The following is a 104,716-nucleotide window of genomic DNA, read 5'->3' on the forward strand; positions in this document are numbered from 1 at the left end:
ACATTCAGTAATAACTGAATTGTATATAGATTTTGATTGCTCTTAAAGCACAGGAGCCAGAAACAAATGATCTTGTCTGTTGCTGCTTTTCCAGTTTCCCCTGTACAGAAACTCAATCCACTTGCCCTCGGGCATTAGCATTTGTCTCACAAGCTGATTTCCATCTTCATGCCTATTTCTTTTGCTCTCCTAGGTCATTGTTCCGGTCCCTCAACTGTGACACATTCCTTATCTTTCTGTCTGCAGCCCTCATCCTTAGGTTGTCCCACTGGAGGTTATGTCTAGAGCTCACATCTTCCAAGCATCTCTCCAAGCCTCTTTTGCAACCAGGTCCGCTTCTGTAAGTCTCTCATCCCTTTCCCTAGCCGCCTCTTGTCTCCAGATTCCCTTCTTCTCCACTAGATGTCTTCCTATTATGAATGCCTTTCTTCGGTAAAAGGCTCTGTCCAGGTGACCCAGACATTTTGCCAATGGAAAATACAGAAGAGGGAAACTAGCTAAAGGCACACCCTTGACTGAAGTTAAAAGTGTTTGACTTATGCTAGGAAAAAAGATTTAATTTATCTTCAACTTAAAGGGGCTTTAATTTTCCCAGATATTGGTCCTATCAAAACCAAAACAAAGTAAGGAAGTCAAGAGAATGATCATGCCATGCCTGAGATAAAGGAAGCACAAATAAAGAAACAGACATAACTCAAGCTGCAGCAAACCCTGCAGGACCTCACTGGGATGAGCTCCTTCAGTTGTTACACCGACTTGTATTCTTTACTAAAAAAGGGAATACACTAAAATACTAAGGAATTTTACACTAAAATACTAGGGAATCAGGACTTACATGTTTAAAACAGATATTATGGCCTCAGTCGACTTAAACTGACTCAAGTTACAAGCTTTGCTTGTCTTGTAACTCTCACATGGACTCAGAATTCTATTTACATTTTTAGAAAATCAGCCCTGGACTCTTCAATTCAAGGTGATTTAGGTTGAAGCATGCTTTAAAAATGCTGCTGGGAAGTCTGTGAGTGACTGTTTGGCTGTGCTGCTGATGGCAGCATGAAACCTTGCTCTGTGGCCTTTGTGGCCCCTGACTGTGCCCAAAAAGCCTCTAGGCAACCTGCAGCTGCCAGTCTGCCCAGGGAACTCTAACATCTCTCTGGCTGCTAATGCTGAAATTCAGTTCCTTTTCTAGTCTGTTTCTTCTCCCCAATTTCATTTCTCACATGCATACCCAGGTCCCTCTATCACTGTACCCTGCACGTGAGGGAGGATGTCACTCTCAGAGATTTCCCTTCTGTTTGAAGTAAAATGTTTACTACAAGCTTAAATCACCAGTGCTGCTCAGCTGATACACATTGGCTGGAGAGTAGGGAGTGAAGCAGATTAGAAATGACGTGCAGGTGAAAACCCAGGCTAGAATAAAAAGGGAGCATACTCAGTTACATTTTCACACTAAACGTTATTGGTCAAAGCAGAGATAAAACCAAAGCCAGGCACACTAGGAAATTTGACTGACAGATTAAAGCAGCCTTACATGCTGTAAATATTAGACAAATACAACAATAAATCTGTATCTGTAACAAAAAGGGCAGTATAACTACCTTTGATCAGTGAGAAGGTATACAACATTCTTTCATGTTCTTCAAAGGCAAAAAAGATGTTTTATTTACCTAATGTCACTTATACCAGTGTTTGCTCTACCAGAGCAAGATCTAGAAGTATTTCTGCTTGTGTGGAGCACAGTGAAAGATAAGAGCCCATAAAGCAGTCAGATGATCTGACTCCGAGCCATATGTTAGCCCGTTGGTAGGAACAGAACAACACAGGGGATTTAGACCAAAGTCTGCAAGCAGAGCAGACATAAACCAGAACCAGGTGTGCCCCTATGGGCTGATCTCCTGTAGTATTGATCCTTCTTCAATATTGTGTTGACATCAGTGGGCTTTCGGTGTGAGCATGCCCAGTTGGCTCTTTTGGCAGTTATTAACTGCACGCTGTTGAGAGGTGTATGAAAGGCAAGACTTTTTGCCGGATTGTCAGACCCCCCAGCTCAGTGTGGAGCTGAAATGTGCTTTGGTCTGCGTATGACTGAGGTCAGAACAAAGCTCACAAGCTCTGATGTCCTTACCTGGGTTTCACTGTGTTTCTGGCTCAAGAAAAACACCCCTGAAATCAGCATATGATTTGTTTTTCGATTTTTTCCTTAAAAAAAAATAATTAGACAGTACATACTCTTGGGGGCAAACGCTGAATGAATGTATGAAGCTTACAATGACATTAGAAGAAACGATATAGGGGAATAAAATACTGAGCAACTCTGACAGGGTTTTATTTTGTGGTCATAGCGCCCCCCTGAGGTACTTTTTATCCAGACAGCCGCGTGGCTCCCCATGATTTTTAAGCTTATTTATTTATACAGCAGCAGGCATAAACCCTAAAGATCCAACTTTTTGCCCTAACCCTGACGTGTTCTGCTCTTTGTGCAGCTCGGTGTGCTCCCGGAGAGCTTCAGTTTCCGTGGGTTGTGGCGAGGCGCGGGTGGCGTGTCCGCGCACGGCGCCGCCCGGCCGCCTGGGCTCCCGTTACACGCTCCCGCAGCACCCCTTAGCGGCCAGGCCACCTCCGGAGTCACTGCTTCCCGGGAGGCCGTTTCGGTCACCAAGCAATGTTTCTGTTTTTCGGTGACACAAGAAGAAGGAGCGTGCCTGGAGCTGGTGGCACAAAGGTGCCCCCGCAGCGCTCACCGACCTCACCCTGCCCGGCTTGCCGGCCTGGGTCTGTCCCGGGAGTGAGGCCAGCCCGCACCTCATGCCCAGGCACCGGGTAAGTGGCCCTGGCCTGCATTAGCATTTAAGATGCGATGTTTTGTTCTTTTCCTTTCAGTAACAGCAGTTCAATGTTCAGTAAGAGGTACCAATTGATCTGATTAACATCACTCACCTACAAGAAATCTGTGCTAGCTCAGACACCCTATTAGGACTGAGAATCTGGGTGAACTAGATTACAGTGCTATACTTTCGCTTGAAATACAATGTCCATTCTCAGCAGCAGACATCTGTTTTTATGCAAAGAGTCATTCTGTCTCACTCAGGATTGAGCCAAAGCCCACTGAGGTCACTGGAAGCCTTTCTCCTGCCTTGCTTTCCATGCTGATAGATCAGTACTTTATAAGCACACTTGTAGATATTGGCCTAGCCTGTTCAGAGGAATTCAAGCAACCATAATACTGTATCCTTTTTCTTCAAGAAATTGTTTTAAGCTGTACATTCTTCAGGGCAGGAACTAAATTTTTCAGTACTTGCAGTGCTAACATAAGTCATTAAACAGCAGTAATACTAACCAGACATCCCTACGCTTGTGTTAATAAGTCTTCCAAGAAGGTGGCTTCACATCTCAGTATCTCTGATGTGGCATAAATGTTCTTGTCTCCATGGAGGGACACTTGCCCCAGAGGCCTTAATGATGACATCTGACCACATCCTGAGCCTGGCCAGCATCAGTGCTCAGCCTAGATCACTCCCCTTCTGCTGCTCCAGCTCAGGCACCTGACTCACCCTCTGCCTCTCTCATTCTCGACCCTTCCCCTCCTCCCTCAGCCCCCAAGTATGCTGTAGTCAACGTCAAAGCAAAAATCCCTTTGTCTTCTTCCTTTCCTTTGCCAAGTATTTTTGTATTTATATGCTTTTAACGTTATTTCTTTCCACTAGTTACTTGCATTGCAAATCCTAGGTCACATATCTGTTTGAAGACAGTGAGCAGAACTTTGACATCCATTTATTTAATTTTCGTTGAGCTATTCACTGAAGCTACTTTTCCTGCACAACTTCACACTGTGCTTACTATGCAGCAAGGTCTTGCATTAGAAGCATGTCTTCTTCTAGGTCACAGCATCTCAGCAAAATCTCTCTTTGTACTGAAATAGGCCTTTATCATCTCAAGCAGCAGCCAGCATAATTATTTGGCCACACAGAATTCTGCCATCCTTGACATTTCTAAAAGGTTCTCTGGGAAAATCCAGTAGATTTTTATTCTGTTCACAGGGAGTAACAATCCTAGTTGCCTCCATACTTCAGGGAAGTACGAACTGAAGTAGGTCTACCTCCAGTAGATTTTACACTCTCCCCTTGTGCCAGCAAAGCTATCAGGTTGAGATTTCAGCATGTAAAGCTGTGTTTGACCTTGCTCCACACTCCTTTGCTCTATACCATTCAGCTCTAAAGTGTGCAGAGTAGCAGAGAGAAGAGAAGGGGAGAGAGGAATGTAATAGCCCTTTTGGGCCAGCTGCCCTTCCTGTGTTTTTCTTCACTGAGCAAATAGCTAGTAATGCTAGCCAGACCTTTTTCATTCAGCTTTCTTTCTTGGCAACAACAACAAGAAAAACCAAAACAAACCAAAACCAAACAACAACAACAAAAACCCAACCACAAAAAAACAAACCAACTCTCCTGCCCGCCCCCTCCCCCCACCCCCCAAAAAAAGAATCAAACTCCCCAAAAAAGCCAACTTTGACAGCCAGAACTGTTTTACATGTTGTTGGATTTTCTGTTCATTTGCTACAGATTTTCATGAAAAATGCCCAGATTCACTTAGATTTGAAACACCGTAGAAGTTTAGATAGCTTTAGTTAGAAACATGCTTTACATAAACATTTCAGTTAATCTTGTTTTTAATAATTTTTGAAAGGTTAAAATACAGCAAAATCGGCGTAAGAGGCTTTGGTCAGAAGTGTGTGTTGCTATTAATCTCTCAGCTTCCTGAGCAAGCTGGCCAGGAATTTGAATGTAAATGACAAATACTGTTATAAAATGGGGACCTAAGTGTTTAAGTGTGGATGTAGGTACCTAGCTTTAATATCCAAGACTGAAAATGTGGTTTAGAAAGCTCTCATTGTCTCACAGCTGTCCCAGGAGGTGCAGGGGGATGTCAAGGGGCAGTTTACACCAGATGTCTGCCATGCTTCTGCTGCAGCCACAGACAGTGACTGATAGTCTGTCTCACTTCGGAAAAATCTTAGCTGTAACATTGAACTCTGCCTTCACCCCCAGAAACCCAAATGTACCAAGATATACACTACCATGGCTTAAAGAACGTGCATAGGGGTCTGCAAGTATGCCTTTAACCAAGAAAACTCTTAAAAAAAAAAAAAGAAAAAAAAAAGGACAATTGGCCCTTTACATACAATTTATGATTAATTTGTGGTTCTGGACATGCTATTATGATGGAAAGATGAGAGAACACAGCCGAATAGCCAAAGAGACCATTTGCAACCTCTGTTTCTCTCCTGTGTTTTAGGAGGACTGACATTTTCTGAAGTGCATACTGCAGTCACGGTCAAGGACAATCCCATCAGCTGCTCTGTCAGCAGAGCACTCCTCACTCCTACAGCACTTTCATGCAGTTACCACAGACCAGTACATTGCAAATAAATTTTTCAGGCAAGCTGCTACATCACATTCTTTCTTTTGTGGGTGGTCCTTGAGAAAAGTAGGGCCCTGTCTGTATTACCAGTCTTGATAACAGGCTGTTTACAACATTAGGATTCAATGGTTTAGATTTCACACACACACACACACACGCACACACGCGTGCGCGCACACACACACACCCCCCCTTGCTTTAGATTGCTTGTCTAGACAGATTTTGATCTCCAATTTTTGTGAAAGTAAAGCTTTGATTCAGTTACTGATATAATCTAGCGATTGAATACATCATATTGCTAAAAGCAGTCTTACACTACGTAGTTCTGGTACTCAAAGATTCACTGTTTGCACCCCACAACTGTAAATCGTTTTAGCTTGGAACCTCTTTACTAAACAAGCAGTAATTTGGGCCAAAAAAAAGAAAAACAGTCAAAATTAAAAAAAAAAAAACAACTCCCTAACTCTATACTGGCCTACACATTCAAAACCCTTACTGAATGCTTGCACTATAATAACCAAAACGACCCTGAAGTTCAAAAAAATCTGATTTTCTACAAACTAGGGCCTTTATTGAACCCAGTTTCAAGGTATCCAAGCTGCTGACACTTTGGCATCACACCTGGGCGACCATACACATACATACACACAGGGGCAAAGCAGGGGATGTAATCAGTGTGAGCATATGAAAGAAAAAAAATGAGACTCCTAAAATGTTTTGCTTTGTGTGCTACATCATAGTTTCAAATCCCATTTGCTTGTTTCCATAGGTCCAGCGCTTTTCTTTCTACCTCCCTTCTGCTAACTGATCACTCAGTAAAACAGGAGGTTTAGTTCCATGCAGTAAAATCCTCAAATAAACCTTTTTTGGGAACAACTGTTGGTACAACACACTCCTGAAGGCCTGCCATCCAGTGCTCTTCACTTAACACTTTTGCACTGCCACCAGTTGTCTCAGGTTCACAAACAAAACAGTGGCTCCTCAACATCCCTGGCACCTGGACTGTGAGGAAGGTGGCCACAGCCAAGGGTCTTGTGCCATGATGGTGCCAGAGCAGAGGGGAACTGGAATCGATGGTGGCCCTTTCTGCTGCCTGCCCCCATGGGCAGGCAGGTTTTGGTTTTTTTCCACCAAATGGCCCTGGTTAGGGCCAAAATTGGCATATAGTGGGTAGGTAGTTACTGAAGTGGCCCCAAGAAGCTCAGGCCCCACTAGATAGAGCTCTTCTTCCAGCTGAAGGGAACATGACATGCCGAGATGTCCTGTTGCTTGGGACTGGTACTGTTTAATATCTTCATCCATGACATAGGCAGTGGGATTGAGTGCACCCTCAGTAAGTTTGTGGATGACACCAAGCTGAGTGGTGCAGCTGATACACTTGTGGGAAGGGGATGCCATCCAAAGGGACCTTGACAAGCTCAAGTGGTGGGCCAATGTGTACCTCGTGAAGTTCAACAAGGCTAAGTGCAAGGTCCTGCACCTGGGTTGGGGCCATTTTCAGTATCAGTACAGACTGGGGCATGAATGGTTTGAGAGCAATCCTTCAGAGAAGGACTCAGGGATACTAGTAGATGAAAAAATTACATATGAGCTGGCAATGTATTATTGCAGCCCAAAAAGCCAACCATATCCTGGCCTGCATAAAAAAAGGACCATGGCCAGCATGTCGAGGGAGGTGATTGTCCCCCTCTATTGCACTCTCGTGAGACCTCACATGGAGTACTGCATCCAGTTCTGGGTCAGTAGAAGAAAGACATGGACTAGAGTGTGTCAAGAGGAGGCCCACAAAAATGGTCAGGGGGCTGGAACAACTTCCCTGTAAAGAAAAGGTGAGAGGGTTGGGGTTGTTCAGCCTGGAGAAGAGAAGACTCCAAGGAGACCTCATTGTTGTCTTTCAATATGTAAAGTGGTCTTATAAGAAAGACAGAGATAAACTTTCTACAAGGCCCTGTAGTGACAGCACAAGGGGTGATAGTTTTAAACTGAAAGAGGCTAGATTTAGATTAGATATAAGGAAGAAATTCTTTACTGTGAGGATGGTGAGACACTGGCACAGGTTGCCCAGAGAAGCTGTGGATGTCCCATCCCTGGAACTGCTCAAGGCCAGGCTGGATGGGGCTTTGAGAAACCTGGTCTAGTAAAAGATGTCCCTGCCCATGTCCCTCCCCCAACAGGGGAGTTGACTAGATGATCTTTGAAAATCTCTTCCAACCCAAACCATGCTGTAATTCTGTGATTCTGTTACCCTGGTGAGAGGAGGCATAAACCTCCATTTAAGGCCCAGCCAGCAGCTTTTCCTCAGACTCCCAGTTGGAGTCAGGCTATAAACATATGAGCACAGCAGGGTTTGGGTCTAGGTGATTAGCCATTATTTTTGTTAATTAATTTGATGATATTTGACATTCCCAGCCCTGGGGCTCCCTGGTGGGCCAGATGTGCAGCTGGGGCTGAGGAGAGGCAGATGGTGTTTGCCTTGACATGACCCTCCATCCCCTCAGTGGCTTAGGGCAGGTGCTTCACCTCTCTGCACCTCTCCTTCTCACTCTGTAAAACAGGGGTAACACCGAGTCCTTCCATGAAGTCCATGGAGAGCCACCGCTTCAGTGTGCAGGTGTTTTTTACTGCTATTAGCAATGTCTTATCACGAAACAGGAAATCCCATGCAAAGGGTACTGAGTGGAAGCAGAAGGCCTGACCTGCTGGTCTGCCCCTCCATCTTCTCCCCAGGCAGACAGTGCTGGGAAAAGCTCTGACTTTTTCCCTGGTTTCTGTTTCCCATCAGCCAGGTCCAAGCTTAGCAGCAAGAGAAGATGATACAACTTTTGAGCTGTTTGTTGGGCACTCAGAGTGGACATGTGGCTTACAAAGGGGAAGGCACGATTGCTTCTCCTCTAGGCTTACATGCTGATGGCTGATCCACTCACCAACATCTCCCAAGGGCCAAAGAAGAAGAAACCTCACTTTGCAGCCTTACATTAGTGCATTGTCAGAGACAGCCCCCTGAAGACTGCAAGTCAGCAAGATCCTAGCCTAATTTTGTGCAAATAATGAGCTAAAAGTTCAAAACATGGCTACTTTTAACAGAGTACCCACACAAGAGCAGTGACTCACAAGATCCTCCTGTTCCTCAAGAGAAAGAAATCTGTGCTGAAATACTGATCACTCAGCTTCAGTAACAGCATGCACAACCATAAACAAACGTGAGACAAGAAGTATGGAAATGTCACTATAGATTACAGGACTTGTAAACCTTGGAAGCCAAGTCTCCATTGCTCACTAATCTCTACGTGTGCCAATGATACTTCTGTGTTACTGGGGTCCCTGTATGTCATATAAGCTGGTATTTGTCTCCAGTGGCAAATGTACAGATCTTTTGTTACTGTAGGGAGGGTGAAAGAGGTGTTCTTTAACCCGAGCTAGGTATCTTATATGAAAATCAAAGCGAAAACAAGGAAATCTGTAGCTGTATTATGTAGTATCGTGACAAGCTGCAGGCAAGGGAGTCCTCAGGTTTGCTGCTTCTGCCACTGAACCCCCTAAGTGACCCTGCCCTGCCCTGAGCCAAGTACGAGCAGTCACTTCCCTGTACGAGTTGCTTCAACCTGCTGGGACTACTCATATGTGTAAATCAAACACACGTAAGGGCAGCCTGTGGGCAATGCCTCAGAATGTGTTTGGAATGGAGAAACACGGGAAAGAGATGTGAGTTGCATTTCGTGCTGTATCTGAGAATGTATTGCTTGAAAATATGCGTCCATGGAGAAATGAGCACTTCTACCAACAGCAAACACAAACTCTGCATTCCACACTCAGGCCTCCTATTGAATGTGTACTTCCCCAAGGGACTTCAGCTTTTGGCCTACATGTAATGTATATCTTATATCATATTCCATACTTACTTGCTGCACAGCTGCACAAATATCACACTTAGGTGAACATAGTTTAATCACTTGAAAGAATCATCTTTATGGAGTGATGAACAAACCATTCCTATTCTTTGCTTTTCAAACCAGCAATGCTGAAACATCCAGCACAGATGTCTCATTTTCACTTCCAGATGTTTTCTATATTGGGTGGTAATATTCAGTAGTAGTTTTATTTGAAGTATTACTTTATATTAAGGCATGAAATACCTTAGAGTATAGAATATAGGCCATAGAGAAATATAGAGACCATTTAATTAAAAAGGGTATGAGATGTAATGGGCGTATAGTGCAAAAAGGGTTTTAAAAAAATTTCTACAGCCATAGAAAGAAATGGTTTCCTGTTCCAAAGAACAGCATGTCATCATTTGATGATGAGACACAACCTAAGAGAAATTAACTGAAAAATATTTTGAAAAGACTGAACTGATTTCATCCTCTAAGAATCAGTGATATGTTTACTCCTGAACCACAGAATTGGTTTTAAAAAAAAAAACCTTCATCCACTACTTTAACTTCTAATGACAACTAAGAGAATCAAGAAAGAAATGTCTCCCTCACTCCTTCCTTAAAAACCAGCAAACCTATCTTGAAATATACACTTCCACATGCACAAAGTGGAAGTTAAAACTTTGACTTACAGACCATTAAAACTAGTAGGCGAAATTTCTTTTTGGGGGCAGAGGTGATATTTATTAAGCTTTATCCCCTGCAGATGTAGTTGCAGCTATTTTGACTCAGGGAATTCAGGAAAAATGTTCCACACAGGGATGACGTCCGAGGTAAACACTGCTGCTGCAACATTGCTATGCTCCCACATTTCAACATTTTTTCTACAGTCCTTCAGGAGGAAGGTTCAGATATTATTTTTATTCAAAGACAGGATTTCATTTTCTGCAGTCTAAAGACTCATTTAAAAACCCATCTCAAGGGAGGAATAATAATGTTGACACTGACATAATTTTATCAAGATCCATGTTTCTAGTGTTGTAATTAAAGCACCAAACTATAGAATCATGCCATTATGTATGAACTGGAGCTTAGCCTCTTACATATATATAAAATAAATGGTTTTGGGGTTGGGTTTGTTGAGGGGTGGGGGGTGAGGTGTGGTGGGGCATAGAAAAAGCACTGAGCAAGTGAATTTCAAAGGTTCAAAAAAATCTAAACCATAAATATAGAATACTTGGAGCATACTAAAATTTCACCATTTTAGGTGTGAACTAAGTCTTTTTTTTTAATAGTGGGTTTTAGCAATACAGATCTCTAAGTGAGTACTTCTCTATTTCCAGTTCTGACCTGAAAGAAGAAAGAATGTAATTTCACTGAATTCAGTGGCAGGACCTGTGAAACCATTTGAATAAGGCAACTTTTGTATGACGGTTTGTAGACCTGGATCTAATCTGATTTTACTGCAGGAAAGATGCATATCATTTTACATATCACAATTTTCATTATTTCAGTTTGGATATCTCAGCACAATCCTTAGTTGTTCTTTTTGAGAATTACAGCAACAAGTATAGGAGGCATGTGCAGAATGTTGGCTGTATTATAAGTCTTTGTGGTGTGGCCTATATATATCACTACTTGAATGCAGCAGACAGAAATTTCTGGAGCCATTAAGTTACATTTTGAGATTCCTCTCCATCCTATGTGGCAAAGATTACATAGACTTTTCCTCACATTTGGCCAAAACCCACCAACATATACTTACTTTTACTAATACTGGCTTTGCTATCTTAATGCAGCTTTACAAAAAAAGCTTTTTGAAATGCAGAAGTAAAATAAATCTGAAAAGTGAGAAGGTGCATTAAAATGCCTGATTTTTAACAAACAGAATTACATCTGATTTTAGAACAGAGCGGAATGGAATGGAATGGAATGGAATGGAATGGAATGGAATGGAATGGAATAGCTCCAGTTGGAAGGGACCTACAACGATCGCCTAGTCCAACTGCCTGGCCACTTCAGGGCTGACCAAAAGTTGAAGCATGTTATTAAGGGCATTGTCCAAATGCCTCTTTTTAAGGCACTGACAGGCATGGGGCATCGACCGCCTCCCTAGGAAGCCAGTTCCAGTGTTTGACCACCCTCTTGGTAAAGCAATGCTTTCAAAAGTCAAGTCAGAACCTCCCCTGGCACGGCTTTGAACCATTCCCACATGTCTTGTCACTGGATCCCGGGGAGAAGAGCTCAGCACCTCCCTCTCCACGTCCCCTCCTCAGGAAGCTGTGGGGAGCAATGAGGTCACCCCTCAGCCTCCTTCTCTCCAAGCCAGACAAACCCAGAGTCCCCCACCGCTCCTCACAGGACATGTCTTCCAGCCCTTCCACCGGCTCCGTTGCCCTCCTCTGGACACATTCCAGGACCTTAACACCCTTCTGAAACTGTGGGGCCCAGAACTGCACACTGTGCTCGAGGTGAGGCCGCACCAAGGCCAAGTACAGCGGGACAATCCCCGCTTCTGACCGGCTGGTCATGCTGTGTTTGATGCCCCCCCAGGACGCGGTTTGCCCTCCTGCCGGCCAGGGCACGCTGCTGACCCACACTGAGCCTGTGTCAGCCAGCACCCCCAGATCCCTCCCTGCAGGGCTGCGCTCCAGCACTCCTCTCCCAGTTCATACTCGTGTGCAGTGCTACTCCATCCCGGGTGCAGAATCTCACATTTGCTCTCATTAAATTTCATCCTGCTGATGATTGCCAAATGCTCTAATCTATCTAGATCCCTCTGCAAGGCCTCTTGTCTCTCAAGGGAGTCAACAGCAAACACGCTAATGGTGCATTCAACTTCTGCATTCATATTGTTGATAAATAGGTTGAACAGAATCATAGAGTTGAACCCTGAAGAACGCTGCTGGCAATCAGTCACCAGCCAGATGTAGCCCCATATATGAGAAATCTTTTAGCCCTGCTTTTCAGCCAGTTTTTCACCAATGCACTGTGTACCTGCTCATCTCACAGTTGGACAACATGTGCAGAAAGATACTGTGAGGGACTGCACCAAAAGCCTTACTAAAATTGAGAAAAACTACATCCACTACCTTCCCTTCATTCACGGGGCAGGTGACTGTATCACAGAAGGATATCAAATTATTTAAACAGGCACCCTTTGTGAAGCCATGTTGACTGTGCCTGATCATTGCATTGTCCTTGAAACACTTCTAATAGCATACAATATGATGTTCATAGGTATCTACAATCGAAAGGTTTGCCTTCTGGATTCACCCAGAAATGTAGAATTACTGTGTATCTTTTGCCTGTGCTCCTGCCTCCTCCAGCCCGTATCAGGTACTGCAGAAGATGAAGTCATTCACAGGCTCTGATCAGAATTGTTTATGGTTGCAGGCTTCCAAAGGTCGACTGTGTACTTCACAGCCTGAAAGCTTTCTTTTTTTCTTCTTGCAAATTTCCTTGACTTTTCAGAAGAAATCAAAGACATAAAACAGTCACTGAAAGCATCAAAATACACTAAGAACAAGTTTGGAAATAAAGAAAATTGTTGGTTTATTCATAAACATCAAATAAGCGTAAATATTTTTGGCCTCCAAGCTTATATTAAAACAGTAAATAATTTCTTAGAACCTATCGAGGGCCCACCAGAGCCACTGGAACAGCTCTAGCAAATGTTATGGTCTTTGAAAAGAGACAACAATTAATTTACTTAATAGATTCATTGGATCAAATCACTTATTACTTCACAAGCTCAAACTGATTTGATTCCTTCTAAATTCACACACACACAGAGACACAGTAAAATGCATCTTGCTGGGGTTTCCCATTGCACATCTTCCAGAAAAATGACTCTGTTAGGAGTTCCTCCACCTCTTCTTTAGATAACTGCTAAATGCATGCAGGACTGCTTCTTGAAGTCTGTCGCTGTGGAATACCCACAAAGGGATGAACTGCAGGACACATGCCTTCAGAATAATCAAGCAAAAATAATACAAAGGCAAAGGGTTATAGAAACCTCCTGAAGGAATTTAACTGAGTGTTCAGAAAGGTCACAGAAAACAGTAACTATGAAAGCTTTTACTTTATACTTTCAGTTTGTGTGTTTCTCTTAGAGGGAAATGCTCATTCCTCTCAGTTTTCAGCAAATCTGTTCTTCCCTATACTTTCATTTAATGCTTATCATTAACAGCTGTCATGTATGAATATTTATTCTGTTAGCTTGGTATCCTAAAGAAATTATGTTTATGTGATAGCACAGTTTGTTCTTACGTCCTTCCCTTTCCCCACTAACAACTTTTGACTTTGCTGGCCAATGTCTGTAAAGGAGTAGGGGTCTCAGAAATATTCCTAATAGGGTCATGAAAACAGGCAGCTAGAGAAAGGCTAAAGATTAACCAGATATCAAACTTAGCTCAGCTCAGGACCAAAAGTAGAGAAAGCCACACTGTGCTGCTACCTCTATGCTGTGCTTATATACTCCTTTCTTCATAGTTTACTGGTGCCATATTAGCCTTAACTACCTATTCACTGTTTCTCATGTGATGTCCAACCTTAAGGTCTCTGAAATCAGTCGAAACAACCTGCTGAGCTCAGACAGCCTTGGTTCAGCCTTGGGTACCCATTTACATATATCAAATTCAATTACCAGCATTTCGTGGGCTAAACATCCAAAAATCTCATTTCCAAAGGTGACATAATCCAGTGACTCACTAACAAATTCTTCTGCCGTCTTTGTAATAAGATTGGGTTTTTGGTACATTGTCATTGGAGTGGAAACACCATAAGGAGTCACTACCTAAAATAAGAAATCAGCATAACAATGTAATGTCATCTAACATTTACATAAGACCATTCACTCTTCAGAATCCCACAGCATCTGATAAATTATAACGTATTTGCAGTGGACTAAGGCACTATGCAGAACAGGTAATGGTATTACAGTGGAATAAGGAAAAAAGCTGCATATAAGGAGGAGACAGAGTTTTGACAGGGTCACCCAACAATTCACAAAGGATGGCTACACTATACAGATCTAGGCATCTCAGATATTCTTGAAGAATTTGTTAAAATGAAGGCAAATATGGCAAGATATAACATCACCTGTATGATAATTCCCTTTGCCTTATACTCTGCTTGTAGTGCTTTGGAGAACGTGCTTATGAAAGCCTACAATAAAACAAAACAAAACAACATTAGCATAGGGAACTAAGTACTTTTATATATGCTTACAAGTATGTGCGAACAGTTCCTTAACAAAAATGGCCAAGCATCATACAACCTAAGGCACAGTGTGGTGGTGAAAAATACAGAACTGAAATCTTCAAGACAGTTTCTGCTGGTGCACATGAGTAATGGCAAGACTGACTCTATGTGCACCAGAAAAGATGAAGCCTGGCATTGGCCCAAGCCAGACATGAAACAAGTGCTATTGCAGATTGGACTGAAAGCTTTGTCACCTTTACAAAAGTGCAGAAATATAAATACCTGAGTCCCATTTATTCTAGCTATTGTTTCTTGTGGCTGTCATCTCTTGCTGACACCTACCCTCCCAGTTCAACACTTACACTTCTGTTTCTCTTGCAATAAAAAGGGGAGCAAAATATAACTCATAATTTTAGTGTATACCTATTAGCATAGCCTACAAATACAATTTTCAAAGTCAGGTATTTGGAATTTGGGGGGGGGGGGGCTTTGTAGCTTCAACTGTTAAAGTGTATCTAAGTTTTTCTCTACACCAATGAAGAGTAAGCATACACTAACTTTGTGTAGAAGTTTCTTTTAAGACTAAGTTTAGGATTTAGATCTTTGAGAAATATTCAGAAGCTTGACCACATTGGATGACTCCTCTGTAATTAGAAATATAGAAGTCCTTCTAAGAAGAAAAAATGACAGTGTTTCAAAGCAATCATTTGACAGGTCTTACAATTTAAACACCAATAGTGTTGTGATATTGCATGAAACATCAATGTGCTGCCAAGTAAAATAGTCTCCTTTCAGGGCATTGCAAAAGAAAGTCCATTTAAAAAGAAAGGTACAAGATACCCAAGAATTAAAAAGTCAAAACAATACAATCAATGTACCATATCATTTTGAAATAATATTAACTGAACTTTTTCAAGGAACTAAAATTGTCTGCGTTTTTTTGTAGTTCAAGTTTTGAGTAATGAGAAACATTAAAAAGAGAAAAAGGAAATGGAAAACTGGACTTTCTTACCAGGAATAACTAGCTTTTTCTTACCAAGCTGAACTTTAGCTATGTTCAAGCAAATGTTGTTGGAATTCTTCATTTGAAGCAAACCTGAGCTGAGCAAGTTGCTTCTGGAGTTTCAGTAAAAATCATTCACTCCTCATTTTTATGAACTCTGGGATTTAAATTCAGAGCAAAATTTTCAAGTGAAATCTATGAAGTCAGGCAACTCACCACACACCTACCAGGAATTTTATTATTGGTTCCATAAGCAAAATCTAGAACTTCTGTGCATCTACAGTTTTGAGTAAACCAGCTAAGCCAGACTAGTTACAGTCATCACTTCCTGGAATGAGGAGAGATTGTGAGCACTGGTATCATACTATTTAATCAAAGGCAAAAATGTTCCAATGATCAGACACACCTTCAGCTGGGTTTTGTTTATATAGCTTCATTGATTCTTAGTTCTCAGATAGTGCTAATTTGTGTTCATTATTTCAGTGGAGCAACACTGAATTATGTCCTGAAAACCTGGCCCTGTATTGCTGATACAAACTCTGGTAAACACCTGATGGGGATTTCTTTATAACTCAATGTGAAAGACTTACCTTAGAAGCTGAGTACATTGTATATAACGGACAAGGGAAAGTACCCAGACCAGAAGATAGATTCAGAATAAGACCCTTCTGTCTGAAATTTAATTTAAACAGTTACATTCAGTTTGCATTTAACAGTATTAAAGTAAAAACCTGCACAAGTGGAAAACAACTTTTTCCCCCCCGAAGGCATAACTCTTCTATTATACCGTAAACTACACTTTCAAAAGACCCAACTTTTATGGTTTAGTTAGGTGTAATTAAGTCTAAACCAGCTAGGAATAATATCATAAGCGAAATCCAAATGCCCAGTGCAATCAGAACGATGGGAACATTGTACGTGCTATTATAAATTTAATGGAGCAAAAAATGCCATCAGAGGAAAGATTTTATGCTTCTAAGTAATTGGTAGGTTCCCTTTGCTCATTAGCCAGCACATTCTTTTTCCTGCTCCATGCTTCCCTCTTCACAGCTCCCTGTACAGATCACTAAAACCAATTCATTCAGCAACAACCAGGAAAAAAAACAAACCAAACAATTAAACGGTAAGAGTTTATTTTGTTGGCAAAAGAAAAAGCATGCCCTGGCCTCTAAAATGCAGTAGTTAACAATGGTTTCTAGAAACTCTCATCTTAAGATGTTAGCTGCTGGTTTAAGAACCCCGTGTCTAAAATACACACTGTATTAAAAGGAGAAAAGGGATCCTTAATTGCATAGCTGAATTAATCTCTCTGATGTATCGTAGGTGTTTCCAGAGCTTGAAAAGTATTATTCCAAGCACACCTACCACTCTTAGAACTAAGAATACAACAATATATTCAAATGCCTTTTCTTGCCTAATGGCATCACATGCCATTTTGTTTTTGTAACATCTGCATTTTTTACTGGGCACAGACCTATGTTTTATATTTTCTGTCCTGTTCTACAGTTGACTGACAATTTGTGGCAGTTCCTATCACTCATTCACACAGCACTAACAGCTGTGCTGTTATCAACAACACAACACAAACCAACAACTGATGGACATACTGTGAAGTGCAGAAGTTAATAATGAAAAAGCATAGCTAACATTGAATAAACTCAAGGCAGCAGCTAAAAGGTATTGGAAGTTCTAGAAAAAATTATTTTTACCTTAGCTCCATTTGTTTCAAAATCATTTTTGTCATCTGTAAGACAAGTATGTTAAGAATTATATCAATTCTCCCTCTTTCTGATGGCATTTTTCAATTGATTTTGTTTTATTCACAAGATTTTCCACTTGCTCAAGCCCCAGCCATATGTATACTGTTCAAACAGCTAAAATGTGGCACATTCAAAGTTTTGGAAAACACTTTAGAAATGCTAATGGCCTGCAAATCATCTGAATAGTCAAAAAAATCTGAAGGTTAGTCTTCTAAGCAGTGAAAGTCTTACACTTATCCAAAGCTTTCCAACAGTTTCTGAATTTTGTAATTCTTCAATACTGAACCATAACTGGAAGGAGAAAGTCAGCCTCATAGTGGTTGTGCATTTTCACTTTTTGCTCTACCTGGATCGGAAATAGCAGAAAATCATGAAAAGACAACTTTTTTTCTGCTACCGAAAAGAGTTTTTGTATGTTTTTTAATGCTAATTGTAATGACTCATTCTAATCTTAACAATAGACTTCATCACACTTGTGATTTTTAAAGTGCAATTAAATCCATTTTCAGGCAAGAAATCTGCTTCTGTTTGTTTTATTTGAAGAGTATTATTGATAGCAAGCCTAAGTTCCTAGGGAATTCATAGTCACACTACTGACACTTCATAAAAACACACCTACTGTATGAATCTTCTCAGGATAAGAGTGTGACCTAACCTGTAAAGGGCAGTAATGAAAAGTAATGCAAATGATCATCAGCTAAATTCAATCCTTGTTAATTCCTTGTTTTTTTCAGTAGTGTCATTGTGCATAACAGGATAGTGGGACCAGGATGGAGTTCACAAGCTTTGTTTTCAGAAAGGATAACACATAACATTTCAGAAAGGTCGTATCAGCTTGGGGGAAGGCGAATTTCCAAGTGAAGTGGAAAACATGGGGAAAGGTCCTACTTTTGCAGTGCTGAAAATCCCACTGGATCTGTGACAGCCAGGAATACCCAGAGCTCAGGCATCCCACTGCAAGAAGTGGTGAGCAGGAATCAAGGCAGGGAGGAGGGAAAAAAAACCAAACAGATTTAAAGATGATGTGGAGCTAACCATGAGGAATGATGGTCAGAAGCATGAGTTCTTTGTGTTTTGGAGGAAGGTGAAGGTCCATGAAAGGCTGAAAAGGACACAGTTGCAGCAGTGGGGGAAAGGAATCACCAAGTCCTGGTGAAGCAGAAGAGGTTGATTCTGAGGTAGGTGTAAAGTGGGAAATGAATGATAAAGTGAGAACCCTTTTGTATCCAGACTGAAAGGGTACAAAATGTTTGCCGGTTTTTGTGAGGCATACATACATACAGTATTCAGATATTGCAGATATTTCTGGGTTTTTTGGATGTACAAATACAAAAAAACCTAGGAGCAGAAAGGTCACCTAACTACTTTATGGAAGAATTTGTTTCTATTGACTGATATTACATGATTTGTTATCTGAAGCCATGAAAGCAGCAGTACAAATTTGGGATGTAAAGTTTGCTAGGGAAAGAAAGATGAACATCTGTTGATAGTTTTCATGTCATGTTCAGAAAGACATTAGCCAAAGTTGAGATGAACTACAAAGCTCTTGTTGTGCTCTTGTTCATGTTAACACGCTGCTTGCAAACAGCAAAGCCATACAAAACCCCATCAGAGGCAGAAAGCATCCAATACTAACTACTCTTGTAAGAGAAGCGGCTAACCAAAATTAGCGCCAAGAGGTAACAGTACAGAACTGGGAGTCAGCTCCTCAAGTTTCTGTCCTGCACCGATACAAAAAGATTTTTGCAGAACAGAATTGTGAACAAAAAAATGCAAGTACAGTACAAAAAGTCAAACAGCAGATCTTCCTATTTTGAAGATCTTTATGCTGAAATAAATCTGTTTACTAAAACAAACATGTTTTTGCAAAATGTTTCAACTGCAGTGTAACAATGTGTCTCAAACAAGCAACTGTGTTAAAACATTTCCAGTCAGCTCTCATCAAAATATTTCACAGGCAGTAGAAACAGGTGGGGTCCTTAAAATCATGCTGACATTCCTGATTAAATTTACTATCTGATGATAAATTAAACGAAAATACACAGGAAAGCTAGTTGGTCACTCCTTTGTGGGACTGATTTTTTTCCAATAAAATACATTACCGATGTAATATAGATGTGAGTGTGTCACATACCTTTGTAACAGAAATAATGTTACAGTTCACAAGGTTCTGCAGAAAGCAAGAAAACAGTTAAGTTCATACTTCAGAGAGTTTGTAGCTTCTCTAGGTAACAAAGCTAGCAATTTCAACCTGAAAGCTTTCTACCAAGGCTGTGCTCTTAGAGCTGCTTAGCTTGTCTCAAATTGTCACTGACTGTGCCTAGGATGTGGGACACTCAAAGGCAGGTAAGCCCTGATTAATTTCATTTTCAACATGGCATTCCAATCTGCTATGCATCCCTTTAATTCTGTGCCCTCTGTTTTTGCCCAGCTACATCGTTGCACACGGCAAAACCTGGAAGCCTGTGTCCAGGTAGTGATGGCACCAGCAAACCAAGCTGGATGCACACAGACAACAAATTTCAGAGGTGCCAGGCAGAGACTGAGCAGCTTTCAGTGACAGAGGTAGACTATCTGTGCTGCAAAAGCACTGCCATGTAGATATCCTCCAAGACCAGTAAGCAAACGCAAGTTGCAGCAGCAACAGGCGTACCAGCTATGAAGGAAAGAGCCTTGTTGGGGATCTCTGATTTGTAATAGATGAGGATAAATAGACTGAATGGATCCTGAGACAGGTGCCAGCAAGAAATACACTTAGAAATTCTGGGTTTTCATTGGCTAATACTGTAGAGGTAAATAATAACAGGGTCATGAAAAACTTGATCACATCCTTAATCCTGTCAAACTATTCCAAGTGTGCAAATGAATTCCCCTGCAAAAGTAAAACTCTGTTTAAATGAGGTTTCTCTTTTCTTTTTCTTCCCCCCCCCCCCCCCCCCCCCCCCCCCCCCCCCCCCCCCCATAAGCAATGCTATTCCAAAGAAAGTAAGTTTTTATAATAACAAGAACTCAACACTGCAGCTGCGGCTGGACCCCATTGCATTACAGGTGAGCAGTGAGCCAGAGGAATTAGTGATCCCTGCTACAACCAGGTCAGCTCCACACTCCCCTCTGTCACTGGGTGCTTGCTGCAGTTTAGCTGAAATCTATCATTCTTTTCCTCTTGCAAGCTCTTCTGAGCATTACAAAAAATCAAAATATGCTCCTTCAAGCCTGGTTCTTTTCCCACTTAACTGAACAGTTCAGTATGTGCTGACTGTAGCAGGGGCAGAATTTTTCCCTTGTTGAATGGAGTTACAGTTCCTCGTTGTTATATTGAAAGTAGAAACCCACAGAGCAATCCTACCTCATCTACGTCTGGTCCATTAAGGAAACGGCACGGAAGAGGATTATGAAGCATTCCAACATTGTTAACTAATCAAAGGAAATATAATGTTAAGAACCAAATCTGGACAAAGGGCATAGTTAGCTAGTTAAACAAACGGCTCCTCATCAAGTTCCAGAAGCTTTTGAGCTGTATATGAAGAGAAATGTTCTTTAGCATGGAGTCTTGTTCTCACTGAAGTCATTGATACTGATCAGTGACAACTTCAGAAAACACAAAAATAGTCTGTAGCTACAGTTTGGAGGTTTGTTTGTGTTTTGTTTTTGTTGTTTCATTTGTTTCACAATTAAAGCATGATTTTTTAAAAAAAGAAGAAAAAAAACCCCAAAAAACAACAAATAAACAAAAAAACCCCCCCCCACCAAAAAAACTTCCCAGAAAAACACGTTTTCATTGTTGCTGTGTAGAACGTGAAAATCAGTGTTAGCCACGGGCTCGTTTTAGTTTGAATGTAAGCATCGCACACAGCTGTGAAAAACCAATAGTGAAAATTAATACCTTGATGCTAAATAGGGAAGAAGTTATCCCACAAGCTGGATGCTGCTTGTAAAGCAGCAGAAGAGGTTTCACGGTAAAGAAATCGATGTACAAAGAAACAGGAAGCCTTTGGAGAATCCTAATTCATTTTAAGACTTGTTCATGATAAGTAATGCTCAAATGCATTAGGCAGCTGTATGCTCGGTTTTAAGTGTTGGCTAACAAGTTGTTATGACACATCATTCAAACAGTTCTCTGTTTACTACACTGCACTCATAAAATACTATTCAATTAACAGATCTAAATGACTCACCCAGAACACCAATATCCAAGCCTTGCAGACTTTTTTCAATGTTCTCATATATGGAATTTTTAGTGAAATCAGCTTGTACAACCTTCACTTTTTTACCTGTGGCCTGCTCTGTAATTTAAAAGAAAAAAACAGAAAAAATCTTTGCACCTATTCAGAGAAAGAGAACTGTAATTAAGTAATAACAGAAATGATCAGATATCTCATTTAGTAATGTCTGCTGTACAGTAAGCTATTGTTTCAACTTTCTTGGTTTAAGAAACATTACACCACAAGTAAAACAATCCCACTGTACCCAGCTGGTTTCAGGGAAACAGCCTGGCAAATATAGGATAAACTTATGCCCTGTCATCAGTGAGTTTCCTCCCAAAACCTAAACACCATTTGGTCCTTCAGTAAGAAAAAAACCCCAGAAATAAATAACACAGGACTCCTTCCCCTGGTTATCATAATATTTACAACTGAATGTTAGAGAAGCAAATGTCAGTGCCATATCCTCTACATTAGCACAGTTTTGCAGAATGGGTGTTTTCATGTATAAGATGAACATTTTAATAAGCAGAGCTTATCATTTTACATCAAAGGAAGGCAAAACAGGGCTGGATGTCATGCAGTATTTTCTGCATTATTTTCAGAAAATTTCTCTCCTGTTTTGAAATTGGCACTCCTGTAGACTGAACCTTCCCCAGGATTTTGCAGGACTAAAAGACATTTTACACAGGGTATAGCTTAAATTTTACAAGGTCACACAGAAGGCACAGAAGAGAAAGGGAAATGTGTGTGATTTTTCCACTGTCACTGCTATGCAGGAGCAGAGCCCAGCTATACATTGCCATTTTTCTCAGCAGTTGATTTACTGCTGTTCATATTTTCAGTGAAGTTTCATGAGGAAAAGAGGTAGAGTCTCTTACTTACTCATTTTTAAAGGCAAGGTTCTCCTTTAAAGGCACCCAGCAAGGTCTTTTCTAACTAGATGTTCACATTGTAAATTCTTGCTACTAAACCTGCTTTCAAGTTTTATGGCCAACCTGAAATCCAGATGAAGTTCACTGAAAATGCAACAGGCAAAACTTGGAAATGTCAACAGACAATTGGATTGCAGATTTGCTGCAAGTGGCAGGAATTCAGGTGCACTCAGATAGCAGAAAGTCTGCTTTGGGTCGTGTTTGGGGAACTGTCTTTGCTCGTTTGGAGCCTCATTTTACCATACAGGCAACAGAGAGCATTGCCATGGATAGGAATCAGACTCACTGATTTCTACCCAAAGATCTTGCTTCATCCCTTGGTACACGTTCATAATTTAGGAAGAGGCCTTGCACCAGCTCCCACAGGAGAGCAAGGCTGGCAGAAAGCTGGGTTTGGGTCCAGTGGGCTAGTTTGCAACAAAACAGAGCCTCTCTTTGCTGGAGGATGAAAGCTGTTCACTCCTGATTTTTCCTCCTTGTCCCCGATATGCTGCAAGTCTCAAACACCTTACACTACTCAAATAATGCAAGCAGTCTGAGGAAACAGCAGACACTCGGACTCCAGATCTGAAATGCGGGCTGCATCTTGTGTGCAATTTTAGAGGACATCTGTCTCCATGACAGAAGAAAGGAGGAAGGAGTGCCCTTTTTCTTGCCCTTTCCAAGCTGTGGTTGTATGTATGAACGAGACAAAACACCCTTTGAACCTTCAACCTATAAAAGCAACTCTAGTGGCAAATGACCCCCTTGAGGTCCCAGGCTGGGGGAATGGTACAACTATAAAGAAAAGGACATTGTAAGTGTAAATGCAGCAAGTGGGAAAGAACAGAGCAACAGCTGGAGCAGACACCTACAGTGACCTTCTGATTGAAGAGCTCTATAAACAAAATGAGATGGTCTTAAAAAGTGTAGTGATGTTGTGGCCATCTTTCTTGCGGGCAATCAGAAGGGCAGCCAAAACTAAAGCAACATAAAAATGAAGATCAAACGAACCATTTGGACTTTCTCTGCATCCCCTTGTCTGTACAGAACTGTACTGCCGCAACCAGCACTGTCAGCCAACAAACAAGTACTCCAGATGGCTTTCCTCTGTCTCATTGAAGAATAAAACAATTTATTAAGAAATGATAAAACTATCGTGCTGATAAATGAATTATCCAGGGATAGCTCTTCAGAAAATGATAACAATTCTGCAAACGACAGAGCCAGAAAAGAATTTCTAATGCTTCTTATGTCTGTCCCTCTCTGTGATAAAGATTTATGATAGTCTTTGAAGACACAAGCCATTCCAACTCTTCTTAAAAGTCCTAAGCGTGTCAGAAGCAAAAAGTCTAGGTTTTCAAACACCAGAACAGGTTATTGTCTTTTTTACAAATGAAGAGGAAACGAATTTAAGGAAAATTAAAAAATTTAACGGCATTGTTTAATCCAATGTGTTATCAAATGTATCATTAAGGAGGATACATCTTACTCCTTCTAACTTCAGGCCATTTGGGAATCCCACTTGTCAAATAGGATAATGTGCTACCTTTTGACATTCACCAAGAAAAGAATAAATCAGGATGAAGCATGAAGTTGGTTAGAGCATGCAGTCTGCCAGAAAATCTCCCTTTCTATTTAGAGTTATGAAGACCTTCTGAAAACCTGAGGTAGCAAAATGAATGCCCCAGTGACACAAGAACTGGTCTTTGTAGAAAGAGGAGACCCTTTTGAAGTACTACAGCAAAATTTGAATATGAAGAGAGAAGCATTCAGGCTAAGACGGCATTCATTACTCAGTGTAAATCTGCAGAGGAGAGCAAAATGAGAAGCTATTTTAACAACAGAAAGAGGTTAAAAAAGATTTAAGACTGGGGAGAAATACAAAAGTTCTGTTGGGTTATAGAGCACAACTTCTGGCTACATTTCGAATATCTTTTTGACAAATGTATTTCCCAGAAATAAAAGATAACTCAGATTTAGAGAGAACAGGAAAATACAGAAGAAATAAAAAGCATGAGGGTTAAAAAAAGAAATTAAACAGATGACAGAAGAGACCATAGAACACAAACTCAGTTGGGGGGGGGGGGGCGGAACTAAACGTGGGAATAACTGCTAGTTACTAGAGCACTCACAAAATCTGTCCAGGCCCTCAGTTGCTCTGTTACATAGTGGGACATATTGGGAAAACATTCTTGAGCAGCAACATTTTACCTCAAAAGATCAGCAAGACACAATAGGCATTTTTAACAGCCTTTGAGGATGAAGGAAGGATGTGCCAATTAAGTTGTTTTACGCTGCTCAGTGATCTCAGCTTGTTACCTGCTTAGCTCTTGGAGCAGGACGGATGAGAGGAAGAGGATCACAGCAGATTAGAAACAACCTGTAGTGAGGAGGACAGCTAAAAGAATTAGTATCTTTACAGGTCTTAGCGGGAGCAAGGAACATTTGGTTCCCGACCATGTGGGGTGATTTGCTTATTCACTGCTTTGTTCTATATTAGCAGGCATAACTTCAGGAGGGAGAGGTGGATAAACTACTTCCTGCATCACAAAGCCCAAATTCATTAACCTCATGAACAGCTAGTCTAAACTCATACAGCTGTCTTTTCTACAGCTTTCTGAGGATCACACAATTTATGTTTCCTTAAATACAGATGTTTCTCCTAAAAGAAAAAAAAAACAAAGAACCCCCCCAAACCTACAACAAAAAAACCCACCAGCACCAAACCAAAAAAAAAAAAAACAAACCCAAAACAAAAACCACAAAGAAACCCAACCAAACCCCCAAAACCCCAACCACCTTTGATGTAAATGATTTTTATGTTTTACAGAGATGGCTTTTTTAGTTTGTTTGACATTAACAGCCAAACAGTACAGCACATGGTCATATAAATGGATCCTAAGGTATAACTTTTCAATCAGGACCTAGCTTTCTGCCTGTACAGCTTGCTTAGGAAATGTAGGCAGAAGAAATATGAAAAGGAGTGCAGTCAGTAATAATTTCTAATCTCCTGGTATTATGGTTTGATCAATGTTTCACAACCACAGTACTAAATGTATTAAATGAGCAGTAATACCTGGTGTAACAGTCCTCTCTGTCTGCCCTCTGTGAGACTTATTTTGCTATCTTTTATCTCATTCAAAAAGAGCTTTCCAGTTGAGTGGATGGAAAACTGTTTTCCAATTCCAGCACTTCTTTACAGAAATGTTTTTCTTACTGTAGATTTCTGCTTGGTCCAGCTCTGAGAGCTGTTTTCAGGCACACCTGTAGCACATAGGACTTGGAAAGCCAAACACTGAGATCTCTGAAATTACCCATAGGTTAAGACTCTTTTAATTGATATTATTCATTATCCAAACTGAATGTGACAGTATGACTTGGCAAGTAATATCAGTTTGAAAAGGGAGGCAAGTCTTTTAATTACGGTGCGCGACTGGTTGCAAAGAGATTCACAGTGTAGCTGTTAAGAAAAAGGAATCAAGAGTGCCTGTTCTGCAACAAATTTAAATAACTTACAACAAACTCTTTCTCTCTCTCTGTGCCTTAATCTCCTTGCATGTTAGTTCAGGATAATGATAGCTGCTCAGAGTGAGACACTGCTTGTTTAAACAGTTTAGAAAGAAAAAGTGAGTTAGAAAATTTAGAAAAACAGTACAATCATTATCATTAAATTTCCACTTCATTTTTGGTTTCCGTTGTTTATTTACTCACATAACATCGCTATAACATTTTTTCCTTCCCAATGACTGCTTAGCTTAATTACAGTAAAGCCCGAGTCTGCAAATTGGAATCAGCGGAACATTTCCAAAGTTTTAACATAAGCTCACACCCAGAGCTCCCTGCTGATTTTAGTGGCCTCCAGGTCAGATACTCTATGCTTTTCATCACTATATGTTCCTCCCTTTCCTTTTGTTTGTGCCATCTACTTGTTGTTATGTACTCATTTCCAACCTGACACAATAAATAACAGATGAGTCACTCTGGGCTTCAGTCAAAACCCACAGAAAACAATGGAAAGATCTCACTGGGATTTCCCAACAATTTCAGCAAGCTTTGGGGAAGACTCTTTAAGCCCACAACCCAGCTGAACATAGTGCAGAAACCTGATCAGTGCAGCCACCTGATCAGTGCAGCCTGAGCTCCTGGGGTCACACCACCCACATCCCTACATCTTGGATTGCACGGATAACACTGCTGCAGTCAGTGAGGCTTCCTCTTGTGAGAAAAGTCATGGGTCACTTTTGCACCAGGTATAGCAGTGTTTGCAGGGTAAGCAGTACCTTGCAGTTCATGTCAAGTCCTTCACTACATGCTGCTACACAATTCAGCACAGCATGGCCTCAATTAGGAAGGTGGCCAGTGGATGGCCTTATAGTAAATCACAGTGCAGAGGAATTTACAGTATATCATCTTTCCAGCCCTCTACCACTTTTTTCTTTACTAAGCTATGTTAGTCTCAGGAATCTTATTGGTTTTGTTCTTTGCTTCTGATTATAACTTACAATGCAAAGAAACTATAAAAAAACTTTAGCCTTTTTTCTTCAGTTTTCTATTGTAATACTTTAGCATTTAGCTGCAAAGAAATGCAACAATGACACCAGAGCTGACCTAATTCCCACAGAAATTATTTTTCTGTGGCTGTTTACTTTAAGGGGGCTGGTGTAGGCCGTAGACACATTGGTCTCATGGATACAAGTGCTTATAGAGACTATTCAGGGAGTTGGTGCATTCCTCCTCTGATATCTCTTGCTTCTCAAGGCAAAACAAGTCTATTCCTGGCAAAAAAAGGGAGGGAAACAGGACAGAAAAATTCAGGGTCCAATCCTTGATTTTGGTAGCTGCAGGTTCAGAAGTTACAGGGGTTTTCACCCACTTCAAGTCTGCCATGTCCTTGAGAGATGTACTGCTCGCTTTGCAGGTTAAGTATCCTGGACCTGACACCCTGTTGGAGGCAGCTGCTAAGCCTGCTTAAAAGCAAGTCTTTCTGAGAGGTGTAGTCTTGGAGAGACACATGCTTAAAACAAGAACCTGTGAATCAAGGAATATGGTGGATAGAAGCCATATATAGAAAAAGAGTGCGAAGATTAACCTTGATTAGAGCAATCTTTAAAGTTAACAGAGGATATAAACTCATTAAACTCCTAAAGAAAATCTAACCCTCAATCTTAAGGTATTTAGACAAGCCATTCCCTCAGGGTGAATGCCTAATTTCCTTTGAAGAAAAGAAAGGGAACATTAATTCTAAAGACAAGACTGCCAAACTGCTTTATCAGAAGCCAAATGTAACTTGAAAACCTTAAAAAAACCACCCACCCACCCACACCAAACCAGGTACCTTGACTACATTTTTACTCCCTCCTTTGTTATGTTTCAAGAATCTTCTTTTCCCAAGCATAAACTGTCTCATAGATCCTTCTAATAGCTCCAGTACTACATCTCCTTTGCCTGTATTCACAGATTTTAAGGGCAGGTGAAGCCAGTAAAGAACCACATTCACTTTTTTTATCAAACCCATTGCTGTTTGAATTATAGTATTTATTTTTAAAGCGATCCATGACTAGGAGGGTTCAAGCAACACAGTAATACCAAAAAATATTTGTAATATTGGAGCAATACCTGGGGCTATATCTGTAGCAATATCTGGGCCCTACCGCACCAGACACTGTACCAAGGGAAGAAACCTCCAGATCCCTTCAAAGCCAGCCTGCTAGACAGGAATATAAGTTTGAGAGAAACACTTACCAACTTCAGAGGCTACTCTCTGCAGTTTTTCAAGAGTTCTGCTTATCATAACTATATTTAATCCACGTTTTGCCAGCTGCAAGAGAGGAATATAAAAGTTGTTAAAAAACAGTATGGTGACAAGAATCCTTCAATTTTTTTCCAGTTTTGCAATAAAAGTAATCATGGATTTTTTAAATTGCTTTCATTCACCTGTCACCTGCCTAATGGGTAAACAACAGATATTAAAACCAGGCCAAACAATAATCAGTCTTCTAACAGTCTTCCAAAATATCTTCTTCACTGTATAATCTTGGATCTTTACAAGAAAAATACACTGGACAACAATCAAACCCCAATAATATGAACAAAAATAATAATCTGAGCCGATTTCAAATGAATGAAAGTCTGCAGGGAGTGAAAGCAACATGACATTTCCCAGAAACACTTATTTTTTTCTACTTGGATTTTGGAGGCCAAGTATGTTGATGACTTCCTAGTCATTTCACAACATCATCTTCCACTCTCACATTGGTTTTTATCCTGAGGAAGTAGATCAAGCATATTGAATTGAAGACTCAGGAGTTTGAAAGGATTTGGACTTTATTCATACTTTTTTAACAGAAATAAAATATGATGCAGATCAGATGGATAAATTTCTGGGGTTTTTTTCATCAGATGTAAACTAAGGGGAAAAAAAAAAAAAGAAGCCAAGGAAAAAAGGTGAATGCATAGGTCCATGCATAAAAATTCAAAATACAGTCACACAAATATGTATCCACAATCATGCTGGCAATAGTTGAAGTTTATAGCTGCAAACCCTATTTAACACAGTGGTCTTTTTATAGTCATTTTGCTATTACCATCTGCAGAACAAATGCAGAACTAATAGAGAATGGTTTTCTCCTGCTTTCCTGAGGCCTCCCATTCCTACCAGTTGAAGAGTTTTAGGCAAAGCCTGAGAGAAACACAGCCCCAGCTTTTGAAACCAAGTTATTAACAAGTGGAGGCTAAAAGATTTGTGTGCGTAAAGAAAGGAAAGATAAAACTGAAACTAGAAAAACGCCTGTAAGAACAAGGAGAAAGAGAGCTAAATTAGCACAAAAGATAAAGCCAATGTCATCTGAAAATACCGGCTTTGCTTAGAAGAAGAAGAAACTAACCAGTGAAGGTCACACACTGAAGACCCATTCATTTCCACAGCTGACTCCCTGCAACGCTTTCTCCTTAAACCTGTTTGCAGGAAAGTTTGTCCTGTTGGGCTCTTCTGAAACAATGCAGAGAATGTTAAGGAATAAGGACTTTTGTTCAAAAATTCAGTACAGGGGGAAGGCTGCCTATTAAATGCATCAGCCACAACCATTTGCATTTTCAGCACAAAGACCACACTCACAATTCTGTGCTGTTGGAGACCCTCTAACATAATTGACTAGTGCTCCAAAGAGACCTGCACAGACTTAGAAGCTCAGGAGTTTCGAAAGCTTGTTTTAAGGGCTCCATTTGAAGTTCTCAGGAAGAGAACTCTAATTGCCTACATGCTGTCAGATTTCCCTTTGCCCACAGTGAACTTGACTCAAGCTGTTCCCAATTGCAGTCATGGTCTCTGTTTCTATAGTCACTTGCTCCTTTCTGCCACTCGGGGGTGTTCGGATGGGGATTATTTTAATTTTTGTGCCTTCAGACCCAAGGCCAAATACCAGCCATGTCATATATAAAATAAAAACAAAGTTCTAAAAGTTATATTCCACTGGGCTCCTCACTATTGCCTCAGCTATGTCTGTATTTCATTTGGTAGAAAAACCACTCCTACAGCCTAAGTAAGAAATCACTCCTGTTGCTAAGATTGCGCTGTATTTCAGCTAAAAGCACATTTGTGGACATCAAAAACTGTCAAAATTTTAACAAATTTTAAATTGTTAACTATCAAGTGAGAGGATTCTCCCTTGCTGCTGTATACCAGACTAACCAGAGGTATTAAGGCTGTAGCAGCCATTTCTCAAGGCAAAAGAGGCTACGCACCTGACTACTCTTTTTTGCTTCCTCACCCACACAGAAAATGTGCATCCTTTTCAGAAACACGTTTCACAGGACGTTGTAACTAGCATGAGATCCAAATGCAACCTCAAGCAAACAAAACCAACTGTGCTTGGAAAAGAATCTTCTGGTCATCCACAGGAAAGGTTATCAGGTTTAACACTACCACATTTCAAATAAGAGTAACTTTTAGTGTAGATGTCTTCAGCACAAAGCATCTTCTGAACATACAAAAGTTTTGACGTTAGAAGATGGCATCTCCCCTCACCGTTAAGAACCTGGCTCCCGGCACTGTGTAACGTGAACCTTCCTGCGTTAGGAAATCGTGACTCCCAGTGGCAAAGGACTAGAATGCTCCTGAACCTCAGTTTGCCAAAATGTAAGATCATTATTACTGACTCCAGCCGTAACGAATTATGATAATATAGCATTTACAAATGGGGCTAATAATGAAGAAGGATCAAGCAGGATCTGCATTCTGGAATCTCACAAACTCATTGTTCAAAAGTTTAAACCTACATTAAAGTAATATAAAGTCACTCTGCATTTTCTAGTGTGTTTTTGCAGCTCAGTTCAAGGTGAATTTTTAAACAATAAAGTTTCACGGAAGGCAAGACATGGGTTTTAGATTCAAAACATGCATGTAACTACTACAGCCCCAATTTGGTTATACTCTACATAGATCACCAGGTGTAAAAATGATATGTAATAATTTAAAATCCCTAATAATGCTTTATGGAATCTGAACTGAGAGATTCTTCTCTCTTCTCCAAGATTGTACTGATATGGCCTCAGTGCTTCACCCCTTTTCTTTCCTTGCCTGGGGTTCAGACCTGTAGGGTCTCTATGATTCAAATTTTTCAATTCTTTTTAAGGGTCCAGCAGAGCAAGGCTGAGACAACAGGGCAGAAGGATTCTGCAGTCTTCCTGCTAGCTCTGCACCTGTGCAATGCACAGAGAATAACAGTATTTCCAGGAATATACCCAAGGTCAAGTGGAGAAATTAAGAATACGTTTGCAACTGGACCAGGAGAACTCAGATCATATTTAGCTTGTATTAAACTGCTGGTAATACTACACACAATTTCAGGAAATGAAATAAAGGTTTAAGATCTGAGAACTGTTGTATTAAAAAATGAATGCACTGCCTGTCTCAAAATGGTCTGCTGAAACATTGATTAAACGCAAATCCTGGCCTGACTTATAAGAGACTTTTGAACTATTAACAATAACAAAAATGCTGACCATGTAAGCCACCAACATCCTGCTTGTGCCCTGACATCACATGAGAAGTGTGCAGAGGCTAAACCATAAACCTCAGAGTATGGCACGGCCTTGTCCATAAATCCAGCATGTTTGAGGTGCTAAGTCAGTAACAGATACTAAAGCATATCTGTAGTTATTACATCAGAAAAACAGAACAAACGAGACTGCACTTGTACCTGAAATGCTAACACCTGAGTAGAGATGTGACACCCTGGCAGCATGCTCACAGTTGACTTGGTTTTGTTCCTTGTTATAAGTCCAGTGAGTCTAAACCCCATCAGCCCAAGAATTAATGGACAAAATCTGACAGAAACCTGGCTTTTGGAGTAAGTATAGCAAACGAGATCCAAAATCCCAGTTCTCTTGATATGACAGCAGTCAGTTAAAAGGTCAGGGTCTTTACGCTCAAGAAGGCCAGTCCTTCAAAATCGCCCTGATGTGCTAGAAATACAGGCTGAGCCATTATGGAAGCCTGGAAGAGTCAGGTTCTATGTGTGGGCTTGCCTCTCAATACAAGCTCAGGAAACTAAAGGGACAATAATTTGCTTTGAAAAGTTTGGCATCAATGAAGTAGTGTTCTGGGACCTCACAGCTGCTCGGCTCTTCCCACAGCCCCAGCCAGCTCTCTAGCTATAAACCTTGGAAACAGGGTACTGAACCGCTAAATATTGTGACCTTTGCCTGGATCTGTCTGGTGGGTTTTACCCGATGAACCACCTACTGGGATTACTGTAGAGGAATGAAGGCAGTGGGTTGATTGGCATTGATGGTGTGCAGCTGTGGCCTTGCCTCAGCAGCAGTGGGTTGATTGATATGGATGATGTGCAGCTGTAGCTCGTTCCACAAAGTAGTTAAACAGCCCTGAGGATTGTGGGATAGGGGGTCTGATGAGGAGGAGCAGTGTGATCTGACCTCTGGAGGAAGGAGATACAGCACAGACAGTAGAATCTGACCAACAGTAAAGCCTTGTTGCTGCTTACTAGTTTGTTTGTGCTGCAACTGGATTACCACGTAAAATGCCAAACAGAGAAAGCCACATCATACTAATCTTCCAAAACATAAGAACTGGTCTCCTGTACCATATACTACCAACAAATGTGAAGCTCTTATACTAGTTGTGAATTGTTACCAGCCTGTGCCTGAGCTCAGGATGTCAGAAAGAAATTCATTACTTGGTGTCAGAGCTCAGACTCCAGAAGAACAGATACTGTGGCCATCAAACAAGGCTTGCCTTCACATTGGCCCATAACACCAGAGGAACCTACACCAGAAGAACATCAGAGAATTTTACATCCCCACATCAGACCAGCAAGACAGCAGTGCCGAGCCAGAAACTCCAAAGGCACACAGATACTAAAACAGCAGGGTCAGATTTATTTATTCACAAGCTACACACAAGTGTGTGCTTCAAAATCAGCCAGCAAGATGATGTGCCAGAGCTATGAGCTCATGGGGTGTGAGCTTGGGATCTGCCCCACAGAGCAGTAGCCGAGTACAGCTTCAATCAAAGGGATGACCTGGGAAGGAAGGTACCTCTCAGCATGGATAAAGATGTCTCCCAGTCATCCCGCAAAAGCCAAAAATAATGAACAAATGTTCCACAAAATCTAGCCAGTCCCAGCCAAGCTTTTTTTAAAAGCCCATGGTAGTTGTTTTATTTTTCTCTCATGGTATAGACCAGCCATTCACGTGCTGTAGCTGATCTTTTAAATGGGATTTATTCTTGTATAACCCATACAGCACAAAGGAGGCAGAACAAGGATGGAGGTGCTGATCTAGACATTCACCGGTTGCTGCAGCCTTCACATGGGTAAGTATCACCAGCCACACACACGGTCAGTTCAGCAAGCTGCATGTACAGGTAACTACACCCCAAGGCGTGGGTTAAACAAATGTTTAAGCATTTCTGACAGTTCCTCTCCCTGTCTTCATTCCATCCCATTCCCTCCAGACCTATGTATTCACCAGACCCTTCCCATTCGATCATCACTACAGCAACTCAGTCAGTAGACAGAAGGCAACTTTTCCCCTTCTACCCCACAGGAGAGCTTGTGATCTTTATCACAACCATGCCAAATGCTAAACTGTAATACCTGCTATTTCTCTTCATGCTTCCCATTCAATACACTTGGAAAAGTAGCTATTGTATTGCCATTCCCATTAATGAAAATAATGAGGTAGATGCTTAAACAATGGATACACTTAGAAAGACTAGCTTAAAAATCCTGTAAACTAATTCAAAAGGCATCACATTTTCCTGTCTTGTGAGATATATTTTATAAGGTATGAGCAGAAGGCATCACATCTAATCTCTTGCATATTACAGGCTGCTAATTTTCACCTGGTCACTTCAGCTCTGAAGACAACTCATATTTCATTGCTGTTCAGCTTCTAGAAAGGGAGACAGTTTTGAATGAAGGTACCAAAGAGAAAATCTACTGCTCAGTCACTACCACTAATGGCGACGCTGGTACAAGATAGGACAAGGCCACCCTGCCTTCAGTGTTGATTAGCACAGGTAAATAGAAAGGGGCTGCTGCAGTGACTCTGCACACACCAGCAGCTACAAGGACAGCGTGAGGTCCTCCCTCCTGCAAGCCTTCTAGAGCCACTGATTCTTAATAATCCATTAGGTTTCCTTCTAATTTCCATAGTAGTTTATATTAATTTACACAGATTTCTCCTTTATTTGTTGTTTCAGATATATCTCCCAAAATGTGTTTGCAAGTGTAAAGGCTATAAAATTACGTTTTGTACCTTAATGCTGCATCACCTCACTGAAAGTCAGAGCAGATTAGCTGCAAAACTGGGGAAAAAAGGACACCTTAGGACAATTCCTACCCTGGACATTTAATGTGAAATCTCCTGGGTTACTGATTTTATTTCCTTGATCTGATGAGACCATTGAGGCATGAATAACTTTTCTCCGAAATGCAGCACCAGTTTCCTTTCAGAACCTGATTAATGCTATTATGTGCATACAGGTGAGAAGGATTAACACCATGTTTGCCACAGTGGCTTTGAATCCTAGAATAACTTTACTAACTTGCAGAGACTGATGAAGAGGTAGCAACAGCCATTTGTTTAAAACAAACTTAAGGGTAAGTAATCTATCTTACCTCAAAGGAATATGCTTTTCCAAGCCCATCTCCTGCTCCTGTGACCACTGGAGAAGGTAGAAAGAAGAATAAGATTACATTTGGAACTTTGTTTTAGTTTATTCTTTCTTGAATTCTTTAATCTTTGTCATCTGTGTTTCTTGAACTTTACAACCTGAATGCTTCTACTGAAGTACAGAATCAATCTCCTTAAAAATTTCCCTGTGATTTTTACATCTTTTTTGTTACTCCATTTAGCACTTTTTGTCTTCAAAGCAAATCCCTCCCTGCAATAACCTATCTGACACAGTAGGTTGTTACTCATTTTCAATGGAGTCAACAAGCAACAAGTCAATTGCCTAAGCGGGCAACAAATCTCCCAACCTTCAGTGAAAATAAGGATTTTACACAGAAAGCTCCACATGCTGCTCCTTACCTCTTGCACAGAATGAGGTCCTTGCCTCACTTAAATCAAAATGAGACCTACGTATTGCTTCTGCAGCAGCTGGTATTCAGGCAGGTCTTTTGCACAGGGGTGGATTTAATTTTTTATTAATCCACTGTGAGATGTGCTTATTAAACACATATTCAATCCAGTCACATGAAGTCTCTAATGTGGGGGAAAGGAATGAAGCACAAGCGTTCAGTTCAGGTCCCTTCTTAACAAAATGCGACTACCAGTGACATCTGTAGCCCAGGAACTCAGAAACTGTAGTACCTGTTCATTCTTCACACTGATAGTAACAAGCTTAAGAAAAACATCAGTGGTAAGTAGGAAGAAGGTGTTTGTTAAACATTTTCTGTTATTTTACGAGAATGTGTAATATCTTTTAAAAAGTACTGCCAAATTGCAGCCTTTGAAGTTTTTAGGCTAGAGTAGATATACCATTAAGGACAGGTCACCAATTCAGAAAAAGCACACTGCAGCAATGTCACCAGGAACAAAGAAAAGTTGCTTTGAAAAGTAGAGATCATATGCTAGACATAAACTAGTTATTTCACATATCAGGAAACTGAGGATATAGGCAATGCTATTAAAACTAAAGCATTTGTAGTAGAGAAAAAACACAAGTAGGAATGGGGAGAGAATTCACATCTACACACCAGGTGTGTGAGCTATTACCAGTTTGACTATTTTTCTGTTCTCCTCAAGTAGGCAAAAACTTCAGGCTCATAAACCTGAAGTTACCAAGAGAAAATAAAAAGAGATTAAGCAAACCACACCTAGTAGAAGCTGTGTTTTGTTCTGAAGGGACAGGGTAAGGAAATGCAAGGAAAACTGCTCCTGATTAGTAATGTAACAATCCACCACTCAGTTACAGGAAGAAGAAGGTGAAAAGTTTCCTTTACCTGCCCATTCTCCCAGCGACTGAAAGAAAGTCTGAGACAAAGCACTCCAGATACGTGGGAAAACATATTTCATAAATCTGATGCATTTTACCAGAGTACAGAAACAGATCAGACCCCCAATAAGAGTGAATAGCCAATCCTGGAACACTTCCATGGCAGGCAAAGACAGTGAGCTAGTGTGAATCAGTTGCTCTCTCCGCGGGAAATGCCTCTTTCCAGCACACTGCTAGTCTCCAAGTACTGGCAAAGAAGTGAGAAGTCTAATCAAACCACGTGGTTTTCTTTTACCAAGGAATGTCCAGAGTTTATATTAGAGTAACATCTCTACACCAAGATTTGTAAAATACTGGAAAAACCCAAACTAGACAGTGATTTCTGGTGCTTGCTTTAGAGGAAAGGTTTCACCTCCTTTCTGGAAACTACCCAAGAACAATAACAACCACAAAAAAAAAAAATTGTCATTGTTTAGGATTCATAGAGATTAAAGATGGGTCTAAATCAAAACACTGGAAAAGAATACGCCAAACCTTGGTGATAACATGCATCAGCACTACTGCTTACAGTGAAGTGTTAAACTCTAGCCCAGATATTTCCAGTTCGTACGAAAAACAGAAGAATAGATTTCTGTACCAATTCAAAGACAAAATAATAAAAGGTTACTAAAGTCACCTGATTTTTTTCTATACAGAGAAAGCAGTATTATATAACTTTTCACCAAGCTTTCTGAAAAAGAGGTTAACATTATTATGCCCATTTTATAAATGCCACAATTTATGGCATGAACAAGTAGAGCAATCTATTAAAAAGGGAATAGGACTTTCATCTTTTCTAAACAAAGTATATTTGAATTAGTATTAAAGTCAAGGGCATGTTTCAAAATCTGAAGGGGAAAAAATGCTTACAAGAATAGTTTCTCACTGCAAGACAGATTAAATCAATGAAATTCAGACTTCAAGTGATTAAAAAAATTGTTAAAGTTAACCTATGGAATTTCTCAGGGAAGGCACAGAAACCACCTTTACTCTTCTTTGTAGTGGCAATTTGAAACACCACCCATCTTTCAGAAATCAGTTTAAACTTGAGAAAAGCAACACTGACTCTTACACACACACTTAGGATAAGGTAAAATAAAATTTAACTATGTACTTTAATGATATTCTTCCACATTTAACACAAGTCATTTCTAAACTTCTGACACCCCAAAATCTCCAACTGAAAAGCAGCAATATAAGTCGTGTCATGCTACTGACACCTTCAGCCAGAAAACCATGACAGCAAGATGCATTAAAGATCACATCTGAATCACAGGAAACGTACACTAACTTATCTGTAACAATAAGACATAAAAATCATTACCATCTTAGCTTAACAACACCTCAGTTTCCTCACATATAAGCCCCCTTAAAATTTCACCTTGTTTTACCCATAAGTAAGGCTAGTCAGACCAAAGAAGGTCTGAATATTACATTTCCAAAAATATTTACAATCAACCATAAATTCCCCAAAGAAACACTGTTGAAAGAATACTTAGAATTTTAAGAAGTTCCACTGTGTTTTTCATATGCAATAATAATGCTAAATACCTCCTATAAATGGAAGAGGAAAAAAAAAAATCACTTCTATTTGATGATGGTGTCAATATGCAAACTTTCAGTCTTCTCTTTTGCACTTTCAGCTCTGCCTGTGCTCCCTTGCCATTTTCTTTTACAGAGGCTGGCAACAAGTCTGACATATGCCTACAGTACTTCATGGGCCTAGTATTTGTAAATCAGGCTAAGATATTGAGAGGAAAAATAGTAAATTCTTTTGAATGTGAAGAATTGTTCATTCAGGCCAGTCTAAGTTCTTTTCCTGAGGTATTGCTTCTCTGACTTTCATGGTAATGACTGCAAGAACTTTATACATTGCATGGGTTGTAAGTTTCTTTGGGTGGCCACTGTACTTTTTCCTCTCTTCATCTCACTCCATTACAGCTAGTCCACCGCTAAGTAATCCCTTTAAAATCAGAGCATGGATAGATCAACGTACAGTACAATATTGATTTCCAGTCCAGTTACTGTTTTTAAGTTTCTTTGCATGTTCCCTTGTAAATACACCTTGACACCTGTAGAACTTAAAAGTTTTAAATTTAAAATTAAAAATTTAAAAAATATTTTAAAAATTTTTTTTAAAAAAAATTGGACTGAATTCTGAAAATTGAGTTTTGTAGCTAGCAGCAAGGCACTTCTGTGAGGGTATGCAACTTCCATAAGTCAATCCAGTATTTCCTAAAATGAGCCCACTTACTAACTCTTTTAAATATGTTTCTCAGGACTGTTTTCTCTAACCACTTTTACTGTTTTTTCAAAAGAAAGAAAATGAACTTCACAGAGCAAATAAGCCATCTAGTTTTACAACTGTTTTAATATTTCTAATATGAAATCTGTAGAAAAGTAAGGTTAGGACTCCTGACATTTATCTTAAGAGAAGTCAGTTTTAAATTACTACCTTAATTACTGAAAGACCCAGTTATTGTGGTTGTGAATGACATAGTGTGGCCAGCAGGGCTGGGGAAGCAATTGCCCCTCTGTACTGGTACCCTTGCAAGGCACCGGTGAGGCCACACCTCAAATGCTGTGTTCAGTTTTGGGCCCCTCACTGCAAGTAAGACATTGAGGTGCTGGAGCGTGTCCAGATAGGCAAAAATGCTGGTGAAGGATTTAGAGAACAACTCCTGTGAGGAGCGGCTGAGGGAACTGGAGTTGTTTAGTCTGGACAAAAGGAGGCTCAGGGGAGACCTTATTGCTCCCTAACATCTACCTGAAAGGAGGTTGCACGCAGCTGGGTGTTGGTCTCTTTTCCCAAATAACAAGATACAGGACAAGAGGAAATCACCTGAAGTTGCACCAGGGGAGGTTTAAATTGGGCATTAGGAAAAAATTTCTTCACTGAAAGGGTGGTCAAGCACTGGAACAGGCTTCCCAGGGAGGTGGTTGAGCCACCTTCTGGAGAAATCTAACAGAACGTGTAGATGTGGCACTTAAGAACATGGTTTAGTGGTGGATTTGGCAGTGCTAGGTTAACAGTTAACGGCTGGACTTGATCTTAAAAGTCTTTTTGAACCTAAATGATTCTATGATTCTACTTCAAGTATACTATAGTAGCTGACTGTAGAGAAAGAAAACATTTGTGCTATACAAAGCATGTGTGCTTGAAAGCATTTTATGGGTGGGGATCAAACAAGTCATTAGACCAGCCTGGTTCCATGTCAAGGTCTTCCAAAATCTTCTTTTGATTCAGTTATTTTTAAAAATCTTGGCTCACGCTTGCAGGGAATTGAGGACTTCAACAAGATGAATTACTCTGCTGTCTTCCAGTGCTGCAATGCTTCTACCATGTTTTCAAAGATCCTCAGAGACACAGGTAAGCATTATCAACTATATTTTCAGACAAAGAAATAAAGATACAGAGCAGTGCCATTATTGTCCCAGATGATAACCCAGACCACCAAATTCTAGGCTTTTTTTTTTAACCACTGGACCAGCCTTGCCCAGTGTAGCAACCCACTGAATTTGTTGATTCCTTGATCTGAATTTTAAGCATAAACTAGTACCAGATAAGCTTTCACTACATATGTAAGACAACATGACACTGAGCCTTTCTCCTCATTTAAACAGACGTTACTCTTTCATACATCAGTTTCCCCTTTTGTAGTTCGTACATAGTAGCATCACTTCTCTGCAGCATCAAGACAGTTACAGACAAAACATCAGAGGACTGTGATGTAAAAAGATGAATGTACCTAAACAAAAATAGATTTACCTTTGTTATCTCTCCTAATCACCTGTTCGGTACTGGCTCATACACAAGCAGAACACCATGATGTTATTTAGGATGAGGAAAAAAGGGAGAGAGAATGTCTATGCAATGTACTCTGAACAGACTAGGTGATATCCTGAATTCTTTAGTCAACACTTACACAGGGAACAATCTGAGGGTACATCTCCTCTTTGCCCTATACATTCTACATCACTTATACAAGAGCAAATGCATATGTGAAATCATTCTGAATCACTAGCATCTTCCACCTTTTCACTGGTATCAAAGATTGCACATGGCATAAGGCAATGGTGAATCAAGCCTCATGATCTTTACAGGGAGTTTTGCCTCAGAGAGTACCAGCAGACACTGAAACAGAACTCACAGATCTTGTTAAGTACAAATAGCACCAAAGTACAGGTAAATGAAGAATTTTACAATTTGAGATTTGTTCATGGCATTCCTTCCTATAAATCAGCTTGTGGTGTAAAAAAAAGCTAAAATTAAACTTGTCCACATGTAAAAAACATGGTGTGCAAGAATATTTCTGAACCAATGAACTGTGTGCATATCTGTGGCAATTGAGGTAGATTTTTCTTCTTGTTCCAAATATTTTCCAGCATATACTTATTTAAGTCCTCAGTGATGCTAAACTTGTATCTTCAGTCTCCTTCAAGGCAGGCATTTTGGTTAACTCTTTGCCTCAGGAAGTGCATTCTCTTCATCCCCAGGTTGCATAGGCTTGCTGTTTCCTCTTAAGGTTAAAAACGAGTATCTCAGTCCTCCTGCCATACTGAAGAAAAGAGAATAAGCAGAGGTGTCAGAGATACCTGATGCTGTATACACCTTTTTATAGGTATGTACCTTCCCTTCCAAAGGTTTACAGAATACCAGATAGCATAAACTAGGAGTGCCTCAGAGCCATGCACGCTTTCTGAGAAACTAGCCCTGAGCAGACAAAGATAAATTACCAGTTGCTCCAACAGATTCATACAAACAGATGTAACAGTTCACCCAAGCACAAAAAGTAACAACTCACAAGCTATAACTCATATTCAATAGGCACAACTCATTCAGTGTTCTCACTTCCCACACCACTTGGCTTTTACTTGGAAGCCTCACAGCTCCAAACTGCTGCTTATAAAAAAAGAATGAACTCAATCCCACATAGTAAAACTGCAGGCATGTTTCCATAGTTAAGATCCTACCACAGTAAGATTAAATACTTGAAAACAGACATGAAAAGATATAACTAATTGTAATGAACTTTACAACCTGAGGCAATGCCTCCTCAGGCCAGTAAGTTTCAAAACTGCATCACTCAAATGGGCCAAAACAAACAAAACAAAACTGTATCTCATGGAGAACTTTTTAACAAGTTTAACAAATAGAGGCTATTGAAGTTCCACTCACCAAATATTTAGTCCTATAAAGTTTAACACGGAGAATATGTAATCTCCACCAATCAACATTCCAATGTAAGCAACGGATATATTCTGAAAAGGAAACAAAAGCCATGCATTTATTGAACTCAGTTTTCATCTCCAAGAATATAAATTATATAAATTAATTTACTTTTCTAGGGAAATAGCTACTCTCTTGTTGGCTACTCTAAATTGGCATTTAAATTAGTTTAATGGGATGTCAACCTTATGTGTAATGTAACAGTCACATAAAATAACAACATCAGTATGTTATCTAAATGCATGCAAAGCACTGAGAGTGACTTTCTGAGGACTAAAAAGAAAATAAAGAAAATCAGCTATTTGATATTAGGCAAAATGAAGCTACGGCCACCTTCTGAAAATGTACTTCCTTTTAATTTTTGGAAGGCTCCTTTCAAATCCCATTTCTTTAAAGCAGGTTTTGGGTTCTCAAGCATAAGAAAGTATGCTTTAAAGTTACAATAAAAGCTCTTTTTTATTGCTTTAAAAGGGTTACCTCTTTACTTTGCCAGCTAAACATGCACTGAAAGCACTTGGCTCAAGTTCAAGGCAGGCACAGTTTAAAGATTCTACCTCTCACCCTGCCCCCATCAAGTTTTGGGAAAATTGTCCCCTATAGACAGAAGGAAAGCTATAGAACTCTGTGATCATTTTACCAGCAGTTGATGGTTTCAAATGTTTTAGCAGCTAGCCTGAACAATGACATCATTTCTACCAGTTTCTACTGGTAACTACTGCATCATAAAGTGCTTCTCAACTTTAAAGCTGTTTGAAATGTCTCAAAGACTATTACTGCTTAGAAAATAGAAATAGTTTTGCTCTATCTTAATGGTTTGATACAGACATATAAAATTTATAAGAATGCTTTCAGGGCCACAGAATGAAAACTACTACGCTAATCTTGCCAGCTTTCAAAAAAAACCCCAACTGTAGGAAGAGAAGTACCACCTTCCTTTTGCAGATTTTGCTGTGCTGGAGGTATTGTTTTCCTTAGTCACCCATGCAAGAGAGCACCTTGAGGATTGTTATTCCTGGCCTAAGCTAGTTTGGATTCTGATAGTTGTTTGGCCCACAACTGCACAAGTTTTATCTTTTACTACAACTCTTCTTACAGCTTACAGCTCCATGCTTCTCTCCAAACTGGCTTACAAAAAGTTACTTGGGCAGTCAGTGATATTCCCAACTCAGACATGCTGGCCTCATCAAGACAAAGGAAGTTGTACTGATTTTAAATTAAACTGGGTTAGAGAAAACAGACTGTAAGGACATCAAGTCCAGTTTTTAAGACATGCATATTTTGGTGTTGATCAAACAGACCAGAATTTACAAAAACCAAAATGAAATAGTCCATTCAGCTAGAATAAAAGTTGTCACAGAGGCTGAAGCAGTTGACCATAGAGCAATACACTCTTTAAGACAGCTTAGGCATTACTCTGTATCTATGAATGCCCTATGTATTTGCAAAGACATGAGTTCAGCCCAGAGTGAAAGTAGGTTAGTCTGTTTCAGTTTGCAATGGATTTACACCAGCCCACCTTGACTAACTTACAGTAAACTAGTAAAGAACAGAAGCAGGTGACAGTACCTGATGCAATGTGGTTAAACATACATCTTTTAATCAAAGTGGTTCAAGTTTCTCTTGTAGGAAAAAACCCCAACCCTCAATACTCACATGGCTTTCTAACTTACACCTGAGCTTCAATGGAAGAGAACAAACCACACATCACTTTGTGGTGTGACCTTGTTTGGCACAAGCAGTGTCCCAGTATTAGCCCTCATTTTGAGTTTCCAGCTCAAAGCATAATCAGGGTCACTGCAGAGTCAGTGCTTTTCCCTGTCTACTTGAGCATTCTCATCTCCCTCTTCTGCCTCCATAACTCACCTTGATGGCACCAACCACTGTCGTTGTGAGTGCAGAATTGTAATGACTGCATAGGACAGTAGAATACATCAAGAGAAACCTAAATAAAGGAGAAAATTATATAACTTCCTCTCAGGGAGCTCAGAAGTTTAGCAATGCTTTGAAATGTTCAACATTTTCTGGATCAGTATTTTGCTGGCATCTTTGATCCCACCTGTTCTAAACCCTAAAAAAAAAAGATTCTGTGATCTGTATTTTAGGTTAATGACGTGCAGATACAGAGTACTCAAAATACATGTTAAAATGTGCTGCTTGAGCTCTAGCAGAGTCATCCCTATTCTCTGTGCTTCTTACACGTCAGTATTTGAAGTTACTTTCACCCCTTGTTTTGTGATGTGTAAAAGAGCAGAACAAGATCCAGCTAATTTTTCCATTCTTCCTTTGACTCTGCAATTTCAACAGGAACAAAGCATTACTTCATTACTTCTGAGTCTTCCATACTTTTCCAGGTACTCTAAAGAACAAACTCACTGAAACAGTTCCTGTACTGAAGGGCTTACATTCTATTAACTGCAAAGAAGTTAGGTAGTCAGAACAGCCAGCCAGCAGAGATACTCAGTACAGAAAGCAAAAAGATAAATGTCATGTTGACCACCGTACGTGAGATCAACAACACAGACAGTACTGAAACAGTTATTTACACTATTAGAAATAATTAACAGACAAGACAGAAGCTTGGGGGAACAATAAATTGTCTTTTAATTTTAACATAACTTATTAGTGTGTCTTATATCTGTGATTTGCAATTTGAAACACTGTCATTAAAATGTCTTACATGATTGTCATGTGTCCTTACCCCAACAAGCAGGAAAGAATAAATTGAAAGACAAATAAAAAATTTGTCCAGTGTTGGAAATGTGTCACCTATTAAAAAAAAAAAAAGGCCAGAATTACGTGCTATATAACCAACTGTACACACACATAAAATGTAATTAATATGAAAATGTGCAAAATCACACTATACATTTGATTCATGCTATAATTATGAAACATTATATTACGACTGGAAACAGTTCGATGCATTTAACTTCAGAGACAACAGGATGACAGCACAGATGATAACTAAACACATTCTTGTAATATGTATAGCATAGCAGTGCAGATATAAAACTACACACTGCAAGCAATGACTATAAATAAAATACAGATACCAATACTGTGATTAATATTATATAATAAATAGTATTGATATGAGACAGAGAGAAAAAGCAAATAATCTCCTTGAAATCTATTTCATACTATAGATTCATTCACTAACTGCTTTCCAGGTCCAAGCCTGCATTTTTGAGCTCAAAAGTAGATTAAATAAGCATTACTAAGGTCTCTCATCAATGACAGTCAATGAAAAAGCTAAAACATCACTTTGAAGTCTGCTCCTTAGTGACGAGCAGCAAACACACAGTGCCACACAACAGTCACTAAGAAACCTGTCACAGATTCTTCTCCATCTCTAGTAACTCCAGGATATGCCTCATATTAATCTGGTTAGTTTAAAGTCACCTGTATCAGCACAAAACACAGCAAAAGCTGAACACATCTGTGAGAAACAGGATAAAGGCTGTTAGTTCATGCTGAGCTGTGGCTAACTAAGCCTCCACCCCCTGAGGTAATATATTAGAGGGATCTCGGGCAGCTCTTCCCTGCTAGAATAGTGTTGGTGTTCAACAACAAACCACAAAGTATTACAGAGAGACATTCTGGGGCTTCCTTTCTCTTCCACTGCATTGCACTTTCCTGTCCTCCCAGCCAGCCAGCTGGTGAAGGAGAAGTGAACTGGGACACTCACAAACTGCAGTCACTACAAGACATGGTAGCTACATACCAGAGACATGGTAGCTACATACCAGAACCAGCAAGAGGAGCAGAAGCCATTATCACATAGACATGGTACTGATATTTTGACTGGCAAAAGATACATGCTGTGCATTGTCTAGATCAAGGCAAAAAGCACTGCTAGGGTAAAAGCAAGCCAACTTCTATGGCCTGAAAATCTACTAAATACAGGTGTTACCTATAATGATTTGTTGCTTTTCATCAGTATTTTTCCATTTACTCGCTTTTTTCTGTGATTTAATCTCTGGGCATCACATTGATGCTAGTTATCCATGTCATTTAATGGGACTTTCAATATCAAGTGACCAAGCCAATTCATATGCACAACAGGCACTGTGCTTTTCTCTGGTATTTATTTATACTCACCAGGTAATTAAGCATTAAATTGTTTGTGCCAAATCAACATGTGTACACAACACGCTATTTTTCCCAGGGAATAAACCTAGCAACAAGGTAAACTTCCCTGTTCAGACCTCCCAAAATGCCTCCAGCCCTGCCTGCTGGGAAAGTAGTTGAAACCTTACAGCCATACAAACTTGGCCCCCACTATGTCTGTCAAGAAGGGCATCAGCTGCATTTTTCTGAACTGGCACCAGGTCATGCTGAACTGATGTTACAAAAAGCGAATTCATATTCAAAGCAGATGTAAATCCATCATTTTCAGGAAATGACAATTTTTCCACTTAAAGCAGACTTCTAAGAACACAATGACAAAATCACGTGAGTTCAGGGCACAGTAACATACAACAGAGGACACTGGAATGATTTATGACACCCCCAAGCTCTGTAACAATTTTCAGTGGCAAAACTCAAAACGTTTCTAAAAAGGAATATGAGTGTCTAGACTCACTTTACTGGTAAGAAAAGGGCAACTCAGCAAGTCTATGATAGAGCCTGAAAAACACATATCTCCTGGTCTGATACTTTACGCACCAGGACACACTGCCTATGGTATTATACCGAGTTATGATTAGCTACGGAGTCATGCTGTCGTTCTGTAAGAATGTAAAATGTAAGTTACTAAGCTAGACTGAGACTAAACAGGAATCTGTTCTGTGCATCAGAATGAGAGAAAGACTGGAAATTGTCTGGTTTTGGTATTTGCAATCTCGTTTTAGAGCATGTGGCAAATCACACAGTGCAGCTGGATTCCCAACCAATTGCTCTGGCTGAGAGCTCCCAGTCATACATCAGTTCTTAAACAAAGGTTCATATAAAGGCTATCACACAAATTCAGCTTCTCCTTAGAGTGAATCATTAGAAGTTCTTACCTGTGAAGGGCAAGTCCAGGTCACGAGTTTCAAATACTAGCCACTAACATGGGTGTAGAATTACCTCTTCAAAAAACAAACCAACACACACACACACACACAGAAAAAATGAATAAAATTACATTATCAGTCTGAGATACGCAATATTGCTGCTTACCTGCTGAAAGTCTCCAGTAGAAAAGCTAATAATAACTGTTGGAACCACCATGAAGCAAGCATTATAGAAAAGGACACCGTATTTTCCCAACTCCTGTAAAAAATAAAACACAGTGCTTGGAACTACAAGCCATTTGGGAGCAAGATACTAAATATTACACCGGCAATCCTTCTGACATTGTTGTCAATGAGCAGACAAAACATAATACGTTTCAATTTAAAATACAAGCTTGCTGTCGCTGGATTCAGTGTTTAGTACTGAGCTGAGTTTCCACTTCAGTCACTTTGTCTGTAAGCTCAGCAGACTTATTACTACTCTGCTATACCTTGGACAGCTTCTACACAACAGCAGCTAGTCAGAAACTTCCCAAGGCACTGGTCCAGACTGCTTTGTGTTAGACTGCACATATGACTCTGCTAGACCAAGGGATTACCCATTCCATCTACGGCAAATCATCCACAAAAGCACAGGGCAGGGCGGCTCCCTGGGGTCAGCGTAACAGGAAAGTTAATGGAGTCTAACTCCTAAATGGAGCATCTATAATTACTGGTAACTGATGTAACTTCAAGCAACTTGAGGGATGCCGTATATCTTGTTGGTTAACTTGCTTGACACAAAGGCAGAAGATTAGGGGAATGAAAAAACAGCCTTCCCTTCCTCTAGATTCAGCCACACTACTTAGCAAATCTCTCCAGCTTATCTCTTGCTTTAAAATGAAACACGGTATTTTGCAGAAAACTGTGGAGCTGTTAAGTGCTGCTTATAATGCATTTCATGTGACTCCAAAGATATATATTTCCTCCGTACAGACTGTACCACAAAAGTTAGTGACAAAACCTCTATCTAGCATCTCCAGGACTGCTCTTTGCTATGACTTGGTACGTTTTCATGACACCGTATTTGAAGAACAGTCTGCTCAATGTTTACGTAAAGTGTAATGTATCAAGGTACTTCCTAATTCTTTGGCATACTGGGGTTTGGTGTACACTTGCATATCACTAGTTGTGGTTACTGACTCAAACTGGACTGGTCTCTGCTCACACCCACAAGTTTATTTTACATAAACCTCACTTTAACTGTGTTTCTAGTCAAAAACTCATCTTTCTTAGATATATGTATCAAGTGTACAGGTAAACAATTTGCTTTTGGTCTGGATTTATTTTATTTTATTAGGCAAAAGCAATGTTTTAAAGCCACTACAAACTCTGTTTAAAAGACCTGGGAGAAAATAAAATACACTGCTTATCCATGCTTGGCCTGAGATACTAGTAAGTTTTTCCCAGGCTGTTTTGTATTAAGGATGCACATATCCACAAAAATAGAAAGCAAATGAAAGAATTTATTAGTTCATAACTGTATGTTCATAAAGTCACATAATAAGAACCCGCTGTTAACCATATCATCATAAAGCTAAATTCAACCTCATCATCCCACAATTACCTTTGGATCAATTTTCTGCTTTGTGTAAACTCCATTTGCCGCTGTGAAGATATCATTTAGCAATACAAAGGTGTAGCCCTCCAGATTAAAAGACAGATCAGACCTGGGGAAGAATTATTATATTGTAAATAAGCAAAAAGCATAAAATGCACTGCATTACCTTGTTTACGTAGAGAAATATCATAGACAGATGAGGAAATGCAAATCGTGAGAACTCCAGCAAGTCACAGGTTTTGCTTTAAGCCTTCTTTGTAAGTCAAAGTACTTCACATTTCTCCAGTCACAGGACCATCACAAATGAGTCATTGGAGCGTTCCCAGTACTCAGTAAGGAAGTGGCAGGAAATGTTCAGTTTTCGTTCTGAGAAAGATTCCATCTGTCTCAATCCTGACAACCTGTCCAATTATTACTGAGTATACTAATCTATTTCTTTTAACAGAAAAAGTAACTAGGGAATAAAATCTGACTACTTGTTCTTTACAGTCAGACCAGACATACTGTCATCCTTTCTGTTTTGACTAGAGGTATGTTTTGACATACCTCATGGATATAGGGTAATTCATTTAATAGGACATGGCTCTATCCAAGTCACATCACATGGAAATTATTTACCTTTTTACCTAACAAAGCCAAGAAACAAAAAATAACATTACATTTCCACTTAAATAAAGGAATATTCAAACAGAAAGAAAAGAGAGGAGACTAGCATACAAGTGCTTTGTGAGCTTAATCTCCCTTCTCCCTTTTGAACTTGTACAAAGTGATGAAAAAATAGACACTGCCTAACTCAAAACAATATTTGACAACCAAAACATCACTCTTTCTATCCAGACCAAGAATGTGTTTTTATAAGATTATTAAAATACACTGACACTATGAAATAAAAGCAGCATTCCTCACACAGTTTTAACTTGCTTCATTTATGATCCTGCAAACATGGAAAACCTAGAGGGAAAAAAAGAAGCACCCATACTTCCAGCTGGAGTTAAATTTTTGCCTTTGTATTCCTGCACCTCCCCATGATGTCACTAGACAGATTTTCCAAATCAACTTAATCCAGAGTAACTGATCTCAACTTAGGTTTACTTGGCACTTAACAAGGAAAAAATCCTCCTGTTTTCCCTCCTCTCCTAACATGACTTCAACATGTAACAAACAAAAACCTTACCCAGCTGCTATGAAAGCCCCGAGAATGATGGCAAATACGCTGACTATAATACTCAGTGGGTATCGTTTCCTGTAGGCAAAAATTAGACAGTTCACATACTCATTATTTGAAGAGGAGATTAAATGGCTGTTTGCCTGAAAAGTTCCAAAGTAATTAGTAATCACAGAACATTTAACAGGAGGGCACAGTCTTGATAATCTTACAGAAGCAATGTGATCGATCGCATGCCACGCTGTCAGACTTTGGCCTGGAGAACAGAGATTGAAAAAGCATTGTGAGCATTCTACTACTAGATAATTCTGAAAGTGAAGGTTAAAGGCTTAAAGTAATAGCACTGGAACAAACTGTAATTTACTGTGTATTGCTATTCATAATTTACATATTTCAGTGTCTTCCAGTAATCCAATAAAGGAAAATCACTACACATCTCTCATGCAATTTTTCATCTCACTTTTCTTGGGTAAGATGCTGTACAGCACACTATCTGCACTATCTGAGCTATTTTTTAAATAGACACTTATTTTGCAGTCGAACTAAAACCTTGTACTTGAAGGGGAAAGCATGGAAGCTTATGATAATTCTTTACTACATCCACATCAGCACTGCCACAGAGCAGGGAAAAGGGTAGTGTAAAACTATTCTGCTTCTTATAACTGTATTACATTATTTATAAATGTCTTAAGTGCTTCTTTTTGCACCATACTTACAATGTCCCCTACTCATTCTCTCAGGCTAGGCCCCAGCTCTATGCTGGCCTGTAAGAAACGATCCATTAGGGGAAAAAAAAAAAAAAAAAAAGTACAATGCTCTTGGAGAAATCCTGTGTGTCAAAGAAGCACAGCTGTGGACCACTGTCCCAACAACAAAGCTGTATGCAGTCTTTAGATATATTAGGCTTTGATCATATGGACTTCCTACAGTAATAGCCCAAACTTTGACTGCTTTTCAAATCCTGAGGTAAGCCAGCATAGACTCTCTGGAGTCCTTTCATCGTCAGCCCTGAGGAAATACTGCAGCAGTCTGTAAGAATACAGCATTCTGCTCTTCAGCTTCCCTTAGCTGAAGATGCTGCTTGCACTTACAACACCACATTACTGTAGTCCAGCTGAGAACTGATAACGGCCTCACTGACTCACATTTTCCTCACTTGCAGGAGTCCTCAGGCCAACAGGAGAAGACAGCAAGTTCTCCTTTCCCTGTGTGAACCTACAACTGGAAAAGAATCCCAGAGCATCTCCAAATATGTATCACATAGATCAACTGCTGCTTCAGCCAAAAGGAGATGACAGTCTTCTTGGGGGCTTTTTGAAAAGCTTTTCCCCTGGCAGTCACTCAATGTTGCCTAGGTTCAGCTTCAGCAGACTGCTTTTCCCCTTGTGACTTCACCTTAACCAAGCACAAGCCATTCAGATAGGACTATGGTGGTGACAAAGTATGATACATTTATATTCCTGTTCTTCCAAGTCAGTTTAACTGAAACTAGTGCAATTCTTAACTTCTCATTAAAAATAATGGTGGTACCTATAATTAAGGAGTTTCTTATCTAACAGCATGTGATTAGGTGTTTTGCTTCATTAAACTGGTATGTTTTTAGACTTGGGCCAGAAAGCTACTCTACATAAGCAGACTGCTGTACTATCATCACTGTTTTGTGACATAAGGATCTGTCTGAAGGACAGCTTAGGGGCCTTCAAGACAAGACACAAACCATAACTGCTGGAAGTGCCTGAACTGTGCTCTGCTTACCTGATCCTTGTGCAACAGTTAAGAGAATGAGCTCTGTAAATGAAAACAAGCTGAAAATTTTTTCCTGTACTCACTAAAATACGTGCATCTATGTCTTCAAAAAAAGTTGCATAAACCCACTTTCTTTGCTTTTCTCTACTTGTCAGTAAAAATCACTCATTCAATATTCTGACGAGATGCCACAAGTAATCCATTTGATACGATCTAAAATAAAGGTATCTTAAATGAAAAAAAAAAAAACACAAAAAAAGGATCACCCAAGTATGATGATTTCCAGCAGTAAAGTAAGTGGAATGGTAAACTTCCTGAGCACTGTAAACATCGGCAAACTGTCAAAAAAAAAAATAAATCCAAACATTGCATCAGATTAACAGCGTTTTTATGTTCTAATTCTTATCTAATTTTCTAACCAGATGATGAAACCATTAGTCCAGCAACAAGCAACCCAAACAAATTCCCAGCCACTTGGCATATAAAATAAAATGTCAATCTGACACTAGAGGCAGGTTAGATAACCAAATCATTGAAAAATAACAAGATTTGCCAGTTTGTGCAACAATGCAACTGGCTACTTTCTAAAAGGTCCCTCTGCATCAGTGAAATGGAATATAAAAGCCGTTTTCTACCTAGCATAGCCCCTATGAAATAATTCTTACTGTAGAATTCATGGGCCGAGTAAGTAAAAATTATTTCTATTGTAAACCCGGTTATACAGGGTATGGGTTCAGTACATGCATTATATGAATTTAGTACATTGAGTTGTAATGTAATGGGGTAATTATATTAATGCAAAGTAATACATGGGGGGGGGAGGACATGCAATAAACCTGTCTCCAAAAACATATAACAAAAATAAAATACAAAGCAAAGCAAACATGCTTAATAAACAAGCTGTACTTTAAAAAAAGTAGAATAAATCCACAAGAAAAAATCAGAGCAAGTACAAGAAATTTGAAAGGTGGGATCAGCTTCAACTACAAAGAAACAGCTACTTTTGAACAACATATAGTTGGTCTACAAAAATTAATGCAGTTGGAAACACTTTTAATTAATTTGAGAAAACACCTGCATCTCACACTTTGTAAATCTGACAGCATGACCATGTGAATCATCTGTTTCAGATAAGTATTAGCAACTGCATTAATAAATTATATAAATCCTGTAAGAGTTTAATCACTTTAAAACAAACACTCTGAAGTTATGCATAGGACCATCTACACCTCAGACACAACCCAAACAAGGTGGAAAATTCCGTAATGAAACAAATGTCACATAATGTAACAAAACACAATCTAACAAAACATTAATGGTAGAAACACTGCAGTCATTCTTACTTTTCTGTTATAAAAAAAATTTATTAATAGTAAACCTAGATGAGATATGTATATGTCAGCCATAGCAGGAGGAGATGGTGCACTTACGTTTAAAATAACCTATTAAACTTTTTATGGTAAAATTACAGTTAGGGAAATGGGAAAGAAGAATCCATGATTCAGACTTTCACAGGATTGAAACTATGTCCATATTCACAATGGCTGAAGTGCTACTAAGGACAGTACTGCCAAAGTCCTTATGTCTGCCTGAGCAGTCACTGCAGTGCGGCAACTTCTGAATGCATATAACAAAGAGTTGCAGAATCAGGCATCTAATGCTGTTAGTCAGAGAAAATTAATTCTGTAAACAAAAATAAATGTAAATGCATTTAAAGTAATACATTTCCTCTCCCAGCATCTATTTCAAAATGCTGAAAACCTGAAAAATTCTCCATTTTGATTTAGATTACTACCAAATCCTCAGGAGCCTGTAATAACATACAAGAAACCAACGCAATGGGTGTGCTGTATTCTGCAGTCTTGGTGCAGCCATCACGCTTCTGCACTCCTCTTCCACAGAAAATCTGGTCATTCAATCCGTTACAGCAGGTCCTCTATGTAACTTACACCTTTTTAGCACTAGCATGGAAGCAACTGTCATGGATCTATGCTTACAGGCATATGGAAGCTAGCAAGCCCTTCAGCAGTCTCCCCACAACCTGCTTTTGCTGCTCAGCAGGGCTAGGCCACTGTCACTACCCCACTACACAGTAGTTTTTTCCACCTCTTGGTGATGCCTAAAATAACCTGCACCGACATCATGGTACAAATTTTTCCCTTGCTCTTCCTCCTTCAAAAATGTCTTACAGCTTTCAGACTCTCTGGTTAGGCTACCTAGGACAAGTTGGATGCTTGGGTGTGAGGGGAAAGTGAAAGCACCTTCATTATCACACAGTTTCTATCAGTACAGGCCTGGCTAAGCCTACCTTAAAAGAAGCAGACAGCTTGTAAACAGATCAAATGTTTGTGTAAGAATTTTGTAACAGTGTCAGGGGCCTAGAGAGACAGACAGACACATTTAATCCCCTATGCAATGCTCTTCTTCAGTGTTTATTTTTTACCCCCACAAAGTAAAAGGGTAAAATCCAAACAGTCTACTTATAAATTCCATTTACTATACCTGAGTTTGCTGGTACTTGATAATCCACTTATGTGGTTTCCAACATAAATCAGAGGCAGAGGAAACAACTGTGATAAAATTAAAAGCACAACTCAGATTATTATACTTTGAAACACTGTTGAAACACTTGATAGAATTTGAGAACTGTAATATCAGATGTACTTTCAGGAAGAAAGAATTCTTTTTTTAAGGAAAAAAATGTAACTGGGCCGCAAACTGATCTGCAGCTCTCATTCATGTGACCATTCACCACACTTTCACTATTTCATTAAAGGCTTGAAATCTACCTCTAAGGAGACTCAGGCTCCATTTAGAGTAAATGTCAATTAGTTTTATTTCAGTGACTACAATCCTCAGATTAATACCCATTCTAACATTTGGATATTAGCTATAAAAGTAGTATTAATAACAGTAGCTGAATAAGCAAGAGAACAGGTGGAATAAAAGAATGAATAAACTGTTAAGTATGCTGTGCTTCTCTAGGTACTCCAATACATTAGAGTATGCCTCGAAGAGACACTGTTTCGGATCTGCCTGACAAATTACACTATGCAAGATACTAGAAAGGAAAGGTAAGTATTTAGGTGTAAATGAAACTTTACCTTTTCCAGCTTCTACCATAATGAAACTGACTCGCACAGAAACACAAGGGCCCTAACACAATACAAAGAAAAAACAACAGAACTTCAGAGCCTTCAGAAAAGGTACAAGTCATCCCTACAACATATTCATCTGCAGCTCAAAGCTGTTAAACCTCCACCACAGAAAAGCTGCAGAAGATTGAAACCAATCAAAGTAATCAATGGAGACAGAGGTGGTGTGTACATCTAGTCCCATTCACCATCACTTCAGGAGAGCTGAAATGGCAGAAAGACAAAACAGATCTTCTATCCTAATGTGTAATAGCTGCTGTAGTGCCTACACATGCTTCAGGAGTCACTCTTCGTTGGAGGCTATGTCCTCTTAAAGCATGGTGCACTGGAAAAGCATACAGAGAAGTGGACTGCATTTTACCTGTGTTAAAAATTCTGCATTCCTTTTACAGCAGAGAGAGAGGAAAAAGTGCAGTAAAATGTAATTAAAGTTAACTAGTTAACTTTTAAGTGAAAGTAACAGTAGCAGTAAACAGGACTATAAAGTAAACAGAAGTGTAAGTTAATAATATTCAGCCTGTCTATGTAAGTTCGCAAAAATTTTGTAATGCACTATCTCTTCCACAGATTTTCATTTAGAAAATTTTATTTCATTCACAGGGTGAAAAAAGAGCTAACATTATATTGTCTTTCTTCTGAATTTAGTCAATTGTAAAGCAAAAAATACAACATTCAGCACAACATCAAAGATCAGTGACACATTTACTTTAAAAGGGTCAAGAACTCCAAAGCTTCGTCATTAAAATATGCACTTTGCTACTTCAGAACTCTAGCTGAAAGCACTAAACATAAACCAGTCCAGAAGTGAAAAGCAATGATAAACTTAGTGTCAATGAAAGCAAAAGTTGTCAAAAGGATAAGAAGCTGGTCAAAGGGTGCTTTAAAACATAAAGAAATCAACAATGAGCAATCCAGCTGATTCACTGGGACTAGTCAAATCCAGCACTACAAGCAATACGCAAGTGCTGGATGCTGCAGTGCTGACTGCTCCCAGCATATCCAGGAAAGTCTTCCAAAGGATAGACATTATGATGACAAGGAAAATGGGTGCTGTATTTTTTTTTATGCCTTTGTACCAAAGTTACAGTGAAGGCCACAGCAGAAACGGAGCATAGTGGGCCTGGGGGAGGCGGAGGGAAAAAGCTTCGCCAGATCTCAACAAGTTGTTTACATGTGGAACTCTCAAAACTACCACTGGGAAGCCTTCTTTCATATTCTGGAATAGATTAGGATTTTTCCATTTCATGATCAATGCTATAGATATTCTTACGAGATTTTTTTACATACAGAAATGCCAATGATTTCAACATGCATTAAAAATAAACAGCATTCACCAATGGCTGGAGACATTCATAGTAAACCTCATACTGACAGTAAGACAAGATGCTGCAGGGAAGATGCTGGCCTGAACAGCTACGATATCTGAGCCCTGCAGCAAAGCTAACACTCTCTGTATCTGTGGAAAAACACTGACCAATACCCTGCAACAAGACATAAATACACAAGCTTACGCATCAAAGTAAAGCTCCAGCAACACTGCACATGGATGCAAAAATTTACAAGGGTCACTGATGTAGCCATTTCACATTCTAGTTCCCAATCTCAGATAAAAAAAGATCCTCCCATATGTTCTCTGTCCTGCCTCCTTAGACCAGACATACTCAAGGCCTGTACGTGCAGCTAGCCCCCACCCACAGTATTTTCAGTGGGCATTATTTTAGCCCCTCCTGTGGCACATAAATCTTACATTTGGAGTCAACTGTTGCTCAGGTTTTTGGTCTATCACATATTCTTCTTCTATTGTTTTATCACGTCCCATTCAAATTTTCAAGCAGCCCTTCCCCCTTCACGCTGTGATCAAAATTCTTAAACACAGCTCTCCCACTGATCCCACAGGGAGCTGTATAAATTCAGAAAAACACTTCAGGAATCTGAAAGAGTTCATCCAGCTGTATGAAGGTGCAGCACCTTTCCCCTGTACTGCATAACAGAATGGCACCAGATTTCTCTGCAAACAAAAGGCCAGAATATCGTAGTAAAATTTAAATGATCAAATCCAATATTATATGAAACAAAGACACAAATAATCACAGTCAACAAACAAACACAAACTTTTTTCTGTTCTTCTTTTATATCTCATCTCCAGAAGAAAGAATGCCACTATAAGAGGTAACATTTTCTTAGTAATATCAGGACCTATGTAATTCTTACCTTCACAGGTATACTTTTGTCAAAATCGGGGAAGTGAACAATCTTATTTAATTTTGACACATACAAGATAAGTATAGTGGCTGCCATCTAAACAAAAACAAAAAACAAGAAGTCATATAAGAGCAAAATTGTAATGTATGAATGAAAGAACTGCTTCAAAAACAAAAACTTTATACGTATTTGACAAATGCTAGGTATTATGTATTTCTTTCAAAGAACACAGCACGCAACTAACAAACTATAATAACTTTATTCTTATCCATTTTGCCAGCTGTTTATTTAAAAGTACAATATAGACATATGCTTTACTAGCTTGAGAAAATTAGTGGCACCCTGCGAAATAATACATGCTGAAAAGGAGCTGAGAAAATAAAACAGGAAACCATTCCAGAATAACCAGGTTATTTTCACTCACAGCGTTGTTTAGTCTGCAGAATGACTCCTACAGCTTTTTTGGTAATGTGAAATGGTGGTTGTGCCTTGATCAGCCTCAGTGTTGACAACATTGAAGAAGAAATAATAAAGATATGGACAGAATGAACGACACTACCTGCACAATCACACATCGTAGGAGTTAATGCTGGCTACAAGAAGGAGAAAAAATGCTGAAATTTTCCTTATTCAAAAATACAATAATTGACTATCTAGGGGATGGGGCGGAGTCATGTTCTGCAGATTAAAGCATTATACCATACTATATGTGCTTTATAAAGTGTTTGGGAAAATCCTGGAAGGATCAGTCAACAAAATATGAAAATACCGTTGAGTCTTAGGTGCTTTCTAGCCTTTGGCTTCCTCTGAAACATACATGGTTCCCTGCGCATTATGGATGTGTGAAACCGTCTCTCCTCTTCTCACACAAGCAAAGGCTTTACAAGACATTTTACTCTCTTCAGCGCCAAACAGCAGTGATGTCAGACTTGCAGTACCCTCTTTTCACATCTTCCTCACTACCCCTTAGTTTGTAAGGCTGGCAAAAGTAAATCCTCCCTTTTAAATATATTTGCCTAAACAACACTTGTTTCAAGGCTCCATCTTTCCCAGCCATCCCCCTGCAGAGTCACATGTTCTTTATGGACCATGTACACAAACATTTGAACTTTGGTTTCACTATGATGCCTACTAACAACAAAAAAAACATATTCCTGCTGTAGTATTTCAAATTGCCCACAGGAAAATAAGGCAAAAAAGAACCAAAATGGTGTGGTAGTCCTACTGGAAAACTGCTGGGAAAGGGGGGAGAGATTTAGGAAGAAATACACAGTTTGTCTGCAAATAAGGGCAGTATCTCTGCATATAACCAACAAATGCTCAAGGACTCTCACAGGATCTATTGCCAGAACAAATCTTGCTAGTTTGGAAGGCCAGGTCTCATAATCGCTGAACTCTATAAGAGAAATACACAACATTTCCAATCCTTTATGTGACTTTTCCCAGGAAATAGTTTTGACTTGAGCCAAAACTTCCTCAATCTCACTAAAACAGATTATTTTTCCCTACAGTGTATCTAAGAAGACAAGCAGTGCAGTATAACAGAGATTTGCACCCCTATCTCCATGCTAACATTAGTTTCACTTAAAAATAATGAGTACATTTAGTATGCTTTACTTGTGAACATACCTGTCCAATTCCTAGAAACATGGGTGATGGGAAGCTGAAAAGCATAAACAGACATTTAATACTGAGGAAAGGGAAAAGGAAAAAAAAATAGGGAAAAAAAGTTTAAATTTAGCACCAAATTCAACAACTGGACATGTGGATGATTGGCCTGTCTTTCAGAAGAGAACAGCTATGCTTATTGGAGTCCTAATACTTTATTTCTGCAGCAAAACACAAGCTGCATCCAAATAATATAGCATATATGCTGTTGATCAATTCTAAATTGCTACTTGTTTTGGGGATATTTGTGAGTGAAGGTAACACACCTGGAGAACTCAAACAACGCATAATTCTTTGAGTAGCCTCACATATAGACTATATCTCCTGAGATGGTATATAGTAAGTTAAACCTCTTGCACTTGTCCTAACTTGGAAGCTTATCTCCACAGCCCAAACACGCAATGTTTTTGTGAAAAGAAAGTACCTAGGTAAATGTTGTAGAAATGTCTATTTTCTGCTAAAACAGCCAAATTCCTACCATACCCCTTCAGTTACCTTTAACTAAAAGCATGGATACTTGAATGTTAAGAAAGCAGAAGCTTTAGCAGGACACCTGAAGAGCCTGAGTGTCTCCACTTTTTCCCCCCACTCCACATCAAGTTAAAACAAATAAAGGCGCGGCAGTAACTGCTAATTCTCTGTAAGCATATTGAAACTCAAGCTGTTTATGATGGATGATTGCTTCGTGCCATAACCAGCAGTGTCTGCAGCCTCTCTGCCCAAAAGGCTTAACATGTCAAGGAGGTCCCTGCACATGAAAGCACCTACTGCCTCCCCGGAGTCACCCAGCATTTTGCTGGACTGCACTGTCAGGGATTGCCACAAACAAACCTGCACCCAGGGAACTAAATAAACCCCATTTTACTGTCTGTGCCCACCTGCACTAACAAATGCCTATCAGGAGAGTCCACATTTTCAACAAGCTTTGTAATTTTACATTATTAAGGCTCCTTGAGTTTGTGGCTCTATCACACAAGCAACCAGGAACTACCATACTGCTACTCGGTGTGCTGAGAAATGTACGTCTCAAATGAGCACCACTGGGATGGGAACATAGTGTCAGCAAAAGAAAGAAACACTGAACTGCAGCAGGGTGGCCGTAAGGACACTGGAGTTGTAACACAGAGAAAGGGTTAGGAGCTGCCAGTAGCAACAGAGATTGCAGGAAACAGAGATATTTGGGGGTGTGGAAAGAGCCAAAAAAACAGGACTTCCATTTATGACATGACACCTACTGTTTTGCTTTGTTTTTACAGCTACATCATATAAATATGGAGACTTCACTCATCTATGTGACACAGATTTCACCAGACGTTTTTTACTTGCTGAGCCCTTAACATTCCAGCGATGCTGTAAGCTCTTTATACAAAATTTAGGCTTACTGATGGCCATGCTATCCTTGATTATCTTTCACGGATGTGCTAGATGTACACCAGGGACTTGGAGCTGCAGATTGTACAATAAAAAACACTATAAAACAAAATCTCAACTTGCCTCATCTGTCCTTTCTGGAGGATGTTATATACAGCTGCTATGTATTCAAATAGCACTGAATGTTAGAAAATAAGAGCAAGTTCTGCTTTTTAACTTTTTTCCTTTTGTTTTTTTTTCCCCTTTTCTGTTTCTAGTTCATTATGAGCTATATAACCTCATGATATATACATTATATCTCATATCATATATATGACAATATATGACCATATAAAATAATGAGCATAACCAGAGCAAAGCTTTTACGTAAAGAATATTAATCGTGACACCAAAGCTATATGATAACAGTTTCCTCTGGGACGCCCCATCAAGTCAAAGACATTGCTCTTCAGTGTTTTTAGGACTAAGAGGTTTTATGAGGTTTGCTTTTCATTTTTGGCAGCCTCAGAAAAGAAAGGCATTGGCAGGAAGGTAACAAGATTGCCTGGCACAAACACTTGGGGGAAACGTTGCCTTGTCGAAGGGTCTGATCGATCCGGTGCAACCAGCAAAACGCCTGCCTCGGCGCTGGGAGAAGCGAAGGGCGTTGGAGGGCAAGGCCGGCCTGCTTCAGAAATGCGCCTGCCAGGGACTGTGCCGGCGGGCGGGTGTCGCGGCAGCGGTACATACCGGGCGCACGCAGGCTCCGACACTGGAGAAATCGACCCGCGCCTCGGCACATCCCCCGACAGCCCCGGCACCGCAGCGCCGGTGCCCGTGCGCCAGCCGACGGCCCCGGGTCCCGAGCCGCACGCCCAGCCCGGGGTTATGCTGACGGGGAGGAAAACGCTGCCCCGACGGGCGGCGCGGTGCGAGGCGCTGCGGGCCGGTGCGGGGCCGCTCCGTTTCGGGAGCGAGGCGCGACCTGCTCTGGCCGGGAGGAGAGCGGTGCCGCCGCCGGGCCGCCCCGCAGCCGGGACAGGCCCCACCGCCCGCCCTGCCGCGGCCTGCGGCCCGACCCGCGCCGCCGGCCCTCACCTGTAGGCGCTGAGCAGGGCCTTGTTGACCAGCACGATGAGGAAGGAGCACGTCCCATAGAAGAGGGCTGAGAGCACCCTGGGCAGCGCCGGGGGCGCGGCGCCGCCCGCCACCTCACCCACGGCCGGCCGGGCGCTCATGACGGCGATGAGTGGCGGCGGCGAGCAGGACCCAGCCTGCGACGGCCGGGCCACCGCCCCTCCGGCCCGGCCCGGCCCGGCCCGGCCCGGCCCGGCCCGCCTCAGCCCGAGCGGCGGGGGCCGGCGGCGGCCGCGGGGCGCCCCCTGGCGGGGCGGGCGGCTGCGCGCAGCTCAGACGTGGGGGCGCTGCCCGCGGCGTCCCGCAGCCGCGCCTCGCCTGCCCGGCAGGGGGCTCTGCCGCCCGCCCCGCCCCCCAGCAGCCGCCGCGGGGCGACTCCGGCAGCGGCCGGCAGGGAGGGCGCGCGGGGTGAGGAGCCACCCGCCGCCCGCGGGAGCCGCCACGGCCGCGGTGCGCGCAGGCAGCCCCCGCCGCCAGCGGGCTTCGCTGTGCAGCCCACGGTGGGCATTCGGCGTCCCTGACGCCCGCCCGGCGGGCGCGGGGAGCTGAACCCGCCAGAGGCAGCGGGCCGCAGCCCCTCCCCCCCCGGGCACTGACCGCGCTGGGGGCCGCCCCCGCCGGGCCGGCGCTTGGCCGCAGGGCAGCCCTCGCCCCGCTCCCGAAGGCCGGGGAAGCGCCCAGACGTCTGCTTCGGGTGGCCAGGCCGCGCCACACTTCAGCACACAGGGTAACACACGGCTCCATCCTCTGCGATGGACGAACCGAGAGGGTGGCAGGAAAAAGAGCGCTGGTATTTTAACAGGTAACCGAACGGCACACGGTGAAGTTGAAAGTTAAACCAGGTTTTTATTCAAAGCGTTTATTAAAACGGCAGCATGTCTGCTTTTTTGTTACATCATCTTTCAAAACGGAAGCAGTCTTCCACAACTCTTACATTTTTTTACTTTCACTCAGAACTTGTCATGACACAAAACTGCTTCCAAGTACAATTCAGGGTACCTGTCATACTTGAAATATTCTACAAGTTGCCCGAAGCATTACAGCTGGATGGTAAAAATAATAATAATAGAAAAACTTAATAAAGTTATGACTCGAGTCTGCAACTGGCTGACAATTACACAGTTCCATGCCCTGTGAACTACTTATCAGGAGTGATTAGTTACAAGAGGTTTTCAGGGCTCATCTTGTGATCAAACTATTTGCATGCAGCCAACAGAACAGTCAAAGCATGTAACTTACTTGAGAAACTCCAAACTGTTACACACATGAAATGAGTTTTACATAGGCTGAGAAGCCTAGCACAACAGTGTTTTCAGATTTTGAAGCCTAAAAGGCTTAAAACAGAAACAAATGAGGCAGATGTCTGCTAAGTTTAGGAGCTGAAAGCAAAAGTTTAAACCGTATCACTGATGCAAAATTATTTAGATCCAATGAAAGTGATTTTTTTTTTTCTTCAATTATTCAATTACCCTTTAGGTAACTTTATCAATACATGACTTAAACTGGGTTAATAAGATTTTTCAACCACAAAGGGTTATCAGTTACCAGAGAACAAAACCCAACAGTTGCAGGTTTCAGTGTAAAATCGGGCTACTTTCTGGAACAGCTGTAAGCTTCTGGTCAGTCTATATCAAGTGATGGATAAAATTATTTCTTCCTCTTGTTTATGCGAGAGGGCAAGTGCGGCCCTTCTCATCTGAATCTCCTGACCTTGAACAAGAGGAAGGAGTTAAAGCAAGCAGGTCAGTAAATACAAATTATTAATATCCCCTTCAAGCAGTAGCTTAATGAAAAAACAAAACAAAACACAAAATCACACGACAAAAAGTCCAACTGAAAACAGTTTTGTTAGCATATTGAGAATCTCTGCTGGCCTTCAAAGCAAAATGTGAAAAAAGATCACCATGAGACTATGCTATCTGAAAGTACACAACATTCACAAAAGGACCAGATATCCTGCTAAACATTTTATATCAGCATCTGAGTACTAGGCAGTGTTCTGTAACTTCATTTATTTGGAAAATACATGAAATCACACTGTCGACACACTTGTAACTAATCTTTGGAAGCCTATTTTCTAGTTGTATAGTGAATACTTTTCTGCAGTGTTTGATAGCTGTCCTACAGTTAGTGAACACAAAATTGGCATGTTATCCTGAAGTAAAGCAGTAAGGTGGCTTTATGCACAGAAAGTACAGAGGCTTCTATTTGCTAATAATCATATTAAAAGCAATACTTTAAAACTTAGTGTTTGCTAATAGGAGATCTAAAATAGTTTACTACAAAGTCATACCACCATGTAAATACCCCCTTTAACAAAATCAAGTGCCAAATCACTACAGGGTCCAAAAATACCTGAAAAAAATATCACCAATTGTTTACCTCTGTCTAGACTTTGCAAGACTAATCATTTTCAGATAAACCCAACAATGTGCAAAAGTTCCCAACATCACATGTTAGGAAGAACAAGTGCTACCAAGAGATTCTGCTGAAATCACATCAGAAAACATAAAAGCAAAGTCAAGCCTCATACCTTGAGCAGTCACAGTGAAGATCCCGAACGATCTTACAGTTCTCTGCATGAAGCAGTTTCTTCCCCTCTAAAAGTTAACTAAGCTTTGCCTTCCACTTTAGTGATACTAGGTAAAGATATACTGACAGTAGAAAAACATTATTTCATTCCTGTTTAACAGTTATTTCCAGACCTATCACTTTATATAAATTTGCTTAAATAGTCAGATAAATACTTTTTGTCAGCCTTCTTTGGCCACATGTACCATTCTGCTAATTAAAACCCCACTTCGTTCAGAAGGTGCTTCCTGTGAAAACTGCTTCAAATAAATGAGTTAACCTTGCAAAATCTAGCTTCCCACAACACGTAAATTTGTCAACCCTGCATTATGCAGTCCCATATTTACAAAATACTTAAAAACTTTACATCTGTCTTTTTCCTTACAAAAAGTGCAATTCTCTCACCCCATGTTACGGGGCAACAACATTCTTCATAAATTCTACAGAATAGCAGCCTATGATAAGCAAATAAGGTGCTTAGCTTATGCTTAAGATCTAACTGGTTAAGTACCACCAGGAGTACATTTTGTATAGGCAGACTCTGTTTCTTTCTACTGTCGTAGGGGTGCCACAGCTAGGTTTGCAAGCTCAATAAGCGCCAGTGCGCCGTGCATGCGTTCACGCTGTTCCTGGAGGCGGCGGTGGCGAGCAGCTGAATGAGCACTGTTTTTCTCTTCATCATCTTCACCATCTTCATCAGACTGAAGATATTCCATAGGGTCCTGCTGTTCCTGATCCGTTTTCTGGATTGTTTTATTTTTCAAAGCAGGAGCACGCTGTTCTCTTGTCTCCCAGTATCTACAAAAACAAATGCAGGGAATACTTTTAAAATGTATACAACTGACTCACACTAACAACAATTCAAAGCTGGCAAAAACCTTCCAAGTACTAGCTTGCATCCCAGTAAGCATTGTATTTGGCTTATCTTTCAGCCCTTACATGGTAGTACTCCAGCTGTCAGAAACCCTCTTTGTTCAGTATCTCAAGTGTAAAGTGCCCAAGTGAGTATCTGTAACAGCTTTCTCCTCTACATGGTGTTACCAGCAGGCATTTATCACCAGGCATACAAGTATCACTAGGCCCCCTCATACCAACACAAATTCAGCAAGACCAACTAACAAGGCATTAGCAGGTGTTGATCAAGCTAAGAGAAGCATTTAATCAGAGAAAAAAAACCAAACCAAAACAACAAAAACCACCACAACCAAAAAAAACCCAAACAAAAAAAGATAAGAAAAAGTCTCATGAGGAACTTCATCTAGACCAGGAGTTCACACTTCTTAAAGGAAAGGCAAGGCTGGGCTGATTTGTACTGGAGGAACAGCTGGTTTTGTTCTGCTGGTTCTACCCCCCTTCCCCCACCCAAGAACAAAATGCTTTCTCAGACCACCCTTATAAGTATTTAGAAAAAGATGACACCATGTGGGAACTTACTTTGCTAGCCACTCAGCCACAGCTTTATTGTCAGCCGTCTGCTTCTTACTCAGCCTGTCTGTGAGCTCTTCCCTCTTCAGTCGTGCATATGGATGTTTGGGGCAATGACGGTTTGCATGCGTGAACCTGCTCAGACAGCCTTGAAAAACACAAGTAACAATGAAGAACACCTTACGCAAAGCAGCCAACTAATAAGCAAGCATAACATCTGTGGGATGAAGACACTGCTGAATCCAACTTTTCTCACTCACAAAACCCTAGGTTTGGTTGAAAACAGCAAGCTGTAGTTGCAAGGTTCATAACATGCACCATCATTTTATACATTAGCACCAACTGACGTAATTACTGATAACCTACTTCCATAGTAACATTTGCAATCCTTAGACACATATTGGTACAATTATGCAGATTATGCATGGCTCCTCCCTTCCCTAGAAGCACCTCCAGAATTAAAATCTGAAGCTTTTCTGGATCTTTACCATGTGAACATGCACACATTTCCAGTACTAGACTGACCCTAGTTCTGAAAGCTGCAAATGTTCTCTGATGGCTCACCATTCTCCGAGCAGACAAAAGGTTTCTCCCCTGTGTGGAGACGCTGGTGAGTTTTGAGCTGCCCACTCTGAACAAATGCTTTCCCGCAATCTGGGTAGTCACACGAATAAGGCCTTTCACCTTAAAAATAACAACAGAACAGATTTATGAAAGCTGAATATAAAGAGTCACAGCATGCACTGGTGATCCCCAGCCTGAGACTTCCACAAGCAAGCTCTCCTTTTACCCACTCAAGATGCTTGCACCTGCTTAAAAAGCCCTCGTGTACCAAACAGGAGACATCCACTTTTACCCTAAACAGATATTTACTTTGAAGTACATGCTCAATGTTACTGGATAATACAATTATTTGGGGATGGAGGGTGGGGGTGGTGGATACAACACAACGGACACCAAAACCAAAATTATATTTTCCCTTGTCATATTTTCTGATTTAAGCCTCTTGTCCAGTACCATATAAGCTTTGTACCATGAAACTATGCACCTATAGACCTATAAATATATGAAGTGAAATGAGTAAATGGACATGTGATTCAAGTTGTAACCAGATAAATTTTATCCTTAACATAGCTTGAACAGGGTAAAACAACTGAGATCAACAGTATAGTAACATACGAAGTTGTAGAAGTATCTCATTAGGGAAGCCTATTTGAGAAGAGTTGTAATGGGTAAATGGAGTTCGCAAGAGAAACTTTTTTCTTACGACTTAAGCCAAGGCAGTTTTCTTAGGCCAGCCATCACGGGAGACTTCCCCACGCAAAGTGCAGTAAGAACAGAGATAGCAGGTGTGTGCTCCCTCAAGAGGATCTGACTGTGTGCAACTATGCAAAGGCATGCCATCCACCTCTCCTCAGACAAAAAGAGGGTGATGCTGACTTGCAAAGTCAGAGCAATAACACCAGGGTAAACGCTGCTTAGTTAAGTAGTTCACGTAAATTCAACACCTAATAAAATCAAGTGGAAAAAAAAAACCAACCACATTTTGATGAAAGAGCACAAGCAAACTGCTGTTTAATACTAGTATCCAGACTAGCATTAGTGACTTGAGTCAGAAAAAGAGACCGTGCGAGCCAAGGTTTTTCTGTTTGCTTTTGGTTGGTTGGTTTGGGGGGCATTTGTGGTTGTGTCTGTATTGCAAGCTACATTAGTTCACACTTTATTGTGAATACAGAGTCCATTTGCATGGTTTAAAAACCCAGCATCTCCAGTTCAGCCTCAGCTGGGTATTGAGCGAGTCGATCCTACTTAACTGTGAGTTGCCTTCTACATACAGTTCAGTAAATCACCGTGACCACTACCTCCACCCCAGAAAATGAATTCCAGGTGGTGGGAGAGACAACTGGGTGGTGATTTTAAGCATCTGAACTCTCTTCTCAACATTTAAGCTATACTTCCAGGGTGTTACACTGCCCAGGCTACTAGCCACTTTTTAAGCTACTGTCTCCTCTTACAGCTAAACTTCAGCTGCTGTGGGTGAAAAATACACCAGCAAGAAGGAAAAAGTCACAGAGAGTAGGCAGTCAGAAGCAAAAAACTTGGTGCTACCATGTACAGAGCACCAAGCTCAAGAGAAGATCTCCCTCTTACAAAGCCCGTGACAGCAGCACGTAAAACACACAATCTGCCTGTACTAGTACAGCCCCAACTGCTGCTACACTTACCCATGACAAACACGGTTACAAACTTCAATTGCACTAACAAGCATGAGAAGGAAAATGTGTAATTTGACAGTTACAATAAAATATTAACAGGTCGGGTTTTTCGGAGGTGTTTTTGTTTGTTTTTTTTTCATTCTTTCGCTACTGCTTCCTAAGCCACTCACACCAGGCAGTCACTCACCGGTATGAGTTCGTTTGTGGGCCTGCAGCGACTTCTCTCGCGGAAAGACCCTGTTGCAGATATTGCAACGAATCCTGCTGGAAGACTGCTCCCCTTCGTTGATTAGGTCGCGGACGGTGTCTGCTCTCGGACGGCCGCGCCTTATCCCATCCTGCATTGAAACAGCCACGGAGCAGGCACCGCGCACGCCCCACGGCCGCACTTTGCCCAGACCCCGCAGCGTTCCCCTGAGGCCGCTCCTAAGTCACGGGCGGACCGCGGTCCGGCGCCGTGACAGCGCCATTCACCGACCGGCGGCGCGCCGAGCGCTGGCCCGGGCCGCCGCCGCTCACGGCTGGTCTGCGGCGCGGGCGGGCGGGGGGAGCCAGGCGCCGCCTGCGCTCGGCCGTGCGCTCGCTGGCACGGGTAGAGACCGACGGGACCGGGGGCAGCGGGGACTCCTTATGCAGGATTGGTGGGGTTTTTATTATTTTAAACGGAGGGAGGAAGGGCAGCTGCCCCGCTCCGCCTCTGTGGGCGGCTACCGACAGAGCGACCTGCCGGCCGGCGCCGCCCCACCGGACCGGCACCGGAGCGCGCGCCGCTCCCGGAAGTGACTTCACGTTAAATCTCCGGGCGGGGGAGGGGCGCGCTACGCGGAGTCACCTTTTAACTCGCTGCCTGCCCGCCCGCCCGCCCGCCCCGATCCTATACTCACCTTCAGGTGCCGGCCGCCGCCGCCCGTGCCGGCCACCTTCTCGTCATCCTCGGCGGGGGCTCTACCTGCTCCCCCGCGGGGCGGCGGGAGAGCGGAGGGGGCGGCGGTGCTGCCGGGGCTGAGGGTCACGTTGTGGGCGTTCTCGCCCCAGCGCCAGGGGTAGACCATGAAGTCGCTAAAGCCGGGGCTGGTGGGGACGGGCGGGGCGGGCGCCGGCTCCTCGCCGCCCTGCCGCGATGAGTGCTTGATAGGGGTGGTCTTGATAACGGAAACCAGGACGCGCTTCGGGGAGTCCTGGCAAAAAAACACTGGGGGGCCCGGCGGCAGCCGCTCCGCCATCGTCGACCCCTCCCGGGCACCGGTACGGGACGTGGGATTGAGGGAGCGGGAGCGCTCTGTGGCGGCTCAGCCCCGCTGTCCAAGCCTGCGTCCCGGGACGGAGGGCGTGGAGCGGCACCGAGGTCCCGCGGATGCCGCCACCTGTCGCCGCCCGCGCCCGCCTCAGCCGCTCATCGCCAGGGACGGCAGCTCCCGGCGGGGTCCCGGTGCCTCCTTGCCCCCCCCACTCCGCGGCCACCCACGAGCGGATGCACAAAGTCAGCGGCGGACCCCGGCCATAGCGACGGCCGGGGTGAAGTAGCCTCCGCCTCCCCGCACCTTTCCGAAGCGGCGCCGGTCCCGCTGGCAGCCCCGATCCCGGCGATGCGCGAGGAGGAGCCGCCGCCCCGAGCCCTCCGCGGCTACAGCCCCAGCCGAACCCAAGATTTTCCCGCGTTACATTTCGCGCCCGAGCATAACCAATCATCCGACTCGGCGCGAGCGTCACGGCGCGGCCTTTCCCGCCGACCAACCGCTAGGCGGGGAAGTCAGCGGCCCCGCCTCCGGGGGCGGCACCCTCGCCAGACGCGGTTCGCTTCTGCCGCCCAATTGGACAGGCCTCCGGCTCGCCGTCAGAATTCGAAAACGAGTGGGCTCGCCGCGCCGCGGCTCCCGGCCTCGGAGGAGACGCTGATTGGCCCACCGCGGCGGGGGGGGGGGCGGGGCTGGCGCGCCCGCGCGAGCTTGGCGCGCGCTGCCTGCGGTTGGGCTGCCTGGGCCAATCGCCGCGGCAGCGCTGGGGCCTTGGCGCGCCCAGCTCGCGGGGTGCCCGCAGTGGCGGGGGAGGCCCTTTCCCTTCCCCGTCCCGTGGCTCTGGCCTCAGCGAAGGGTAGAGCTGGGAGCGCAGGGGAGGGCTACCCCGTGAGGTGCCACCGTGGCGCTCGTAGGGCGGGAGGGCGCCGTGGAGGCGGCGCCGCGGCCCTTAGGGCGGTTGCGGTGTGCGTGGAAAGACACCCCTTTCAGCAGCGCCCCCCCGCGGTGGCGAGCGGTGCGGCGCCGGGGCCGCGGCTCCCCGCAGACAAAGCGGCCCGGCCTGGCGGGGCTCCGGCCGCCCGCCCGGGCCACCGCGCCGTAGAGCAACAGGTACTAACCACTGCCCGTCAGGAGCGGGCTGGGGGTTGTGCCAAGCGGCTGCGGAGCCGCCTGATAGGGGCCCAGGGGCCTCGAGTCGGGAATTTTAGGTTTGCACAGATCACTCGGTTTAGTGTATTGCTGGCTGGTTAGTTGTGTGTCGTCCCCCTCCCCCCCCAGTCTAATACAGTTGTTCAGGTAAGTACCCTGCGATTACGAACACAGTATGTTAAAACACGGGTTTCCAGTCTTCCCTTTGAAACAGAGACCCAGTCTAGTCTGCAGCTGGCTGGCACACGCTGCTGCACGCAGGGAGGCTGCGAGTCCACTGGGGCACAGGGCTCGCATGGCCAGGCCACCCAGAGCTGGGAACTGTGTGGGCTTTAACTCATCTGTGTGGGCTAGAGGTAGGAGGCTGACCAGTGAAAGGTTTGGTGGTAGCCATGGATGATTTGGAAATACAGTAGCATGTGCTGACCTGGCTTTAGCCAGCAAAATGTGAAACAGGTGATACCTGATTTTAAAACTACAAGTAGCCACTGTGCCTCATTTACTGAATCCTTTGGAAATCTGGTCACTGGAAACTAAAAAGGCTAAAAGATATTTAATTTACTTTATGCTGGTTTTCTGCATTTTTAAAGCAGTAGATCTCGCTGCTTAGAGAAGTGGGAGTGCATTTCTTGGCACTTGGTGCGGGCCTTCAGTGCTGAAGATAACTAGTAGCATTATGTTAACATGCTGCTTTTACCTCTCTGTCTTGCCATCACAGTGAGCTTTACTGACCAGTTACCAGTTGCAAAATAAGTAACTCACATTTCTTCCATCAACAGCTAAATTTTGAGACCACTATCAAGAGCACAGAGAAGCCATGAAGCTGTAAAAACAGTGATTTTTTTTTTTCCCCTGATCTGCTTCGTTTACCACGGTTTGTGTTCTGTAGGCTGCTGCCTTGTCAGAGTGCTGGCAACCATCACTGCTGACAGGAACAAGAACATCCAGGAGAGAGCAAATTTGCAGTGTATGACTTACCAGTTAACCCCCCTCTGGATAACAGGAAAATACTAAGCAGTTCTTCCAAGGCAGAGACAGTAGACCTAGTCTGCAATATTAAGTACCCATCCAGAGATAGGCAGATCTTTCATTATCAATTACACTTCAGTTTGTGACAACTACCCTTTTAAACTAAATAAAAAAAACCCCAAAACATGCTGATTTTTGCTTGGGTAAATTCTTGATCACAGAAACACCACCCCAGCTTCCCAGTGCGTGCAACATGTCAACTGCCGGTACTATGCCAGGTCAGGCTGTGCTTTCCAGGCCATAAAGAAAACAGTACAGCCTGTAACTTTTGTTTCCAAAATGAGCAAACAAGTTTCCACATGCTTAGATCTGACCCACTTCAAAAGCTTCTGCCCTGAAAATAACCTGTGGAGCTAAGTTGCAGTAAAAGAACAATGCTGTAGAGGAGTGGTAATGCAGAAAGGTATGTTAAAACCTGAGAGAAAAACTACTTGTGTTAAAATAATTGCATTTCAAAACCAAACTGTGAATACCCTTCACAACTTCCAAAAACTACACGACTGATACTTCAAGTAGTGCATGTAACTGCTGAGAAACTGCAGTGACTTATGGAATTAATGTTATGATTTGGTACATAAAATTGTAGCTACTGTGAATGGTGCAATGCGTTGTGAGTAACTGCATATCTCCATACTTACCCTATGCCACCTCAGTGTGCTCATTAAATTTTGTAATGCCATTCAAGGGCCTGGCAGCAGATTAACTTCTTTGCATGGATCTTGTAAATTTTTCTAGTGCCAAATAATGGGTCTTTGTTAATGGAGGCAGCACAAGAGAAGGCAGAGGTGATCTGATGCCACTTCTGACATTTTAACTGCTCTGAACTATAGTGTTTCATGTAGTAATGATAATGACCAAAAAGAAGTGACCTCTGTCCAGACCTGCTGTGGAAGAGGAAACATGCACAGAGAATGCGTGTGACCTGAAAGGCTTAAAACCTACTGCTTCTCAGTATGTAGTCATAGGTATTATGACTAAATAATGACCAATTGTAACTAATAGTTTATGTAACAACATGTAAAAACAGTTCTAAAATAAACATCTGAGCTATAGTATCTTAGCAATATTAAATATGTTTGCTTTTGATAGTATTTTGATGCTATGCTAATAGCTTAATGTATGAAAGCATAATATTTTGGTGTTAGGGTAGAAACAAGAAGTTCTCTCTAACAGGTAAAGGACCAAGATTATACAATGTACAGTCAGATCAAGTCCCACTTACTATTACAAGAAGCATACCTTTCATAACACACAACGTAACACAGAAATGGCGAAAGGATAGGGAGCACAAATTCAACAGAAAATGATAAAGAAGTACTGGTGTTCTATCCAGCTAGTTAGACTCAAGAAGGATGCCATGGTTCAGATAAACATCCTCAGATAATAAACTATTTCAGAAATGAAAAGTAGAACAGCTTACTCTTTTAGGTGCATAACCGCTATTTTTCTCAAGCTGAAACAGAACACAAATACATGATAAATGAAGAAAGAGATTACTTTGTGTTTCTGAAGCATGCTTCAATGATTTCTAGTGATGCTCTGAAGTTCAAACCAGAAAACTTTGAGACCACGATGGCCTTTAGAAAGATAACAGCAAATACTTAATCGCACCACAAGTTACTTTATTACATATTACATCCATATACATGTTGTAATATGGATTTATATAATAACTTAGCAATAGTTATAGTAACTTTCATCTAAGCATTTTATTATTACATTTTCCAAGTTTTGCTTTATATCAAATCAATATATCAAGACAATAAAATGGCTTATCTTAACAGCTCACTTGAGGCCAGCTACTGAATATTCCAGAGGGAAGGAAACAGAGTGAGGTAAGCATGCCTGCAGCAAAGATAAATTCCCATTTCTGCCTATGTACAGTAGGTACCATAAGCAGATCCATCTTTGGTGAGGTGGCTCTTTACTGCTCAGCTTAAAACTTCACATAATCAATTGAGTTCAACAGAATTACATTGCAGAAAAATGCATGTGTTGGCTGGATCCACTAAGTGACACAGTGTTAGCCTTGCTATCCGTACAGGTGCCCTGCCCCAGAATGAGACCTTGAGCCCTGTGGTGGTATTTGGAATGTTTCTGCTCCAGGCAGGGGAGATTTAGGCACTAGGGAATGAGATTTGCATCTGGGAATGTCCCTCACTGGGGTCTGTAAATACCGGGGGCCGGATTGAGGACATGGGGGGCCGTATCCGGGCCGCGGCCCGTAGTTTGAGGACCCCTGCTATAGCTGATGGAGGGCGGGGATGCCTGCGCAGTTGCCAGCTCCCCGTGAGCGAACCCGGCTGCATCCCCCGGCGCGTTTGCGCTGCTGGCTGCGCCCGTGAAGCCCGGAGGCAGCCGGAGGACGTGCAGCCGCTCCAGGCACCGCGGGCCATGACCGGCGCGGCTCTGGCAGCTACGGGGGTGCCTGCGGGTACAGCCTCACGGCAAGGAGGCTTTGGCGGCGGCCGGGAGCCCCATTCACCGGCTTTGCTGAACGGAGCAGCTCCCCAGGACAAATTCGGACGCCGCTCGCCCCACCGGAGCGCTGCTCTTGCGAGCTGCTGGCAGCGCCGGAGCTGTTTTGAGCAGAAAGGAGCGAATGAAAAACCGTGGGGCTTTGTGCGAGGGGATGGCCGCCTCGTCGCCCGTGGAGCTCCCAGCCCGGAGTGCTCCGTCTTTCATTATCAGCCGACAGTGGGCGCGGACTGTATCGCAAGGCCCCCGGTGACACGGTGATGCGCTGGCACCGGGGTGCGATGCAGCTCCCACTAGACAGTAGGTAGGGCATCGCTGCTAAAAGGCATGACCAGAAACAGGGCGCCCGCAGCCTCCCGCGGCCGCTGCGCCCACAGAGCGGGCGCGGGGCCCCTGCCGCTCTCCGCGCCGCGGGCGGGGGCGGCCAGCGCGGGGGCGGGGCTCCGGGACCGTTCGCGAATATAACCGGGCCGAACGCCCCGAGCGGCATCCCGCGTTGGCCAGGGGCCGCTACGGATCGTGCCGGTGCCGCACACTAATTGGCCGCGGCTGCACGTCGGGGCGGGGCTAAGACTAAAGCCTGGATTGGCAGCTCGCTCTTGCTGTTATTTAGCATTGGTCGCACGAGTTGGCGGTTGGTGGGTCCGGCGGCGTTGATAGGTGGCGGCCGAGGGGCGCTAGCAGCTCCGGCGCTTGATTGGCTGCCGCGACTCGGAAAGGGGCGGGGTGACAGCAAGCGCACGGCGGTACGGGCAGCGCTGAGACGCAGCCGGAGTCGGGGCGACGGTTTCTCCGCGGCGACGATCCCCAGCTGCGCCCCATGATTCGGCCCTGCGCCGCGGCGGCTCTGCCAGCTGCCGCCACGGCGCCGGGGGCGGGGGCACGGAGGGTGAGTGGAGAGCCGTCCGCGGCGATGATGAAGAGGGTGGTGGGCAGTCCGGTGACTGCCGTCATGCAGGAAAGCTTCAGTTGCGCCATCACCAACCGCTTCTGCCACCTCCTGGACGACCAGTCGGACCCCTTAGACATCCTGCGCGCGGCCGAGCTCCGCCAGCGGCCCGACCCAGGCTCCGGCCCCGGCGGCAAGGCGGGCGGCGGCAAGAGAGAGTCCCAGAAGGAACGCAGAGAGCTCGGCCCCGCCCCGGTGCGCAGGGGCCCACCGCAGCCCGGTACGCTGGGGGACGAGGCGAGGCGGGCAGGCGGGCCCGCTGGGCCGGGGTTGTGCGGGGGAGCGGGGCGCCGGCGGCGTGGGGCCGGGGCAGGCAGCCCGAGCCGTGCGGCGCGGCGCGCTGCGGGACGCAGCAGGGCTAAGAAACCCCAGGTTAGTGCCTCTGTCGCTGCGAATGCGCACCTGAAAGTCCCCTTGCGGAGGCGGGTGACAGCGGGAGCGTTGCCCGGGTGCCCGTGCTTGGGCGCGCTCCCGACGCGGCGCTGCGGAGCCGGGCTGGCGGCTGTGTGTGGGGGGGCAGCTTCAGCGGTAGCCCGAGGGCACGTGGAGGGACGGCAGCTGCCGCGGCGGCACCTGGAGATTTCGTGCTGGTTTAGCATCCCTCTTTATGCGTTTCCGCACTTGTCATCCTGTCCATTTGCCTTCCGTGTTCGGTGCTTCCAGGCTTTTTCCTTGGTACCGGTGACTTTTTTCGGCACTTCAGCTTCTTCAGGGTTATAATGTGTCGGGGGATCTGTTGCTTAGTTTCCCTTAAGCTTGCACTGATGCCCAAAACTTTGAATAAAAACTTATTTCCTGGGTGAACTCTGTAGCAAGGTGTTCAGGAGTGGTCGAGGTCATTTGTCAGCTGCTAAGTGTTGGTGCTAAATATTGCTTGGACTAATAGGAGATTTTTGTATCAGAATGTCTGACAACAGACCACTTTGCTGGGCTATATAGCTCCTTGCATTTGGAGGCATTTTTGTGAGTCTGATTGTTACTACATAGAAGCATACAATGGTTTGAATAGGAAGGGACCTTAAAGGTAATCTAGTTCCAATCCCTGTACACTTAAGCTGCCTATAGACAAGTAGGAGGTAAAGGATGCTCTTCGCATACCTCCATGCTCCTGGCTTGTTCAAGAACTTTTTTATCAACACTTGAGACTCTGATGTTCACTGAACAGGCTCCTTCACCTTCTGTTGATAACCACAGCAAATATTCTCTAAATAAAATAAGCCTGTAACTAGCGTGAATGTTGGTCTTACAGGCAGAGGTCTCTGACAAAGTCGTGTAACAACCACAGAGGAATCTCAAAAGATGAGTTTCATACAACTGTCCAAAGTGACACTGACAACTTGCTAAGATCACCCCCTACAAAGATGCTCATTAATTAGTGCATACTTGGCAATGAAAGATTTTCTGCTCCACAAGGTCAAATAATCACTGTGGGAGCAGTGTAACACTGTAAGTCTAAGCAATAGATTCTGTAGCACTGGGAATGAATTGAGGCGGCAACAAGCCTGATTCAAAGGCCACACCTTTTCCTAAGGCATTAAAACACATAGTTCAGTTACTGAGAATTTAACAGGAACTTTTACTACAGGATGAAAATAATATCCCAATAAGAGTTATTGTGTTAAGCTTCATTGACTGCTGCAGGAGAATGGCAATTTACAACTCAAAGAGGGTAAAACCAGAATCTTTTCAATATTTGGAAACCATCAGCCAGCTCTCAGATACTTTAGATAATGAATCCAGCACCTGAAGCTCAGTACCAGGCAGAGCAGGACATGGACCTGTTGGAGTGAGTCCAGAAGCAGACCACAAAGATGATCAGAGGCTGGAGCACCTCTCCTATGAAGACAGGCTGAGAGAGTTGGGGTTGTTCAGCCTGGAGAAGAGAAGGCTCTGGGGGGACCTTATTCCAGCCTTCCAGCACCTAAAGGGGACGAGCAAGAAAGCTGGAGTGGGACTTTCTGAAAGGGCCTGTAGTCACAGGACAAGGGGAAATGGCTTTAAACTGAAAGAGCGTAGGTTTAGGCTAGATATGAGGAAGAAATCGTTCACTGTGAGGGTGATAAGGCACTGGCACAGGTTGCCCAGAGAAGCTGTGGCTGCCCCATCCCTGGAAGTGTTCAAGGCCAGGCTGGATGGGGCTTTGGGCAACCTGGTCTATTGGAAGATGTCCACTAGAATTACACAGGTGTCCACACAGAATTACAACTGTAAGTGTAATTCTGTGGTAATACACAGTAACCTTGTGGAGTGTCTGATGATTTTCTGCTACCCTGATATTAAGAAACCCAGTTACTTGTATAGAGACATCAGGCATATGCACCTTGTTTTAATTTCCTGCTAATTTTAAATGAAGACTGCTGGTTATATTAGCCTTTGTGAAAATGAATTAATATCTGTCTTGAGAAGATTTACTTGCTCTGAAAAATGCCATGCTTTTTTCTTTAAAGAAAGTGCTATCTTGGATTTTGTGTGCACCATGTTTATGTCTTGGGCTTGTTGTGAAGTAAGGACTGTAAATGTATAGTGCTTAGGATGCTAAACCAGGGCAGAGACTGAGACTTGGTCCTGCCTGCATGCTTCTCCTTTGGATGTGCTGTCTTAGCAAGTCTGCTGTGAAGGACAAGGATCACCCTCTGACTTTGGGTAAATACAGTGGTGGCACAGCTGACAAGTATTAAGTGGCAAGTCGAGGCAAAAATCTAGTGCTTTTTTCTTGAGGGGGTTCCCCAGCTGGTTATTTGGGCTGCACAAAATTTATTTGTTATACAGGATTAAACCAGAAAAAATCTGGATACAGTAAAAGATTCAGGGGACTGTTGGCTTAACTGTTGAGAATGAGTAACAAGTTGTCGTCATTCCTGCCGCCTGCCTGCCCCGCCCCCCCCCAATTTCAGGCATAAGTCCCTCTAATTTCATTTCACCGATTAGGAATTAAACACTGTAAAGAAGCATCTAGACCCATCTGAACAGGTGAATGGGATTCTGATGTTACAGGTGAAATGACAAAATTCAGTCTGTGTTGTGCTAGTGTTATCATCACAGAACAGCCCAGGATGGAAGGGAGGACCTCAAAGAATTGTTTGGTCCAACCTTATCTGGGAAGGGCAGCCTAGAAGAGTTCACCTAGCACCCTGTGCAGTCAAGCACCCTGTGCAGTCACATCTTGTAAACCTCCAGTGACGGGGACTCTGCCACTTTCCTGGGGAGGCTGTTCCAGTGATACTAAGATGAAACTTCTCCTTGTGCAGCTTGTACCTGTTGCCCCCTGCTGCCTTTTGTCTTCTCCATGTGGCTCCTAGTGAAGAGAGAGCCATCATCCTCTTTATAGCTGCCCTTCAAGTACTGGAATGCTGTGATGTGGCCGTCATTGAGCCTTCTCTTTTCCAGGGAGAAGAGGGCTTTGCCAGATAATCCAGTACTTTGTCCTTTAGAATCCAGCCTATTTGTTATGATTTGACACAACTGTAAGGAGGCTATTTTAATCTTTCTTTAAGAAAAAAACGAACTTGCATCTCAAACTCTACCTAACCTTACACTTTTGATCTTAATGATGCTTTTCTTTTTACCAGCTGTGTCGTTTTGTGATTTTTAGGCTGTGTGCTGGGGATTTGAGTAAAGGCTGTTTGTAGTTATTACAGGTCTTACAGTTGCACCACTTAATGTTAGCTCAGTTCATTCTTAGCACAGTGGCCAAACTGCGTTTGCCAGCGCTTTATTCAAAAGGCCCAGTTGCAGAGCTTGCATTCTTTACTGGTACAGGCAAATTAAATTTGTTGATCATGCAGTAATAAGCTCTGTTCTGTTGAAATCTCTAAACCTTTGTTGCTAATACCTCTAAAAGGTTTTCTTCTTTCATGTACTTTCGATGACTGGTGTAACGTTTAGATGTAGTTCCTGAATACTATGTGTTTCAGTTTTCAGCTACAGTTTGAAGTTAATATGGCATAGAATGTTTCTGTGGTATTTTATCTTATACGGACTGCAATTTTCTTATTTTTAAGTAATCTATTCTGATATCATTCTTTCAGCTACATAGTCAAAAAGGTTTGTCCAGAGGACTGCAGCAGGCAATCCTGTGATTGAGTACTGGCAGACATGAAAACAAAATACCACAGAATAGAGTGTTAACTTTGTGTGTCCATCTTTGGTGTGTTGCATGCAGTAGCTGAAGCCTTTTTTTGTATCTTGGGATACTATGGTATTATTCTGCAAATCGTGTAGTTAGCAATACTTTGATTCACAAAATTATTTGCTTGAATTTTGGAATTAAAATCACAGGAGCACACACATGCAAAGGGGAGGAAACAAGGTTGTTTGTGCAGTCTGAAAGCTGCTGTACTCTGAAATATATCAAAATAAGTTCCTGAGAGTGTGAACTGTCTTTTACTATTTCCAGTTATGCAGCTTTATTGTAAAGGAAGATCAGTTGTCCATATAGGTATTACTGTGTTACTGAGGTGGTAATGAAGTAGTGTCTTTGTATGCAGTCATAATTAATGACAGAGATCCTTGAATTGTAGCACAGTTTCTCCACTTGCCCTCATTCCAGACCAACTGGAGCAGTATTCCTGTTTCATTTTTGTACTTGCTTCATCTCCTCTGAACTCCCATTAAATTGTTTCTTGAGGCTCAGATATTTTTATTTTAAAATGAGCTGTTAAGCTGAAAGCAGAGGAAAGAAGAATCTCCTTGAATAAGTGGAAAGACACATTTGAATTTAGGACCAGTGATTGTGCTCCTGTTAGCTTTGTTCTAACATCTACAAGGCAGTTCAAACCTGTCGGAAATGAAAAATTCTAAGCACAGTTTACATTTTTTATTCTGTGTATGTAGGTGTGTGGGAAGTCTGTGCTAAAAGAGCTGTGAGTGGGATACGTAACAAGTTTTCTGGTACAAGGCTATTTAGCCCAGTAGCAGAAGAGTTGCAGGGCAGTGACCCAAATTACATACTATAAATGAGCTATAAAATGACAGAGGAAATTCGCTATCAGTAAATGCAAAGTAATGCATGTGGGAGAACATGGATCGAGGTGGGGAGTGGTTTTGCAAGCTATACTGCAACATGAAAAAGTCTTCTAATTCAAACTACTGTAGTTTAGGAAAGAGAGCTTGTAGTTATTTGCACTGTTGAGAGTAGAACAGCAGGTCTGTTTCCACACCCTCTGGGAGAGAAGCAGTGTTGATGTTACTGAGATAGCAGTAGCAAGGCTAGTAGAAAAGGAATTGTTACGCCTTTGAAAGGATCTCATCTTCCAACATACTGAAGTGTGTCTGCTCTTTTGGTCATCTCAAAGATGTTAAAACTAGAAAAAGCACACTAGAGTGACATGCATGATGAAACTTAGGGAACGATTTATATATTGAGAGAATTCTAAGGTTTCTGTCTGAGAGGTGTCTGAGGTTACAAAAGCAGTGTGTATAGAACTGCTGGTGAGACTTGGAGAGGGCAAAGAATATTTTTTCTTACAGAAGTAAAGGGATATGATTTCAGCCAGGCTTTGTGAAATAAGGAGAAAGAATGCTTTTTCTACAGAGACTAATTGAGCTGCAGCCCTTCTTGCTGTAGGGTGACGGTGGTACATCAAAGCATATGTCTATTCAGGCAGAAGTCTGGGTAAAGTCATTGCAGCCCATCTGCAGATCTGTCCTTCATATATCAGTGCTTGTAGTATTAGCTTCAGAAAACCTGTAAGGGTAGATTACCGGGTAAAAAGTATTTTGTTGTGGCTTTTTTCTTTCTTTAAATACGTGTTATAAGGCATACAAGTCTTTCATATGGCTACTGTCGTTGCTTTAATGTTCATCCTAACTGAATCAAAACTATACTCGGTTTGCCTTAGCTCTGCTTCTCTGTGTGGCACTTGGGCAAAACAGAAATAACTCTTTTGGTACTTTGTCTCGGGCTGCATTTGTGGAAATTGAGTACTGATGGAATCGTCTCACTGGGTTTGAGCGTCACCTGTTTTGGTGGGATGAGTTGGTCTCAGGCTTGTGAGAATTCCTAGAACACTATGATGCTGTATTGTCAGCTGGATTTTAGGGCAGAATACAAGGTTTCAGTGCTCCTCGCAGCAGTAGTCTCCCTCAGCCTGTGAATTGCATGCTAGCTGCAACTTTCGCCTGCCATGCCCCATGTAAGGGAATGGAGGAAATGGAGCAAGATTTCTGCTCTAGCTTGTAGTCACTGATAGCAAGTTGCAAGCTGGGCTTCTTATGGTGTTTGTCTGAAGTCAAGGTTTGCTGTACAAAAAACTTTTTTCCCTTAAAAATAAAAATCTAAAAAGTGAGAGCATGCTGTCTCAGGGGCCAGTGAAAAGCCCACAAAACCTAGAAGACATCTCTTCCCAAGCTGAAGTCCTGCATGGCTGAGGACAGATGGTAAACATGAAGAAACTTGGAAAGAACTAGACAATAACACTGCAAAGGCAGGTGCATTTTGCTGTGTTGTTTTGAATCTGTCTGCTAAAACATAGAAATCCAGTGTCTGGGAAACCAGGCAATGCAGGTCATAAATACAATTTCTGCTTTCTGTGTTGTGAGGTCTGTGATACACGTATGTTAAAATCACTTTTCTAGTATAAACAAAGCCTAATAGTAAAGTATTATTGTGGGGAAAGTGAAAACTACTTAATCATACAGAGCTGACACACTATAGAGTTTTAACAATGGCTTGTAAAACTGGACTTTTTTTCATCAGCAATGTTGAGTTCTACTAACTGGTAATTCTAGTATTTATAGATGTCTTTCTAATAAAGGCTCAGCTGCTGCTTCTGGTTAAAAAAAAAAAAAAAAAAAGAAAAAAAATCTGGGCCTGTTGCAACAGTATCAGCATCAGATTTCTTTTTTGATACCTCAGCTTAGAAAGTAAAGTGATGGGCACCTCAACCAACAGACTGGGCTGCTGCAGACACCTTCCATCCAGGGAAGTACTGGTGAGGTGGGGAGGAGTGCACAACATCTTCAAGCTGAACACAGATTACAAATATAACTGTAAGACACAGCAAAAACACCTTAAAGAAAGATTAAACTTGGTAACTAGGAAAGAGCAATCTTCAGTTTTCAGCATGAGGTTTCGAAGACCTCAAGTACATGATCCACAAGACTCCAGAGCTTTTTTTGTGGTTTTGAAAACCTGCATACCAGTCTATGTGTGCAGACAAAATTGGAGTGTACTTGGAGAAGTAGTTGATGAACAAAGTGTAGTCCAGTTCTTTTTAAGTGACAGCTATTATGGCAGCGCTACACAAGACTGCTTGTGTTTTGTTGGTTTTGTTTATTTTTTTTCCCAAAGGGTAGGTGACCTTTCAGCTCCTTAAATAAAAATGAATCTGCATTGGGACAGACATATGGCAGACAATTAAAATTGGATAGCTTATGCTATTGCTGCTGCCCAGCTCCAGCTTAGTTTGCCCTTATATGCGGAGCTGAAAGTTGTGCTGGTATTTGAACTGATTCACAAGCAGGTTACAAGTTTCTGCCTGAGGGTAGCTCAGTTTACTAGAGAGGTGTAGTTGCTGCACACCATTTTAATCTGCTGGTGCATGTCTGTTAGCCCAGTTAAAAATGTTGTTATACAGGTAATAAGTCCCACAAATAGTCTTTCTAGTATTTAAAATCCATCTGCAGTAATTACAGCCACTCATTAGAATCAAAGTGCAATAGCTTTGTGCTGAAATCGGAGTAGAGCTAACCGCTTTGTTTAGCGCAGTGCTAGTGACATGTAATACACTGGCATATCTGGCAAGAAGACTTGTTCTGGAGTACTGTTAAGTGGTACTGGGTAACAGAACCAGAGACATCTTTTTAAAGTGACTTTTGCATCTTCATTATTTTGGCATTGCATTGCTAGTTTTAAGGAGCTCTTTGAAGGTGAAATTGAGGTTAGTACTAAGTATCTAGGGAAGGTGGTCTCTGATTACTGTGTCCTTGGCAAGTTAATCTGTTTGAAAGAACTGATGTTTCTGATAGCCAGTGAGAAGCTCAAAAATAAATAAAAATGCACACTTGTATGGCAGTTTTGCATTCAGATCCAAACAAAATAAGTAAAAATGAGGTCAGAAATGAGTCGTCACTTTTTCCACAGCAAGATTCCAATTTGGAATTAACACTTGTATAGTTGGTGGTGTAGTTAAGATGTACATGCTGTTGGGAAACATGTCTGCTTTTATGTGCAATTCTGTATTTATGATTTTGCTTTTCAATAAAGCATCCTCATTCGGAAAGCTTACTCAGAAACCAATTTCAAAACCTGTCCTTTATCCAGAGATTACATCATAATTTTTGGAATTCAAATATGCTTGTTGCTCTAAGGATTGAGCAACTCCAAACCTTGAGAAGAGAGAATTAATGGAAAATATTATGTCAGGTGGTTTGTAGTTTAAAGAAAAGCAAAGCTAGGGTTGCTTCTGCAGCACAGATAAAACTATCTTCTGTGTACAGCTACAACTGTCCTTCCTGCATAACAGAAAGCTTTATTTACCACTCTTCTACCTTATTCACAGAGTGGGTAGTTCTTTGAAATTTTCTTTTTAAAGGTGACGTTACAGACTTCATGCTTGCCACCTGAGCTTTGATCAGAGATCTTCTTACATGGGTATTTCTGTGAAGCTATGAATTAATTTGTGTCTTAATATTGTAACATAGAATAGGCTTTTTTCTCTTTATGTGTTAGCAACAGAGGCACAGTAGCCAGGACTGTCACTCCACTAACCTGAGCTCAGTAACTTGCTCAGCGTTGCACAGGTGCTTCTTGTGGAAAGAAGAGCTCAGTTTTGTTGGGAAGAGAGCAGTGTTTCTGTAGTCCCTTGCTTGCTTGACTTAAACGAACACCTTTTTGGGCTAATAGTATAAGAATAGGGGCCTAGAAAACAAAAGGCTTGCTTGACTCTAAAGAACTTTATCCTAAATAGAGCACAGAATCTGGGAAAATGGGGAAGGAAGCACATAATGAACTTTAATCTTATGCTACATGTATATGGGTTGAATGGGTAACATCAATTCATTGTCTCTTATAACATACAGTTTCTCTGCATACACCCTGCCCTGCCTGGTGCTCCTTAACCCCAACAATGGCTGAACAAAACCCCAAAATGCTTATGTATGTTTTATCTTGGAATATGTTGATGCTCTAGAATCAGTTAATGCTGTTGGAGCCTTTGTACTTACTGCCTGAATTTCTGCCACTTAAACACCAACTTGTAGTGTTGGTGAGTGGTCCCCTCCTCCACAGAAGAGTGATAAAGGAGGTGACTCTCTTCTGGCTGTTGGGTACCATAGCTGTGAGCTTGAAGCAGAGGTGTAGGCTCAGACTTCTAAATTCAGCTCATCTGGCAGGAGGTGTTCCATGATCAACAACTAACACCTGTCTGTAATGGTCCTCATCTTTCCCCCACCTTCATTGCTCTTGCAGCCATCTTGCAATTCATGTCTTCCATTGAAGCTTCTCTGCCTCGTCCTGTAGTACGCTAGCAAGATCTTTGAGAGAAACAGGTTTTGTTCTCCACTTCTGTGCCTTAATGTGAGCAAAATAAGATTTTTTTCCTTAGCTTGTCTCTTCTGAAATGCCTGAGCTGTCAACACTCGTATTTTTGCCTGAGGCAGGTTCATCAATACAGAAGGGAAAGTAAGTAGATGTCTTTAAAACAGAGTGTCTGGCAACATTAACTGTAAGTACTTTTAAATTTTGGTGGATGTGTGATTGGAAAGGGTAAAGCAGAAGACCATAAGGTGTAATCAACTCATTTCAGCCAGTAGTTTGGTAACTGCAATTCAGTTATTGTTAAATTGTTTGTAATCTCTGTGTGTGTGTGTTTAGGCCAGAAGCAAGCATCTAAGCAAGGAGTACAGCAAGGATTCAATCACGGAGGAGCACAGGTGAAACAAAACAAACCTGAATGGAGACCATCTTTCAGGGAATACCATTCCTATGGAACAGAGAGAGATGCAGAATTTTTAATGGAAAGGTAGGTATCATACAGGGAGAAGTAAGGTGCCTTGCAGAGGATCTGCATGGAAGTGGGAAGGGAAAGACTTAACCTTCTTAAAACAGATCTAGTAGCAAGGTACGACTCAAAGGCATGGCTGCATTATTACCATGTAGATTTGTTGTGAGATGACTTCATTCATGCCTGTTGGAGCTGTAATTTCAGCTTCCCTGCAGACAGGTTCGGAGTGGTTTTGTTAAATGTTAGAAACAAAAGGTGAAACTGGAAAGTGTAAACATCTGAAAACATAACCTTTAGTCTGCAGCATAAATGTTCTTTTCTGAGCTTGTGTACCAAGCTTTGCAGAATGCGGTGCAACTTCCAAGTTGAATGAATTTTACTGTTCAAACTGAAAATATACCTTTGTCTTACTGTTTACTGCTTGGGTGAATGTGTATCAATTTTGCTTGCTTTGTAAGTACTAGAAAATTCCACCTAAGATGATAGCACTTGAGAATGTGGATGTTCTTACTTTACATCACAATAGTTGGTATTTTACAAGTTCCCTGAGATTTTTAGCAGCTGCATGTAAATCTGGGTTTAGCGAGTGGAGCTGTTGTCTGATAAAGTTGCTGAAGATTTGACAGTTTTATATGCTTTATTTAACTTCTGTGATGTCTTCAGTGTTATCAATAAGCAGCTGAACTTTCTATTCCTGTTGTCTGTAATAATTCCCTCTGCATTCAGTTTATGTCCATTTTTAATGACAAAGCTGACACAAGTGCTCTGCAGAGATGCACTCTAAAAATTGTACACTAGCTCTCATGTACTGATGTCTCTCGCAGCTGCACAAATACAACCACGTGAACTTTTTTCTTGTTAACTGTTCCATAGAAACAAAATCTGACTAGAAACTTTGTTTTTAGACAAATCAAAAGGTCAGACTGTGAAAGGCCAATAAGAGGTTGTGGCAGAGGAAGAGGTGGAATGCAAGGTAGAGGAAGAGGTGGCAGAATAAGCAGATGTTTCGATGGCTTTGACCAAAGAGGAAGACTGGAACTTGAAAGGCAAAGTGGGAATGGCAAAGTGTAAGTGTTCTCTGTTCTGCTTCTTACTTGATATACAAGTAAACAGCACCACAGTAGTGTCTCTAAGTATTCTGTTCCCTTCTTCTGTAGCCAAGTTGGCTGGGAAAAAGTCAGCACTGGTTTTAGTTTGAGGTCCGAACAAAAAAAAAGCTCTTAAACTCACAGAACCCTATTTCTCTCTAGAAGAATGAAAGCAGATGACAAAAAAAGTGGAGGTGAAGCTTGCAACTGGGGAACAGTTAAAAATGATACAAGGTACAACATAAACTTTTGCCCACCATAGATCATAATTTTCCATGGCCTACCTTAGATCATCACTTCTCCTTCATCAGTTTCATGTCCATTTTGAGTTTTATAAGCCTTGCTTTCTGTTAATTGTTGTGATTAATGTAGTTTTATTGTTTTCTGAACTTGTCTCCTTCATGTTTGTGAGATTAAATTGTAGCAAAGGCATGGTGATGTTTCTTCAGTTAAGACTGTCAAAACTTTTTGACTGGGGCCAAATTGCCTTTTAACTGAAAAAAGTTATGACTCTTCTCAATAGCTGAGAAGTGGAACTCTGGCATTTAATGGCGTTCTACAAAATGCTGATTAAAAGATTGAAACTCTGTTGGTGGGCCTAAAGTCCGGTGGTTTTTTTCTCAAGTTTTATGAGTAATTTCTAAATGTCAAGGCTGTAATATAGTTCACAGTGGAGGTATTATTTAGCTGACTCTATCACTGAAATACATTTTAAAGCACACAGGAGGATCAGTAACAGAATGTGATGACTTACTAATGGTCAGTTAGATTTTTAAAAAAATTGGGAATTTTCAGTTCAGTTCTTTCTCCTACTGGTTTCTGTCCAGATTTGCAAAAAACTCACCAGAAATGTAGAGTTTTATCTATTCTTTGCATCTAGCAGTAAGCTACTTTTACCAGTAGCTTTTTTTCCTCACATACATCTAGAACTCTTTAATGGAAGGCTGATAAAAGGGCAGAGAAAAGACAGCACTTTGAACTTACAGCAAATATCTTTGGCCACATATACATTCATTCAAAAAATTGTTTAAAAAATAAAATCTAATTTTATAATAATAAAAAAATTAAATTTAATTTATTCGATTAATTATTTAATTATTCACTCAATTTTAAAAAATCTATAATAATAAGATTTTATTTTTGAAACTTAGATCATGGGTTCAGGCAATCTGGCTGAAAGGTTGAAAAATACAGCCTTGATGGGTAATAATTCTAGGGCTTGATATTCCTAGTTCTTCTGAAAGATTGTACTTCTATCTCTTCTGTAATATTTCATACTAAAAGGATCAGTTGGATACTCTGGCTTTTCAAAACAAAGGATCAACTAGGTTAACATAGTTCTGAGTGGATAGCACAAAACTAGATGACCAAAAGCACAAAACTAGCTTCTGTAGAATGTCAGGGCACTATGTGTGAACTTCATAAAGTATGAGAAATTTAAGATCCCTTATATTTATTCTCACTTGATAAGTTTGATTTTTAGTTCAGTAACACCAGAACTTGTGATATAAACATGAAACATCAATGCTTTCTTGTGATGTTGTGCATGTGGTAGAAGTGACACATTAAGTTGGAGTTGTCTAAACAATTCTCTAAAAGCCTGTTTGTGCCTTAATTGTGCTTAGTGGTGCATTGAAGCTAGAAGGTGTTAATTTTAAATATGTATGCCTACCAGTGGAATAAAAGCAAGTGTGCCAGGGCTCTCATTTGACAGTGAACTACTGTCCATGTTACAGAAAATACAAACTTGGAGTATGGAATTTACCATTTTAATAGTTTAAAAGAAACAAAAAGGTGAACCCAAACATTAGTGATACACTGTAATCAAGTACTGATTTTTAGTATTCATGATCAAATTATTTTTTCGCAATGCATACTTTTAACTTTTTTGATTAAAAGTACATAGAATTCATATTTTCCTAACAATTCTCATTCTGGTAGTTGTTCAACTAGTCATTTAGTAGATCTACTTTCTGCTTATAATCCTAGAGTTTTTCTCCTCTATTTTTTCCCTTCCCAAGCTGGAAACAAATAATGTATCTATCTGCAAGGTTTTTTTCCAATGTGACCCTTGAAGACTTTGTGGTTTTTTTGTTTATTGTTTTAGTGGGATGGAACAGACTTCTGTGGAAGAGACTGCAGAAACAGCTCAGCAGCCAGGGGCATCTGAAGGACAGCATCTAAACAAGTATAGTCTAACTAAAATATTTTCTTTCTAAATGCAAAGAAAACAATTGGATGTTACCGATATACTTGTTTTGAGAGACACACTTGAAATGTAAACTGTGAGGTTTTGCTAGCGCACATATTTAAAAATAGAAAAGTATTGCCTATGTTTGTGAGTCAAGAAAATGCATCCCTATATTCTGACTAAAGCTTGGTTTATACAGCTGCAGATGGCTTTTAATTGCCCAGTAATGCTTATACCTAAGATTTGGTGATAACTTAAGGCGGAGCTCCACATTCTCTGTTACCTTTTTAATTTTGCTGATTTATAAAAACTACCCTGCTTTTTGAAGTTCTCAGAGAAAAAAAGTATTCAAGGTGCCTATGCAATCTTACAAACACATCTAAAATACACTAAGATAAAATTCTCTACATCAGTATTTGTCAATCACTAGCACAAGGCACTTGTCATTTACTTATGCAGGGCCCCTGCAGAACTTGAAAAACTTGCTGGAAATGGTCTTGCATTAGAAGTAGGGAAATGGAGAGAGAAATCTGCCTCTTGTTTTCTGGCTCTCATTCTGATCAGTGTCCAATAAGAATTTACTTTGCAGCAAATAAACACTGACTTAAGAAAAAGTAACTGATGATCTTGTCCAAGTAAGAAACTTTAAAGAATAAACAAACAGCATATGGTGAATATATCCTAGTGAGTGAAAGGTCAGTGCAATATGTCAGTCTTGTCTGTTGCTGTGAAGCCTTTTTTACCTAATGATGCAGCTCCAGTTGCTAGTGGCCTTGGTTCATTTCTTAATTATAAAGCTGACTGGACTACAAAACCAGTTTTTTATGTTCAGGTTGTATAATCATGTAAGACGTTGAGTTGGTATAGCTTTGATTCTCTTAATTTTAAACTGGCTTTTAATTTATAGCTAGAGGTGTATATACATGGGGAGATCTGTCTCTGAAATTGAATGACTATGATTTGATTTCCAGAAAACTGTTTCGAGACTAACATTAGATGGGCAGTGTAGATAAACTGTCAGAAATGCACTGTATTAGCTGAATATGAGAAGAGTTATTCAGCTTTTTTTGTCAACTACTGGTACCTTTACTTGTTTCAGTCTTGTATTTGTTTCTACTCCAATTCAAGCTCTTCGTAGATATGTCCTGACCTGGAACACAAGGCATGAGAAGTATGTGTAGTGGAAAAGGCATCTGACAGAATCTGCTAGTTATCTTTAATTCTTTTTCCTTTCTCAGAAATCACTAGGTATTTGGTCACACTGTGAACCTTTCTGGAGATTTTACTCCTCTTCATGTTTGTTTTTTTTTTTTTAAAGCTTCATTTAGGAATAGTCCGCTGAAATCCATGAGATTAAAAAATACCAGTAACCTACTGTTGTGGTTTAACCCTGGCCAGCAGCTAAGCACCATGCAGCCACTCGCTCGCTCACCACCCCCACGGTGAGATGGGGGAGAAGATCAGAAGAGTAGAAGTTAGAAAACTCATGGGTTGAAATAGAGACAATTTAATAGGTAAAACAAAAGCTGCACATGCAAGCAAAGCAAAAAAGGAATTTGTTCACCACTTGCCATTGACAGGCAGGTGCTCAGCCATCTCCAGGAGCTTGAGCTCCATCACATGTAATGGTTACTTGAGAAGAGAAATGCCATCATTCTGAATGTTCCCCACTTCTTTCTTCTTCCCCCAGCTTATATACTCAGCATGATGTCAAATGGTATGGAATTTCCCTTTGGCTAGTTGGGGTCACCTGTCCTGGCTGTGTCCCCTCCCAATGTCCCATGCCCCTCTAGTTCTCTGGCTAGCAGGGCCTGAGAAATGGAAAAGTCCTGGACTTAGTATAAACATCGCCCAGCAACAACTAAAACCATCTGTGTGCCATCAACATTGTTCTCACACCAAATCCAAACTTGATGCAAGTTGTAATAATAAAATATAAAAGTAGTACAGTGCTATAAGTTTTCCTCACAGCTGCTTACTGTTGAACTTGTCTTTATGGTCTGGACACATAACATGCCTGTGTTCACTGGTAATTCAAATGAGTAGGTTTTTCTTATTATTATGACACATAACGTAATCAATTCCTATCAAAGGTATTTGCAAAGTTAGTATTTATACTGTAGAGATTTCATCACATATAACTTCACCAAAAAGGAAGTCCTGTATTCTGGTCATTTAATAGGAAGTTTTCAAAATTTTGTCTTAAAGTCTGCTAAGCTATTTACCTCTTTTGTTTGGTTTTGTTTGGTGGGTTTGTTTTAATAGTGGCTTAAAGCTACCCATAGACCAGGCCAGATCTTTGTAAGTATTTGAATCAGTGTTTTTCTTCTACAATTCACTTGTAGAGTTGTTGCTTGGTTCTTAACCTTGTTTACATTTTGCCATAATTAGTTTTAATGCTCTTTTAAATTATGTTTAATAGGAAAGATTCACGTAATTGATTTCTTGATAAATGCTGGATAAAAATTTGGTTTGTGCAGCTGAGTAATACAAAAATGATTGGGAAAAAAACCTTGCTACCATTATTTTTGGTGATATCACAGCGTGATCAGAGTTGGAAGGGACCTCTGGAGATCATCTAGTCCACCCCCCCTCTAAAGCAGGTTCACCTAGAACAGGTTGCTCAGAATCATGCCCAGGCAAGTTTTGAATGTCTGCAGAGGAGACTGCACAACCTCTCTGGGCAGCCTGTGCCAGTGCTCTGTCGCCCTCAAAGAAGTTGTTCCTCATATTCAGATGGAACTGCGTGTGTTGCAGTTTGTGCCTGTTGGCCTTTGTCTTTTCACTGGGCACCACTGAAAAGAGTCTGGTCCCATCCTCATGACACTCACTTTTAAGATCTTTGTATGCATTGATATTGGTATGATCCCCTCTCGGTCTTCCCCAGGCTGCACAGGCCCAGCTCTCTCGGCCTTCCCTCGTGAGGGAGATGCTCCAGCCCCCTCACCCCCTTGGCAGCCCCCCGCTGGCCCCTCTCCAGTCGCTCCCTGTCTCTCCTGAACTGGGGAGCCCAGCGCTGGGCACAGCACTCCAGGTGCGGCCTCAGCAGGGCAGAGCAGAGGGGCAGGACACCCCCTGCACCCGCTGGCCACGCTCCTCCTGATGCAGCCCGCGCTGGCAGCGGCCTTCTTGCCCACCAGGGCACACTGCTGGCCCACGGGCCGCTCGGTGTCCTCCAGGCCTCCCAGGCCCTTCCCCGCAGAGCTGCCTGCCAGCAGGTCAGCCCCAGCCTGTGCTGGTGCGTGGGGTCGCTCCCCCCCGGCGCAGGACCCTACCCCTGCCTTTGCTGAGCTTCATGACGCCCCCCCTGCCCCACTGCCCAGCCTGCCCGGGCCCCGCCGAACGGCAGCGCAGCCCCCGGGGTATCAGCCGCCCTCCCAGCGCTGTACCACCAGCAAACTCGCTGCGGGCACGCTCTGCCCCTTCACCCAGGGCGCTGGGGGGTGGGCTGAGCAGGACGGGACCCGGTGCTGAGCCCCGGGGCACAGCGCTGGCTGCGGGCCCCCAGCTGGGCTGCGCCGCTGGTCACAGCCCTCTGGGCTCTGCCATCAGCCAGGTCTCAGCCCACCTCCCTGCCCACGCGCCCAGCCCACCCGGCCTGCGCTCACCTGGGGCGGCTGTGGGAGACAGGGTTGAAAGCCTTGCTGAGTCAAGGTAGTCAACATCCACCACTGTCCTCTCATCTACCCAGCCAGTCATTCCGTCATAGAAAGCTATCAGGTTGGTCAGGCATGATTTCCCCTTGGCAAATCCATGTTAACTACTCCTGATAACCTTCTTTTCCTCCACATGCTTAGAGATGAGCTCCAGGATGAGCTGTTCCCTCACCTTTCTTGGGATGGGTGTGAGGCTGACCAGTTTGCAGTTTCCTGGATCCTACTTCTTACCCTTTTTGAAGGCTCGAGTGACATTGGCTCTCCTCCAGTCCTCAGGCATCTCTCCTGGCCTCCATGACCTTTCAAAGATGATGGAGAGTGGCTTAGTAATAACATCTGCCAGCTCCCTCGGCAATTGGGGGACATCCCATCAGGGTCCATGGATTTATGGATGTCAGGTTTGCCTAAATTGTCTCTAATGTGTTCCTTCTTGACCAAGGGGAACTTTTCCTTTCTCCATACTTCGTCTCTTGCCTCCAGGGTCTGGGAAACCAGCGGGCTGGCCTTGGCAGTAAAGGCTGAAGCAAAGGCGGCATTCAGTAACGCCACTTTCTCTGTGTCCTTTGTCACCAGGGCACCCACCTCATTCAGCAGTGGGCCCATGTTTTCCCTAATCATCCTTTTGCTACTGATGTACTTGAAGAAGCCCTTCTTGTTGTCCTTGACATCCTTTGTCAGATTTAATTCCAAACCAACCTTAGCCTTCCTCATTGCCTCCTGCATGTTCTGACAACATCTCTATATTCCTCCCAGGTGGCCTGTCCTTTTTTCCACATTCCATAAACTTCTTTCTGTTTGAGTTTTGGCAGAATCTCCTTGCTCATCCATGCAGGCCTCCTGCCCCCTTTGCTTGATTTCTTACTCATAGGGATCCACCTGTCTTGAGCTTGGAGGAAATGATGTTTGAATAAAAGCCAGCTCTCTTGGACTGCCTACCTTCCAGAGCCCTAACCCATGGGATTTCCCCATGATGGTCCTTGAAAAGACCAAATTTACTTCTCCTCAAGTCCAGGGTTGAAATCCTACTTGTTGCCCTGCTTCCTCCATGTGGGATCCTGAACTCCACCGTTTCATGGTAGCTGCAGCTCAGGCTGCCCCAAGTCTTCACATCCCCAACTGGTTCTTCTTTGCGAGTACAAGGTCCAGGGGTACACCTCCCCTCATTGGCTCCTCCACCACCTGTGTCAAAAAGTTATCATCAGTGCTATGCAGGAACCAGCTGGACTGTGTGAGCCTGGCTGTGTGCCTTTCCAACAGATATCAGGGTGGTTGAAATTCCCCATGAGAACCATAGCCTGTGACTGTGAGGCTATCTCCAGTTGTCTGTAGAACACCTCATTGACTTCCTGACCAGGTGGCCTGTAGCAAACACCCACAACAGTGTCACCCATGTTGGCCTGTCTCTTAATCTTTACTCGTAAGCTCTCAACTAATTTTTTATCCACTCCTAGGTGAGCTTGATACATGCCAGTTACTCACTCAATTAAGGAGCAGCTCTACCACCTCTCCTTGCTGGCCTGTCTTTCCTAAGAAGTGCGTGGCCATCCATGACAGCATTCCAGTCATGCCAGCTATCCCACCACGTCTCTGTAATAGCAATGAGGTCATGGCCCTGTGACCACACACAGATCTCTAATTCTTCCTCTTTATTCCCCATGCTGTGTGCGTTGGTGTGTGGGCATTTCAGAGAGGTAATGGAGCATATAAGTTCCCCAGCAAGGGTGCGAGTGGAACCACCATAGCCCTGCAACCCTTGAGGTGGTTGGCCTTCCAATACTCATCATGGGAAGCAGCTAAGGAACAGGTATCACTGCTTTGGTTGGCCTGGCTTATTCCCCAGTTGGATGCGATGGTGTGAGCATTGCCACTTTAGACCCCTCCTCCTGAGTCCCTCAGTTTAAAGCCTGCCTCACCAAGCTGGCCAGTCTGCTGCCAGACTCCCTTGCCTCTTCTAGGCAGATGGGTCCCATCCGTCCCTAATGGGCTATAGTCAAAGAATGTCCCATTGCCATATGAAAATAATTGGCCAGATAACAGCTGAATGCCATTCTTTTCTATTTCTGTATGCTAATGTGTTCATGTAGGGCAGTTCCTGCAAGAAAGGTAAACAAAGCATAGCTAGAGGGTTATGGTGATCCACTGAAAACACTGAAGCAGTAAAGGAACCATTACTGAAAGCTTGCATTTGGTGTTTGGTATGTACTTGCACACTGAATGCAGTTTGTTCACCACAGAGGCTGTGCTTACGTGTCCGACAATATTGTTTTTTTGATCAGGCAACAGCTTGATTGTTGGTGTGCCAAGGAACTTACTAACTTGATTATTGAAAATACACACCAAGCAGTTAATAAAAATGTATAGAGTTAGAAGGTAGAAAGTAATGCATAGAGTGTACTTTCATGCAGGCTTGGTGCAAATGCAGGTCCTGCAAATAACCTGCTGCAATCAAGCCCCTGTCCAAAATGTGGTTCCTGTTGCTTTGTTTCACTAAAGAGAGGTGTTTCCTCTTGGGGGTCTCGGCATCCTAAACTGGATTTGTACTGCTAATAACGTAACAGCTAAAACTATCTTTTGGAGTAAAATCAAATCTTACTTTGCAGTTGAAAAAACAAACATTTGCAGTGTAAATCCACCAGTATTTCCTTTAGTACAGGTGCATAGTTGTTTTTGAGAGATGTGTACTTTCCAAAGCAATACCTGTGATTGCTTGAGTGGTCAATTTGCTGTGTAGTGAGACGTCCTCATGTTGTCATATGATCATTGGAATGTAGATCTGAAAGGGGTCTTGCTCACCCAAGGCATGACCAACCATACCTGTGCTGCTTCTCATAGCTGTCTAGTTAATTTTAATGGCCTGCTCTGATAAGCAATTTCATTGTCCCTTGATGGTCTTTCCAAGACTTTGAAAACAGAAATACTGTTTGCGTGTTTTGTTTTGTTTTCCTGAGTGTCTTGCCTTAACATCATGGATATGCAAAATGTTCTGTCTTTTTTAGTATTATGTATGTTTCTTCCTCAGCAGCTCTTTAAAGGCTTCCCATGTAGATTGTGTATTTTAGACCTCATATCTGTCTTGCAATTCTATTCGGGGTTTTCTACCTGTTCCCACCCAGAAGACATTACTCAGTTGAGACCTACCCTACCAGCAGTGACATCTGTTCCAAACAAAACTGTTCATGTGTCTCCTTGTAACAGTATGGTGTTGCAGTTAAAATTCAGCTGGACCAGGTTACCTGCAATACTCTTGGATAGTTTGCGGGACTGGAGTCTCTGCTTCAGAATTTCTGCCTTGCTAGTGGTTCTTTCTGTGTTTGGGTGGCAGGTACTTTTGCTTGAGAGTACGTATTTCTGCTTGTCCTTGAGACTTCCTGGTGGTGGTTCTTTTGGTTGATTGTTTTCAAATCGCTTAGGTGGTTCCTTTAGCATCTCGTACCACTGGTCAGTCCTTCAGTATTCTTGAACACTTGCTCTGTTGTCCTTTTCTTTTGCAAGCTTTGTGCCATAGAAAAGGCAGTAAATGTAGTATGTATTATGCCGTGGATAACTGCACAGAGGTGGCCCTAAAAGCTCCAGTCAGATGCTTGTTTTTCTGTGGAAGAAGGCAGAAAGGGTTCCTGAAGTGTCTGGGAGTAATCCCTGCTGGTTTTCCTGTAGCTCATGGTATTTGACTTGCTTCTGCAGCAATTATGGTGATGAAGCGAGTTGTGATCCTTGCATGCAATGCTACTTAATAGGGAATAGCTTTCTGCAAATATCATTAAAAGGCACACCTGTAGTATACTCATAATAGCTGCTGGTCCTGGGCAAATCAGTCTTGGTCATCCTCAGAAAAGTGGCAGAAGAGTAGTCAAGCAGTCATGAGTGCAGAAGACTTTTTAGTTTTATGTATCTTGTCTTATGAATACAGATATAAAGCCTTGGACTTCTGTCTTTACAGTTCAAAAATATGCAAGGTAGACTCCAACATACTCAATGTTTTCCTTGAACATATCATCATTATTGCAGTTTGTGACAAATCAAAACTGGCGTAGGATTAATCTGGTTTTGCCAGGTGATAGTCTCCTTGTGTACTACTACATCTGACAAAAGAAATCAAAGAAGCATCTTGTGAAATTAACAAAGGAAGTGTTAATAATTACCTAGAAGATCCCATGGTGTGATCGTCCTGTCTTTTTGATGACTGAAAGCTGCACTGAAACATGTCGTCCTGTGGTACAAGTCAATAAAACCATGCAACTGGTGTTTTAAAACTGCTGGGTATGCTTTTTTTTTTTTTCTGTGGCTATATTTGCTACAACTAGATCCACTATTAAACAGTAGAGTTGAGAATATGTGAGATCAAAAGACAGGCTGGCTTTCTCTAGAACCCAAAGTGCTTGAATTTACAATGGGACTGGATAAATACCAGAACTTACTACAGGAGGCTGGAGAGAGCGTTTGTTCATATGACTAATTTCAAATAGGCCATAAGTACATTTTCCAACTTACATTAATGTAAAGCTCAAACATCAAGTTACTGTGGGAGTAAGTGAAATTGAGGATAGTAATTTGATGAGAAACATTCAAAATGTTTTGTTTAGTATCCTTACTTTAGAGGTTAGTGTTCTTGTTCATCCTGGCATGTTGCAAGCTAATGGTTTTTACTTTACAACTATAAACCTTTAGAGTTGCTGAAGGAGAGCCAATGGAAGAAGTAGTTCAAGAAATGACGTTAGATGAGTGGAAAAAGCTTCAGCAGCAGAATCGACCAAAGCCTGAATTCAACATCCGGAAGCCAGAATCCACTGTTCCTTCCAAAGCAGTGGTGATTCACAAGTCAAAATATAGAGATGATGTAAGCATTGCCTCAGGAATTCTGTAAACTCTGCTTTATGCTCAGGGTTAGGAAACTGTCTCTATATTCTTTTTCTACTAGTTTTAGTATAATCTAAACAGACTAGAAATCAGTATCTAAACTTTGTTACTGTAATGACATATGTGCCCCAAAACTTGCTTTAAATTTACCATCTTTTCATTTTCTTCTCTCAGATCGTCACCGCTGTTTTGTATGCAAATACATAACATATCAAGTTGTTCAACCTTATTACTCAGTCTTAGCAATATAAAAATCATGTCCTTGCTGCTGCCACCTGTGTAGATCTGTGGTAATGCTGCTAGAGAAACAGTTTACTAAACACTTCTTATCCTAACTTTGAATCTTGTTTAGCTTACTTGCAGTATACACTTGCATATATATATTGAACTCAGGTTTTGGCATCTGTTAATCTGGATGCTCAGTGTCCCATTTCTCATCTGTGCTGGATCCCAGCTTCCATTGTGTGCTTGGAATACAAGATTTTAAAAAAATTTTTTTTTTTTCCAGTTTTAGGGTCCTGCTTCTTAGAAGTAACTCTGGAGAGCTTGTTCTGTAGTAATGTGCTTTCCCCCCACCTCTTTTCCCTAAGTGTTATTCCACGATATTACTGAGATTGACATTTCAGGGAAAACTTCTAGTTTATTGATATGATTGGGGAGAGAGGGGAAGCTTCTTTCACAGATTCTTGCTTACTTAGGGTTCAGGTTTTGGGAATCTTAGTCAGTCATGACAGAATTGTGATCCTTAAAGTCTGCATGCTTGTTTGAATACACATATTATTCTTTGTCTAGTTATACTATTAACATCAAAGCTGGCAGCTTTTTTCAGCCTTAATCGCTTTAGGTCACTGAGCGCTTCCATGACAGACACTAATACTGAAGTGGCCTGCGTCCTTTTTAGCATGACTTTTTGTGGTCACAGTTGCTATTATCCCCTCTTCCTTCTCTGAGGGAGAGGGTGGCAGGAGTGAGGAGAATATCTTTCACAAGCTCTGAATAGAATGCAAGTGTATGAAGAGTGCATGCAAGTTTCTGTTCTTTTTGCCCGTAAAGTTTCTTGGCTGGCAGTATCAAGGGACCTTGTCAAAATGAACATAGAATAGGAGGTACAGGAGCTGCGTAACATGGAAAGTCAAATCCCTGTATTAGGGATTATTAATCATTTAAATAAATGATTCATCATTGTATGGGATGAGTTTGCATATATTTTATTATGACTACAGTGCGCATTAAAATTATGATGGAAAATAGTCTTACATCCACTAGCTAGACTAGGAATACACAGAGTTAAAATGAGCAGTAACCTCATAGTTGCAAATAGATTGGTTAGTAGCCAAATACTGTGCTTTACTATGGCCTTTTAACCATTACTTGAAGGTAATTATAGGAGTAAGTAGATTCAGCCTGATTCTCTAGTCCCTTAAAACCTTGTAGATGATATTTCTGGAAAACCTCTTCAGTGTTACAGAGCTGGTACAGAGGATTTTGTTGCCAGGACTCTCTGAGCCAGCAAAGAACTACCCCAGGCATCTGGGAAGCTGCAAATGCCTCGCCTCTGTTAAAACCCTGTGCAAGTTAAGGCCTTTCTTCTGTTCCAGCTGTCATCCTGATTTCTCTGCTGCTTAGTCTGTAATACAAATGTGCGTGTGTAACATATCATGGAGGGGAGATGGTTGTACATGGAAGCTATAGACTTTAACCACTTCTTCTTTTTAGTTGCAAAAAGGCAACTTTGAAGATGATTCTCATGTCTTTCGAAGACCAGTGAATGACATAACATCTCAGCTGGATATTAATTTCGGGAGTCTTCCTCGCCCTGGCCATGGATTAAGAGGAGCACGAGGTGATCGTGTTTATGGCAGACAACTTGAGGAGTCAGGACCTCAACCAAACGTAGGAGTAATGGTTTTTATAATTTTTTTTTTATAAAAAATTATATTTTTATAAATAAAATTTTATTTATAAAAATTTATATATAAGAATATAAAAGTTTGCTTGGGTTTTTTTTCTTTTTGGTGGTTGGTGTGTGTGTCCTGCCCACTTTTGTGTGGAATTACTGATTTCTGTAGTGACAGGCTTGTTTCTAATTTCTACCTTATAGTATGTTGGCCTGGTTATTTTGTGTTCTTGAACCATCATGTCACTTAAAATTAAATATCAGTTCAGGCTTACGACTCTCAACACATAAATTTCAAAAGTTCTGGTTAGTAGTTGCTATAAAGGTAACTAAAGGAAAGGATGCAATCAAGATTTGTTTCTGCAATTAATTTTGTTATAAATTGGGAAGTAATTAAAATTACTAAAGACTTGTATCACTTAGAAAGAATTTCAGTATACTATAGTAATAGTACTTTGATTATTGAGAGTGCGATCAGTAAATCTGGGATCCTACAGATGAAAACAGAATCCTACAGCATCCTGCAGAGTGATAAAAGTATTCAATATAACCATTAAAGAAAGTCCACTGAACTTTTTCTCTTAAAAAAAAAAAAAAGCGCATTTGTATACTGAAAAATGACATCTTTATTCTTCAGACTGAAGGTCTCAGCTTTCTTCTCTCTAGTATGAGTAAAATAAGGTTGGGGAACTTACAGAAGTGATTTGATGCATTTGTTTCATCTGAATGAAGAAGGCTCTTTAAAATAACAGAACACAGTTTAAAACTACGATCCAATATGTGCAGTAGGCTTAGAATGTAGAGAGATAATAATGCTGCTTCTAAAAACAGACAGCACTTTGGGTGAGATGGCTTTACTTTTTTTCTTCGCTTTAGTGCTGCAGAACTTGGGAACTTCTAGTCCTTCCCAGACAGGAGATCAGCATTATAAACATGGTCACACTGAAGAATTTATAATAGTTGTAACTTCTGAGATGAATGCTTAGCATTTCTGTGACAGTGATGGACGCAAAGCATTTAACTTGAATAGCAGAGTGAACACTTTTCAGGGTAAAATACATATACATAACTGTCAGATGCTTTTGAAATGGATTCATTTTTATAAAGCTACCTTTCTTACTTTATAGGTGCAACTTGTTGCTCCAAATCCTGATGATCCTGAGGATTTTCCAGCTTTAGCGTGAAGAATCGTCATGAATGGTGGTATCTCAAAGTAGATTTGGTGTAGCTGTGAAGAGCCCAGCTTTATGCTGGTGTGGATTAAGTCTGCTTTGACTGGAAAAGCTGTTGGAGTGGTTGGTGTGGAACGATTGCATTCTTCTGTTAATGGGGTTGGTTTCTGGACACACTGGGGGACTGGGATCCTGTCACAGGTTGCGGTGTCTGCCTTCATTTGTGAGAACTGTATGAAGGCTTACAATACTTCACTACAAGGCTTCAAATGAAGTTCAAGAGTACAGTGTTTAAAAATGTGTATATAGAGATTGTTATCAAGTTCTTCATGACACCATGGTGAAATGTAACCTTGTACAACATGGTCTGCGATTGGAACTTGATTTCACTGTACCTTTGAAAGCTGCTTTCCCAGTTTCTTTGGGTGAAGCGTGCATTTCACAGTCACAAGTTCTTTGGAGTCTGGCAAATAAAGGAAGTGCTTACTGGTTTGGGTTTGATGTATTATTTTCACAAGTCAGAGTAGCAGATTGAAGCTTTTGCTATTTGGATGTTATCTGGAAAACAAAACCAAAAAACCTACCAAACAACCTAAACATCATTACCCAAAACAGTGAACATCTCTGAACAGAAGTGATCTTTAAAATTAAGGCAGCACAGATGCTTTTAATTGATAGCTAACCATAAATCTTGCTTCAGTAGCAAGATACATTCTGCAACTACTTTGAAAACATAGTAAAGTAAGAATTTTGAGCAAAAGCCTGTATGTATATAAGGATATATACATACAGACAGAACTAAACTGTGAAGGAAGCTTTTATTTCTGGCAGGAGCAAGTACAAACTAAAAAGTTTCATTCCTTACCAAGAAGTTTGTATCATATAGGGGATGAGGTAGGATGTCCTTTCCTTGCAGCTTTAACATGACTTCCTTGAGGCAGGTACCCTAACTTGTTCCCTGTCAAAGGGGACACTCAGAGCCATTCATGGGGGATCTGAGAGAAACAAGGAAATGGTGCCAGAAATGAGAGGACAACCACAATGGACATTTTGGAAGTAGCTGTTAGCCTTAAAGGAGTCTACAAATGCCTGCTCAGCTTGAAGTCATTCTTTCAGTTTACTGGGAAAGCAGATTAATATAAGCCTTTCTGTTTTTCCCTGTTCTCTGCCTCACTTTGTTTTCTATCACTCTCTTTCTAAGCACTCTCCTTTGAGAGCAGATAGTGGATGAGACTTAAAGAAAAAAAACTGTTTTGGTTTGAAGTAAGCTCGAGGAGTATTCAGAATCTTAAAGTAACTTATCTCAGTGGTAAGGCTTTACACAAGTAGGATATTATCACCCAGGGAGGACTACTGACTTTTCTACATGCTCCAAACAGATGGTCTGCAAAGTAGTGCTGCTCAAAGGACTTTTCTTACATTGTTAAATTACTTATATGAAAATTTGCTATAACATGAGATTTTGGATTCCACAAGGAGCTCATTTTAGCGGCATAGAGATACGCTGACAATCCACGGTAGAAAGAATGTGCAAAAGCAAGGGAAGCGTTGGTGTTAGAGAAACCTATGCTGCTGCTTTCTGAACTGGATGAAATAACATAAATGACTTTTTCACCTTGTAGGAGTGTTATCCTAGGTCTGGGTTCTTCACCTGGCATGCAAGAGCCAATCCACACACACAGAGCAGAGCAATTCGTTTATTGCATGTTTATTGCACAGAGATGGGTGCTGGGTGGTAAATCCACAAAGCTAGCACACTCTTAACACATGGTAAAACACTTTATACACTTTGAACAATTGTTTAAAACTATGTTTAGTTGCACTTAATTCTCACTGGTTTGTAAGAGCCTTGTCTCCATTTGAAGGTACAGTATTCAGGTACACAGTTCTATGGGGAGGGGGCTTTGTTTGTAGGAGGCTTTCTTTGCTCGAGGGTGGATCTTTTACTATGCTAATTAGGATAGTTCATACATAGTTTCAGTAATTTTCTGTTCAGTCTCATTAACCATTTGGTTCTCCTTGAGCTTAGCTTGACATACTGGTGGTATCTATTGATTCCCCAAGGCCATGTCTTATTAACTATCTGTAAGGGTTGATGAACATCCTCTGTTTTTCAAATTCTTTCTTGTCTTTCATTATAGATATTTACAAATATATATTTTTATAAAAGTAAATAATTCTTGTATCAGGAGCAAGCTGCTACTTGAAATCACTGCAGCTGCTGCTGCTCTTGTAATAGGTGTTTGGGTGTTTCTGCCAAAAATGGCAATTTCGTGATTGTGGAACAGAAGTTATTTTGTCTGTGGGAGTCTTCAAATTTTTGGGTTTTTTTTCCCTTCCTGTTCACCTTATCCCACCAAACAGGGAAGAATGTGTCTAAATTTATGTTTTTGCTTGCAGGTGTGAGTGTATATATAGGTGTGGAGAGCTTCTTTGCAAGGCTTACCTCTCTTTTCCATTGTCTTTTAAGGGTGTAGCTTCTTCTTTTACTAACACCTCTTTTTGCTAAGGAAAGCAGTGAAATACTTAAAAGCAACCCTTCCACTAAAAATTTGAAACCTTGTTATGCTACTGAGCTGAATCTGGTGTAATGCAGTTGGTTCGGTTCTGACTGTTCTCTGGGAAGGCTGAAAAGATTGTTTTATTTTTCAGTCTGGTGCCTGATGCTGCAAAGATCCTATTTACTCCTCTAACTTCTTTTCAGACTATCAGACTTCAGTATGGCTTAAGGATATATACATACAGAGAATCAATTATTAATTGTAAGTGGTGACAGTGACCCAATTCCTTTGCCTAGCTGTGAAAAGGTAACTTACTAAAACCCAGTCATCTGTCGTATTTAAGGTACCAAAATAGCTGTATCTGTTAAGCACGTTTGCTGCTTAACAAAGCACTCCTGGTCTAGCTTTACTCCTTCACGTAAAGCAAATGGAAGCAGGTATACATATATACACAAACACTAGTAAACCATGGCATGCATCTTAGGAGGAGATTAAATTGTGTTGCAGATCTTAGTCATGTTACTCTCTAATGCACTACTACAAGGTACTCTACTGTATAGTATTACTGTAGCGAGTGGCCTAGGAAAACTACTGTATTTCAGCTTTGAGTTTTAGATTAATATAAATCTCATTAAGTTTGCAAAAAGAAGAATTCACTTTTCTCTACAACTGCCATTTATATATGGTAGTGTTGATAACTGTGGTCCACTTGAATCATATGTAGTGCTGTAGTAGAGTTTATTACTATGAAAGTGCTTTTAAAGGGAAGAGGAGAGGAATGTCTGTGCTTAACATAAGAATACTGAAGGATAACTAAACAGACTGAGAAGTAAAAAGCCCTGGTGAAAAACTTTAGTTCATGGATACAAGTATTAGGCAATTGAGCCCATGGGAGGTGAGCTTTCAGCTCTGGTTACGCTTGTTCATGTGAAAACAGCGCTGGGAGGGTATGAGCAGCCTTTGGGCCCAGACCGCAAATCTGCAGCCCTAGTACATCTATGTCATTATGATTATTCTTACATAATTCTCACTCCATCTTTTTTTCCTTCAGAGGTGTCTCAGGCACATGTGCACCTACACACACATCCACATAAAAATACATATATACACACATATATATGTAGTGTTGAAAGTAATGTAACACTGACTCATTTTCAGTGGATCAACAATTGAATGTGAAACAGGGTTATATTTGCAAAAAAGTACATTTCAGTCACTGAATAACAGGTGTGGAGTTAGAGCTTTTCTTTTTCAGTAACATACGCTGGGCAAATGCTGAACAGTTTGTGCTTGGAAAGGGAAAACCTTCATTGGAAGAAGTAAGAACTGTTACACTTTGGCTCTATTAGAATTTAATATGAAATATATTGGATCTTCAGCTGCAAACAAATGCCTTTTTGAAGATGTGATGCAACAAGTGTCGCTGGGTCTTCAGAGCAGTGTTTGCAGTTAATTGCAGTGTTATGTTTAAGACTAAGCTAGCACCTACTGAATTGAATAAAGTTTTTGCACTCCCTGTCTGAGTAGCTAGTGTGAATATCCATATTCTGTGTTTTGTTGTCTCTACAATGTTTTACAGCTACTAAGAGGACTCCATAAGCTGCTGCCTGCTTTTAGCAATGGTAGTTCCTGTCTATGTTTGCACTGTATTCAACAAAAGATACTGTTTTGCATAATGTAATTGAATTAGCAGGATAGTTTTGCCAAAACGTAAAAATAGCAGCAACGAGGTAGGATTTATTCTCCTCTGACAAGTAAGTTGACATACTATAATCCAGGAATTCTGAGCTTGTTACTGGCTTGGTTATATTTCTGTTACTTACGGATTGAATGCTGTTTTCAGGTTTCCTTGGCTCTAGCAAAGGCTCTGGAGCTTGGAAGCTATTGTGGGAAAAGTAAAGCCTAGTAACGTTTTGAATGAAGAGTCCAGTGAAATGAAAGAAGACCGTAGGCTAGAAAAGGTCTGATCAGTGGGAGGAAAGGAAGGAACCCAAACAAACCAACATTAAGTAATAGCTCACTTTGAGACATGATGTTGGCATTGGAAGAGTTCTCTAGAAGCATGACACCAGGGTACATGTCAACTGTTGCGAGTACTGAGTAGAGTTTCAGTCATGGGAGCATGACATTTCAGGAGGAACAGCGAAAGATTAATCTGGTAATGGCAGAACTGAAACTTGGGAAGAAACACAAATGGGTCTGGAGAAAGTCTGTGTTTGAAGGAGGGGTAATGAGGTGGCTGACTTCTGCTGAGTAGAAAACCAAGGGACTACCAAGTCGCCTTAAGAGAATGGCATCAAAGCACTGATGGAGGTAAAAGCAAGCTCACAATGGTGAGAAACGGTCTGCTTCAGCATGTGCGTAGTGCCCATCTTCCTGCTATTGGCAGCAATCACTTTGCATTTTCTTGCACTACTAACAGCTGCTGCCAAGGGTCATCTCCTGTCTGCTCCCTGTCAAGGAGTTTGGGATTTTACCATTTTATCCTGTTTGTGGCATAACTGGTCTGCAGCAACTGACACAGTTGGAAGAGCAGGGAGTCAGAGGTGCCAGTGACACCAAACTGCTTTTTATCTGCTGCTGCGCAGCAGGGCCAGCGCATGCTGGGCTGAGGGATGAAAAACAAGCATTTGCTGCTTGGCCCTTTTGTTTTGCCACATATTCTTTAGCCACCCTGTGGACTGGGACAGTCTCATAGCAAGGACATGGTCAAGGAGCGGAGCTGTTTAAAGGACAGACTTAGATGCCCTCTAGTCCCTCTTGTCACAGACCAGCACTTGGACCAGGTTCTTGGAGAGACCCTGTGGATGGAAGGTGTTATGCTTAATACCAGATTTACTTACTTGAAGATGGTTGATGTCACACATTTCTGATTTAGAGTGATATAAAGTATAATGACACACACAAATGTAAGCTGTACTTTGCAAAATATAGCAATTGCAGTACATGTTGCAATTGCAATACATCGTTCAATCACAGTACCAGTGTGATTCCCATTACTGGACCCTATGATAATCCTGTCACCCCGAAGGGTGTCCCCAGTCCCTGACAACAAACAGGAGGGTTGATGCCAGCTCACACCCACTGTTCTGTTCAAAATGCTTTTGGCAGTTGCCTGGTGCTTATACTCTGTATATTCACTCTCCCCATGCTGCTCTGTCCAGTTCAGGGACATCTTCACTCTCTCCAAAGCACTTGGGCAGAAACATTTACACCACCAGCTGATCCACTCAGCTGTTGATAATCATCTAAAACAAAGGCCACCCTCTAGTCCTCTGTGTTGAGATAAAGTCATCTGCTTGGCAACTGCTGTGGTCCACCACAGCCTGCATCACTCCCTGAGCTTCACAAGCACATCACCCGTGCCCATCTCCTCTCAGCCTTATTCTGTTTTGGGGCTTACTAGTCAGTTACACCCAAGTGAAACCAACAGACAAAACACAACTGCAAGAGAAAGCAAGCATATCTCTCTCAAAATACTTGTAGTTAGGTTTAAAACATGTATTTTAACACCAGCTTTGAGTATTTCTAAACAGCGCATCCATTTGGCTACAGTGTATTTTTATCCACTCCTACACATGCTATGTAGAAATTGTAACGCGAAGGAGGCTAAAATAGAGCCAAATCAAACTTACTCAAATTCTATCCAGGTTATTCTCACAGTGCACACACTTGCAAATGGATTTGACCTGGGCCACCGCTCCGGCTGTTCTCTGAAGGATTTTTTTTTTAGTCCTCTGCCCTCTCCTGCCCAGTGCCAGTACTCCTTAAATCACTAATGGTATCACAGGGCTTAACTGTTTTCGTCCAGACATCACATGCATAAACCAATGTTTTCACAGACAAAACCCTCACTTTTCAGCAGGGAGTTAGGTTGTCAGGAAAATGTCATTTCAACATTAATGTAATTTTAGAAAGGATCACCTTACAACAGATGAACATGGATTTTCTAACTATAAAAATGTATCTTTTGAACAAGAAAGTTTACTTGTCAAACAGTCTCTGCTTCAGGTGTGCAAATTCTGCATTTTCTAATGTAGGTAAGGTAAGGGTGATCAGAAGTATTTGAGTTGGTCAATACTTTTTGCTGTTGTTTTGTTATTTGTAAGTCTAAACTAGACCACCATCAACTCTTACACAAAAAGAAGTGTTTCTGAAAATTTATTTTTACTTTTGAGAAACCTTCACTTTCACAGTAAGTACCAAATTAGATTGTATTTAATATGATGCTCATTT

General features: G+C 41.7%; 4 protein-coding genes across 10 annotated transcripts; 1 reads left to right on the plus strand and 3 right to left on the minus strand.

Moving 5' to 3' along the window:
- Positions 1–12,846: 12,846 nt before the first annotated feature.
- HSD17B3 (hydroxysteroid 17-beta dehydrogenase 3) lies at positions 12,847–39,095 on the minus strand. The gene is made up of 11 exons (XM_005441397.4): positions 35,844–39,095; positions 34,515–34,561; positions 28,117–28,192; positions 21,431–21,538; positions 20,602–20,669; positions 19,390–19,425; positions 17,205–17,239; positions 16,086–16,167; positions 14,391–14,456; positions 13,936–14,085; positions 12,847–13,255 (listed from the first exon to the last, which is right to left on the minus strand). The coding sequence occupies exons 1-11, from the start codon at positions 35,995–35,997 to the stop codon at positions 13,145–13,147; spliced, it is 933 nt and encodes a 310-aa protein (XP_005441454.2). The 5' UTR covers positions 35,998–39,095; the 3' UTR covers positions 12,847–13,144.
- A 151-nt stretch (positions 39,096–39,246) lies between these two features.
- On the minus strand, positions 39,247–60,362 carry SLC35D2 (solute carrier family 35 member D2). 4 transcript variants are annotated; one of them, XM_055699118.1, is made up of 12 exons: positions 60,087–60,361; positions 57,600–57,633; positions 55,980–56,066; positions 53,116–53,183; positions 50,880–50,951; positions 48,877–48,945; positions 47,709–47,811; positions 46,269–46,361; positions 43,804–43,871; positions 42,969–43,047; positions 41,055–41,137; positions 39,247–40,434 (listed from the first exon to the last, which is right to left on the minus strand). In XM_055699118.1, exons 1-12 carry the CDS (start codon positions 60,224–60,226, stop codon positions 40,332–40,334), a joined length of 999 nt encoding a protein of 332 aa, XP_055555093.1. In that variant the 5' UTR covers positions 60,227–60,361; the 3' UTR covers positions 39,247–40,331. The 4 variants fall into 4 exon arrangements, with proteins under 4 accessions (XP_055555093.1, XP_055555094.1, XP_055555096.1 ...); XM_055699119.1 differs by lacking the exon at positions 50,880–50,951 and having other exon boundaries at positions 60,087–60,362; XM_055699121.1 differs by lacking the exon at positions 57,600–57,633 and having other exon boundaries at positions 60,087–60,224.
- A 589-nt stretch (positions 60,363–60,951) lies between these two features.
- Positions 60,952–68,015, minus strand: ZNF367 (zinc finger protein 367). The gene is made up of 5 exons (XM_055699561.1): positions 67,222–68,015; positions 66,525–66,675; positions 64,686–64,805; positions 64,131–64,269; positions 60,952–63,494 (listed from the first exon to the last, which is right to left on the minus strand). The coding sequence occupies exons 1-5, from the start codon at positions 67,558–67,560 to the stop codon at positions 63,248–63,250; spliced, it is 996 nt and encodes a 331-aa protein (XP_055555536.1). The 5' UTR covers positions 67,561–68,015; the 3' UTR covers positions 60,952–63,247.
- Positions 68,016–72,939: 4,924 nt separating this feature from the next.
- Positions 72,940–98,471, plus strand: HABP4 (hyaluronan binding protein 4). Of its 4 annotated transcripts, none has more exons than XM_055698656.1 (8): positions 72,940–73,397; positions 82,992–83,139; positions 84,027–84,188; positions 84,372–84,443; positions 86,317–86,397; positions 94,722–94,890; positions 96,627–96,803; positions 97,935–98,471. In XM_055698656.1, the coding sequence occupies exons 1-8, from the start codon at positions 73,049–73,051 to the stop codon at positions 97,989–97,991; spliced, it is 1,215 nt and encodes a 404-aa protein (XP_055554631.1). In that variant the 5' UTR covers positions 72,940–73,048; the 3' UTR covers positions 97,992–98,471. The 4 variants fall into 4 exon arrangements, with proteins under 4 accessions (XP_055554631.1, XP_055554630.1, XP_055554633.1 ...); XM_055698655.1 differs by having other exon boundaries at positions 72,941–73,397; positions 96,627–96,809; XM_055698658.1 differs by lacking the exon at positions 84,372–84,443 and having other exon boundaries at positions 72,942–73,397.
- The last annotated feature ends 6,245 nt before the right edge of the window (positions 98,472–104,716 follow it).

Source organism: Falco cherrug, chromosome Z (assembly GCF_023634085.1).
Source record: "Falco cherrug isolate bFalChe1 chromosome Z, bFalChe1.pri, whole genome shotgun sequence".
NCBI lineage: Eukaryota > Metazoa > Chordata > Aves > Falconiformes > Falconidae > Falco > Falco cherrug.

Coding starts and splice junctions, on each gene's coding strand:
- ZNF367 (XM_055699561.1), bottom strand. CDS start 67,560: ATGGCGGAGCGGCTGCCGCCGGGCCCCCCAGTGTTTTTTTGCCAGGAC. Junction 64,806..66,524: donor CCACAAACGAACTCATACCG/GTGAGTGACTGC, acceptor GTTATTTTTAAG/GTGAAAGGCCTTATTCGTGT. Junction 64,270..64,685: donor TTTTGTCTGCTCGGAGAATG/GTGAGCCATCAG, acceptor GTGTTTTTCAAG/GCTGTCTGAGCAGGTTCACG.
- SLC35D2 (XM_055699118.1), bottom strand. CDS start 60,226: ATGAGCGCCCGGCCGGCCGTGGGTGAGGTGGCGGGCGGCGCCGCGCCC. Junction 50,952..53,115: donor TCAAGTACCAGCAAACTCAG/GTATAGTAAATG, acceptor TTTTTTTGACAG/TTTGCCGATGTTTACAGTGC. Junction 48,946..50,879: donor CTGGAAATCATCATACTTGG/GTGATCCTTTTT, acceptor TTTTGCCTACAG/GAAACGATACCCACTGAGTA.
- HSD17B3 (XM_005441397.4), bottom strand. CDS start 35,997: ATGGAAGTGTTCCAGGATTGGCTATTCACTCTTATTGGGGGTCTGATC. Junction 21,539..28,116: donor GAGAGTAGCCTCTGAAGTTG/GTAAGTGTTTCT, acceptor TTTAAATTACAG/AGCAGGCCACAGGTAAAAAA. Junction 14,086..14,390: donor CAAAGGGAATTATCATACAG/GTGATGTTATAT, acceptor TTCTTATTTTAG/GTAGTGACTCCTTATGGTGT.
- HABP4 (XM_055698655.1), top strand. CDS start 73,049: ATGATTCGGCCCTGCGCCGCGGCGGCTCTGCCAGCTGCCGCCACGGCG. Junction 73,398..82,991: donor CAGGGGCCCACCGCAGCCCG/GTACGCTGGGGG, acceptor GTGTGTGTTTAG/GCCAGAAGCAAGCATCTAAG. Junction 94,891..96,626: donor AGTCAAAATATAGAGATGAT/GTAAGCATTGCC, acceptor TCTTCTTTTTAG/TTGCAAAAAGGCAACTTTGA.